Below are 144,179 nucleotides of genomic sequence, written 5' to 3'. Positions count from 1 at the left end.
GTCCTTCAGACATGTTCAGAAAATCTGTCGTCGTTTTCGGCGTCGGCTGTTTCAGCGAAATTCACCGGAGACGCAACCTAGGTAAGCAACCTAGGTCACGTAACCTTGTGGAGTCATCACAAAATTCCCATCGGATTGGGAGCAGACTGACCAGTTAAATTAATGATTGGTCTCAAGAACTTAACCGAAAGAAGCAACCTGCATCGCACATTCCCCTGGGTTGGCAGCAATAGCCACTGCGGGGCCATCCCTTAACCGCTAAACAACAGCCCTAGGAGTGGTATGAGGACGTCCGGGAATCAATAAATATAATGTCGGAATAATCATATTAGAACAATCTTACTTCAATTCAAAAACCGATATCTAGACTTCATTCCTTCCAGAGATGCATAAAACCGAATCTTTTGAACAAAAATTACACCTTATTTTCTTGATAAAGCTGCAATGTTTTATGCATAAGGTAAAAACGAGAGATTTGGTATTCGTACGTGTTGGCAATTTGTTTAACTTCATTCATGTATAAATTTTGTTTTTAATAAGAGCGTTTTGCTTACAGAAACATTGGGTTCTTGAATGAGAGTTTTATAACCTCTCCGCTCTTTCCATTATATATACTGCGTACTCAAATTATTCAAAAATCCTCAAATGACAGAGTAGGGTTCCAAAATGTTTATATTCATATCGGTAAACTCTTGCTGGCCTGGCCGCGATTTGTCTGACGCGGTGCGCCAAATTAAAGGCTCCAGGCTGGAAACGTGAAGAATTTCTGACCCTCGGTGACAGAGGTCTGCAGGAGGATCCACAGCAGTGAGGCGGGAGTTTTCTGGAGAAGTTTCAGCACCAAGGAGGGACCGACCAATAAACGACGCTGAAACTTGTCGGAAAGATCAGGTGTACCTGAAGGCCTCCAAAGTAAGACTTCGCCTCCAGGGCGGAAGGAGTCAAGGCGATGCGTCGCGTAGTAGCGACTCTTGCGCTCTTCCTGGCAGACTAGAGTTTCGAGCTGAGCAAGGTGATGGTATCAGGCCACTCTGGAAAGGAACTGGTCAGGAACAGACGGGAAGGAGCTCACAGACGTCAGGATGAAAGAGGCGTCGAGAAGGGTAGTTGGAGGATGGCCATAAACAAGGAAAAACGGTGAGTAAACAGTGGAGTGTTGCAAAGCTGAATTTTTGCCTCCATTGCCTCTTCCCCTGCTTCCGCCTGGAGCTGCGTTCCAGTCGCCGCTTGTGTGCACTAACCGTGATGTTCCAAGAGGAGAACGCCGGCGACCTTGGTTCCTGCCGCTCAGCCTCTGCTACCAGGGACCTCCACCATGTGCTAGTCAGGAATTCACCGACCAGGTTTAATCCAACCCGCAATTTGACAAGTACCCCTGAGTGAACAGCCCAAGCGATCAAGATGAGTAACCCAGGTGAGAAAGGTGAAGTGGCATACAGATAGATGAAAAGGATGGAGCCGCAGTCAGTGCTCAGAATACGAGCACTGTGAGGGTAACAACAACAACAATATGAGCATCGCTTGTATGCAATTAATATAATCGTATCGTTCGCTTGCCGCGCCTTCCTTTCATTGTTTTATTACAAAGTCCGTACAAAAGGGCTGCGACTTTTTCCTAGTACTTGCGGGTTCTGCGCAATTGTTCGTTCTTGTTTTGAATCTATGTCCGGCACGTAAATGGAACTTCAAGTGAATTTTAATGTTTTATTTTTACTATTATCTCCCTCAGCCCCTTCAAAGCAGCAAATGGTCGCTATAATGAGGAGAAAAATATTTATATAATAACGACTAATGTTATCCTTTGAGCATCAGTAAGTGTAGATAATCTGTCAGATGCGGTGAAAATAAATTTCAGGACTCTCTGACGGGGCTGATGTCACACTGGTGGGGGCATGCCTTAAGTGTCTGCGTGGTGCTAGTGCAGCGCGCTCAGCACTCGTGTGCTTCGATCGAAGAGAGACCTACCGAAGCAACGCCGTCGCAGATTGTCAACTACGTTGGCGAAGATAAGGCCCACTCGTCGTCCGTTGCCAAGGCTTACTGGGTGTCCTAGTTCACTGTGGAGTGTCTTGTTAAACAGAGGAAGACGTCTTCAAGCAAGGGTATGCTTGACAGAAACATGGAAGTGAAGAGCACAAAAATAGACGCCTGTCCTTGTGCTCTTCGCGTCCTTGTTTTTGTTGCACAGTCCCTTGCTAAGCGATGTACGACCGACTCGAACCAACAGAGTGCACCATTGAAATGAAAACTTCGTTACAGGTTAAATCATGATCCTAAAGGTGTACCTAAGGCAAGCGGACAAGATGCAACTTGAAAACGTAAGCCGCCGTGTCCAGTCACACCTGCCAGTAGGAAAGGGGGCGAGGGGGATGATTGCGGAGAAGTGGCTGTGGGGTAGCCGAAAGAAGATGATCCACGTTCGCATATGACCAGAAGGGAATGGAAATTAAGAAGCTGATTATTGAGCATATAGGTGCGCAAACTTACCAAGACGGAAAATAGGCGCTGCCGTCTGTGAGAGAATCCTAAAGGGCGCTTCGTCCATCGCCGAAACACCGCGAAGATGCGGTCTAGTAATTTGTAATTCTTATTCGCCACCGTTCGGCCAAAGACATGGACTTGGCGCTCAAATCGGTAGCTTCACAGTGCTGCTCTACTCTGTGGGCGGAATAAAATTATTTTATAGGAGGTTTTGCATTTTGATAACCTTACCTTCAGTGAAAGTTCAGCGACAGCCTGGTAAAGGATATTTCTTGCAGTAGGGTATTTCATGGAGGTTTTCCGCTAAAAGAGATGTACTGCTACGACATGATTCCTCGCCAACCATATACAAGCGAAATATGAAACCACGGTTTCCAGGAATTCCTGCGCCTGCCCTTACTGAATGAACTAGCACACAACCTTTTTTCACTCTCAGCACTTTCGAGAAACTATTGTTATTCTGGGCTCCTCTTTCACGGGGCCATGCGTGCCGTACGCGTTAATACACAGAGATCTTGAGAAGTTTGATGTCGGTTTGTTTAGAGCAAGCTGCCAGTTGCCAATACATGTTGTCATCGAACGCACTAGTAATAACCGAACCATGTGGTTATTTTTGTGTTTATTTGTATCTCAAAGGTCCCTGGCGGGACATTACATGAGGAGTGGGCGCAAGAACGGCGGTCAGCAATGAATGTTGCTTGGGAATCATGACGACGACATGGCTTCCTCGATATCAGTGTTAAAATGAGCACGATCAGAGATTAGCGCTAAGCGGCAGGGAAGGTAATTCCAGGCGCGAGCTGTGTGCACAAAAAATGACTTTTGGAATCCCCAGGTGGTCGAAATTATGCCGGAGCCCTCCACTACGGCACCTATTCTTCCTTTCTTCTATCACTCCCTCCTTTATCCCTTCCCTTACGGCGCGGTTCAGGTGTCCAAAGATATATGAGACAGATACTGCGCCATTTCCTTTCCCCAAAAACCAATTATTATTATTATTATTATTATTATTATTATTATTATTATTATTATTATTATTATTATTATTATTATTATTATTAATATTATTATTATTATTATTATTATTATTATTATTATTATTATTATTATTATTATTATTATTATTATTATTATTATTATTATTATTATTATTATTATTATTATTATTATTATTATTATTATTATTATTATGTAGTAGTAGTGCGGGCACAATGTGGGATGGCGCTGTTAGGATGGCCTGTGCGGGGTGTTCGACGTACTGGAAGATTAAGCTGACTGTCACGGGGTGTAGAATGGAAAAACTTGTTATAAAGGCAGAGACGTAAAATTCGGTGATGGGAAATGAGAGAAGGAAGTTGTAGTTGGAACTTTAAGGCGGATATGCTACAGTATCGCGAGTAGTTTGAAAAATAAAGCAAGAGTCACGATTCTGAACAAATTCATGGCCTGTGATAAGGTTAGAATGATAGTGGTCAAATATTGCTAAAGCGTATTCGAGTTTAGGGCGCACGAGCGTTGTATCAGAAAGTAATTACAGGAAGAGTGCGTAGGTTATGACGGAGATACTCAAATGCTCGATTAGATGAATTTATTATGTGTTTAATGTGGAAATAGCATGATAAGTCAGTAGTGAGGTTAATACCAAGATACTTAAAAGAGTTATTAAAAATAAAGGGAGTACCGTTAACTTTATAATTAGGCGGAGTATTTTTTCGGCGGTAGTGAAAACAAATTTGTACAGTCTGTGTAGTATTTAGAGACATTAGCCACGTTGTGCACTACAGCTGTATGTTATCCAGGTCATTTTGGAGGATGTAAGCATCCTCGGCATTAGTTACGGGGTGATAGAGTACGTTGTCATCCGCGAAAACGCGGATGCTGGATGTTACTGTTGAAGGCAGGTCGTTAATATATATTAGAAAGAGCGAGGGGCCAAGAACTGTGCCTTGGGGTACTCCTGAAAGAATGTGTGAGTCACATGATGAGAAGCCATTACCGGAAACAAATTGCACGCGGTCGGTTACAAAGCTTCGAATACAGTTCAAGACACAAGGATGAATAATTAACAGAGACATTTTGAAGTAAAAGGCGGGAACGGGGTAATTAATGGAAAGCGTTCTCGAAATATAGATATAGTGCATCAGTTGGGATATTGCGGTCCAACCCCAAGCCCATTCCTTCCTCTTTACTTCGACAAGGATATCATTAACCCGCGTTTGTTCCCTCACTCACTCTGCCCACTTCCGGCCTCTTAACGTTACACCTAGCATTTTCCTTTCCATGGCTCGCTGTGCTGTCCTTAACTTAAGCTGAACCCTTTTCGTTAGTCAACACGTTTCTGCCCATTAGGTGACAACCGGAAAGATACAGCTGTTGTATACTATTCTCTTGAGGGATATTGGTAACTTGCTATTTATGATCTGAGAGAATCTGCCGTATGCGCTGTATCCCAATCTTATCCTTCTAGTTATTTTCCTCTCACGATCCCGATCAGCTGTCACTGCGTGCCCTAAGTAGACGTACTCATTTACCACTTCCAGCACCTCGTTGCCAATTGTAAACTTCTGTTCCCTTGCTAGACTGTTGAACATTACTTTGGTTTTCTGCATGTTAAATTTTAGGCTGACCGTACTGCTCTGTCTGTCTTATCATTGATCAGGATTTGCAGTTCATCTCATGACTGACTACGGAAGGCAATGTCATTAGCGAATCGCTGATTATTTAAATATTCTGCATTAAATCTTATCGCCAACTGTTCCCAATTGAGGCCTCTGAATAATTGATCTGAATGGGCGATGAATATCATTGGCGAGATTGTGTCCCCTTGCCTGACGCCCTTGCTTATTGGAAATTTAGTTCTGACTTTATGGAGGACAATAGTAGCTGCACAGTTTATATAAATATATCTTCTAGTAGTTCATCATAGGGCTCTTCTAAACCCGGATTCCTCAATGCCTGCATGACTGTCGAGGTTTCTACTGAGCCAAATGCTTTCTCATAATCAACGAATGCTATATATAGGGGTTGGTTATATTCTGCGCATTTATCTATCATCTGATATATAGTATGAATATGATCTAGTGTGGAATATCCTTTAGGAAAGCCTGCCTGATCGTTTGGTTGATTAAAGCCTAAGGCTGCCCTGACACTGTTAGCGATTGCCTCAGTAAATACATTGTAGGCAACTGACAGTAAGCTGATCGGTCTGTAATTTTTCAAGTCCTTGGCGTCTCCTTTCTTATGAAGTAAGATTATATTTGCGTTTTTCCAAACTTCTGGTACGGTCGAAGTCATAAGGCATGGCGCATACAGGGTGGCTATTTTTCAGCAGTATCTCCCTTCCGTCTTTCAATAGATCTGCTGTTACCTGATCCTCATCAGCTTATTTTCCCTTCTGCATTGCTCCTAAGGCTTTCTTTATTTCCTCTTTCGTTACTAGCGGCATGACGCATTGCTGTGCGCTACTTTCTCTATCAATAATATTTATTTATTTATTTTACAGGTACTGCCAGCCTTATTATCAGGCCTTAGGCAGGAGTGGAAAAAACAAATCAACAAATTTAAAAACATCAAAATCAGCAAACAAGATACAAGACGCTGAATAATAAATCAGAACAAAAACAAAAACACAATATACTATTTACAACATGAATGTCATTTTTGTGGGGAGAGGCACATGTGACTCAGGATTTATGCGCAAGTGCACAGAGGAATGACGAAACCGTTGGGTAGTCAACCGTGTAGGCGGAGAACGACAGATAAGCACTGGCTGTTGATATTATAAGCAAATGTTAAGGGGTTCTTTTTGGTGTAACGGTCACTGCCATGGTCTCTTTAAGATTAATAGTCTTCTGCCATACCGAGCACCAAGTTTGTATTTTAGATAGGGAGGTGTTTAAAACTGCCTAGTCGTTCGCTTTACGTATTTCATGATACAGGACGCAGTCTTCTGCAAAAAGCCTGATCTTGACGCTTATGTCACTGACGATATCATTTATGAAAATCAGAAAGAATAGCGGACCAAGTAAAACTGAGCCTTGTGGAATGCCTGAGTGAACGTTTGCGGAAGAAGAAGCTGCATCATTGACTTGAACACATTGCTTCCGTAAAGAGAGATATTCTTGAATCCAGTCAATTAAAGTGCTGTTATTTAGTATGGGTCGTAGTTTCAACAGTAATTTGGAGTAAGAGACGGTGGTCAAATGCTTTTTTGAAATCGAGCAAAATTATGTCATCTTGGCTTTGCTTATCTAAAGCTGCTGCTAAATTAAGAACTGTTTCGATGAGCTGAGTTACGGTGGAAAACCCTCGCCTAAACCTATGTTGTCTAGTGTCAATTATTGCGTTGTCATTCAGAAAGGCAGATATGTATTTGAATATTATGTGTTCAAGCAATTTAGCACATGTGCCAAGTAATGAAATTGGCCTGTATGACGTGAGGAGGGACGGGTTTTCTGTTTCTGGTAAGGGAACGTTTTCATTACGTTGGCTACTGTATAGATTTGTATAGAACTCTTCGGCTACTTTAACTATGTGATCCATATTGCTAATGAGATTGCCCCCTTTCCTCTTAATGGATAGATCAGGTTTCTACCTATGCCTAGTTTCCGCTTCACCGATTTTAAGCTACCTTCGTTTTTAGAACATGCTCGACTCTCTCCATATTATACTTTCTTATGTCGCCTACCTTGGGCTTATTAACTTGAATAGCTCTTCTAGTTGTATTCTGTCTGTAGGGTTGGACGCCCTCAAGCTTTGACGTTTCTTAACCGCATCTTTCGTCTCCTGTGTTAGCTTGTCGGCACCCTGTCGAACAGTATTACCGCCTAGCCTACTTCTACTGCGCACTCGGTTATGATGGCCGTCAGATTATCATTCATTGTATCAACATTAAGATCGTCTTGCTCAGTTAAAGCTGAATATCTGTTCTGCAGCGATATCCCGAATTCCTCTATTTTTCCTCACTGCTAGCTGGTTAATGGACTTCCTTTTCACTAGCATCTTCAGTTTCCTCTTAAAGACTATGCTGATTCGAGACCTTACCATTCTGTTGTCGCTACCACGCACTTTTCCGAGGTCCTCCACATCCTGCGCGGTACCAGGGTGAGCGCATAGCATGAAGTCAATTTCATTTTTACTCTCACAATTAGCGCTCTTCCAGGTCCAGTTCCTGTTCTCTCGTTTGCGGAAGAATATATTGATAGGTCCGTAGCAATGTTCATGATGCGTAAATTATTGCTATCTGCGAACTCAACAAATAGCTCTCCCCTGCTATTCCTAGAACCTATCTCATAGTCGCCTACCGCATGGTCGCCAGCCTGCTTAATGCCCACCTTCGCATTGAAGTCGCCCATCAGTATAGTGTACTGTGTTTATACTTTCTTCATTGCCGATTCCACGTCTTCATAGACGCTTTCGACAGTCTGGTCATCATGTCTACATGTTGGCGTGTAGTGCTGCACTACCTTCATCTTATACCTCTTATAAGCCTAATTACGAGAGCTGCCACCCTTTCGTTATTACTATAGAACTCCTCTACGTTGTCAGCTATATCCTGATTAATCAGGAATCCCACACCTATTTCTCGTCTATCCGCTAATCCGCAATAGCATAGTATGTGCCCGTCCTTTAGTACTCTATATGCCTCACCTGTACTCCTAACTTCACTAAGCCTCAAACATCCCATTTAATGCCGGCTAGTTTCTCGGACAGCGCCGCTAGACTAGCCTCCCTAGATAAGGTTCTAGTGTTAAACGTTGCCAGGTTTAGATTCCAATGGCGACCTGTCTGGAACCAGAGATTATTAGCACCCTCCGATGCGTCACAGGTCTGACAGCCGCCTTGGTCAGTTGCTTCACAGCCGCTGTGGACCGAGGGCCGGCGGTTAGTTAGTTTGGTCATGGAAGACTGTGGCCAAGTACTGCACCAGGGTGGACAAATCCTGTTCTGGTGAGGGAGTGCGTTGTCGGTTCAGGTCAATGAGATAAGGCTGCACCCCAGGCCGGTCACGCAGGAGCAGAGCTATTTGGATTTCACATGAGTTGTCTTTCCGGAATCCGTGTTGATATGGATGAAAAAAAGTTGACCGATGTTAGAAATGTGGCAGCATTACAGTAAATGACGTCTTCCATTATCTTAGAGCATACAGTGGTTGGCGAAATGGGTCGGTAATTACATGGGGATGATGGGTCACCTTTCTAGAAAACTGGAATGATCTTCCCTGTTCACTAGTGATGTGGAACAGAGCCAGTATCAAACGACTGTTGAAAAATGAGGAAAAGAATAGGACTGCAAACATGTTTAGTGTTTTTTTAAGACTTTGGAATTAATTCCTTCGATACCGCAGGAAGATGAACATTTTAGCGAATCGATAATATTAACAATACCATGTGCGTTGAAGGTGATGCCTGTCAAGTGGCGGATGCGGCAAAGGCAGAAGATCAGGGACATCATGAGTTGTTTCATTAGTAAAAACTGAATAGTTCAAGAGGGACGTACTCAATGGTTCAAGACGTGGGGTAAGTCCGATACGCCTACTGGTGAGCCAATGCTGTCAATGAGAGAAATAGTATTATCTACATTAGGGATGATTGTTTTTCCTGAAGCGCTTAGGGTTGCTTTGCAACATTTCAGGTAGGGTAGTGGAAAAGAACTGGCGTTTTGTTTGGGTAGCGAGATCGGAATACTGCTTGGCAGTTGTGTGCTATTTGTTCCAGGTGCATTTGGTGTCAAATAACATGGTTGAATGGAAAAGGCGATTTTCCTTGTTATTTAAACGCTGTAGTGTAATATTAAGCCATGGAGAACGTTTTCGCTCTGCTATGCTGATGGTAAGGATGTAAAGTCGAATCAAACGCAGTAATTATGATTTGAAGAGAGACCAGTTTGACTGAGCAGAACGTAAGTGGTAGGTAGAAGTAAAATGGTTATGAAAAACAAGAAGGTGAAGATTCATAATAATGTAGTCTGCTTTGTCGTATAGCGTTAGTACATTTTGGATTTATGACTTTTGGTAACGCTGGTAGAAAAGGTAGTGTGAAGTACAACGTGGTCACAAAGGCCCGTAATGTACGAAGGAGCACAGAATTCGTCAGGGTGAGAAGTCAAAATAAGGTCGAGAATGTTTGATGTATGGTCAATCCTGCGGGTGGGCTCAGAAAGAATTTGAGACAGGCTGATAGTTAAGCATGTGTTTAGGAATTCACTAGATGGCTGACTTTTTGATAGGTTTGGGGCATACGATTCCAATCTACGGAGGGAAAGTTGAAATCGCCGAAAAGCAAAATTGGGGTGCTGGGGTAAGGTAAGATTAGCGAATCCAGCGTGTGAGGAATGAGCGTTATGAAATATCTGTCTGTATCACGCGGTCCATAGCATATACCGATGAGTACGCGAGGGGATGAAGCATGACAGCACACTCAAATAATTTTCAACGAGGCTACTATGTTAACAGTGGAACAATTTAGGAGGTGCTTGGCAGCGATAAGAACGCCGCTGCCTCGGCAGCCGTCAGGTCTGTCTTTCCAGAGTCTATAGAAATCAGGAAGTTCGGGCCGGATTTCGCAACCTACAATTGATGAATTTACCAATGTTTGAGTTAGCAGAACGACGTTTCTGGATGATGAGCTGTTAAGACTACATAAGTAATCACGCTTGGGTATTATAGTGCGAATGTTAGTGTAAAAAATGGTTTATGGTATATGGCGGTTTAACGTCCCAAAGCGACTCAGGCTATGAGAGACGCCGTAGTGAAGGGCTCCAGAAATTTCGACCACCTGGGGTTCTTTAACGCGCACTGACATTGTGCATTATTCGGGCCCCTATATTTTCGCCTCCACCGAAATCCGACCGCGGCGGCCGGGATTGAACCGGCGTCTTTCGGGCCAGCAGCCGAGCGCCGTAGCCATTCAGCCACCGCGGCGGCTGTTAGTGTAAAAAAGCTTGACAGATGATCGTTTTTGGACCGTGCCGGCTGAGGGAAATTGGTAGCTGCTATGATTTACGTTCGCGCAGTTTCTCAGCGGTGCGATCAAAGATGTGCTCTCAGCGTCAAATCAAATGCGACCCGCGGAGAGCGCGCAGCCACTGGCCCAGCTTAAGCCTCAGCCTGGCGCCAGCAAGCATAGGCGCGCTCACCCGGTTTGCGATACTTTTGCTTCTGTTTTCTTTGACGTTCGTTGTCGCGTTTTGCCACTGGAGCGCCACATCCATTCTTTGTATGTACGGAAACTTGCGAACCGCGGTTTCGCTGGCGGCAGCGACTCTGGCCCGCGTAGTTCAGTGAAGCGGGCGTCCTGGGCTCGCTTGCCTGCAGGGCTATAATTTTGATTCCGTCATCATCGTATTATCAGCGTCTCGCTGGAAAGCGAACAATGAAACCTGGTCGCTCTGCGCGAGTTTCCAGACGTAGAAATAATGACTCTGGCGCTCGAGTGGTGAAACGCGAAAAAGAACGTCAAAGAAAACACAAGCAAAAGTATGACAAACCGGATGGGCGCACCTGGGTGTCCTGTCGACAGGCAGATGTGTAAGTGGGACCTTTGGCCAGGCTTTCCACGGTTCGCATTTCATTTGACGCTGATAGTACGTCTCATCATTAGAGACTAGCCTGTTGTGACGGAGCTTGTAGGAGATGTGGTTCATCATCATCATCATCATCATCATCATCAGCCTTACTACACCCACTGCAGGGCAAAGGCCTCTCCCATGTCTCTCCAATTAACCCTATCATTTGCCAGCTGCATCCACCCTTTGCCTGCAAACTTCTTAATCTCTTCCGCCCATCTAACCGTCTGCCGCCCGCTGCTACGCTTACTTTCTCTTGGAACCCACTCCGTTACCCTTAAAGACCAGCGGTTATCTTGCCTTCGCACAACATGCCCTGCCCAAGCCCATTTCTTTCTCTTGATTTCGACTAGGATGTCATTAACCCGTGTTTGTTCTCTCACCCACTCTGCCCGCTTTCGATCTCTTAACGTTACACCTATCATTTTTCTTTCCATGGCTCGCTGCGTTGTCCTTAACTTAAGCTGAACTCTTTTCGTTAGCCTCCACGTTTCTGCCCCGTAGGTGAGTACCGCTAAGATTATGCTGTTGTACACTTTCCTCTTGAGGGAAATTGGTAAACTGCCACTCATGATCTGCGAGAATTTGCCATATGCGCTCCACCCCATTCTTATCCTTCTAGTTATCTCCCTCTCATGATCCGGATCAGCTGTCACTACCTGCCCTAAGTAGACGTATTCCGGCACAATTTCTAGGCTCTCGCTGCCAATTGTGAACTGTTGTTCCCTTGCTAGGCTGTTGAACATTACCTTTGTTTTCTGCATGCTAATTTTTAGACCCATCGATCTGCTCTGCCTGTCTAACTCGTTGATCATGATTTGCAGTTCACCTCCTGAGTGACTCAGCAAGGCAATGTCATCAGCAAATCTCAGATTATTTAGGTATTCTCCATTTATTCTTATTCCCAACTGTTCCCAATTCAGGCCTCGAAATACCTCCTGCAAACATGCGGTGAACAGCATTGGCGAGATCGTGTCTCCTTGCCTGACGCCCTTCCTTATTGGAATTTTATTGCTGACTTTATGGAAGACTATAGTAGCTGTGCAGTTGCTATATATATCTTCCAGTATTTTGACATAAGGCTCTTCTACCCCCTGATTACGCAATGCCTGTATGACTGCTGAGGTTTCCACTGAGTCGAATGCTTTCTCGTAATCAATGAAAGCTATATATAGAGGTTGGTTATATTCTGCGCATTTCTCTATCACCTGATTGATAGTGTGAATATGATCTATTGTGGAATATCCTTTACGAAAGCCTGCCTGATCATTTGGTTGATTAAAGTCTAACGTTGCCCTGACTCTATTAGCGATTACCTTAGTAAATACTTTGTACGCAACGGATTGTAAGCTGATCGGCCTGTAATTTTTCAAGTCCTTGGTGTCTCCCTTCTTATGAATTAAGATAATGTTTGCATTCTTCCAAGCTTCTGGTACAGTCGAGGTGATAAGGCATTGCGTATACAGGGTGGCTAGTTTTTCTAGCACGATGTCCCCTCCATCCTTCAACAGATCTGCTGTTACCTGATCCTCCCCAGCTGCTTTTCCCCTTTTCATTGCTTCTAAGGCTTTCTTTACTTCATCGTTCGTTACTGGCGGGATGACGCATTGCTGTGCACTGCTGTATTTCTCATTAGCGCTCTGATTACATTGGCTACTGTACAGGTCTGTGTAGAACTCTTCGGCTACGTTTACTATCTTATCCATATTGCTAATGAAATTGCCCTGCTTGTCTCTTAATGCATACATCTGGTTTTTACCTATGCCTAGTTTCCTCTTCACTGTTTTTAGGCTACCTCCATTCTTTATAGCATGCTCGATTCTCTCCATATTAAACTTCCTTATGTCGGCTACCTTGCGCTTATTTATTAACTTTGATAGCTCCGGTAGTTCTATTCTATCGGTAGTGTTAGATGCCTTCATGTTTTGGTGCTTCTTAATCAGATCTTTCGTCACCTGAGATAGCTTCCCGGTATCTTTTCGAACTGTCCTACCTCCTATTTCTACTGCGCACTCCGTAATTATTGATGTCAGGTTATCGTGCATTGAATGAACATCAAGATCATCTTCCTCAGCTAAAGCCGAGTATCTGTTTTGCAGCGCTATCCTAAACTCCTGTGCTTTCCCTCTTACGGCTAACTCGTTAATGGTCTTCTTCTTCGCTAGCTTCTTCCATTCCCTCTTCAGGTCTAAGCTAATTCTAGACCTTACCATTCTATGGTCGCTGCAACGCACCCTTCCGAGGACGGCGACATCCTGAATGATGCCAGGTTTAGCGTATAGTATGAAGTCGATTTCATTTTTAATCTCACCATTGGGGCTCTTCCAGGTCCACTTCCTGTTTTCTCGTTTGCGGGAGAAGGTATTCATGGTCCCTAAATTATTTCTATCCGCGAATTCGACTAATAACTCTCCCCTGCTATTTCTAGAGCCTATCCCATAGTCACCTACCGCGTGGTCGTCAGCCTGCTTCTTGCCCACCTTCGCATTGAAGTCGCCCATCAGTACAGTGTACTGCGATTTTACTCTATTCATTGCTGATTCTACGTCCTCATAGAAGCTTTCAACGGTCTGGTCATCATGGCTGGATGTGGGTGCGTAGGCCTGCACCACTTTCAGCTTGTACCTCCTATTCAGCCCAATTACTATAGCTGCTACCCTCCCGTTAATACTGTAGAGCTCCTCTACGTTGCCGGCTATATCCTTATTAATGAGGAAGCCCACACCTAGTTCTCGTCTATCCTCTAACCCGCGATAGCACAGTATGTGTCCGTCCTTTAGTACTGTATACGCCTCTCCTGTCCTCCTAACTTCGCTAAGCCCTATCACATCCCGTTTAATTCCCGCTAGTTCCTCGAACAGCACTGCTAGGCTAGCCTCACTAGCTAAAGTTCTGGCGTTAAACGTTGCCAGGTTCAGATTCCAATGGCGGCCTGTCCGGAGCCAGAGATTCTTAGCACCCTCCGCTGCGTCACAGGCCTGACCGCCGCCGTGGTCAGTTGCTCTGCAGCCGCTGGGGACTGAGGGCCGAGGGTTAGTTGGTTTGATCATAGAAGGTTGTGGCCAAGTACTACACCAGGGTGGCCAAATCCTGCTCTGGTGAGAGAGTGCGTTGTCGGTTCTGGTCACCGAGATAAGGCCGCACTCCAGGCCTGGTTATGCAATTCCATCGACACGCGGATTTTTTTTTTTTTAACCCGGTGGAGAATTGCGCGGCACCAGGATTTGAACCCCGGTCCTCTTGCACGCGAGGCGGATGTTCTACCTCTACGCCATCGCTGCATGATGGAGATGTGGTTAGCTTTCGCGAATTGAATGAGATGTTTGCAGGCGTGTCGGGTGTTAGGGGAGAAATCTTGACTGATTGCGTAATCAGTTGAGTTAAGCTTATAAGCTGATAATAGAACGCGTTCTTTGTCCTTGAAATGCAGAAATATAGCTATGATTGGGCGGTCCTTTTCTCTTGAATGTAACTGGACGATACGCTCGCTGAATATCATTGCTTTCAATTGATATACTCAGGTTCTCCTAACAGTGATCGATTATTAATTTTTCAGATTCACTCCAGCTTTCACTCTCTGCATCTTTGAGCCCAAATTGGTTCGGCGATACATGTTTTCAAGGTCATCCATTCGGGCAGTCAACGTAGATACCTGAGTTGTTCAGTTAGTGCTAATGCTTTGTATACTGTCAGTTTGAGACCTTACATTTGAAATAGACGGAAAATCTGTCTCAATCCTCGCAAGCGTAGTGTTTAGGTGCGCAAATGATTGGTCATGCTCTTCAAGGGTGGACTTGATAGAACCTAGCTCCTCTATTAATGTTGACTGCCCGGATTGTAAATCTGTCAGCGCGGCAAGTATGTCACTGGAATTGTCAGCAGCAGAAGAGAAGGAGGCCGTGAGTTGTTTCCATATCCCAGGCCAGCAATAGTATTGTCAACAACGTGTGGGGCCACTCGTAAAATATCGCTATAGATCTCCGTGGGCCCGGCAGCACAGACAGCGGTTACTGGAGCGCTTGGCGTAAAGGCTGTGATAGTTGATTACCTGGCGATCCATTTCTGTAGTGCCGCTGAGCACATCATCGTCATCAGCGTGACTGCATCAACTGCAGGACAAACGCTTCTAGGACAAATGAGAATACTTCTGGAGAAGTATAAGATAAATATGTAAGTACCTCTCCAATTAGCCCTGTCCTGCGCCACTTACGGGTACCTCATCCCCCGGCAAACTTCTTAATCTTCTTAATCTTTGAGCCCGCTAAAAGTGACGAGAGGGAAAGGCGCGAACACGCTGAAATTCAAATTGTTACTAGAGATAGCTGAGATTATACAAAATGCATTAAAATTCTACCTGAATGACACCAGTGAAGCAGCGTCCTTAAAAATCCCAGGAATACCGCAACTTTATGAGAGCCCCTTTCAGAGCCCTTATAAGTATCGAACATCCGCAAAAAAAAGCGCAAGTATTACAATAAGTGAGATGCGAGGAGTTCGTTCGTGACCATGCCATAATGAGAGAATTCGCGGCGTGCGTGTACTCACGGGAAACGTCTTAAAGTCACCCGGGTCCTTAGGCTTTGAATGTGTTATTGTATGTAGTTATATCCCCTCTACAATAATGCCTCAAGGGCGCTCTAGGTACTTGAAAAATTTTTAAAAAATAAAAAAACTCGGACACCATTTGCATTTTTCCAAACACAAGATAGACGGCGAGGTCAAAAGACAGATTAGAGCGTGAAAAAAATAGAAGCATATTACATTAAGTAGAAGGCGCCTATCTGCGTGAGTAAGCCATCTGTGTCGCTGTCAGAAGAATAGATTACACTTCTTAAGGGATCACTGTCAGCGTTGTAATGCTTGCTTCAGTCGTTTTGGCAAGTATGTCTTTTTTAATTCACCATTTTTATCTTTTTTCTTGTATCTTCTTTCGTGTATATTGGGCTGGTGTGGTTATAAAGTGCCTTTTTCGAACAATAAACTCAGGTGGAAATTGGCGCCTGTCTGGTCCTGTGTGTGTTTGTCTGTATTTATTTCTTGCCATTTAGCTTTTCTGCAAATTTTGTCATTCTACAACCTTCTAGCTCAAAGGAAAACCTTGCTGGATCAAAGTGGTCTGCTCGAAAAGCGGCAGATGCCTAGTTTACTCGGTAATGAAGAAAATGTTTTACTGAAACTCATTAGGAGTTTGTAGCGGAGGATTGGAGTTCTCAGTCAAAAACCAACCGGCGTCAAAAACCAACCGGGCTCTTTAGACAAGTTCTTTTTTACTTGTTTCGTCCGAGCTGGTAAAAGCTGCCTCTCGCTCCTCCTGCGCTGTCTGGTTACTAATACTGATAGTCTGATTTCATTGGCAGGCCCTATATTATGTGGTATTCGCGTGAAAACTCAACTTCACGGTGCGCTGCGAAGTCTGGAAACATCGCCTGAGTTGAGGTCTACGCATAGCTCGACGTTTATAAGTATGAACGTTCCTGGCTTGTGCCAAAATTCGCGCTGTTTTGTGGAGGCTAAGCGCTTCTTTGCCACTCAGCACTTGATTTTTATATCCTCTAAGTGCACCAGAGGCTATCAGACAGAATTTGTAGCGACGATGTGGCGGTTGATCCTCGAAAATTCACGCTAACAGAATAATGTTTTTACGGAATCTACTGTGGGGGATGCGAATAGTGTTCCTGTGTCGCCGATATATGTGACAAACGGAAAAGTGTTGGTACTGTAATTATACATTACCGCTAGCAAGGAACTTTTCGTCCTTTCCCTTATTTAACGGGAAAGCAGCGCCGCGCTCACCGTAGGTGACACCGGTAGTCGCGTTTTAAATGTCCTGCGTTTGTAGCGGCTAACTTCTTGGTACCAATCAGCAATGAACACACCGACTCGACGGCATGTTGTCTTCTCAGTTTAGAATATGCAGCTACCTGTGGCGAGAAGGGGCAGCAAAATAAGTTGGAATGTGAGTGTGGTACGCGATTTAACAAAGATAATTATGTTGTCGAAGAGGTTCGACCTTGTGCATGGATAGAGCGTTCAAAGTACAATTTCCCTAAAGTAGTATAACGAAATTCTTGCTTCATCGATCGTGTCGGTTGCCCCTCTCGGTCTCGCGAGTTTGCTCGTACAGCGCCTCCTCTATTTTTACAATGCCTGCCGTGTACGGACGATCCTACCGTCCAGCACCCTCTCTTATCCTCCTCTCCTGCTCTCCCCCGTCGGCTAGCCTTCGCGCCGGCTCTACGCCTGTGAGGGAGAGTGCCATCTGAGTGGCGTCTGACGACGGAAAGCGGACGCAGAGCATTTTTTAAACGTTCTCTCATTCTTCGTGAGGCGGCGCTCTGCATCCTTCATAGTAATCAGGCTTCCTGTCAGGTATTGACGCGTCAAAGAGCGCGCCGTTCGTGGCGCTGCTCACCGCGGAGCCGGTGCAGGCGCTGGTTTTAAAAGGAGCCACAGAGAGTGCGGTGCAGCGGCGTTGGCATTGTAACGAAAGTCTTTGGCGACTTGTTCGAATCATGTTTGTCTTTTATCTATAACGCTGGAACATCCCGGGTGATTTACTGAAACAGCTTGGCAGAAATAAGAAATCAGAGGATAAAGGAGGTTAGTAATACGTTTTACTCTATTAATTTGCGACTCAATTATTGTTGAGTAAGGAAAATGGCAGAATGAAATAAAGTAATAATATTTCTTCCCAAGAAGGCATTTTTCGAACCGGTCAAGTAGCAGTAGCTTTCGAGTCGTAGCTGTACTTTTCGGAGACTAAGCTGCCATCGTCACGGAAACTAGATAAAGGTTTTGTGCGTTGCATATTGCAATCACTCAGTTCAGCCCTTGGGCGCGGCCGGGCAGCCTCCATTGTTCTTTAGCGCAACCACGTGACGTGACGTCACGACAGCCGGAGGAAAAGCTGGGCCCCAACTCGCGCGGTCGCGCACGGCCGCAGCCACCACCTGACTCCCGCTCCTCCCGCTAGGGGCACTGCGCCGGCGCGTGACGTCACGGAGGAAAAGCTGGGCCCCAACTGGCGCGGTCGCGTGCTGCCGCAGCCACCACCTGACTCCCGCTCCTTCCGCTAGGGGCGCTGCGCTATGATTGACGTCATGGCATATGTATAAAAGAGCTGCGCTCCTTCGCCGGGACAGTCTTATACCCCTGTCACACGGGCATTTCGAGGGCCCTCGAACCGATAGTCTATCGACTTAATGGCGATCGAGCGCTGCTACACGGGCAGTTTCAATGGCGATCGAGTCAACGGAGCAGCACGGAACTCCATCGAGATATGCAACGCATTCTTGGCTTAACCAAGCTAAGCCTGGCCATTTTTTCTCTGTGCGTGGCAGACTGCAGCTACCAGTGTTTCAGGAAGCGAAAAGAACTCCAGTCGCAAATGCATGGCGCAGCAGCTGATGCTGAAGCATTTCGGATGGTCTGCCTGGTCGTGGCTACAACAAGGCGGTAATGAAACGATGCAAAACTAAAAAGGAAAGAAGGCAAGGAAAGAAGGCAGAAGGAAAGAAGGCAGGAAGGAAAGAAGGAAAGAAGGCAGATAAAATTGAATTCAAGTCCGCTTCAGCTAGTCTTCAGGCGCAGTCACCGCAAAAGGCGAACCCCAAGGCAGCGTTTCTTCGGCGCAGCATCAGCGTTTATTCCACCGTCGCTGTCGCTTCTGGCCGCAGGCGAGGGCTTCAAACACACGAGGTCGTACAAACTGGTTGTCCAGACGGGCGTTAGGTGTGTTTTGTTTCGTTCACTGTTTTCCCGCTCGCGTACGAGATGCTTTGTCTTTCTCGAGCGCAGAAATGTTTGTTGCGCTACCATGCATATTTCTTATGTCTCTAAATAAGTGCCAACACAAGCAAATACACAAACTCTAGAAATGTAAATGGCTATGAACACAGAATCGTAATGTATATAGCAGCAGACAGATGCAAATTATTGTGTACGCTATTGCTGTAAAGAGTTGTAAATATATGTAAATAAATGCACGTGAACGTCCCCTTGATTTCTAGAAACGAGCTTAAAATGTCCCAAATTTCGCACAAAATTGAAAGCAGCAGCCGTGCTTGCCATAATTAACTGGTACGATTTTAGTGCTGCTGCGAGGATGCCTCGTTAGCGTCGCGGACCACACCATTTATCCGCGCAAAACAAATTTCGTTAATCATGGTGCTACGAAACGAACAAACGTAACAACTTACAACGTTCTATTCGTCTGGCAAGGAACAGCATCCTCAAGTGATAGTCGGAGCGAACGCCTGAGCCCACCTCTGCAAACGGCGAGCAAAGCTGCTGCTCCAGTCGATTGTCGTTGGAGAAAGCACTGCGCCGCGGATGAATCGAGAGCTACGCAAGCAGGGGTACGAAGCAAAAATCTGACAGAGGCGCGGAGTAGGTCTGTGGTATAGGAGTTGGAGAGATAACGCCAGCACCGCGCGACCGTTAATTGGAAAGCATGACGCAAGCAGTCCAACCATCGTGGTAGCGCCGCAGCGCGGCAACTGTAGTGAGGCGTACCGTCAGCTCCCATTGCGAAGCGGGCGATGCGGCTGGAATTGTAAAAATAGAGGAGGCGCTGGTTTGTGCTAACTCTAAAGTCGAAATGGCAATCCTTCACAGAATGTTTAGCAAGCTGAGGTGGTGGAGGTATGACAGTAACTTAAACTATTTCTCTGTTCTTGTTTGCTTTTGGTATCAAGGTTTATCTTTCTTTGCTTGTTTTGTCATGCCTGTTTTCAATATATTTGTCCTTCACCGACTGCCCGGTACTGTCCTACAAGTCTTAAAGGTTGTAAATAAGTTTTCTGAAAATTAAGGTGTTTATTATTATTAAAAAAGCAGTCGAGACCGTATATTTAGGCGCGTACCGTGACAACGCGAACCGTGGCGGTGATACTCGCCAAAATTCCACGTGCTGCGTAGGTTTCTTTGTTTGCGTATCCATCACAGCTATCACACACCATAAACTCGTGCACGAGCGAGGGTCTCAGGAGACAGAGAGATAAAAAATTTATTATTTCATTGAAGTGTTCTACGAGTCAGGTAGGCGGACTCCTCAGTTGAGGTTATCAGGAGCTGTCGCCTACACAGGCATTCTGCTCAGAACCCCACCAGTAAACTAGCGTTCACGTGCGACTCGAACGACACATGTCGAAACACATGCCGACAAAAGCTTGGAGAAGCAGAAGACGATTGTCTTCGTCATTGGCCTGCGGGGGCATTGTCTGCTGTTTGACCTGTATCAAACTTCACATAATTGTTCTGATGAAACTGAACAAACTTTTCGACCGATTTTTCTTGCTAAACTCTCTGTGCAGCTATTGAATTTTTATGTACTTTTAATTTTTGTTGATTATGAAAGCAGACATGCTTTCACCCATAATCTTATATTTATGCGATTTATGCAAACTCTAGTGCTCTTTCATTTACAGCTAACAATTTTCGCCGTTCTGATAGTGTTTTTTAACAGTGCAGCTGAAAGGCCTGTCATCCATGCCCGATTACTTCGCTGGAGCTGCTTAGGCACAAAACTAAAGAGCTCATGCAGAATGCTAGAAGACATCCTGATGTATTTGTGCCAAATATATAAAACACATGAGAGTGGCATGAGAAACATCGAGTTTTTGAAAATCAACATTTTCTAGATTGGCTCAGGTATCAAAAGGGCCCCACCACTGCAAATATTTTTTATATATCTGTAGTCTGTGCAAATAATCTTCATGAAAAAATCACATAACACACATATACATTCCTTACTAAAATTCTGAGAAGCAAGCCTATCTGTACCCTACTCATCATGGTTGATGGAACCACGAAAGATAACAATGTAGCTGTTTCTTACAAAAATGCCATGTAATAAAGCCAATGACTTGAGACGTGCAAGACAGGTATCACTTCACGCCAGTTCTCTTTCATAAGGTGCTCTCGTGATGGCTTTGTCCGTTTCTCGTGTAAGTGCTGTGGGAATCGAGAGTTGCATGAGACACAATGCGCCCATGGAACTGCAAGCATCCGTTAAAAATCATGAAGCACGAGTTGAACGGCAGACAGGCGACGCAGCTCTCCACAACATATGAGAGATCAAACCGCCTTTTTTCAGTTAACATTATGTTTTCTTTATTAGTGTGCATTATGAAGGAACTGAAATGTGGGCGTTGAAGGAATATATTGATGAAATGCACATTGCACACGTCACATCACAGTTCTCTCAGAAAGTAAGGCGTTGGGCATTTCTGGTTGATACTGGCTTCCACACAGGTAGTTCATAACCTAATAAATCGTCATTCATCATTCTGCAGCTTAGTACAGCGCGCATCAGCACTGGTAAATACTTCATAAATTTGTCGTAATGTACAAAAATTTTAAACCAGGGCCACAGTTCATGTGAGTTAAATCTGTAGAGCATACAGTGAAACGCCTTCAGAATGGATGCCTGTTAATGAGTTAAACATTTTCTGGAACCAAATGTCCAGAACCCATTGTATCTCGTAGGATTTGGTTTGGTTTCATAACTTAAGCATGACTTATGCTGTCAAGAAGGCTTTGTGGGGCTGAGGCCGCCGGGTGAGCCGACGCCGCCAGGAGAGCCAAGGCCGCTGGGAGGGCCTGGGCCGCCGGGAGGGCCGAGCCCTCCGGGAGGGCCGGGGTCGCCTGGATATAAGGGCCCGGCCAGCTGACCGGGGCCACCAGGGCAGCCGAGGGTACTGGGAAAGCCGGGGCCGCTGGCATGGTATGGCCCGCCGGGAAGGCCAAGGCCTCCGGTAGGGCCGACGCCTCCAGTATGGCCGGGGTCGCCAGGATGCCAAAGGGTGGCCGGATGACCGCGGCACCAGGAGAGCCGAGGGCGCCCGGAGAGCCGGGAGAGCCGAGGCCTCTGGGAGGACCGGTGGCACCGGAATGGCTGGGGGCGCTGGGTGTGCAGAGGCCGCCGGTAGGACCGGGTCGCCGAGAAAGCCGTGGGTACCGGAAGAGCCAGGGGTGCTGGGAGGGCTGGGGCTGTTGGAAGGGTCTCGGCCGCCGTGGGAGCTGGTGGCACTGGGGGAGCAGAGGGCGATGGACTGGACAGGGGCACCGGGAGAGCGGGGGCAGCCGGGAGTGAGGCGATGCCCAGAGAGCCAGAGGCGCCTGGAGAGCCTGAAGTACTGGGAGAGCTGGGGCTGCCGGGTAAGCCGGGGCCGCCTGGTTAGCCGAGGACACCGGAAGAGCAGGGGCCGCTGGGATGGCCGGGGCCGCCTAGAGGGCCGAGGCCGTCGTGAGAGCCGACGATACCGGGAGAGTAGGGAATGCCAGGAGATTCGGGGGCACTGGGATAGCCAGGCCCGCTGGGAGACGCGAGGCCACCCGGTAAGCCGAGGCCGCCGGCAGGGCCGAGCCCTCTGGGAGAGCTGAAGACACCGGGAGGGCAGGGGCCGCTGGTAGGGCCGGGGCCGCCTGGAGGGCCGAGGCCGTCGTGAGAGCCGACGATACCGGGAGAGTAGGGAATGCCAGGAGATTCTGGGGCACTGGGAGAGCCAGGCCCGCTGGGAGACCCGAGGTCACCCGGTAAGCCGAGGACGCCGGCAAGGCCGAGCCCGCTGGGAGAGCTGAAGACACCGGGAGGGCAGGGGCCGTTGGGAGGGCTGGGGTCGCCTGGAGGGCCGAGGCCGCCGGGAGAGCCGACGATGCCGGGAGAGTAGGGGATGTCAGGAGATTCGAGGCACTGGGAGAGCCGGGGCCGCTGGGAGGGCCGGGGCCACCCGGTGAGCCGAGGCCGCCGGGAGGGCCAAGCCCGCTGGGAGAGCTGAGGACACCGGGAGGGCAGTGGCCGCTGGGAGGGCCAGGGCCGCCTGGAGGGCCGAGGCCGCTGGGAGAGGCGACGATACCGGTAGATCAGGGGATGCCAGGAGATCCGGGGGCACTAGGAGTGCCGGGGCCACCCGGTGAGCCGAGGCCGCCGGGAAGGCCAAGCCCGCTGGGAGAGCTGAGGACACCGGGAGGGCAGAAGCCACTGGGAGGGCCGGGGACGCCCGGAGGGCCGAGGCCGCTGGGAGAGGCGAAGATACCGGGAGATCAGGGGATGCCAGGATATTCGGGGGCACTGGGAGAGCCGGGGACGCTGGGAGGGCGAGCCCGCTGGGAGAGCTGAGGAGACCGGGAGGGCAGGGGCCGCTGGATGGGCTGGGGCAGCCTGGAGGGCCACGGCCGCCGAGAGAACCGACGATATCGGGAGAGTTGGGAATGTCAGGAGATTGGGGGCACTGGGAGAGCCGGGGCCGCTGGAAGTGCCGGGGCCACCCGGTGAGCCGATGCCGCCGGAAGGGCCGAGCCCACTGGGAGAGCAGAGGACACCGTGAGGGGCAGGGGCTGCTGGGAGGGCCGGAGCAGCCTGGAGGGCCGAGGCCGCCGGGAGAGCCGACGATACTAGGATAGTAGGGGATGCCAGGAGGTTCGGGTGCACTGGGAGAGCTGGGGCCGGTGGGAGGGCCGGGGCTACCCGGTGAGCCGAGGCCACCGGGAGGGCCGAGCCCGCCTGGAGGGCTGGGGCTGTCGTGAGGAGCGGGGCCGCCAATAGAGCCACAATGTGGAGGTCGCACAGTAGGGCGATAGCGGCCACATTTATTGAGGGCTGCCGGAGATGAGATAGTGTGGAGCGGCGGCGGTAGCGTCCGGTCTAGGCCAAGGTCCGCAGCGTTCTGACGAGCGCGTGCTGGGGATGCTTCGTCCTTTTTGGCATTTCGCTAGTGCAGGCCCCGTGGGTTGCTACAGCTTCATGCAGCTTTATGAACGCCAGTATCATTTCAATGCCACCCACATTTCATATCTTATTTACATATTTAACTGGCTGCTTTCAAACGAGTTGCTGATTGTGCTTTATAACCTGCGAGGATTCACATGAAAAATGTTCTTTTATACGTGCTCTGATCCATTCAGTTGAGTTTTCACTGTGCTTTGATATTCACGAACTTGTGTGGACAGTGCTGGTGGGGATTTTCATTTATTTATTAATACATTCAGAAGGGCCCATTTGTAGTGCATTTTCTACTCTGGGCTCTTATAAGGGCGATAACGCTTTGCAAGTGAATGTTTGTGATTCATGTGAAGTAATGGTTAGAAAATGGTTGAAATAGCGAGTTCCATAATGCGGCCCAGGATCGTGCCCGAAGATTCGTCGACCGAAATGTGGTATCGCCCGTACTGTGAACGGCGAGAGATTGCGTGGTTATCTTTCATATCACCATGCACTCACGCTTAGGTAGACTTCTATATCCCCCGAAGATATTTCTCTCACCAAACCCCAAGTGTTTGCGTGGAGGTAAATCTAAACGAACACTATGTGGCCAACATGTCACTCTATCCCACATACTGTGGGCTTGCCGTCGGTACTCCCATCCTCGATGTTTGCAGCTCTCGAATCCGGACTAGTGGGAGGCCGCATTACTCATTTGCGACAAGGACACAGAGATCTGGGTTAAGACAAGAGCCCTAGAAGTTGCCGAGCGCCATGGGCTCATGGCCACTTGATGGGGCTGTACCCCACACTATCTGCTACTCTTGTCGACGAAAATCAAGCGTACGCCCTCCTCCTCTTCCTCCGTAAGGCGGCAGTGTCCTTTTTCAACAATAAATACCACTTTTCACTTAGTACGAACACCAGTGTCGTTTATTTATTCGACTAGTCTAGTGTTTGATGCATCATTGGCACTGAACGGCACTGTTCTCTTCCTGACGAAAGCTAAGACGACGATGATTTCGACACAACTGTTTGATGTGAGTACTGTTATGTCATTTTATGTGGATTAGAATTAACATACTAAATACATACTGTCTATGTGACTATTCTTTCTCAGTGCAAGCTCTTTATAACGATGCTGTGGTCGAGGCAGAAGAACACTACTCTCAAAATTGAAAACACAAACATAAAATTCACATATACGCCAACTGGAAGCCAAGGCATAAGGCATGAAGTGCCGCTCCAGTTGTGGTGCAAATACAGTGTGGGTACATAGAATCCAATAGCTATTTTAATGATCTTGTCTAAGTGCGTGATTTTTTGCATTTGATGAAAGCTCCACTGTAGAGCAAGCAATAAGGCATGCGTGAGTTATGCTGCTTGGTCCGTATGTCCTGTTTATAAGTGATAGTGCCACTTTATTATTCTGCACAACTGAAGCATTGACACACTTGCTGCTGTTTCCTACTAAGCCTTATTGAGGAGTAAACTAACAAAGTGAGACTAGTGCAGGAAGCAATGTCTAGAGGTGTGTGTTGGATGCAGGCTCACTAGTATGTACAGAATGCCCCTATTACGGGGACACTGAAACATCAGTGCCTCATTACAACAGCGTGCTAACCTACTGAAAGCAATTCCTGACAGTCCTCTCCGCTAACTCGCTGTTGAGCCTGTGAGGCTTATTATTCAGTGCTTAGTAGGTTTCAACACCTAGTGCGCCTGGCTATGAATACTGAAACTCCTGTGCATGTGGATGATCCATGTGGGCGCACATCAAGTCTAGAAGGAGCTCCCCCATGCCAGCGTGCCACCTCCATGCGAGCGAGCCATGCATACCTTCCAGCACGCGTGTCTGCTTACCCGCCGCTGAGTGTGTGGATTTGGCTCCTAGGCCCGCGTGCGCCCTTCGCGAACCTTATTCGGAATAGAGGCACTTGTGTAACAGTTGCCGTGTCGGCGGGCCGTCGCTTCCTCGCAGTCCATGGAATAAAAATACGAGGTTCATACTTCAAGTGCGTAAATTTACGGTCCAGGGAGCGGCGCCGAATAGGCGAATGATTGCGCAACAGACACTTCCGCCATAACGCCTGCGATCCAGTATTAAACACAGTGCCCCTGGCCCGTTGAGGAAAGATGCGTTGAAATAGGCCGACAATCATCGATTGCTCCCCTACACGCATTCAGTGATAGTTTTAACATGATAGCACGAGCTTGAAATGCGCTCTGAGCCCAACTGTTGCAGCTGCTTATGCGAGCCGACGTTGTGATAGCAACGCCGAGGCAAAACAAATATTCTTTCACTGGCGCCAGCTGTCGGGCGGGCGGCTGCGGGCGGCTGCGGTAGCGACCATCACAACGAACCTCGGGTAGGAGACAGCCGACGCCATGGTATAAATCCGAAGCAGCATAGCGGACGCTGAGGAAATCGCAATCGCGCTTGCCACCAAGCACGCTCACATTACCGAGCAAATGACTACAATCATGACCGACTCGCAGCAAGCCTGAAAGGTGAGCAGTCACACTCCCGCTGCACACACCCGTTACAGTATTCTTTGGATCGCAGCCCACTCGTTTTATCATGGATACATTGCTTTTTAACAGGTCGCTCCCAATACACAGTAATCGACAATCATCCTTCAGGCACTACTAACGTTATCTCTGGCGTTCCCCAAGGTTCCGTTCTTGGCCCACTTCTTTTTCTAATCTTCATTAATGACCTTCCTTCCGGTGTTTCATCCACTATTCGGCTTTTTGCGGATGATTGCATCCTTTATCGTCGCATTGTCACTAACAGTGATCAACTATCGCTTCAGAACGACTTACACATAATAGAACGGTGGTGTTCCGACTGGCTTATGCAGCTGAATGTCTCAAAGTGCCAATTCATGCAAGTATCGCGAAAACGTTCCAACATCAGATCTGCATATTCACTCCTGTCAAACACGGTAACCCAAGTCCAATCATATCGGTACCTTGGAATCACCATCTCCAGCAAATTAACCTGGTCGGAACACATCTTATATCTAGCATCTAGAGCATCAAAATCACTTGGCCTCATCCGAAGATCCCTGTACCTAGCCGCTCCTTCTGTTCGAAAATTAGCATACGAAACATTCACCCGTACCATACTTGATTATGCAGCGGCTATATGGAATCCTCACCAAGCATACTTAATTAACACCTTAGAAGCCGTTCAAAACAGAGCAGCCCGTTTTATATCCTCAAATTACAATAGACACAGCAGTATCACCAGTATTAAATCTTCACTTAACATCCCGCCACTAGAGCTCCGACGGAAAATCGCACGACTTTGCCTCTTTCATAAGTTATATTACAATTTTCCTGATCTTCGTGACACATTATTACTAGCTCCCATCAGAACATCGCGCCGCCTGTTTAACCTCCTCAGCATTCAACGTATACAGGGATCGACCTTGGCATTTAATAAATCTTTTCTTCCAACTGCAATAGAAAATTGGAACCTGCTACCCGACTACATTGTTAACGAGCGCGACGCTACTAAATTTCGACAGGCATTAATTAATCACTGTACTGAATAAAAGACACTTCTCAAACTTCACCCAGTTAACTTATTATTTTTCTTGTTGTTGTTGTAGTTGTTACCGCCTAATTCAGCCTTGTGCCCTTCATTATTGACCAACGTTGTATTGTGATGTATCGTTTTTCATTTTATTGTATTGCATTATGTTTTGTTGTATTAACGTATTATTCTTAGTTGCATTTGCTTTGTCCCCCCCCCCCCTTATGTAATGCCTCAACAGAGGCCTTTAAGGGTATAATAAATGATGATGATGATGATGAGGTATAAATGGCAATGAGGCGGCTGACAGGATATCTCGAGGCCATGCACTGCGAGCCCCGTCGCTTTTCACCTCTGAACCTTCGTCTCCACTAACATACGGTCAAATCATAGTCGCAGGAAATACGCAGCCCCCTACAAGGACCTCACTCGTCAGGAAGCAACTATATGCGAAACATGAAAGCCCGCACACTACCAAGCTTAGCTCGACCCCATAAGATTTGGCCTGCGCTATACCCAACAACGGCATGCCCGACATGCGGAGAGATTTAAGACATCCTCCACATGGTTTTGAACCTCCCAGAGCAACGTAAAGCGCAGAGTTTGCTAGAACTCACCAATGAGCAGTGATAGTCGAATCGGGCTCACGCAGAGCTTCCCCTTCAGAGCCAGCTGATTGGTCACGCTTGGAGTGCCGTATTCGCTAATGGTTTCCCACCGGCGAACCACCGGCGTTATTACTTTACATAAATAAAGCTTACTTTCTATCTCTCTTTACCAGCACAACAGCTAGGCGGGAGTTTCGCACCTTAGTAACCTAAGGAACATATATTAGATATATAAGATACTTGAAAGACGAACTCGGGACACCAGAACTGGAGAAATTAGTACTCTTGCTTTGATTTTTTTTCGAGATCCGGGAAGAATCTCAAAACGTCCTATCCCCCGGCGCCGATCGTGAGAGCACGAAGTTCATGAAACGATGTGTCACTGCGTTGACACACAACCGTGCAGATTTGGTTTCCCGTTCACTTTTTTTTCATTGTTTGCGGTTCTATGAGCGTTAAGCTAACGTGTTTCATTACACTGGCGAGGAGCGCCTGCTATCAGACCCCCATTCTTCGTTTCTTTCCTGCGCCGCAAGCTGCCGCATGGAATGGCTAGTTCGCGAATAGGTCTGCCTTCTCAGCGCTGAATTTGCAATGCGAGTCAAATTGCTGCGGATCTGCTGCGTGTAGTCTTCGTGGGTTTTTGAAAGCGTTGGTCTGTGGCTTGTGGACGTGTAATTCCTCCCCTTTATCTAGTGTCTTCAGAGCTCGTCGTATCGGATCCCACCGGCGGCAGGTGGTTATCTTTTCTTCCGCTTTTTAATAAATTATCTTTCAAATAATTATCCTACTCGCATTTCTGAACGCCAGAAATTAAAAAAATAAACTCTCCCCTATGCTGTTTAATACCGGTTACTATTTGCTTCTGTATTGTAGCCGGCCCAGGGTAGACACGCTGGGATAGTCTCAAATGCTGAAATATATCGCACTAAGTTAGTGTGGGGTAGGGGGTTCCACAACATCCGTATTCGGTGCCTGGGATAGAAATTCTTGGGCTTAGGCATGTGCGCTCTTGTTCTCTGGGATGCCCCGGTGACCAGGTACCCATATTAAGAGCTTATGTGTGGGTTGGTGGCCATGGATATAGCTATCCTGCAGGATTTTAGCTGCCAGCGGTGGTATCCGGCCCCTTAGTTGATTGCGATACTCTGTCTGTGAATCTGTAAGAATGTATTGTTAGGTAGTGGGTGTTGAAGCTAGGACAATCGCTGCTTCTTCCGCAGCCACTGCGTAATGGCTAGCCAGTATCAGTACCTACACTGTTTGATTTTGGTGCACTACCGCGACTATTGTCATTCCCTGCTCGGGATCCGCAGCATCGACGTAGAACACGCCGTCGCGCCCGCCTAGTGCCTTTTCAGAGCTTCGGCTCGTGCTATTGTATTGCTTGGTGAAAATCTGTGTGCATAATCCTCTGTAGTGGAGTTGCCTTGAATTTTCCTCTCGATGAGCCTGGGACCTCGTTTTTGGTGTCTAGCTGGCGGGGGCATTTAATGTGTAAGTCGTTGAGGACTCGTATGCCAGTCGAAGTATTCAGAGTCGTGCCGTGAAGTGTGCTTCAATCAGCTCATCTATCATGTTGTGGACGCTCAGCCGTAAGAGCCGGTCTGTCGTTATCGTAATAGGGAGGCCCAGGCCCTTCTTGTTATATTCTGATTATGACGTCGAGGATCTTGATGTCAGACTTAATCAGCCGGAGGAAGGATGCTGCGTAGACGACGCGGCTGACAGTCGGTTATGCCCGAGGCTTTAGATGCGGAGGAACCAAGCACCGCCGCAGGCCAAATCTCGCAACAGCACACACGATGCCAGGTGCGGTGTCACCGCTGCGGTGGTTCAGGAATTTTCCAAGTAAAGATGCTCTGAAGGGGGGACGGCCGCCCATGTCCGGTGACTCGGGCACGGTGGAACAAACGCCTTAACCAGCCGCATGCCCTGCAACGCGACGGTAGGCACGAAAGGCCTGCAGCGCCGACAGGATCCCCGAGCGGGTAGAGTGGCTCGTGGTGTCCGGCATGGCACCCACCGTGGGAGACTGCAGGAGGAACAAGGCAGGCCTAAGTTCCGCTAAACCGGGTGAAGACGGCTTCTCAAGTCCAGTTACTTGGGTTCACAGAAGCCGATGATTCGCAACACTGCCCGCTCTCTTCCTCTCGTACCTTCTTACACCGTACGAGGCCGCACGCTGCGTGTTCCCTGTTCCTCTTCCTCGTCTTGCTGAGGGTCCTGGACTCGGAGGACGCTAGTTCTTCACGCAAGTGAAACAGTAACATTTCGAGTGTCCTGACGAAGAATATCTTAATGTTAATTCTCAAGATATCTCCAGAAGGTGACTTGAGGATGCCGTGGCTGTTTGTGGCAGCGATGTGGGAAGGAGCCGAGGCGCACTGATGCAGCGGGGCGTATAAAAGCTGAACTCCTGACCCTGGACGAAGCATTGCTGAGGACGATTCAGGCACGAACGCATCGGCCCGACGCTCATCCTACTTTTCGTATTACAGGTCTGTAATACTTTTTACTTGTACATACATTTTGTAGTTTGTGCCTGGGTCGTCCTAAAGCAATGAGTGATGATGAAGGGTCCGGTACCGCGTCTAACACGAAAGAAAAGAGAGAAAAGCTATTCGACAAGGCTCCAACTACTGTGAAAGAAGTTGGAAGTTTTCTTGTGAAGCTTAACAGCAAGTTGGAAGCCTTGGGAAGTAACCTGAACCATGAGCTTGGCACCCTGCGGGGATCAGTCGATTTTATGAATGAAAGTTTTGAAGAATTTAAGAAAGAACTGGCCGAGGCTCGTCGGGAGATAAGCGAGCTTAAGGAAGAGCAGAAGTATCTAAAGCATGAAAACAGTGAACTTTCGAAACAGCTGCAGCGTACTAGAGCAGAGCTAACTGAACTTCAGCAGTACAGTCGCAGAAATAACCTTGAGTTAAAAGGCATCCCTACTACTGACAGCGAGTCACTGACAGGCATTGTCTCCGCTCTTGCCACGAAGGTGGGAGCGGAAATAACGGTGAACGATATTGACCTCGTGCATCGAGTGCCAACAAAAGACAGGAACAAATCAAATATCATCGTTAAGTTCAGGTCAAGTGATGCCCGTGATAAACTGCTCGAATCGGCAAAAAAAAAACTCGCTTAATCACATCGGACCTTGGCATTTCTGGATCAACATCCGTGTTCGTAAACGAACATCTTTGCCCAGAGTATAAAGTGTTGCTTGCTAGGGCTATAGCGGCGAAGAAACTTCACAACTGGAAGTATGCATGGGTATCTCGTGGCCGGATTTTGGCGCGAAAAGCAGACAACTCGGACGTGATCCGAATTTCTACAGAGGCCGACCTCGGCCTTATAGTCTAGTTCATTCAAAATGCTGACTGTACGAATCACTCATAAATTTCTCACATTAAATGAATCACGCACCATACTGCATTGCAATGTAAGGAGCATAGCTAGAAATTTTGACGGCCTTTGTACGTTTCTAGCAGAGCACAGCTTTCTTTACGATGTTATAGCCATTACAGAAACCTGGCTGATGCCCGGTGAAAGCTATAACATTCCCAATTATGTATTTCTGTCCCGTCCCCACATTTCGAACAATCGAGGAGGAGGGGTAGGTTTGTACATTAAAAAGACCCTTGTACACTGCGACTATCCGTTTCTTAACGCATCCGTCAGTAGCAGTTCGGAATTTATATTTGTTGAACTTGAGGGTGTCATGGTTGGTGTTGTTTATAGAGCCCCCCACGCAGATCGTAGTAAGTTTGTGAATGATCTTGAATCTGTTTTTATACACGTAACCGATAAGAACAAAAAAGCAATCATCGTCGGCGATACTAATATTGATACTTTAGGTGCCAACCACAGCGAATACACTGACCTGTTATTTTCATATGGATTTACGAATCTTATCTCTACTCCGACCCGAATCGCAGGTTCCAGCTCGACCTGCCTCGACCATGTGATATGCAATTTCGTGCCACCTAGTTATTTGGCTGGGGCATATGATACAGCAGTGGCAGATCACTTCGCGATTGCCTTCTTATACCGCGTAGACGATAGAGATAGCCGTAGAACTTCTGACAGCACATGCGAGCTTAGGAAGAAAATTGACTATCAAAAATGCGCACTCAGGCTCTCTGAAATGAGCTTTGCTGACCTCGCCGATATGAATGCCAATGAACACTGCTGCAGCCTTGTCGATAGAATCAAAGCTGTGATAAATGATTGTAGTTTTACGCAGAAAAAAACGTACTATACACATCCAGTGTGCCCTTGGATGACAGCAGCTGTGCTAAATATGATAAAAACGCGCGACCACTGGCACACCAAAATGAAACAAAACAGAGGGAACGCATATTACAGTGCTCAGTATAAGATTCATAGAAATAAAGCTGTTGCTACCATGCGTGTACAGAAGAAGCTATATTTTAGTAACCAAATAAACGCATGCGCCGGCAATTCTAAGAAACTCTGGGCTACAGTGAACTCGATAATTCAGCCTACTCCATCAAACCTAATACTTCCTGACCTGGCCCTTTCCCCAGATAAACACCTGCTATCAGATCAGTTTAACGATCATTTCTGCTCAGTGGGTGCTGATTTACGTTTAAGTATGGGTCTCACAGACGAACCTTCTCTGCCTGAGTATCTTGAAAAGACCTTCGGTTTTATAGAAATAAGCAGTGATGAAGTAATGAGTGCACTTAATTCAATGGATGCTACTAAGGCCACGGGTCACGATGGTATTCCGGTTTCCATAATTAAAAACAACAGTGGCGTCCTAGGTGCCACCTTAGCATCTTTATTTAATAAAGCGTTTCTGTCCGGCATCTATCCTGATATTTTGAAGCTCGCCAAGGTAGTCCCTATCTACAAAAGTGGGAATCCTAATGAACTCGGAAACTATAGGCCGATCTCAATCCTTAGCTGTATCAACACTCTGTTTGAAAAAGTATTGGCTAAACGAATTACGCAATTCCTGACTAAAAATGCAATTCTGTCAACGTCCCAATATGGTTTTCAGAAATTTAGATCGACCACCACGGCTGTGCTTTCTATAACTGACTCAATCAATGAAGCACTCAATAATAACAATATTTCTGTTGGTGTATTCCTGGATATTAAGAAGGCATTCGACACTGTGGATCTCTATATTTTATGCAAGAAACTAGAACGATATGGGTTCAGAGGTGTATCACTCGATTTCTTTAGAAGCTATTTAACTGGTCGACGGCAGTGTGTTATTATTGACGAACACGCGTCAAGTTCGCGTTCTATTTCCGTAGGTGTTCCGCAGGGCTCAGTACTGGGGCCTATACTTTTTACACTTTACATAAACAACTTACCCGATTGCCTAATAAATACCCGTGCCATTATGTACGCCGACGACACCTCATTGTTGGTGACCGCTAATTCCGTTGAAACAGCCAAGCATACTTTAAACTCAGAACTTCAGAGAGTCAATAAATGGTTTTTAACAAATAGACTCACTTTGAACATAGGCAAGACTAAATATATTATATTTGCATCCCCTTATAAAAAATACCAGAATACCTGCTCCGCAATAACGATAGGAGATAAAGAAATTGAAGAAGTTAAGACTATTCAGTACTTGGGAGTAACCTTAGACGCTGCATTAAACTGGAAACCGCATATCGAAAAATTGCGTAGCAAACTATCTTATGCATGTTTCGTTCTGGCCAAAGCTCGGCGACATTTCGAAATACACACACTAAAAACAATATACTTTAGCTTCTTTCAGTCCCAATTAACTTACTGTATAGAATCATGGGGGTTCACTTACATCACTTACATTGAACCTGTCTTACGCCTGCAGAAGCGGGCACTGAGAATAATGACTTGCACAACACCATATACGCCTTCTCGCCCTTTGTTTTTTAGACTCCAAATAATGCCGGCATTGCAGCTTCGAGATTTTCGCGTTGCACTACTCGTACTAAGAGTCCTCTCCGGCACCTCCCCCTTTCCTTTGAACACATTCCATAGAGCCCCAACTAACAGCCGTTCAGCAGCACAGGGAAGATTTCTGGTTCCTACATCTCGCAATGACTATGGCCAGCGACGCTTCGAGTATCAAGGGGTAAAAACTTGGAATAAAATCCCCTGTGCAGTCTTTGCAACGTCCAATCCTTATATTTCACTAAAGACCTTTTTTCTGTCACAAGTAATTACCTGATTTACAATGCAAATCGCTTAGTGATTGTCTCTTATTATTCTCTGTAGTGTCTATGTTGGGTTTGCCATTCATATGTCATTGAATAATCACTTCTAAGGCAACTGCGTTTATTTTGTATAAAAAATGCTTCTCCTGTCTTCATATGTTTTTCTGTCATGAGCCCTCTTGTATTTCTGTAATTTGAACCATCTTGCTTGTACGCTTTGCATTTTTCCACCATTCTTATGTGAATTATTTTGGCATGCTGTTGAAATCATTTGTCCTCACTAATCTCTTTGCTTTTATTGCATGGATCCATAACTAGCCTTTGGCTAAGGATCCAGACAGTGATGTTATGTACTGTACTGAAGAAATGATAATAAAAAGAATTGAATTGAATTGAATTGAGTCAGTGCAGACAACGAGAGTCGTCTTATTAACCGGTCTAAAAGCTGCGACTGTTTGAGCGGTTACCCCGGCCAGTGGAGTTCGCTCGGTGAGTGACCTTGACTATTTAGTTGGGGAAGATAGCACAATGTAGACTGATGTGCGGTTAATCAATCTGAACACAATGAGTCAGGGTACTAAGTTAGCAGGACGCGAGAACCAAGCTCCTGAACCAAAAACTACCATTATTCTGAAAACTAAGCTTTTTGTAAGTACAAAAGAGCACCTAAAATACAGGTATCGCCGCCAGAGGCCAAACTGAGAATTACAAGCGTGATGATGTAATAGGAGAAAAGAAGCCACAGCTCACTGAGGCTGACAAACGTGCATGAAAGTGTAGCGGCGCTGGAGTCGCCAGCGGCACTGAAGAAGATGAAGTTGGCGTGACCTGCCTGGCGCACACCAGAAGCTCTCGCTCGCTCAACAGAGAACGGTTTCGGCAACCGGCCTGACCAGCAACGTCAACAGCCCGCTCCACGGGCTCACCAGCCGCGGCTACCGGGCATCTAATAAATGTGGACCTCCCACCACAAAGGATGCCTGTTTTATCGATATTAAAGTATTTAAGTTTTATTTAGAAACCATCAGTGCACTTTTCTCACACATGGAAGACGAAAAAAACAACCTAAATGTTAGAAGTCATAGAAAACCTGCAAATGGCGGCGTAAAAGGCAGCCAGCTGAGTTTCGGTATGTGTTTGGGTGCTTCGCGGCTATGCGTCCTGCGTGCACGCATGGTTTCGTTATGCGCCTCGATTTATAAGGGCGGAGCAGCAGAGGACCTCCAAGTGTCTAAGTGCTCCTCGGACAAGGTTCGTGCAACGGCATGCAACTGCGACATGGAAGAACAGCTGTGACTCAGCGGTGACAGCGGCGATGCCGACTCTATGGCGCTAGGACTTTCTTGCCAGACCCGCCGATTCCGCCCTCAAAAGCATCGCACGCAGTGTGGGGTCGAGGTCGCTGAATGCAGGCCGCATTTCTTTGGAGAACTTCGTTGTCGGAATCGGAAACGGGATCCACCGTAGCTACGGCGGCGGACAGTGCCCTTCAACCTCCGGGCGGCAGAAGTTGAAGAAACTTCTTGGACAAGTTGTTGAGCGAAAGGAGGAAAAAGAATGCAAGTACGCGTGGACAAAGGGCGGGAAAATTTTCGCGCGCACAACAGACACTTCGAATGTACGGCACATAACTTACGTTGCAGTCATTTATAAGATGAAATGAAGGTCTTGGAATCCGAGAATTTTGCCAACCGCCATTCCCATCGATGGCTGGTAAATCGCTGAACCCTGCGGATGTGACAAATTTATCATAAAAAGCCGTGTACATATAATTAAGCACTCAGTCACCGCGGAATAAGTCTGATGAGCTGTGTGACTTGCTTTTCTGTTTTGGCTTTCCATTTTATGTTATGCTTTGTGAAACGTGGTACCGACACGAACACGAAGTAATACAGATCGGGGGTTACACAAAAACTACTTAAATCTCTCAGTCAAGAACGGTGTAGGAGTGCTTTTCATGGCCAGAGAAAGTATTCAGTATGATAAAATCGACTACTTTACGGCGGTGACACCGAACTTTGAAATTTTAACTGTCCTTCATAAAGAAAGCATATTTACTATTTTATATCGCCCTCCAAGCGGTAACATAGCAAAGTTTTTTACATGTATGGAAAACTTCTTATCCTGGATAAATGAAAACAGTAATGAACTCGTCTTGGGCGGCGATATAAATATTAACATGTTGAACGAAACACAGCTACGTACTGATTTCCCTCGACTATTAGAAGTTAATGCATGTTTTAACACAATTTCTGCTCCAAATCGCATTAGCAACGACTGTGAAATTTTGCCGGATGTTTACATAACAAAACATTGAATCTGAAACCATTAACTCCGGAGTAATTAGCGCTCATATTAGCGATCATTTGTCAGTATTTCTTCTCTTGGAACAGTATGTCTCGGGTAAAGAGCCGAAGCACTGTCGAACATTGACTACTCAAGCTATTATTCGAGCTACAACCGAGGAGTTGTGCACAAAAATCTCAAAAATAAATTGGCTCGAGGTGTACAATCAGTCTGAAGTATATGCCGCGTAGGAGTCATTTCTGTGTCCTTTCAAAAAAGCTTACTCGGAATCTTTACACCCTAAAACACTGAAGCCTAAAAAAGCAAGAAAACCTTGGATAACCAATGCACTTCTTACATTAATCAAACAAAAAGATGCTCTATTCAAACGTTTTTCGGACATAGGAGGGGCGTGCCATCTATCTGAATATAATAAATTTCGAAAGAAGTTAACTGCTACTCTCAGACAAGCCAACAAAGGTTACCTTCATAGGTTGTTTAATCCTGAAGCTATAAAGCGAACGGATAGCACGTGGTGAAACCTTAGCACATTGGATGTCAGCATTCGGAGCTCGTGCGAGAATTGATGCTTAATGGGGAACTTTCATCAGGCGCGCATTTAGCAAACGCTTTTAATAATTATTTTCGGTTCCTTGTGAATAGTTTTCATAATCCACACTCCGCATAGTAAATGAATTCCAGAAATTGTGAGTGCTTTTCTACATGCAACCAGTGCCGAAGAAATTTATCTCACGTTCTCCGCTCTTCGAAACAATAAAAGCTGCGATATGGATTACCTGCAAATACGCCCCGTAAAACACGTTTTGGATCTAATAGGCCCACTTCTTGAGCATGTGTACAATTTGTGCTTTGTGAATGGTATATTTCCCAAGCGCATGCAGCTCGCAAAGATTACAGTGCTCCTCAAAGCCGGTGATAAAAACAACCTGTCTAACTACACACCAATATCCATTTTTCCTGTATTTTCAAAATGCCTAGTAAAATTAGTAACACTGAGAATGACCGCTTGTTGCGAAAAACACAATATTATTACTGACTGTCAGTTCGGTTTACGAAAGGGTCGCTCAAGAGAGTTAGTTCCACTAACCCAAAAATGAACTAATACTAGAAGCATTTGAGCAAAATTAAGTGACACTAGGCATTTTCATAGATTTTTAAAACGGGATTTCGCAAACTTAATTGTACCACTCCGCTAACAAAACTTGAAATTTAAGGTTTCAGCGGCCCATTCCTTGGTTTAATCAAAAGCTATCTTCAGTTGAGGTGTCAGTGGATTTCACTAAATAACTGTATTTCAGACAACTTACCCATTCCTTCCAGGTGTACCTCAAGGAAGCATTGTTATTTAATTGTTGTTAAGAACCTTTGTTATTTAATATTTACGTTAACGACATAATAAATATTGACACCACTGCCAATTTATCAGATACGCTGATGACACTAGTCTGTTTTTTGCTTCTGGTTGTGCAATGAACCTGCTGGCTCTTGCGAACGCGGCTTTAAGTGAGCCTAATCGATGTAGTTCATTGAATTTACTATCCATAAATAAAACAAGACAAAGGCTGTACTTCCTCAACATAGAAACAAAAATGTGCACATTGACGGCCATTCGCAAATGGTTTCCTCGATTATCAACTTTGTACCATCCATTAAATGCCTAGGGGTCGTATTTCAAGAAAACTTACATTAGAATATTCATACAGACTCAGTTGCTAACAAAATAGCTCATGTTGTGGTAATACTAAATAAACTTCGATTTTTCCTTCCATTGAGTGTGAAAAAACTGCTTTATAACTATCTCTTCCTGTCCCATCTGAATTATTGTCATTTAGTTTGGGGAAGAACCACGATGTCTAACATCACAAAGCTTTTGCTGTTGCAGAAGAAAGCATTTCGCACTATCACTAAAACTTCATATGACGCTCATACGCAGCCTCTATTCAGCGCCCTTAATTTACAACTGGTCACCTCCATATATCGTAGTATTTTACTCAAGCGTTTCACTACTGCGAAAAAACAGAACACGAAATGTTTCGAGCAGTTATTTCTATTGACAATGAATTCTAAGATTTGCAACACACGTCACAGAGAAACATGGTACGTTCCTAAAGCGCGCCCTAACTACGGTCAACAAATGTTACGCCACACGCTGAAATATCTGTTAAACTCATTAGAAACTGATGAGGCACCTATCTCTCCTTTTAATGGGCTCATTGTGAATTATTTTCTTTTTTGCTTTGGTTGGGTATACACTGACGCCATGAGTGCTTAGCCAATTTTTTTTTTGCTTGCAAATAACTTATTTTTTATAGATGTGAATTTCAATATTGTATTATTTGTATCATTTTATACTATACGCTTTCTGTAATTCCTTGCAGCATTCTATCTATCGTTGTTTTTTTACCCGTTATCATTTCTGTTATAGAATGTTCACTAATGCTTTCTTTAGCTTATTCGTTATTGTATCTTTGTGTTCTCAATATTTTGTCTAGTGCCATTTCTGTATAGGGTACAGACCCCGTCAAACCGAATTAATTTGGATTTTTATCTGTACTTCCGTCATCTATACTAGTATAGATGCAAATAAACTTGAATTGAATAGAATTGAATTTCGGCTGTTGCTAGGCGGGAGCGCAGCTCTCATGGCCAGCAATCACGGAGTCCTCGTTTTTGATTCCACCTTCTCCTAGACTATAACCACCTGTACCTGTAGACAAGGAGATGACTGGAGACCAGGAAACCGGACGAAACAGCAACGCTTGTCCGGTGATGTCCGTGCAGTACTTCCCATACTCTGGCACGTTCTCGTGGCACAGTCCGGGCTCTTAATATCTGCACTTTATCTGCGGCAGGTTCCCTCGTCACATTGCATGTCTTACATCAGGATCATGAGGGACCACGTGGCACTCGCACCTCAAAGCACCAATGCGACAGGTTTGGGGAGAGGGTACAGGGTCGTTGGATGATATGTGCGGGACACCATGAAATCGAAACGACCGAGTGCAGCTGAGGACAGGGCTCAAAACGAGCTTCCGCTTCGAATTCTTATAGGATGACAAAAACTTTTTACTTGCTTGGTGTTTTCACTAGTGAGAAATGAGACTTTATGGCATGAGGGGTAGTGCAAAACCAAGACGAAGGACAATACACACACCACAGGCGGTCTTGGTTTTGCTCTACCCACTATGTCATGCATCACCGATAGCGAATGCCTAAGTTTCCACCCTTCTCAAATGAGGGTTTATCGGCAACCTACCTTTCATTTGGTTGCCAAAAAATCGAGAGAAGGCGATTTGCAGGTAAATGGCCAGTTTTTGCATCAAAATGCTTTCAATTGTAGCGTCGACGCTTTCTGCAATATCCCAAACCGCATCCATTGTTCAAATGACACTCAGCGCTTGAAGCGTTATATGGTACCAGCATATTATGGGTACTCTGATGGGTTTTCTAAGTCACTGTTTAAGTCACTATTCCTAGACCGCACAGCCCTGGCGTCATGAGGGTGAGCATATTCTGCTGCTCAGAAATGCTGACGCTATCAGCACCTGTCTGCCACTTCGGAGGAGATACGAGCGCCTGATCTACACATTAGGCTAAGCGTCTCGCACAAACGCTGGCGCCTACCGCGTGGCAGTAAGACTATAGAGGTTATTCCGATCCAGTAGACTGAATGCGTGGCGCCACCGCCACCGTCTGGTGGGCGAGGAGGAACAGACAGAGAGACAAAGCATGCGTAAGTAGAAAAAAAACAGCGTCGCATCGAACAGGAGCCAAGGTGTGGAGGGCGAGGGAAAAGCTTGTTTCCGGCCCACATCTGGCGCAGGCAGTACGTTATCATATGTCGAAAACGATGACGCACAGAACGTGTGAGCTGTGGGCGTCGGGTAGCCGGACGTCTGGCTTCTTTCCATGCCGACGCGATTCGCCGACTTCGCTCTGGTGTTCCTGAGCAGTCCGTCCCTTCCTGGCGGTGGCCGCAGTCTGTCGCTTCTCCTGTCGCCGTCTTCGCTCGCACGCTGCCATGCCCGACTCTGGAGGAGAGGACGTGCGCCGAGTGACGGTCTCCGTGCCCGGCGTCAACTGGCGGCCGACCCGCTTCGCCGAGAGCGAGCTGCAGCGCCACGCCTGCAGCCTGTGCCGCCTTGTGCCCCAGAGCACCCTGCTGCTGCCATGTTCTCATGCGCTGTGCGACTCATGCCACGCGGGCAGCATCCAGGACGGCGCTGGGGCGTGTCCTTTGGACTGGGAGCCCTTCGACGAAGCCGACTGCCAGAGGGTGATGTTGCACGCCAGGAAGGCGAACACCCTCAAGGTGAGTACGTGGTGCTGAACTGCCTGCCGCTCATGCACGCACGCGTGGCCTTCGATCGGCATACTTTTATCGAACTTAACTATGCTTACGAAACGGTAAAAGTACTTCATAATTTCCACCACGCATACAACAGACGCAAGGTAACGGGTAAAATTTAGGCGTGTGTGAGTACTTGGAAATTGGAATAAGGAATCAAAAATCCTCCAATTCTATTATACCTAAGCATCAAATACTGTATGGTCAAAATTATTAGTAGCAAATCGAATGTTCTCGTATTTTCCAATGCTGATCGAATAGGTGGCGTGAATTTCGAATAAGACCTGATATATTTTTCTCCAATTACTATTCCAAAGTTCGGTGGACACTGCATAACGTGACCGCCCATTCTTGCAGTTTTCGTGATGGAATCGTGCATATAGTCTGCGCGCGTGTAAAATATGCTATGTGCAAGAATTAATTTTGAGCACTAGCGTTCCCTGAATTACAAATTGCATCTAACGCCAAACTAAACGCGATGTCAATATGCGACGGCATGCAAGAGGTTAGGGTCTTATTTTTGAAACGTTTTTGAGAGTTGACTTGGAGGCGGTGGTTGGTTGCGCTGTTGTCGTCGGCAGCAACTTGCCACCAAACGAAGCAGCTGCAACCTAAAAGCGTAGCCATAGAAGCCCCGGCCGTTTGCAAACGGCGATCGAGGGCACTCCAGTACCGTAATGAAATTGCAAAACGATATTTATTTTTAAAAATATTTCCACTCGGCACGGTTTAGCCCACATTGATGAGCAGCGCAGCATTCGAGACGACTAAAGCTCTACGCTTTGCCCCGTTTCATCGGGAAGCGCGTTTCTAGTTTAACGCCATCACTGGGTGTTATTTAAATCGTTGCCACACTGTCAATCAGGTGATAGAGAAATGCGCACAGTATAACCAACCCCTATATATATAGCGTTCATTGGTTACGAGAAAGCATTTGACTGAGTGGAAACTTCAGCAGTTATGCAGGCATTTCGAAATCCGCGTGTAGAAGAGCCTCATGTGAAAATACTGGAAGATATCTGTTACAGCTGGAGAGCTACCTTAGCCCTGCACAAGATAAGCAAGAAAATTCTAATTAGAGATGGGCGTCAAGCAGGTGGACACGATCTCGCATATGGTATTCACCACCTGCTTACAGGAGGTATTCCGTGGCCTGAATTGGGAGCACTTGGGGATAAATGTTAATGGAGAATACCTAAATAATCTGCGATTCGCTTATGACATTGCCTTGCTCAGTCACTCAGGAGATATACTGCGATGTGTGATCAATGAGTTACGCAGGCATAGCACAACGGTTGGTCTAAAAATTCACATGTACAAAACCAAAGTAATGTGCAACAGCCTAGCGAAGGAACAGCAGTTAACAAATGCTAGCGAGGTGCTGCAAGTTGTAAACGAATACGTCTGCTTAGGGCAGGTAGCGACCTCTGACCCGGATCATGAGAGAGAAATAATTAGAAAGATAAGAATGGGGTGGAGCGTATATGACAGGTCCTCTCAGATCATGGGTAGCAATTAACTGATATCCCTCAAGAAAACAGTATACAACAGCTGTATCTAACCAAAACTCAGCTAATGGGCAGAAACGTGTACGCTCATGAAAAGGTTCAGCTTACGTTAAGGACAACGCAGCGAGTTATGAAAGGAAAAATCATAGGTGTAACGTTAAGACACCGCAGGAAGGAGGAGAGGGTGAGAGAATAAACCCGTGTTCATGACGTCCTGGTAGAAATGAAGAGGAAGAAATGGGCTCGGGCAGGACATATGTAATGCGAAGGCAAAATACCATGTTGTGAGGCAAACAACAGCAGCAAGATAACCACTGGTTCTTAACAATAACAGTGTGGATTCCGCCAGAAGGCAAGCACATCAGGGGGAGGCAGAATGTTAGGTGGGCGTATGAGATTAAGAAGCTTGCGGGGATACGGCGGCTGCTGCTGGCAAAGGACAGAGTTAATTGGAGAGGCATGGGAGAAGCCTTTTTTCTGCGGTGGGCGCAGTAAGGCTGATGACGACGAAGACGACGACGGCCACTGCGAAGGAAATGACCTGCTCTTTTTTTTACAGGCCTTGTTCGAACCAAATAAATAGGAAACACTGGGATCACCTCTGTCGAGCTTTTTTGGTCTGGTGTGGCGTGGTTCCTTAAATGACTGTGCAAATGCTGAATATTTCGCGCGGTCTTCGTTCTCACGAGTGCTCGATATGCTTTTATTTCTTGTTGTTCTTGTTGTTTTCTCCCTTTGCCGTGCTTCACCATGCGGTGTTGCGCAACATTGGCATTATAGCGACGAACATTTCATGCGGCCAATAATTGAAAGCGCGATGATTATACTCCTGCATGCCGTAACGCCGCTTCTATGGATATATGCATGCATCCGCCTGCTGTGTGTTACGTACGTATCGACAGCAGTGTTTTACGTTTTATTTTGCCATGGTTTGTTGTCTTCCGGCAGATTGTGCGTGAGGCTGGTTAACGATTCGAGGCTGATCCTAGGGCGTTTTCGCAGTTGCCAATCATCCCTGCAAACAAGAATAGTCGTTTATTGTTTCCTCGGCGCTCTGAAGGCTTAATTATCTAAGCAGGGGAGCGACGCATATTGTTTTGGCCGCTCGGTGACATGAAGCCCATTCAGCGTGTGCAATGCACGGTGCGGAGCCATAGCCATTAGTCTACATCGACAAACTTCTAACTACAGTGCGCAAACATATGCACCCGAGTCCTGTGTTGCTTCGAACGTCGCGCTTTGCGGCTTGCTGTGCACGAGAGGACTGGCACCAGTTGTATGTGCTACTGTACTAGCACCTTCAGGTTATGGCTATATAGGTTAAAATAATTTCACGACGAAGACCGGGAGAAACGTGGCACAACAACACACACCAGCGCAGCGTTCTGCACTGCTGTGTGCATTTCTTTGTCCTGTCTTCATAGCGCAGTTATATACCTACAGCCAGTGTGAAGTATGAACACACCAGCCCGGTAGAATGTCCTGCCCTGCGCGTTTCGCCTCCGATGTGAGGCCGGGATGGAAACCGGGCTGATACCGAGCAGTACACGGGCGCCTTGCGTTTCGCCTCCATTGCACAATGACGACAGGACCGCACAATGATAATGATGACGACACACAACCGCACAATGATAATGATGACGACACACAATACCGCAGCGTTCTGCGTAGCCGCAGCGGCCGGGATTGAACCCGGGTTTCCAGGCTCAGTAGTCGAGCGCTTAGTCCGCAGCATGGAATAAGATAGACAGGAGCGCCGACCCCGCTGATTAGAGCCGCTCAGTTTTGCTACATCGGAGAGGGCTTGTTGGCGCGTCTGATCGATGGCGTTCCGATTTGGCATTGGTTTTGACAGCCGCGCGGTTCCAACGCATGTTTCAGTGCTCTTCCGATTACGCGTGGTGACGGATACCGGACAGACTGAAGACTGCGAGAGCGCCTTGACTACGTCCAATAGATGGCTTCTTTGCTTTAATATTTTGAGAATTTTGACTTAGGCTAGTTTAATTTGGGCTAGTTTTTAGACCTAGGCTAGTTAGGGTGAAGTGCAGGCGAAAAAGAAGGTCAATGAGCTAACGTCCGGGTTTATTTCTGGCCGGCAGCTATAGATTTTTAGCAATAATTTGTGAGTTCGCCAGTTTAGAAGGGTAGGTATTCGTTTTCGAGGTGATTGGCTTTTGTGGTAGGCAGAATTTTATTTGACACGTGCTTGCAAGTGTTCTTTTTTTAGCTTGTAGATATGCTACTAATTTGTGGTAGCAATAATCGAGTGCTGCTATGATGGTCAAGCAACTGAAGGTTTCATGCAAGGAGTGTGAGGCGTCGCTGAATTTGAAGGAAACGTGGTTCGAATCTGTAGAGGAGGCCTAAGACGCCGATTTTATGTGCAAATGTTGCGTATTAAGTGCACGCCTCGATCGGCCTGACCAAGCGAACACCAACCTAGCGTTACGTATCGATTCTCTAGAAAGAGAGCTACAGGTAGACAGGGCAGAGAAGCGCAAACTCCATCAACAGCTTAGTCCATTGCTGGATGCAAAAATGGGTGACACCGCCATGCGAGGTCACATTGTCGGACATTCCAGCGTAAGCAAAGTGGATGGAGCCTGCGCTGGCATGGACAGCAATAGGAAAATAAGTCGGGCAGGTTCAGACAGGAACAGCTACTCACATGTGGCAGCTAGGAAGTCTGGAGGCGATGGAAAGAAGGAGAACAAGTTAACCCTAAGGAATGAGGTCACAGTTACTGATGATATATGCAGCAAAATCCGGAAGTTAGGAGGCAGGGAGAGAGTAGCATAGTGCTTATCGCTTGTGATTCAAACATGAGGAGGTGCAAAAGAGTTATAATGAAGCGTGTAAAGGGTGACAGGCGGGTAGCAGTCGGGGTATTCTCCGGGAGCACAATGAGCGCAGTAATGAGAGAGACAAAAACCGAACTTTCTGAGAATGGTGCAGAGCGCAGTTTGGTGGTGTTAGCGGCGGGGTTAAATGATGCCCTTCATGGTGACGCCGCACAAGTAGTGGAAAGATTAGCGGAGGAAGTTCACAATATAAGGGCGATAGCACATGAAGTCCAGATTGTAGCGTGCACTGTGCGGGAGGTGCAAGGACGGAACGAAGAAATTGCCATGGACGTTGTAGCTGTTAGTAGAGAGAAAAAGAAGTTTGTCAAGAAGACAGGCTTCAAAGAAAGGGAAGTGCATAGAGCAGGCTTCTGCAGAGGCTTTAGACAAGATGGCATGCATTTTAGTTGAAAATTAGGAACAGAGATAGGCTGGCGCCTGGAAGGCAGGGCAGCAGCTTTTTTAAGGGGTCCACGGCGGCTCAGGACGTAGGAGTAGGTGGAAGCGAAGTAGAGAGTGTAAGAGTGGCAGCTCAGCCCAACAAAATAGAAACTAGGAGGTTCAGGAAGAAAACTGGTAAAGATAAATTTAACTTCACGATCGGTTACATAAACATGCAGGGGGGTAGAAAGAGAGCGAAATGGTTTGAAATAGAACAGCAGTTAAAGAAGGACGAAGTGGGTGTGTACGCGTTATGCGAGACAAATCTCAGAGATCTAGAAGACCCACCAATTATTGATGGCGACATCTGGGAAGGAAGCAACAGAACAACAACGGAGAAGAAGGGAGGAGGGGTATGTATGCTGATAGATAAAAATCAAATTTGCAAAGAATAAAGTCAACATGCAAAGGACATGTCTGTGTATCAGGTACAATTACCGGTAAAAGGACATGACTCGGGGTAATTTGTTCAGGGACAGGGGAAAACTGCAGGCAAGGAAACGGGGATATAAAGTGTCTCAGTGACGATATTGTTACGGGGACGTTACGGCGGTAAGTCTATATTGGCGGCTGCTCTGAGATGGCCAGCACTCAGCTCAGAACCGAGCGCCCAGCTACCAACTGTCAACGTCGTCGTCGTTCAGTGCACCGCCACTTCTTCGTTCATGATTCGTCCACTTGTAACACTATCCCCCTCGGCTGAAGGCAACGTCCCGGTGCGTGTTAGGCGTGCGATGTCATTGGTGGGTGATAGGGCTTGAGGCGAGCTACATGAACGACTTCGGACTTCAGTGGAGCGGTTAGAAAGTCTAGACCAAGGATCACATTGTGAGGGCAGTGTTCGAGGACGGTGAACAAAACTGGGATGTGACGATCGGCAAGAGTGACGCGGGCAGTGCACAGGCCAGTGACGGCAGCAGTGCTGCCATCGGCAACGCGAACGGTGGGCGAAGCGGCAGGGGTCTGAACTTTTTTGAGGCGACGGCAAAAGGATGAGCTAAGAACCGAGACTTGGGCACCAGTGTCAATGAGTGCAGAAACAGGAACACCGTCCACAAAAACGTCGAGCAGATTACAGGGCGAAGGCTGGGTCAGTAGAGGATTTTCAGGTCGGGGCACCAATGCAGCATCACCTCCGGGAGCTGCACTGGCTAGTTTCCCGCGAAGCGGCCTGCAGAGGACGGTGAGTAACTGCGGTGCGGAAGAGGTGAGCGGGAACGGTGGGCTGTCGGGGAGGGAGAGCGGCTGGTTCTACGAGGAGGCGGTGTGGACTCGGCGCTGGGTGGGTCATTCCGAGGCGTGAAGCGACGGGGTCCATAGTCATAACGGCGGTCGACGTAGGGCAAAGGTCGGGGAGGTGCGGACCAACGGCTGCGGCAGTGGCGGGAGATGTGGCCTACGCGCGAGCACGTAAAGCAGATCGGCCGGTCGTCAGGGGTACGCCACTCATCCGGATTGCGATACCTTGTGTAACTTGGGACGAAGGTGTTGCGGGCCGCAGCAGTAGCGACCACGGGAGAGATGGGGCTCGCACTCCGAGGTTCGACGGGTCGATGGCTGGAGGGCATGCCCAAGTTGGCGGCCTCCTGGCGGACGACAGCTTGAATAAGGGATATTGTGTCCAGGGTGTTGTCCGACAAGGGCGCGTTGGGCGTAACAGGAGCCAGCGCCTCCAGTTCACGGCGCACGATGCGAGTCACGTTGTCGGGGTTGGAAGGCTGCCTTAGTGTCGGCAGATCCTCGCACGTGGAACTGGCAGCTGTGTTAGGCAGGCGGTCGAAGCGGTGTGCAATGCGCCGGTGCTTGGCCTGCTCGAAGCGTCGACACACCTGCAGAACGGAGTCAACCGTAGAGCAGTCCCGGCATAGAAGAAGGTGGAAGGCATCGTCGGCAATGCCTTTAAGAATGTGGCCTACCTTATCGTCTTCGGTCATGTTGGGATCGACCTTTCGGCACAGTGCCAAGACGTCTTGAATGTATGTAATATATGATTCAGTGGCCGTTTGGGCGCGAGCTGCAAGTTCTTTTTTGGCAGCAAGCTGACGGCCAACTGGTTTCCCATACAGGCCACGGAGCTTTTGCTTGCAGGCATCCCACGTGGCAATCTCTTCTTCGTGGGTTTCGAACCAGACGCGTGCGGTGCCGGCGAGATAAAATATTACATTGGCCAGCATCAGCGTGGCGTCCCACCTGTTGTGCTGGCTAACACGTTCATAAAGCGAGAGCCAGTCCTCGACGTCCACGCCATCTGTACCGCAGAATGTGCCCGGGTCGCGAGGGTGGGCTACGACGACAGTTGGCGTGGCAGGCGCAGACGGAGGGGCCGGGTCGGTAGTCATCTCGCCGGTTCGGCCCGTCGTCTTGTCGGCTCGTCGGGTCGTCGGCATGTCGGCTCAAACCCGCGACCTCCACCAAAAGATGTTACGGGGATGTTACGGCGGTAAGTCTATATTGGCGGCTGCTCTGAGATGGCCAGCACTCAGCTCAGAACCGAGCGCCCAGCTACCAACTGTCAACGTCGTCGTCGTTCAGCGCACCGCCACTTCTTCGTTCATGATTCGTCCACTTGTAACAATATAAAGCAGTTTGGAGAAGGCGGCGATAATATTCTGCTGAATGGTCACATCGAGGATCTCGATGGACACACAGATTGTAACAGGAAGTTAGTGCTAGACTTCTGTGAGCCACACAACCTAGTTATTGTAAATAGAGGAACTAAATATCGTGGACAAATCAAGGGAAAACCCCGTAACAGGCAGACCATTGACTACTGCTTAAAGTCGGAGGACATCTATAGCAAGCTCGCAATATTAGAAATAGACGAAGAGGCGACGTACAGCTCGGGTAAGTGATCATAAGCGTATTAGTCTGCAGTTGGGAGACCTGATCAAAAGAGATATGCTGAGAAGTGAAAAAGAGAACGCAAAATTAAAGGACGAACAAATAACAGCCGGCATAGAGGCAGCAATAGAGAAACGCCCTATGAACAAGCTGAATTGCAATCAGTTCGAACTACTCGTTAGTACAAAAATCAAACAAATAATAGGAATAAAGCACTGCAGAGAAAATAGAAAGCCACGAAGCTGGTGGAACAAGGAAATTAGAGAGACCACCGAACAAAGGCGGTTGGCTTGAAGGAACTAAGAAAAGCAAAGAGGGCACAGTTATCTGAAAAAAAAGGGGGCTGAACATGGGAATCATCGAAAAAAAAACAGCAAGCGCAGGTCCTCGTCCGGGTTAAAATAAAGCTCTCTTCGATCGTTGGCTGGCTGAAGTTCGCGATGCAATTAATGGGGGGCCAAGAAAATTCTGGAGCCATATAAGCCGGCTGGGTAAATCGAGTCACTCACAGCTGGGTGAATCAAATCGCAGAAAGCAGGAACAGATTCAAGATGCCGAGGGAAATTGTTTTCAACTAGTTCATTGCTGTGGAGGCAATGGAGACTGTCTAGGTTTCAGTTTCAGCCCAACTATGTCAGGTGAGATGATTTTCAACGACATAATTGATCATGTGCTTCCAATATAAGGCCATGAAATACCCAGAGTGGTCGAGTACAAATATCTCGGGGTATGAGTAAGCGAAGGGCAGAGGTACACGGAAAAGCACGAAGAGTCTCTTATGGCAAAATGGCGAAGAGATGCCTGGATAACAAAACAAATAGCATTATGGGGGTAAAACAAATATGAAGTACTGAGAGGTATTTGGAAAGGAATAATGGTGCCGGGGGTGACATTCTGGAGTACCGTCCTGTGCTTCAGAGCAGAAGTTCAGTCGTGATTAGAAGGAAATCAGAGAGCTGTTGGAAGATTAGCACTAGGTTCCCACGGTAAAACTACAAACGAGGCAGTACAAGGGGAGATTGGCTGGGAAACTTTCAAAGCACGGGAAGCTCAGAGTCAAATACTATATGAGAAACGCCTAAGAAAATCGGGCGATAATAGGCGATCAGCTGAGGTATTTAAATACCTACACAGAAAGAGCGTTTACTCACACTGCCGGAAAAGAACAAGAAAACAATCCAGTAAATATGCTGGACACGAAAACGGAGAAAGAGCATTAAACGACAGATAAAAAAAAACCGAAGGTAAAATTGGAATAATTCATTGAAAAAGAATCATAGCGTAGAACTATATCGATACTGGGAAATACAGGTCAGAAAATAATCATTTTAGGATAACTTAATAGGCAGTGTCGGACTCTTTGAAGCTAGGTCAGGGTGTCTTAGAACGCGCCGCTAGAAAAAGAAGTTTAATCAAGAAAATGACACATGTGCTGTGTGCGGTAAATCTGTAAAACAATAGAAAACATCATACTAAAATGTGTTGGTGTCCATCGCGATGTCGATGCAGGTACAGTCACTCTTTGTGAGGCCCTAGAATTTAGAGATAACAATGTCCATGTAAATAAATCGGCGGCAGAAATTAGCAAAAGGCGAATGGAAGATAGGTGGCGCAAAGGCAGAAAGGTGACATAAGGTTAGAAGTGTAGGAAGACGTATCTAAAGAAAATGGCGGATTTTAATAACCTACAACACAGTTCAACAAAAATAAAGAAAAAAAGCCGAGCATGTTGGCAACTGTCAGCACCCCGTTTCAAAGGGTAAACCCCACTTTCCATTCATCCATCGGCACTGGTACAGCCAGCGCCTCCTCTACATTTACAATGCCTGCCGAGTACGTCCGACCTGAGCGCCCAGGGCCCTCTCCTACTCTCCCCCGTCGGCTGGCCTTCGCACCTGCTTGATGTCTGTGGGCGAGAGTGCCATCTCAGTGGCTTCTGAGGACGAAAGAGGATGAAGCGAAATTTTGAATCGTTCTCTCTTTCTTCGTGAGGCGGCGCACTGCATCTCCCGCGGTCGTCAGGCTGCCCGTCAGATTTGGACGCGTCTTAGAGCGCGCAGTTCGTGGCGCTGCTCATCGTGGAACTGCAGCCGTTGGTTTGAAAAGCCTCCATAGGCAGTGCGGTGTACCAGCTTTGGCATTGCAACAAAAGGCTGTGGCGTCTTCTTCGAATCTTGTTTGCCTTTTAGCTACAGTGCTGCGGAAGCATTCCCGAGGAGGCACTGAAACTTCTTGGAGGAAATATGAAATCAGAGGGTAAAGTAGTTAGTAATAAGTATTGCTATATTTATATGCGATTCAACCATGATCAGTAAGGAGAATAGGAGAATAAAATAAAGGAGGAGGGGTAAATCTTCTTTAGAAGGCACATTCCGAAACTACCAGTTAACAATATTTTTGAAGTTGCAGCTCTTCTTTTTGCAGAATTTTCCGTCATCGTTTCGACAACAAAATAAAGATTCTGCCCGTGGCTGACTGCCGCTAAGATTGTTTTAAGAAGCGAGAAGTGAACTTCATTCGCAAATCCACTGCGCAGCAGCTGATGCCAAAGGATTTCCGACGTTTAGCCTGGTCCTCACTACAAGCGGGCGCTAATAAAACGATGCTAAACGGAAAAAATCTCTTGAAGGAAACGAGGCAGATAAAAGTGATATCGAGTCCGCTTCAGCGCATGTTCACACCCCAAGGAAGCGTCTCTTTACAGGCGTTGTCCGTCGGCAATGCAGGAGAGGGCAATCAAACACATGTTAGCGTTCAGGCTGGCATCTCCAGACGGGTGTTAGGTGCGTTTTGTTTCGTTCGCTGTTGTGATCCTCTCTCGCACGTGATGCATTGTACTCCTCGCGCGTACTAAGGGGGTCGCGCTATAATGCATATTTCTTATGACTGTAAATATGTGGAAATACAAGCAAGGAGACTCATATTCTACAAATGCAAGTGGCTATAAATACAGAGAGTTGTAAGGTATCTAGTAGCAGATACATGCAAAGTATTGTATATGATATTACTGTCAGTAGTTGTAAATATATGTAATTTATTGCACGTAAACGTCCCCTTCTTTTCTACGGTCTGTGCAGCGAAGTCCCTCAGCTCCCATTAAATGAGCTTAAAATTTCCCACAGTTCACACAAAACTGAAAGCAGCAGCCGTACAGAATATAATTGTGGGATGTAATTTCGGCCGAAGGACGAATCCCAACATAAAAACGAAACAAGGGTTTATTCGACTGCCGATGGCAGCGGACGAGCATACCGACGCTACCCTCGTCTCGGTAGCAGAAGGTAGACTAGCGCTCTTCCCAGCCGGGCAGCCTGTTTTTGTAGCCGCCGTCGGTGACACATGCCTCGGGTGACGCAGCGGTGGCGCTGGGTTGAATCGGGAACGTGGTTCAGCGTGTGGCCGTGTTACGCTGGGCCGCATGATAACAGGGTAAAGGCTTCGCGCAAATGTGCGCAGAGTGTGTCGCCACATCATCAAGGGGCACGTAAGGCCTGCTTCGGGCTGCTGACATGTCGCAGTAGATAGTCGTTGTCGATCCAGGTATGGGGACTTGTTGCAGCTGTGGTGAGGATCCGCCCTTAAGAAGTTCTTGCAGTTCGACGTCCGTAGTATGAGCTTCGGCGAGGACGTCAGCTGTTATCTGCAAAGAGCTGATAGCTGCCACTCGTGAAAGCGCGTCGGCGACCACGTTGTCCTTCCCGCTGACATGTTGTATGTCGGTGGTAAACTGGGCGATAATCGAGGGCTGGTTCTGCTGGACTGGCAGGAGTTTGTCACGACGTTGAGAGAAGGCGTAAGTCAAAGGTTTATAGTCGATGTAGATAGTGCAGTGCTGTGCTTCGAGAATGTGGCGAAAGTGTTGAACTGCTTCGTATATTGCCAGAAGTTCTCTGTAGTAAGCTGGTGAACTCGATGGGGCGGGGTCGTGGTTTCGTTGGTGGGACTGGCTGTCGTTTTCCGAGCTGAGAGCAGCTTCTTGGAGAAGAACGCCAAGAGATGCCAGGTGTCTACGCGTTGCATAAGGGTGACGCTGACAGCAAAGTTAGAGGCATCCTTGAAGAGCACCAAGGGAGTGTCTGCCACGGGATGGGGGAGAACTGTGGTGTTGAAGAGAGCAGCTTTGCATTCTTCGAAAAGTTGCGTTAACGCCGGTGTCCTCGTGACGGGTTGGCTTCCTCGTAGTCCGGCCAAGGCAACATGGAGGGAAACCTGGTAGTCGGCTGCGTGTGGCAAGAAACGCCTGTAAAAGTTCAGCATGCCGAGGAAACGGCGAAGGTCTCTTGAGGTGGTGGGTTGGGGGTAATTTTGCAGGTCTGAGATGCGCTTAGGCAAAGGTAGAGGACCCTCTGATGAAACTTCATGGCCGAGGAATTTGACGACTGAAACGCCGAGCGTGCTCTTTCGGACATTGACGAGTAGGCCGTGGTCATCGAGGCATTAGAAAAGTAGACGAAGAAGCGTGTGGTGTTCGTCGGTGTTAAGGGAAAAGACCAATATGTTGTCAAGAAAGACGAAGCAGAAGTCGAGGCCGTGGACGACTTTGTCGATGAAGCGTTGAAGGGTGTGTCCAGCGTTCCTCAGGCCAAAGCTCATGAAGGGAAACTCGAACAAGTCGGAAGGGGTAATGATCGCAGTTTTCGGGACGTCGTCCGGATTGACGGTTATCTGCGTGTAGGCCATCACCAAGTCTAGCACGGAGAAAACGTGGCAGCCATAAGTGCGATGGACGAAGTCCTCTAAGTTGTGAACGGGGTACCTCTCCGGAATGGTGCGGGCATTGAGTGCAGGGTAGTCCCCACAGAGCCGCCAGCCTTCGGTCTTCTTCGGGACAAGGCGAAGGGCCGAGGCACATGTGCCGTAGGAGCGACGGGCGATTCCCTCACGGAGCATAGCTTCGAACTCTGCTTCGTCTATGCGCATGCGGTCCGCGGCAGGGCGAAGGGCGCGGCTGAAAACCGGGGGCCTGGGGTGGCCCGGATGTAGTGCACCGTGGTGTGCTGCACATCACGTGGCAGCCCGCTAGGGCGCGTCAAACCGCGAAATTTGCCAAGCGAAGGTTATCTGATTGGTGGCTAAAATCAAGAGAAGAGTAAAATTTCATGTCATGGCTAGAATGCTTGAGCCACCGCCCGATTTCAAGGGTTCAGCCGTATCCATCCATCCATCCGGCGAGGATTGCGTGCTACGGTGAACGATTTTCAACACTGGGTACTTTGATCCTCGGCGTTCAGTCATTCGCTGTCCTGGCGAAGAATGTCCCGTCGTCGCGCCGATGAGGCGGTCGTGGCGGCAGTCCGGAAATATGTTGTTTTGCGCCAGAAAGTCTGAGCCGATGATTGGCTTGCTGACGTTGGCGATGACAATATTCCAGTGAAGGCCACGGCGTCGGATTTTAAACTGGACGTGCAGACGGAGTGAGATGAAGTCTTGATTGTGGACTGGTTTGCCGCGCTTAGCTCAAAAAACGTAGGACGGGCACCTTGAAGGTGGGCTCGTGGATAGAAGCAGATGTCGGAACCGTTGTCGACAAGGATCCGCTGCTTTGTAATTTGGTTGGTTACGAAGATGCGACGGCCTCCAGGTGGGCAACTCGCTGCCGTGTCTACGAGCTGCCGTTGCCGTTTCCCTTATGTCCAGCGGAGCAGGATGGTCGACGTTGTCGTGCTCTGTCCCCGAAGTGTCGATGGTAGTAGCACCGGTCGTCGTCACCGGGCTTCTGCGACGGGGCGGTGCTGCTGTCACGGGTTTGCGGGTGGTGCGTCGGCAAGTGTTGATCCTGGCGTCGTTGAATGGAGCTGAACTGTCGATTGATATCGTCGATACGGCGCGCAAGCTCTCTCGTGTTCAGCGGTGCAGCGACAGCTTGAACGTCGGGCGACAATGGTGGCAAAGAGACCTCGATGACACGATCAGCTATGCCGGCAAGTTGGTCGAGAGGTAGCGTAAGCTGAGCCTGCAGAATTTCCTGGACGTGCGGTTGAAGACGTTGAAGCCAAAGTGCTCGCAGAAAGGAATCCTGGACTTGCATGTTTTTCGCGAGAGCACGCATGTGGCGGAGGAGCTGCGAAGGCTCGCGCTCGGCAAGTTCTGCAGAGTGTAGGTCTCGCACCTTCTGGTCTTCCGACAGTGACGAGCGGCGGATGAGTTCAATCTTGAGGCGTTCGTAGAGGTTGGAAATTGGTGGGTTGGCAAGAATATCCCGGACCTCGTTGGCGTAGCGGGAATCGCGGTGGGCGACGACATAATCGTAGCGGGTTCGGTCTTGCGTGATGTGCGTGAGGAAGAACTGGGCCTCGACTTGGTAAAACCATACTTCGGGCGAGTCGGCCCAAAACGGTGGAAGTTTCGCAGCGACACGTCAGACGTCGTGTGGAGCAGCGTGCGGGATGCCGTCTGCCGGGGTTCTGGCGTCCTCGGCGAAATCGGCAGGATGCTGCTGGACGGAAGCATTAGGTTGGCCGTGACGTACTTTCTGAAGCTGCTGGTCTAGCTTCTCTATGGCGATGCGTTCTTGTCTGTTGTCCGGGTCATCAGATGTGGGATGTCATTTCGGCCAAAGGATGAATCCCAACATAAAAACGTATTAACTCTTTATTCGATTGCCGATGGCAGCGGACGAGCATACCGACGCTACCCTCGTCTCGGTCGCAGAAGGTAGACTAGCGCTCTTCCCAGTCGGGCAGCCTGTTTTTGTAGCCGCCGTCGGTGACACATGCCTCGGGTGACGCAGCGGTGGCGCTGGGTTTTATCGGGAACGTGGTCCAGCGTGTTGCCGTGTTAAGCTGGGCCGGATGATAACAATGTAAAGGCTGCGGCGAAATGTGCTCAGTTTGTTGCCACATAATTATCCAGTACAACGTAACTGCTGCGGCGAGGACACCTCGTTAGCGTCGCGGACCACATCATTTACCCACGCGAAACAATTTTCGTTAACAATTGTGCTATGAAACGAGCGAACGTAACTACTTACAATACTCTATTAGTCTGGCAAGGAACAGCAGTAGACTGCACACGTACCTGAAGCAGAAACTCAGGTATGCCAGCCGCCATCCTCAAGGTATAGGTGGAGGGAACGCCTCAGCCTGCCTCTGCAAACGGCGAGCTAAGCTGCCGCTCCAGCCCATTGCCGAATTTGTCGTTGGAAAAAGCGCCGCGCGCGGAAGAAGTGGAAGCTACAAAAGAAGGGACAGGAAGCAAGAATATGACAGGTGTGTGGTGTAGGAGCAGGACAAATCTATCACCAGAATGCCAGCGCAGCGCGACCATACGCAAGCATGATGCGAGCAGTCCTAACATCAGGGTAGCACCGCCGCGCGGCAACTGATATGAGGCGTACCGAAGGCTTCCACTGGGAATCGGGCAATGCGGCTGGCATTGTAAAAATAGACGAGGCACTGCTGCAGCACTCCCGCCGCTCTTATCCTGTGGAGGTGCCATGATGCGTAGTGCGGGCTTTCCTTTCTCTTATTTTGAAAAAACGCGCATGCGTCGTGGCATGCATTGCAGTTGTCTGCTTTGTTGCGTTGCCGCCCATGCACAGGCACCGCCGCCTTGTTTCTCCTCTGCCTCTGCATGCTTCACAGAGCTCACCCGCCTCATTGCGCTGGCTCTTATATGCACGCTGTCCCCACACAGACGTGCTTCTCGTCTCTTCTCTTGCGTTCCGTGAATGGCCTTGCAGTAAGTATTAGTACTGCAACAGGGAGAGGGTAAGGTATGTCGGTAACTGTCCGGCATTTGCAGATGAGCTAAAAGGAAGAATGTAATGTAGGGCTTTGAATTAATTTCGGCCACCTGTAATATCTTAATGGGCTCTGACATGCCATTGTGGGAGGTTTGCGGGTTGTTTTGGTGCTCGCAGAAGATAACCGGTCATCCCATTCCCAAAACCAGCCCATCTCTCATCGGAAAGAAATTGCTACCACTGGCCGAACGAGATTTTCCTGGCCGCGGAGGAGTTATTAGGAATAGCCGCCAGCTGGTATTAGGATTGGCGCCAGCATGTCTCGAGGATTGCCACCAAGACAGAATCTCTCGCCATGTGTCTGCGGTATGCATTTACCGCGCTCGCCCGGTCGTTGTCTCGAGGATTGCCACCAAGACAGAATCTCTCGCCATGTGTCTGCGGTATGCATTTACCGCGCTCGCCCGGTCGTTACTGCGTGGAACAAGCGGGAGCAGGGTTCTGCGAAAATCCATTTAAGGAGTAGCTGTCCCGGGCCGCGAAGTTGTTCGGGCTGTCTTCCGATTTTCCCCGACGTCTCCACCGACCCGACTACTCCTGACCTCACGGGCACAGCACCAGCGTGGGAACAGATCGCCACAGTGGCTTGTCTGCAGGCTTCGCCGGCCATGCCTAATGGCAGAACCACTGGGGATTATCTCCCGACGGGGCTGCGCCTCGGTTTCTTCGAAGTTCACCGACCGGCGGAGAGGGGGCAGACCACCTGACGTCGCCTGCCAGCCTGACGGGGTCCTGGGTGCACACCCCTCTCGCTCGGGCTCAACTTATGCCAGGGGCGTGTTCATGTGTGCGAAGGTGTCTGTTTTTGTGTGATAGCGCAAGTTTTGTCCACACCCACCACGGCGAGGGCGTCCCCTACCTGGGGAATCTAGGGAAGACGCAGTGTATAAAACTGGACTGCAGATGCAGTTGAAGCAGCTCACTTCAGAGCTTAAAAGATTGTAAGTATGTGAAATAAACCAAGTCTTCTTCCTCCACTAACGAATCCTTCACTCAGTGGCACTCCTGTCCTGGACGGAGCGGGCGTCATCTTGACCGAGATTGTGTCGAGAAGCGACCCCGATCCCCACCTTCAGCAGGGCTTAACGTCCCAAAGCGACTCAAGCTATGAGAGACGCCGTAGTGAAGGGCTCCGGAAATTACGACCACCTGGGGTTCTTTAACGTGCACTGACATCGCACAGTACACTGGCCTCCACAATTTCACCTCCACCGAAATCCGACCCGGCGGCTGGGATCGAACCCGCGTCTTTCGAGCCAGCAACCGAGCGCCATAACCACTCAGCCACAGCGGCGGCTCAAAGATTGGTTTGATCCTGCCTCTTAATTATCTAAATGTAGCCTGGCTAGCGACTTCTTAAACACATGTGTAACATTTGGCTTTCGCAGCTCGTCACTGATCCCACACGCGTTACTGATCACTCGTCTAACATTTTAGATCTCGTATTAACTACTCATCCTGATAACTTTACTCCTATCACCACTGAGCCACCGCGGCGGCCATGTTCACAGGTACACGCAGACAACACGTACCCCAAAACAAGGAGCGAGGTGCACAGGAGAGCTGCCATCATGCGAGATTAGTGGGCAGCTTCCTTCATTGGATATGCGTCTTGCTGAGCTGGTTGCAAGGTACGCAATATAAGTACCAAATGAAACATGTAAAAAGGAACCAAAATGCGAACACAAAAACAAAAATTTATTAGCGCGTGGAAGTGAAATAAAAGCAAGGTTTATTAATACGTCTAAATGACAGTGATCGCGCCTTTATATTTAAATTAGCCGGCGCATGTACTGATCTTCTCACCACAATGGTCGTCTCGTTTTGCTATTTGAAATTAAACTGTCTGGTCGGCGTCTCATTAGTTAGTGACGCTGCATAGGCCGACTAATCAGAAGTGTTACCTCAGAAGAGGCCATGACATGCTCAGCGATAAACACTATTCCACTTCTAAGTCGCCAGGCTACGAGACGACGCGCACAGGCGGCATGAAATTGAAAACAGGTGGTGGAAAGGAAATGGCGCAGTATATGTCACACATCTCGGCGGACACCTGAACCGCGCCGTAAGGAAAGGAATAAAGGAGGGACTGAGGGAAGAAAGAGAGAATGAGGTGCCGTAGTGGAGGGCTCCGGAATAATTGCGACCACCTGGGGATCTTTAACGTGCACTGACATCGCACAGCACGCGGGCGCCTTTGCGTTTCGAGTCCATCAAAAAGGGACATCCCGTAAACGTTGTGCCCGCTGGGCGCCGCAGCATTTCGTTCCGTGGAGATGTTGACAGGTGGCGCTCCGATGAGGCTATTTCTGAAAGGAATATAGGGTAGGATGAAAGCGCGCACAAAGCCACGTCCGCGAGCAAAGGGGAGCGGAGGGAGAGAGTACAGGGCAACGCTGAGCTCCGGAGGCTTTGCTGATCGTTCCTGTAGCAAACTCCCGTCTTCCTAATGCATTGCGGTGCGTCACAGTCTGCTGTCCTGCGTGCGAAAAGCGCATGCGGTTTACTGCGGCGCGCCGTTGCGAACGGCGTCGCAGCATCCGATCGCAGCTCGTTGACGGCGTCATCCTGCTAGATGTCAACGACGGCAAGCGGCAGCCAATGCCGAGAGCGTCAGCGTCATAATGACGTAGGGCACGCTTCTCAGAGCCGGCCTGCCAGCCTGGTGGCCGGCGTCAGAAAAATCCTTTAGTATTGTTTGTTTACGTTAGTAACAAGCTCTTGAATAGGTGAATGTCAAAAATATATCATTTATAAGGACCGTTGGTCAATCCACAGTTGCTGGTAGAAGTGTTAACTGCGATAAGAGCAGATTTCATCCCATAGCCGCTTTGCTATTGCTGCTGCTGCCTCGTGTGGTTCGCCTGGCGTCTGCTGGCTGCGCTGCTGAAGGCTCGCGGAAATTGAGCATACCTTAATTTCAATATTGGACGGGCTCACAGCAAAGGAATGACGAATGCAGCACCTTCATTTGACCACTGCCCAGTTACGACGCACACTCAGCTGCGGCATCGATGCAAAACCAGCTAGGCTTAGAGACGACCAGGGTAGCCGGGGAGTAGTGCAGTTCGTAGCCCGGCATTCCCGCAGACGGCGTCGTTGCCGAAAGCTCCGCTATTGCGCAGGCATGCTGTCGTTTCTCGAATATAGCAGGCAGCCTGTCTGCTATAGTCGGATACAAATTAAGTCGGCAATGAAGCTCCGACCACATTCAAGACTAGCGCACAGAATTCCTCCTCGACAAAAAAATAGTCCGTCACCTAAACAATAAGCTAATCGCAAGAAAAAAGTTATGTGCTCTAGAATTTTCACAGCTGGCTTGTTTAATAAACTCGAACGTTTAAAAGCTGATTTCGTTTACTTTTCTGACTGATTAGCGGAGTAATACAGAACGCCGCAGACCATGACCCAGTGTTAACAACTGCTGTTTTTTTTTTCAAGTTGTATCCTATTATATTAAGGTTAGTTTTCATTTCTTGTGGGAACGTGAAGTACGCCAAACCTACCGGCTGTCCGGCCAGCCTGCATCCTGTCCTGCGGCGTCGTGAAAATGAGCTGAAGATTGTTGGCGACGTAATAATAAGCCTTGGGATACAGAACTGTGAAAAATGCATCATTCTGGAAGATCTTTGACCAATGTCGACTTAGTGGTAGAAGCAAGAAATTAGGTTCCCGCAAATTTCTTGCCACAGCCGCCTCGCAGCTGCCCCTTGCTCGCCGTTGCAATCCGGCTCGCCTGGCGCCCGCTATCACCGCTGCCAACGGCGTCACAGAAATTGGCCATATTTTTATTTCATTGTGAGCTGATGCTGTTGACAGTAAGGCAATGTGAAGATTAAGCCCGATATTATAGCGCAGGCGATGTCTGGCTGGGGCTTCTGTGAAGAACAGGCTGTAGGCCTAGCGACGACCAGGGGCCCAGGCAGCAGCACGGTCGTCGCCCGGCCTGCCTACGGGCGATGCCTTTACCGAAAGCTGGCAACTTGCGCAGGCATGCTTTGTCGCTGCTCAAGTATAGCTGCAGTCTTTCTGATAACATGGCTAATTTTTTTTCTGCTGCGAATTTTAATTATGTCAAGTCAAACAGCGCTCAGGCCTCTCAGGCGTGCTGCAAGGTGGCGAAGTGTGACACCGGCAGTGGGCTGACTTTGGGTAGAGCGGCGCATCGATGCTTGCCGCTCCGTGTGTCCGTGCTTGCGGTTTATGGGGTTTGACGTCCCAAAGCGACTCAGGCTATGAGGGACGCCGTAGTGGAGGGCTATGAAAATTTCGACCACCTCGGGTTCTTTAACGTGCACTGGCAACGCACAGTACACAGGCCTCTAGAATTTCGCTCTCAACAAAATTCAACCGCCGGGGCCGGGATCGAACCCGCTTCTTTCGAGCCAGCAGCCGAGCGCCGTAACTATCTGAGCCACCGCGGCGGCTCTGTCCCTGCTTGCAGTGGGGCGGAAGTTCGCAAGCGGCGACCGGTGCGGCGCGCGGAAAATTTTGTAGCGTAAGCTACACGGGCCGATGTTGAGAAGTTTCGCGTGGCTCCTGGAGAGCCGTGATCCACTTGCGCGAGGAGCAGTGACGTCACACGGCGCACAGCTAGCGCGCCGGAGCCGCCGTCAACGCGCGCGCCTCGCCGGTCAGCTCATCGTCTGGAAACCGCACCATGTGACCAACCACGTGTCTGTCCACGCTGCCATGTGACGAACCACTTAACCAGCCACGGCGCCACGCCGCTGGCAGCTGCTCCTCACCACGTCACAGATCACGTGGCCAACCACATGGTCAACCCGCTGCACACTCACTGAACAAAAGAAAAAACCCTGTGTTGAGGCTGGGAATCGAACCAGGGCCTTTGGCGTTTGAGTTGGAGACACTACCACTCCGAATGTGCGCCTTTCATATATTAACTCTTCCGAACCAGATGTCGCCCCGCTTTCGTTACTTATATCCTGGCGTAACAGAGCTAGGGCATCATCAATTTTTCGCATGTCTTCTGTTGTTTACTCCGTGCTCTCAGGAGCAGACAAAAAGCGCGGCGGTCCACGTTGCCGGGCCGCGCTCACGCCGTTGGCTGTGATAATGGTCGCATGTCACGCCAGTGTGCCATTCTGTGCGCATACCTACTTCCGGTTGTCTGCACGATTCGTGTGTTCACAGCAGTCCTCATTTCAAAAAATTGGCAGTGGTTTAGCTCTGGTTGCACCTGGAGTGACGCGATAGCTACTGCTGGCCGGGTAGAAATTGCTCGGTTTATTCGAGAAGTCCAAGTCCGTTGTCCGGTTGCTACGACGTGTTAGCCGCTGTTCAACGATATGTCAGGACATCCACCGGCTCGCGGAACGCATGCCGCAGCCAGTACGTATTGAGTGGGTACACGGGATCTGCTGACCTATCAATGCCAGGCAGATTTAGCGACGCGCCGTGCGAATACAAACTTATCACCGCCTCGGCTCCTTCATTCGGACAATTTTACCATCCTTTCATCAAAAAGGAACTCGAATTAAACGGAGAGTTGAGCGAGTTGGTACATACTGCTGGGAATAACAGCGCGTAGACGAGGGACAAAGAAGAAGAAGAGGACAGGACGTCTACGCGCTGTTATTCCCAGCAAAAAGGAACTCCTCCGGTGCCGCACACGTGCTCTCATCCCTCCGTGTGCGGTAACTCTCCCCCGCAGTCTTACCCGTGCAGAGGAGGTTGCGCTTAGGAGGATCCGGGTCGGGGTTTCCCTCACACCAGCCGTCACTCGGAAGTGGCCTCAGTACCTAGATTTGTTTCATCGGCCAGGGTGTCCGATATGCAAACACGAGTACATTGAACCCGACATACATCACTTACTGTGCGACTGCCCACCTCTCAAGCCTACAAAGATCCGGCACCTGATGATAAAAGGTCTTTCACTAAGCAACCCTGCTTCATACATTGCCTGGACGCAGGGACCGTACCATCGTACACTACTGGACTTCATAAAATCAGCTAACCTTTTTCCATTCATTTAATCTCTACTACATCATTCATCACACCTTCACCCATCATTAATGCCCTGGGGCAATGAATTTCGCTTTAAAAAAATTCAAAGTCAGTCTTTCGCCGCTCCGTTTTGCTGGGCGCTCCTTCATCTTCGTCCCACTTGACACGTCGCATGCGCACAGCTGTTGAAGCTCGGTTTCGCCAGTGCACTGCGCCGCAAGCAGCAGCAGCTGCACCGCACCATGTGACCAACCACGTGACAGTGTGGCGGCGCAGCCACGGAGTAGCGCTGCAGCTTCAAGCCAGTTTCACATGCAAGCGAACCGCTCGCGAATTCCGCCGCCGCGGCGAATACACCTCTCGAGCGACGGTGGAAGCTCCAGCGGCTGGAGAGGCGAGGTCGGGCAAGTTGGAAATTTTCGCGGCGGCGACGCGGCAGCACCGCATCTCAACCAATGACGGTCCGGCGTTGCCACGCGAGTTTGTATGCCGCACGTACGAACTTTTGTTTAAAAAAGGAATTGTACAAAATGCTGTTTAATGCTTAAAACGCAAGAATTATATTGATTTAAATAAACTGAAAAAAATGACAAAATAATGCTGATATTACGCTTTTTTTGTTTGCAGGCCACCAAAACCGGTTGCAAGCGCATATCTTTTGCCAGCAACAATGGATTTCGCAGCGGTGGGAAACGCGCAGCGGCCATGCATGTGAAACGAAAGCTCGCGAACCGCTTCGCAGCGCCGCGCCGCTGATCGTTCTGTTCCCCAATCCGCTTGCATGTGAACCGCCCTTCAGGGTGGCGCGCCGCCAAGCTTAAGGCTCGAAATGCTACCGTAATGTAGCTATCGCTACAAAACACACCATACACGCCGCGTGCCATACTCCAGCGATTGGAATGCGTGGGAGTGATGGTTGAGCGCCACCGTGTGATCCACTGCCGTTTCTGTGTTCAAAATCCTCGCACATGCCCTCTGAAATTGGACGACGCGGCAGGGCCCCGGTTTGTATCCACTGTAGAAGGTACTTTTTCTATGCTCATAACGTGGCAGCGGTAAAGTTAATGTACTAACCTTATGTTGCCACCTCCCAAAATGAAGATCAGTGTTGTGTGACCCGGAGATGGGCATCCTCACCCTCACCTCGTGAGGATCTCACTCGGTAAAGTGAGAGTGAGGGACGGTGGGCGCATGAAAATTCGAGAGGACGAAGGTGAAGGAGGACAGACAGTGTGAGGGTGAGGGAGGGAAGACGTGATGACGTGAGGGCGAGGGAGGAAATATATGATGAGGTGAGGTTGAGGTGAGGCCAAGATGCACTGTCTGAAGGCGAGAGTGGTGTCTCGAACAGTACTCTTGTCTAACGTTTTTGTTTGTGCAGCGCTAGTTCTTAGGGTGACGCTTCCCTGGAAAGACATAATTTCTGCAATCTGGAGGTACACGAGGCGAACAGGAAAGGCGCGGGGGTGCACGCCTTCTCCGTCGGCGCGATGTACTACGCCGGTGACAACGCTATGCCGAAAAAAGCGCTCTTCTAACTCAAAAAGCGCATTTTTTTTTAGAAATTGTGTAAAGCCTTAGGTGAAACACCCTGCATAGTGCGCTAACAATGGGGCACTGGCCGAGCCGCGCCAGTCGAGCGGCAGTGGCCGCATAAGAGCCTCACTGCAGTGGAAACCCGGGATCGCACTGGGGGAAGACACTAAAGAAATAAAAAAAATCATAGCTGGGCAGTATCCGAAACCACAGCGGCGCTAAAAAACTAGTACCGCTGGCCGCTGCTTTATGCTACTACACCATCGCCACAGCTTTTTTAAGCATGGTATTCATTGCATTGAAAATATATTTCATTTGCATTAACTATATTATTTGCACAGCATTTAGCAAATTACACGAAACACATCGTAAAAAGACCGAGCAACAGAAAACTAGACGCGCGGTAAGGTGAGCACATCACCAACAGTAAGTGCCACTCCGGTTTAAAGTAGATCGGTTCATACACTTCTCTTAGAAAAATATTCAGTTGGGGGAAATCTTAACATCATTTCTAAACCAACTGCCGAGCTTTCAAGCTGCGCTTGCAGTGTCGTCGCCTTCGTCACGTACCCGCGTTACCTCGTGTTGAACTGCCAGTGGAAGCGTCATCAGATGAGCATGCAGCAAACCGCACGAAATGGCAAGAGGTTAGAAGCAGTGAAAAACCCAGTGATATCGCAATATAATCGGGTAATGGTAAATACACCTACAAACTTTCCTTGTTCTGAGTCTTTTCTCTGCTTAGCATTACTGCTATTGTCGTGGTAAATGCTAGTGCATTATTTTCAAAATATTCTTGGCGTACATCGGTTTTCGTACACAGACACAACTCGCTGACTTATTTCAGCAGTGCATATAGATAACAATGAAATGTTATCCGTTCAGGGCACATGCGTGCGTGCAGTGCAGGCGTAGTGATATTTTGGGGCTTAACTCGCAAGTATCTCGGTTTTGATTCACGTATTAGCTCAAACAACACAAGCACACGTGCACACGCAACAAATAAGCACCTAGCCTCTCGTCCACTAGTGCCTTGAGGGCTTTTCTTATGTGTTTATTGCTCAGTAATATCGCCAGAAGTTGCCGACTACAAATAATAGCCAGAGTTTTAAAACGACTGTTAGTGAGGATGAGAGGGGTCCGATGGTGTGAGGGCGAGGGTGAGGGAGGACCAGCAAATTTTTGAAAATGTGGATGAGGGTGAGGGAGGTCCTTGGATTCAAGATTGAGGGTGAGAGAGAAAAAGCAAAAATGGGGCATTTGCCCAGCTCTGGTTGTGTCTTTTAACAGATGCAGCTATAACTGCGAGAGCCACGCTTCGCAGTTTCTCACGAATGCTCATTTTATATTCGCGCAAGTTGGGAATATTCGTAAAAATAATGGACTCATATTTGATTCCGTTCTTTCACTATTAGATTCACCTTCAATCTGGTTGTTACCTAAAGCGTCCGTAGTTCATTCGGTTTGGGAAAAGTACTATTCGCACACCCCTAAAATAAAACTGCCAGTAGGGGGCTTGACGAGCCTGTAGCCCTATATTGAGCGGCGTTTCGACATGATAGAGAGAGAAAAAGGCGAACGCAGAGGCAGGGAGGTTAACTAGGCGATGCCCAATAAGCTACCCTATACATGGGAAGGGGAACAAAGGGAGAGGTAGAAAGGGGAGAGACTAAAGGGAGACCACTTTTCCACATGTTCGTTGGTCATTACTTACAGGGTAGAGGGCACACACTCATAGTTCACAACCTTGCACTGAGTCCTGAGTCCTTCAAGAACTTGAAAAGTGCCCTTACAGCTGTCCTCTGCGATGAAGGTTCAGTCCAAGGACACAAAATCTTGGCTTAAGTGAGAGGCCGAGGATCTAAGCAGCGGAGTGTTGCAGCCAGGAGGAAGCGCTCACGATGAAACCGCGGGCAGTCACAAAGTAGGTGTTCTATTGTTTCGTCCCACCTGCAGTTCTCAAGCGCAGGAGAGTCTGCCTTAGCGATTAAGTGAGAGTAGGCACTTGTAAACGCCACTCCTAGCCACAGGCGACATTAGAGTGTAGCATCGCAGCGGGAGAAGCCCAACGGAGGCTTGAGCTGAAGTTAGGGGCCGATGCAGTGCAGACGGCTTGCGGAGTTTCTAGGAGAGGACCATGACGCTAAAATCTCGTTTCGCCCAAACATTCGCAGATGTACTGTTGTTCTTTTATTCTTATTTATTTATTGATACTGTTAGCCCTTTGCGGACTGATACAGGGTTGGAATTCAATGACTTTTTGTAACAACACAAACACAGTGCAGTAAATACAATATAAGTGCTCAATTCAAGCAAGCGCCAGTTTTCTCTATACAGTTTTTTCGCGGATACACTGCCAGTCAGCTCTCCGTACAAGAACACAAATGTAGAGAAATAACATAAAAAATTTGGGTTACATAGCTATCAAAAATACCGCACTTCAGGTTACAGCGCACTTCATAAATAAAAATTACAGTAAAAGGAAAGAAGGTATACCTGTCTGACTGCTATACTGTTAGTGTATCAGCGGCGAAGTGGTGGAGGATAGATTGCTAAAATTGCTCAAGGGAATTAATTTCTATTAAGTGGTACGGTAAGGTGTTCCAACGTTCAACTGTTCTTGGAAAAAGCGAAAACTGAAACGTTAGTTCCAGTAGAGGAAGGAACGGTCTAGGACGACTACCGCGTCGACTCTTGTCAGTAGTATCTGGACAATTTTGGCACTGCCATGAGCCGATCGAGCTGCAGCGTCAGCTGCGTCGTTTCCGACAATGCCACAGTGTCCCGGTGTCCACTGAAACACGATGTCATGACCCTCTTCCCGTTCTTTGTGCTGAAGATGTCTTAATTCAGCTACGAGTTCCTCGTGATCACCATGACGTAAAGCAAAATTGCGTTATTGTAGGGCTGCTTTTGAATCGCAGAGCACAGGCCATTTGTAGGGTGTTTGTGCACCGATGCACTGCACAGCCGAATGAAGACCAGGCAGCTCTGTCCCGGTGGAGGCTGTCCGATGCGACATAAGCTCGTTAATACTGTCCTGTCTCGCAGTAATAACAAGGGCGCATGTTGAACGAGCTGCTGAGACCGAACCATCTGTATACGTACACATGAGTGTGGTCACTATATTCGGAGTGGACAAGTTAGAGTGTCTACTGTTTAAGGAGCGGCGTTGATTATTTTGATTTTTTCGCTACGCCCGGAATTGTAAGCAGCACACATCGCTCCCGCAGAAACCACAGCGCAGAGGAAGGCCGTGCCGCCAGGGTCAACGGTGACGGTATGGGCGACGGGCGGGCTGCCATTATCATTGAGAACTAAGCGTGTGGTCTTTGTAGCACCACTGAGACATGGGGTGCTGGGGAATCGTTGTTAGATGACGTATGTGTATCGGCAGGGTGACGAGTGTAATATACGTCTAAAGTGGGTAGTCCTGGGCGATAGCAATGGTAGCAACTGTTGACGCGCTGCGAGGGAGACCGAGGCATGTGCGAAGTGTCGGAGCTTGTAGAGTCTGGAGGGAACGCAAATTCGTCTTGCATGTGTTCTAAAGCGCGGATGTACTATACCACGAAAATACCCAAAAAAAAGTGCTCTGTACAGCTGCCGCAATGACTGAATCGACGAGCGGCATGAATTTCCGCCAAGAAATCTTGGCAGGTGTGCGATAGAGATTAGCTTTCTCTCTTGAAAGCTGCAATGCGGGCTCCATGATAGATTCCGGTCTATGATAATCCCTAAGCAACGATAAGAAGCACGAAAGGCAATGGTATGGCCGTCGATAGTTAGCGGATATTGAGTCATACATTCGCCCTGCAGTGAGCGCAGTCAGGCTGATGATGATGATGAGTATAGCGCACATCTCCGCTGACACGCTCAGGCATTGCTCTCGGAGATAAGAGGAAGTTATGGACACTGCCCGCTGAAGTTTAAGTCTTGCTCGCACCTGGAGGCGAGTCACAAAGGAGGCTCATATGCAGATCTCGTCGGCATACATAGATATATGGACGCTATTAGGTAGGTTCTATTGGAGTGCTATAAGTGTCAGATTAAAGAAACACCAGAATGAGTGAAAAATATATTCCCTATGTGCAAACATGAAGTTCAGCAGGGGAACAAAAGAATAAGCCAATATTGGTAGATTGATAATGCTTGAGTTCGAACCCGACCGCGGCGGCTGTGTTTTTATGGAGAAAAACGCTAAGGCGCCCGTGTGCTGTGCGATGTCAGTGCACGTTAAAGATCCCCAGTGGTCGAAATTATTCAGGAGCCCTCCACTACAGCACTTCTCTCTTCCTTTCTCCTTTCACTCCGTCCTTTACCCTTCCCTTACGGCGCGGTTCAGGTGTCCAACGATATATGAGCAGATACTGCGCCATTTCCTTTCCCCCCAAAACCAACTATTATTATTATTATTATGCTTCAGAAGTTATGGTAAGGAATAAAATAGGTGGTCCAAAGCGAAGATTGCCCAAGTTCAATTAGATAGTAAATGAAACGGTAATAATTGTATGGACTTTAAAGTAAAACAACATCCGGTATCTCGCATCCGCTTAGTGACTACCATATGCAAAATTTCGTTGTAGAATAGTTTAAAGTTGCCATTATTACTAAATAGGGAAGCTCCTCTTTAAACAGGCTGAGGGATGTAGAGTCGGCTATGCACCGCGTGGTACACTATAAGCGGGGGTATGTTTTAGCCGTTGACAACCTACAAGCGTGCACGAGAGAGTAGCTTTTTACTGGCACATGTGAGGTTTATTTTGCGCTAAGTGATTCATTGATTCCTAATCATCAGGTCGTTTATTTAGACTACTTGTTATATTGTGTTCGCAAGACCTCCCCAGTGAGATAAGCTATTGTGATCGTCAATAGTAGCAGTAAGCATGAAATACATTGCAGGAGACTGTCTTAGGACCGACTTAGCGCTTTGTATAGTAGACGCCGCACTTCGTGGTAGTCACACTGGGGCGTGGGTAGGGTCTTTTGAGTGGTGAGCACACCTCGCTTCCGTACGCTTGCTTTCGTAGAGCTGCAGGGCGCGCATTGTCCTCCCTGGGGCCGTATTCTATAATCTGTCCATTTTTTTCCATTCGACCCCGTGTCAGTGGTCACTGAGATATACGACACGCCCATTAAATGAGAGTTGACCGGACATTACCATTGGCCGCATATCGCAGCCAATGGTCAGGTCCTGACACCCGCTGTTGACAGAGTGCCACGATGAACCTCACCACTGGCTGCATATTGCATCCATTTCCGGCCAATGGTCAAGTCCGGTTGTCAGCCACCAACTGGCAGGGTCGCTTGCCCCAAACGCTTCAAAGCCGCGGGTATATCCGAGTGAGCACTGACAGAGGACCGAATAGACGCGAAATGGTCAACATAAAATGGACAGCTTAAAGAATACGGCTCCTGTACACGTGCTTATGTAACGTCGCTGCCCCTTAGCGCAGCTGCATTAGCAGAAGTTGCTTCGATGTTTAAACACGTTTCCTCTCTACTGATACCGATTTAAACAAAACAGCTTGTGTTTATGTCGGATTTCTACGCTGCAGAATTTATATCCGTGCTGATTTTAGGTAGCCATCACAATAATTTGGCAAACGAGTCAAGGCTTCCGGCCAGTTACACGTAAAACAAGCGGCCAACTTATTAGCTCGAAGGCATATGTTGGATATTTTTGTCAAGCCTGAGTCCGAAAGTGTGCATCATTTAGAAGTGATGCACATTTAAGAAATTTTCTCGCCTAACACTTCAGATATTTCACTGCTGCTCGTATGTGGTTAGTGCTTTACCGCTTTTAACATGAAGTCAAGAAAAAAGCTGGAGGTTTTGTTGCTCCGAGGAGAGGTTAGCATGCTAGCGGCTAGCTGATCGGTTATCACGTGTTAAATGAAGCAATGGGAAGATTTCTAAAGCGCTTATGAAGGGTTAAACGCGCTGGTCTTTCTGAGGCACTTAAGCTGTTCAGTTATGTGCGTTCCTGAAGTGACCCACACTGTAAATCATGCTTAGAATTGAAGCATTTTACGGGATATAGTGCGTGGATAATAAAGATTGCTTAAGTAAACCGATTAAAGATCATTTACTATTATATATCATGACCAATTAGCACGTTCGCGTTAACAGCACGAAAGTACCCAAGCAGAACAAAAAGAATGGCCTGATAGTTGGATAATGGTTGCTTAAATTGGCATAAACATCGGTCCTACTTGGGCTTTTGGGGAATCCGAGACTTTTTTGAACAATCGTCCAACTTTCAAGCAAAAACAGGGCCTATGATCAACCAGTCTAGCTATCGGCAGTGGCCCATCGTCCACGCCCTGGCTGGGCCTATGTTCAGCCAGTCTGTCGACAATGGCCCTACGTTCGCGCCAAGACTATGCCCATATGCAGTGAATCTATGCACAATGGCTTGACTTTCGCGCCAAGACAATGCCCATGGTCAGTCACTCTATTAAAAATGGACCGACATTCGCACCGACACTATGCCCCTATTCATATACATCATGACCCCACATTCGCGCCAGGAGTATGCTCATGTTCTGCCAGTCTATAAATAATCTCCGAGCGTTTGCGCAAGGACTATAGCCCATGTTCAGTTTATCCACCCGGGTTCAGCATTCATCCCTAATGCACGGTCAATATTAATTAGAGGTGGGTTATCAATTGCAAGGCCCGTTGGAAAATGGATGCAATGGTGGCCCTCCTGGTTTTATTCCAAACACCTTGCTGTTTATTTTGAAATTTGTTTTTGGCCACAGCAGCCAATCTTTCATGCCAGACTGCAAGCAGCCTTTTGATGCTCGTGGACTGCTCAACAACAACGCAGATTTATTCCTCGTTTTTTTTTCCATGAGCCGGAGCATGGATATATAACCTTTTACATAATAGCAGCCAGCGGAATGCAAAACAGAAGGGAATAAAGGATTCAAGGAACAAAATTTATTGCATATAAATTGCCAGTACATCGCCAGATGTACTGTGCCTGGAGCCACAGTACATCGCGAGATGTACTGTGCCTGGAGCCACTGATGTCATATCGGCACTAATCGTGGCACTCTTATTGTACGAGAACTTTTGCACTGCCTAAAACCAAATTCCTCGCCAAGCTCTTGCACGATGACCTCACTGTACATCGAAGCTGTAAAGAGATGGACGATGTGCTCATCAAAGAAAATACGAGCATTGCAGGAAAAATAGAAGAAAAAAACTACGATAACCCAGTGAATTTTGTGGCGCACAGTGTGCGAAACATGGGAGATGGAACTCGTACAAGAAAACCACACAAAAGCACTCTTCTGATAATCCATGGTGATTAATTCAAAGACATCATGGGGTAAAATTCGCTGCAACCAGGAATTACGCATCTTTCGGTATGCCTGCAAATATTCAAGACAAAGAGATACGGCACAGGAATATTGCACATACTCTGAAAGGGCTGCTGCAGTGGAATAATAAGCGCTGCTGATATTCATCGTGAACACACGATGGACGACCAATGAGTTCAGGAACCCAACATCAGTCAGTGCGCACGACACTCCACCTCGCTGATTGAAAAAGGTACTCAACGTTCGGCAAATCCAGTTTACCAAGCACGCAGAATGACGTTGCCACCATTCTAGCTGCATTCCTTCGAGCACAACGTCAAGCTGGACATTTCACAGTGAGAGTTGGCACGCAGAAATCCACCCGGTTCTTTGTCGTTTCTCTTTCCCTGCCGGAGAAAAAAAAAAAACGCGGCACTTAGTCAAAGCAGCAATTATTCTAAGCGCCACATTCATTTTCGAATATATTTGAAGATGAAAGTACATTGATACTCACGAATACAATCCTGCAGGCCAGCCTACCGAATTCCTTCATACGAAAGGCGTCAACTTGAGCGTGCATGCTTCCTCGGCGCGCTGGTTGTGTTGCTTTCGGCGCCTTAGGCGATACTCTTTCATCGAGTGTCACGGAGAGGAGGAGACGACGATGGGACAGGTTCATCATAATTTTCGGAGAATTTGTTGTAGCAATGGAAAGAGTTGCTGAAAAGGGGGTAGAGCACAACCTAGGGCTGGTGGATGACCGGCGCTGCACTGTAAAAAATTTCCGTACCTATAACGTAGACTATGTACGTTTTAAATACAGAACCACATCTGCTTTCAATGAAACGTAGGGAATGACCGTATATTCAGTCCAGTATTGAAGGAAATGTCCGTGTTCCTCTGTAGTCGTTGCAGGGAAAAATACTAAACATTCAATTTAAGGGATCAAAACTTAACACGACAGGACGGTTGACCCCATTGACTATGCGTTGCACCAACCGCACTAATAACTTGCTTAAAGGCAGCAAAAACAGAAGATGCTTATGATGTGACGCCACTTTTACACGATGAACTGCTGGCCCGCGGACTATAGGCATGACATGACGTCCGATTTTTTATTTGTCTGGTTTACTCTTAGCCAACAATGTCCGCAAACTAGCATGGCGAACAACCGTGAGCATGTCTAATGTGATTAACACAATGAAGAGCTGAGGAAGGGTGATAACGCATTACGTTGCTTCAAGGTTGAGTGATTGGTACAAATTGTGAGCAACGTTAAATAACAAAGGCCTTAATTTGCTATAATGTTAAAAGCTGACTTGATGAAAATATTTTTCGCTACATTGATAGCCACATGATAGAGTAACATTTAATAAAAATGTTACTGCAACATTTGCTTTCTGTGAGAAATGCTGCGTAATGAGGTCAACTGTTAAAAAACATTTAGACACAGACAATGGTTGGACAACTTCTCCAAAGTGAAACTGAACACCAGCTGAAAGTACATTGCAAACATGATGAAAGTGCACAAGTTGAAAGCCGAATTTCCATCTGCCATTTGGTAAGGAAATAAACAACTGAGTAAACCAAAAGCGTGGGCAAACAAATCTGTGAATGCAGTGCAATGTAGCAGTTACATCTTTGCTACACAACCATTAATCAAAAACACCAACTCCTTCATGGATAACAAAAGCACCGACACAACAACATATTGCCCAATGCAATGTTTAATTTAGTAGGTAACTATTGCCGCCCATTCATGCCTGCTCTTCCTGCAGATAAATGAAACGCCACCAAAGAGCAGCGAGCAGCCATAATTGCTGCAGTGACAAGGAGGATGTGCACCATCGATGCTGTTCCCCCATCCTGAGTAGGAAATAATAGCAGTTTTTTCTGGAAATACTCTGAAAGCACGAATTTTCTATCCATCGTTTACTTAGCTTGCACTGACACGACCCATTGTGTACTCGGTACCTTTGACAAACAAAGGGCCAGCCGATAGGCACACAAGACTGTAGAACCTTGCTAACTTGCAAAAAATCAATGCACAGAAAGAAAAAGCTGACAAAAAAATGAGGAATTCCTTATTTCCACTTTTTATACAATACTAAGAATGTGGCTAAGATATGGCATGAACATTGTATTTTTCTGTTCACTTACAAACTTTCCAGCCTGTGCTAGCATATTACTGTGATGTAAATAATGAAGCATGCCAACACTGTACAATATGCTGTAACACTTATGAAATACTCCCCTTCAAGGCTGCCGCATGCCTCTTACATGCGGTAAAGTTTAAATCTGCCAAACTAGCTAGTCTGCAAGATGAGACGCCAAGCCTCTGACATCTGGCGATGTGTACCTCCCATGTAATTAGAGTGATTGGAGATGCTCCTTTTTGATGGCATTTCAGTTGCTGGGTGTGGAAGGACCAGATATGAAGGGCAACAACTAGACACCAACTTTTTAAGCAACATCACAATAAGCAATGTACCTTAGCTTTCCTTCTGTCCAAAAAGGAGTTTCATTTTCTATGTTTTGTGTTCACATAACTGCTTGCATGTGCACATTTTGGCTTGCTGGGAGGTGCTTTCCTCTGTTAAACTACAGTTTTAACTCTGGCCTCAGTCTTCTGCGCCTTCTTAACTTCTTGCTTGCGTTCACCTTAAGTCGCGTACAAACTCACGCAGATCTCCACTTTTCTACGTTTCCAGCTGTCACATCTTCTCTGCCTTCGTCATGTCCACCACTGCATCCAATGCCTTCAAGTCTGCTGTGTATAATCATTTTAATTAATCTGCCTACACATGTATTTATGTTAGTCGCTCTCCTCTCTTCGATGCCAATTGGCCCTGAGAGTAAATAAGTGAAATGGTAGTCTAATCTAGGTCTGAGCAATCACGCATTATGTTGAGTTTATTTTACCACGTTGGCCAGTAGAGAGTGGAAGGAAAAAAAGCTGCTAAGTGGAGCTCGACATGCCTCTCGACCCCTACACTGGAAAGCAGCAGACACCAAGGCATACGTAATCACTAACGACAACAGAACATGACAAGTGTGAAGTAATTCAGTAACGTTCGTCGCATTTACCACAGTGCATACTCGCTGCTCAGTAATTTATTACCTCATTAGACATTCTTCAAAGAGAGTGTACAATTATGTGTTTTGTTTGAACATGGCACCACAGTACAATGACAATCATTAACCTTGTGCCAACACAACATAAAATAAACTTCTGCCCAGTAAATGCATTGCTTGCAGTGCCACCACGGCACCTGTTTAGAAAATAAGCTCAAAATATTAGTGACATTAAATTTGAGCAGACGGTAATTCCCCCACCCCCTCCCTAAAAAAATGAAAAAGGGTGCTCTTCCGACGGTACGTTTGTACGCTGTAATATTTGCGAGTCCAACTACGTGTGAAATTCAGATATAAATAATTAACGCCAAAGCATTCGGTTGAATGCGAGGCGCCAGGGCGCGGGCAAACAGTAATCGTCTTCAGGTATCCACTGGTGCCACGCCCTGAGGGCCACTGCTAGGCGAATACCATTCATGGCCACGTTCACATCCAACAAGCTTGTCACAAACATCACACAGGTGATGATGCAGCAGCAGTTCATCATTGCTGTTGGCCAGTGCTGAATTTTTTGGCGTGGTAAACGGAATCATCCACCGAAACGCGCGTCGGCTGTTACTCGCCAGATTCTTGCAGTCCCACGAGGGAGAGCAGCTTTTCCGTCGGCTTCAAGTCTCCTCTTTCGTGCAGGGCCACTGGCATTGTAACGCACATTCTGCATGATCGTTTTACTACGCACCGATGCCGCACGGGACAGCGAGCTGTTGTATGTGCACTCCAATGCAGCGTTCCGGCCACACACATACACACACACATACTAAAGACACACAACGCGCAGGACGCACGCAGCGAACACGGAAGAACAAAAACCCATTCCATAGCGCCTGTTCATTCAACTCCACACTGCGCTAACTGCGCACATGTTTCCGACTGCGGGCTCGGCTAGCGCTTCGACTTCGCCATGGCTAGCCATGGCCAAGCTGCGCTGCCGCTGGTGGTAATAACGTTCATGCAACGAAAAGAAAAAAAAAACAATATATCAAACGATTCAGGTTGTCAGCTAAAAAAGCTACCGTAAAATTAAATACATCTTATATGTTTTTGCCGTTGTGCGCCTTTGCGACATCAGCGACGTGAGCTTGAGCGCGAATACGCGAATGGCGCTATGAATTTCCCGTGTAGCTCCGTAAATTGCAAATGGCGTGGCTACGCTGCTAACTTTTAGACACGACCGGCTTTATTACTTAAGCCGGTCGTGCTTTTAAACATGCTTGCAGAGGTAGTCGGTGTGAACAGTTGGAAGTTCAATCGACTCGAATTGCTCAAGGAAAGTCAGCGGCACTGCATTTTTATTGTTTCTGTGCATTGCGAGTGACTTTGGCGGCAGCCACTCGGCAACGTCTCCGGTTTGGCGAACTTGTGAGAAGGTGAGCCTTTTGTTCTCAAATTTTGAAAGCGGTTTTTTGTTTGTATTGTAACCCTGCGTCTCGTCGCATGTTATGTTCACGATAACATCAGTACAACGTGCATGCGCTTTCTGTCTCTATTTAGAGTAATATTGGTCGATCAGCGTAAACTTTTGGATTCAATTAAGCACGAACTGTCCATGTTGGTACTGCGTGTCGAATGTGTTTTGAGATGATTCTGAGCGGGAGATGGTGTTCTGATAATTTGTGTACTACCAGATATAGTCTAGAGATTTGAAACCATTTATCACACTGAAACAAAGTTGGAAAACTGTTTTGTGTTCATGCATCTGCTGTCCTTAAACTTGACTTTTCGGCAATCATTCGCATGGCTCCTTTGGATCTGGAAAATTGACTACTGTTGCTAGGGGTGCCTGGTAGCAGAGCTCCTGGGGACGCCCAGTGGGTCATTTGTTTGTCCAAGTGCCCAGTACCAAAGGTACCATTCCTGACATTTTTTCCCAGTCCGTTAACCTCATATTCCTTGCAAAGATTACAGTATGTAATCAGGTAATAAAAAAATTGGTAACTTCTGCATATTTCAGAACAGTTCAGAGAAATGCACATGCAGCATCAGTATTCTCTCGGTAGAATTTCTGAGACCTGGATTCATTTCTTCTAGGACTGTGGCAAGCAGTAGGTCAACTGTGCATAAATTTATTTTCCTCTGGTGCAAAGTAAAGAGTGCAAACGTCATAAGACAAGTCTCTAGTCTGTTTCATTCTCACTGCATTTGGCCAAAGCATAATATGAAATGCTGTATGTTTTGTGCCCTAGTTTCCTTTACTTTGAGCAGTAGATATTGACAGTGAATAGCAAGGCAACTCCACTCGCTGACGGTTTTGCCTTCGGCAGCAAAACAGGGAATACCTTACCCCATGTGTTATCTCGACAGACTCAAAACTGCGATGGACAGCTGCGTCCACAGCTGCTATCACCTCCCAAGTGCATGCGCTCGTAAGGCACATAATAACTCTGGATTGCCATTAACATAGCCTTGCTCATTGCAGTTGCCGATAAACACCTCATAAGTGGTACTATTATGCACTCTTTTCTTTGGCAATATGTATGAACTTCTGTTCTCGCACTTTCTAGAAATAATGCATGCAGTTTTGAAGTGCGAAAAGGGAATTTACGTGTAACTATATTGTCATGTCAGTATGTTACAGCCAAATTGTACGTTGATGTCAGTGCTGGTGGTTTCTTTTCATTATTTTAGGAGAATGTTATAATGTTACCTATAGCAAATAATAGCCCTCACTAATTAGCTGATTTTGTCATGTCCAGTATTTTGATATGCTAAGCCACCAAAGCATGATTCAGAATGTTGTCAGAACTAAAGGCACTGAGTCTTTCGTGTCAGTAAAAAATGTGCTTTATACCCCTGTCACACGGCATTCCTCGAAGGCCTTTCCAGCAAAGGCACCATTTTTCACCAAAGGAGCGAAAGCTTAAAGGAGCAGCGATGCAGCTACACGGTGCAGTCCAAAGGTGAAAGTCGTTCAGGCTTAGCACCCGCTGCTATACTCGAGGTGGCTGAAGTGAGTGTTCTAAAATTAAAGTGGTGTATTCTGTTCATTCGTTGAGCTTTGACAATTTTTTTATTCTGATTGCTTCCTTAAAAGTACTGCAACAGCTACTCTCATCAGCAGGAGCAGGTTTTGTACGTGTATTGCCTTGGCCACCATGGGCGCTCGGTGTTGCCGCAACACTTTCACTGTCTTGAAATTTGAACATAAAACATAAACACCCGTACAAAAACCAAAGCCAGACACACCTTTCGTATTTGAAAAAAATGTTTTCAAACATTATTAGCTTATCTATTTTTTTTATTGCTTTTACATTTTGACATTGGATGGTACTGGGATCACAGCTTCTCGAATGCCGCGTCTTCGGGCTCTGAAGGTCTCGGTTGAGCGCCTTCGCCTCCAAGGCCCTTAGCGACAAAGGCGCAACATTTGTACCGGGTAGCTGCACTCCTTACGCCTTTGGATATGATTCTCAAAGGCCTTTGCGGTGCCCATGTGACAGGGGTATTAGTGTGGTATGGCTGCTTGAACACCTGTTCCTGGTATCTCACAAACTGAATAAGGAAGGGAAAAGCCTCAGGGTGCTTGCCGACGTTTCGACAAGAGGACTTGTCTTTGTCTGGCAAAGTGTTCATCATTGGTGGGGTTTAAATAAGGTTTTCACTTCGAGGCGAAAGGCCTGTTGTGTGGGGTGAGGGTGCGATATGGGAAGGGCGTTACGATGGGGAGCGTGAACCTTGACCAGGCATGATAGCTGCTAAAGAAGATTAACCGGTTGACCTGCAAAACTGTGAAAACAAAAAAGCCCAATTCAGTAGAAATGAATCTCGGGGTATGGAGTGCGGATAGTGGGCTTGAATGGCTTTATGTCCAGCCGCAACAGGTGGCTTGGTATGGCTGGCTGCCTTTTCCTGAAAAACTAGGATAAAGGAATTAAGCAGCATGGCAGAATAAAATACCAGGGGGGGGGGGCAAAATAATTTGAAGGAAAAAGAGAAAATGAGGGCAGGTTCGGAGAAAAGGCAAAAAGAAAGGGGAGGGGGAGGAGTATGGCAGCCAAGGTTCCGAGAAGTGATGTCAGGAGGTGCAGAGCGTAAGGTTAAAGTATAAGGATAAATTAAAGAAAGCAGGAAAGGAGGGGGAAATTATGGGTTGGGAAACCTCTGACCATGTGCAAGGCCTTTTGAAATAATTATGCCAATTCCGGAATGTACAGAGCTGGCCACATTTAGTGCAAACATGTGAGCACATGGCCGCACTCTTTAGAGAGGTCCAATGTGTGCGGCGCAGCCACTCATCGCTGCAAAATGGCGCAAGAGGAGATGCACCTGGATGTGGTGCTTCGTGTCATGTTACACTTCGATGTGTGGCAATGTCAGACACAGTGGCCCAAAGAGCACAGCCATGTGCTCGCGTGTTCGCGCTAAGAGTGGACAACCCTGTACTTGATTCTAAGTTTCCTCTGTATATGTTGACCCCAGACGAAAACAAGTTGTCTTGTCGAAACGGCAAGCACCCTGAGATTTTTCCTTCCCTTCACTTTTTGAGTGTCAAGAAACCATCTGCCTACTCTCTCTGTACCATGCACTCCACATCTGGTACGGTTATCTTTGTATGTATACACCAGTGATAAATCATGAAGGAAATCAAGGGATTTGTATTTGTATTGCTCAACACTTACTTTAAAGCTATATCATGAGGGTATAGTTGAAAATGTGCTACGGGGGCTTGGTTGTGTGTCGTGACTGGTTTCTCTTTATCAGGGCTACTTGACAGCCACCATGAAACGCAGGCTTTTGAAAAGTCGTTCCTCAAATAAAAGAGCGTTTCCACTGTTACAATGGAAATGTTATTTGCTAAAAACTTCAATCATTGCAGTTCAGGGATTGATATTTTTCAAATAACTAACCTGAAGTTCAAAACCTGCAGAAGGAACTATGTAACTTCTTTCCTGCCTTAAAAACCCAGTACTTATTTGCCAGTTTCAGCAAGCAGAGGTCTGTTTCATGGCACATACTTTCCACTACCTTGCATGAAAATTGTGCAGTACAGGCCCACCATAAAACTAGGGGCATAGTATACTGCTTGTATGCAACTACTTTGGCGTTAGAGCATGCATAGCATGGTCTTAAAGTTATTTTCATTTGCAACTGGTTCATAAAAGGCCTATTCTGGCAAAAGGCATTTAGCAAAATTATCTCCCTCTGAATGCTTCTAAGGATAACTTTAGTTCATTCAGGAAAATATATATTGACAATATCTCTTAAAGGCATGATTGTCCATATTAGCTCTTGTTACCTCACAGTATTTAGTTTTGGGCCTCCAGCATCACTGACTTGCATCATATGTTAAATAGAGTAGTAAAAAGCTCGCTGTTAGTTTAAACCACAACTCATGATGGGGCTGTGCACTTTTTGTTGTGTTACATGAAATATACTTACGTATGAAACAATTTCAGCTGCACCTCACATGATTCAAATCCACCAGAAGAAAGGCTGCAACACAACATTGCTCACTAACTGTTGCTTTCCCAGCACATAACATGCCATAACAGCACATAGCAGGTAAGATGTGAACAAAAACAGTGCATGTATATGTTCCACACATGCATTTTGTGTACTACCAACACTATGATATGATTAACTATGTCATGTAAGAGAGAGTACACAAATCATTTTTTGTATATATTGCAGCATGGCTATTTCAAGTTTTAAACTGGCCATTGAAACGACCCATTGTATCACCGCTGGTTACCCGGTGGCACTGGGGATCGAACTCCGCACCTCCTGCTTGCGAGGCAGATGCTCGGACCACTAGGCCACTCCTGCAGTCCCCCCACTGATGTTGCTTACACCAGGTGCTGTTAAAGCCCCGGTATGTATGTTAAATGCATTTTAGAAAACCATTCACTTCCAAAGTACCATTTCATCTTTATAGCAAAACCACAGTTCGCCTAGCTAGACAAACCTGCTGCATACAAGCCAGCAGAAGGGTTGCACGTACATGCTTCGTTAGGAAAACATAAAAATCAAGCAGAGCCTGCCCTTCATGGTGCATTATACCCTGATTTTGAGCAATGATCAAGATAGGCAGATGGTCATTTCATTGAACACTTGCATGGTACATTCGTAGAATCGAAAAGACAAGTACTATTGCAAAATCTTCAAACAGTGTTTATTCTCAGAGAAAACATATCATGAAAAAAGTGTTGGATTAGTTATGGTGCACCTTGTATGGGGAAAGGGGCTCCCACTTTGTGAAAGGCTTAATTTTGGAATAACGACAGCATTTAGACTAGTTGGGTTACCATGTTTAGATAGTGGATGGGCTCAAAAAGACACTGGAAGTAAGCGCACTGTGTGGAAATTTCTTTCTGTATCCTTGTCTTTTTGAGCGCTTTCACGATCTAAACTTAATTTTGCAAGAGAGCAAGGAAAACAAATATTTAAATTCTGAAAATTAAGGATAAAAGATCATGTTTCATTGTGTTGCTTAAAGTGTACATTGTATCGCTATTGCTGTATTGCAGCGCTTCTGTCGTGGTCTTGCATTGCAGCCTCTTGACTTTTGTTTATATAATAGGCAGTCCTTTTTTTCATTCGATTGCAACACTTTAGGAGTTACTGCAGAGTTGCGTGGTAGCGAACTCTCAGATTAACGGTTTGCATTATTACGCCAGCATAACTTGCTAAGTGTTTCACTGCAGTCTTGTTACTAGAACAGCCTCTTGAAAGTATTCAGCCTGGTGGTCATTGAGGGTTACTGTTCACATATCAAAATGCCGGATCAGCTGTATACTCTTTACAGCTACCAGAACTATGGTACATTTTATGACATGCTGGCTGAAGAGTGCTGGAGCACCAGACTGGGGATTTGGATGAAACAATTTTCAAATGTGTGCTCGGTATCACGCTGTTTTGTTCCAGTTGTGGAGAGGTTTTCTTTTCATATTTGTTCTGTCAAACATTTAAATTTTGGGCAATATGTTGTTGCCTTTATCTTGTGTTCTCTTTGTTGTTGAGGTTTAGTATTTTTGGCACAAGCACTCCACTCTATTACTTTTCAGTATAATTTAAAATTTGTAGGGCACGTCATGAAGAATAAAACTTCTACTTGAGTAATCTGCATGTGTTTATGTTCTCATTGTTGATATAAAAACTTAGTTGAGACAGCTTGTATTTTAGCTCTGGCTAGAATTTTTAGGAGAGCCTCAGTAACATAATCACATGACCAACACAAACTTGGTATTATTGTTTGTGCAATGAAAAACAGTTTTAAAATAGTTATTAACAGCTGTCAGTGTAGGACTGGCCTAAAATGTTTTGTGCTCTATGTAGCTCTTCTCTGAGGCAGGATTAATTCATCTGCACCTGCAGCCTGATACTGCCAAGGTACCAATTCTTGGGTGAACTTATGATTTTTTTTTTCACTGAGCAAACTTGCATCATCTTGAAGCATGGAACTTGAGCTGATTCTTAACAGCTCTAGTGTAGCGAATTTCATTATCCTCATTGCTTAGTTTACATTCACCTCAGGACAATGGCCTTTTCCAGTTTAATTATCTGTGTCTTGCACCAGCTACATGCCACACTATCAGAAATCACCTAATCTTATCTAGTGAGCTTATAATCAGCTATCTCCTGCTATATTTTCCTTATGGTGAAATTCATTTTGTTGCGATACAATGCACAAGCTGTTTCCTGGCGTGGTGCTCAGCTTATCTGGAATGAAATGCTTGGGAAATGGGTCTCTGATTTCACCTTGAGTAGACGAAATTAACTTGTGCTAAGGCACTCTTTGGCCACAGATGCCCTTGTGCCATTAAAATCCATCAAATTCATTCTGTTGCCCTAAGATACCATTGGTGATTCATTCTCTGCATTGTATGCCCTGGCCAGATCCATTTTCTTCTTTTAATTTCTGCCAGAATATTAACAACTTCCTTGTTCATCCCTGTTATGGTTTCACTCGGTCAGTTCTATTAATAATTATAATCACTTTATTGAAAACATATTTTGGGCTAAATGGCATCAAGTTTGCCGCTCTGCACAATGATATATATGTTTGGTCTTGCATGTCTTTACTTGTGTGGTAATGTTTATTTTGTGCTCACTGTCTAAACAACCTTATTTGCCTATGATATCCTAAGCCCTTCTATACCTATTTTCCTTCCCCCTGGCTCCTTCTCTTTTCAGTCATTCTTCCTCGTTCCTTTACACCGGCCATTGGTCACAAGGCTGCTGTGGGAACGACAGTCAGCACTGGGCCCTTTTTTGTTCATGGAACCTGCACTGCTACTATTAACACTAATAGTACGTTATCAGCATTTTTGTGATACTGCATTTATTGTTATTTATGAAGTAGTTGGCTAAGGCAATGGTAGCAGTGTTGGATATTGCAATATATTATGCATATATCTCACTTGCAATATATAAGTGTGTTCACTATTACACTACCCTCTATTTCTTTCAGTTCAGTTATTTGGCTATAGATATATTGTGTAGTCAAGAGTTCGACGGAAATCCGTCTGGTCAGGCATGGTGATGCAATGAAGTGAAGTAGCAGTCACTGACCATAGTCGAAAAAAGAAAGACGTTTCGAAACCCGTACGGGTTTCTTGTTCACAGTGAGCAGGACAAGAGCGGTGGCGAATTTATATCCGGAGAATGTGACGTAAAGATCGGGCGTAGATGCCTGGCATGGGGCCAGCGTTCTTGTTTAATGTTGCTTGTGATGTTTGGATGAATAGCGATTCCAGCAGAAGGCGCGTCGTCAGGTTTCTTTCCTTAGATAAGATGGAGGCATTGCCCCAGTCAATCTGGTGGCCAGTGTCGTGTGCATGACCCGCCAGCGCATTTGTGGCATGCTTTTTGTTTTTCACATCACGTTGGTGGTCCTTTATGCGTCTTGAGAACTTCCCTGTCTCACCGATGTAGGCATGATTGCAGTTCAGGCATGGTATTTTGTAGACGACTCCTAGAAACTGCTCATTTGGTAGTCGGTCTTTCACATTCATTAGCTGATTCCGCAGCTTGCTGACAGGCATGTGGGCCACGCGTAAGTCGTATTTTGAGAACACACGAGACAACGCTTCGCTGATACCAGGCATGTATGGAATGCCTGCTCGTGTTCGATACGTCCTACAATCAGTGGTAGCTGGATGTGCAGCTCGTTCTTGTAGCTTTGATATGAAGCGGCTCGGATAACCGTTGGCTGACAGTTCTTCGTGCACTCTTTTTAACTCCTTTTCTTGATCTTGAGTTAAAAAGAGTGCACGAAGAACTGTCAGCCAACGGTTATCCGAGCCGCTTCATATCAAAGCTACAAGAACGAGCTGCACATCCAGCTACCACTGATTGTAGGACGTATCGAACACGAGCAGGCATTCCATACATGCCTGGTATCAGCGAAGCGTTGTCTCGTGTGTTCTCAAAATACGACTTACGCGTGGCCCACAAGCCTGTCAGCAAGCTGCGGAATCAGCTAATGAATGTGAAGGACCGACTACCAAATGAGCAGTTTCCAGGAGTCGTCTACAAAATACCATGCCTGAACTGCAATCATGCCTACATCGGTGAGACAGGGAAGTTCTCAAGACGCATAAAGGACCACCAACGTGATGTGAAAAACAAAAAGCATGCCACAAATGCGCTGGCGGGTCATGCACACGACACTGGCCACCAGATTGACTGGGGCAATGCCTCCATCTTATCTAAGGAAAGAAACCTGACGACGCGCCTTCTGCTGGAATCGCTATTCATCCAAACATCACAAGCAACATTAAACAAGAACGCTGGCCCCATGCCAGGCATCTACGCCCGATCTTTACGTCACATTCTCCGGATATAAATTCGCCACCGCTCTTGTCCTGCTCACTGTGAACAAGAAACCCGTACGGGTTTCGAAACGTCTTTCTTTTTTCGACTATGGTCAGTGACTGCTACTTCACTTCATTGCAGATATATTGTGCTGCTTTCCTAGTTTAGTCCACTCAAACTAAAACTTTGCTCTTTGTGTCACAGGTAGAATCTACAATGATTGCTGCTCTGTGTCTTGTAAGCAGGAGGCAGTGTTCAATGGAGCCATGAACTTTCCTTGGAATTGAAAAGCCTTTGCCGTATTATGCGCTGAACCACGAGTGTGAAGAGGAAAATGTCATGCCTTGGATTTCTGCATAGGTGAGCCATTGCGGTGAATCCTCCAGCGCGAAAGACAGGGATGAGAAAGGAGACAAGACAGGTGCTGACTCGCGACTAAAGTTTGTTGGCGTGAACAGGGAATATATAAAAAGCCAAGCAATACCATAAACCATGTAGTTACAGATAAGCATACAGGACAACATGAGTCAAAAATCGCCCTCAACATTTCCCTGATCGAGGTAGCCCAACCCATTGTGTGTTAACACGATAGACAAAACACACATTCTTCACGGAGTCATAAGATGCGTCTAGCCTCGATAATCTCCCATTTAATCTCTCTGAATTTACTGCCAAAATGCGTGTTGCCAAAAGAAAAGGGTAGCAGACTTCACATCCCGTGCAGTGTACAGCAGAGTTACCCCAACCACCTAGCCAAGCCCCTACCCTCTTGTGTTCCTGTAGTCTTACATTCATACACCTTCCAGTTGCACCTACGTAAACCAGACTACAAGATAATAATATTTGATACCACATTCATTTTACAAGGTACATATACATTTCACTCTACACGTGTACTTTTCTCGAGCCACATTCACAGAATTATTCTTAAAATTTTACATGCTTTAGACAACGTATTAGGGGCCGAGAAAGCCACTTTTACATCATACCTTCTGGCCACATTTTTCAAATTGTGCGACAATTTATGTACATACGGTAACACAACTGGTCTTTTGGCATCTCGCTGGCTGGCCCCAGCCTGATTGTGCCGGTCACAGCAAAACTGTCTCAGCTTCTTTAACAATTTATCATATGCTCTTGCAGTAACAAGGTTTGGAAATCCTGCGTTCGTTAACCTTAAAATCTGCTCTTGGAAACTAGTCGTCATGCTGTGAAAGCATTATTTCATCAATTCTGAGCCCGCGCTAGAAAGTACAATGCTATCTTTCACTAGCTTGGAATGGTCGACATGTAGCCAGGTAGCAGCTTAACACTCGCCAGCACACATGAAGTGTGCTGAACATCAAGGTAAGGTCCAGAAACCACAGCTCTTTTTCTTGGGACATTTGCTCCAAGGTAAACCTGAGATAAAGGCCTTGCTCCTTAAACAACTTGAGATGTACAGGTCCCGAACTATCACAACCTTTGTAAAAGACCAGAAAATCATCGACATAGCAAAAGATCTTTCCCCCGGCCCATGCACATTCTGGACAATTATTCTATCCACCCTACTCAAGGAAATATTGCTTAGCACAAGGTCAACCTTTGAACCACTACATATTCGAGACTTTAGAACACATACCGCACTGCGCTACTCTACAAACATGCTCTTCAAATAAATGCTATTCAATAACATGCTCTTCAGATGAATTTCAGAAAAGGATTCATGCAAAATTATCTCTGGTTATTTGCAAAAGCATCTGTCTACTTCGCATCTTGAAGATCCATTTCTTGTACTCAATTTGCAGTGTGGTTGAGTATCTTAAGAATGACAATCCAGCAGATTGTCTTGTGATTAGTGTCGATGTAGAACTATTTTATTCTATCCCGTATGAAGATCTTGTGAAAAGCTTATGAATGTGTATATCGGAGCACAACGATGAGCTCGTGTTTAGGAACGGGTGTGTAACATAAGTCTTTTTTGGCACTTGCCTCCTTTTATTTGAAGTGAAGAGCATGTTTGTGGAGTATGGCAGTGCGGCTTATGTTCAAAAGTCTGCTAAATATATCGATTCGAAGGTTGCCCCTGTGCTAAGCAATATTCTCCTAAGTAGGGTGGAAGGAATGATTGCCAAGAAATTGCATGGGCTGGGGGAAATCTTTCGCTACGTCTATGATTTTCTGGTCTTTTACTAAGGTTGTGATAGTGTGGGACCTGTACATATTGTGAACTTGTTTAAGGAGCAAGGCCTTTGTCTTAAGTTTACCTTGGAGAAAATGTCCCAACAAAAAGAGCTGCGGTTTCTGAACCTTACCTTGATGTTCTGCACACGCCATGTGTGCTAGCGATATTCACCCAGGAGTGTTAAGCAGCTACTTGACTGTTGGTCGAACGATTCTAAACTAGTGAAAAATAGCATTGCGTCGTCAAGTCTAGGCTCGGTATTGGTGAAGCCATGATTTTACAGCGTGACAACTGGTTTCCAAGAGAAGATTTTAAGGCTAATGAAAGCATGATTTCCCAACCATGCTATTGCAGAAGCGTGCGATAAATTGTTAAAGCTGAGCATATAAGATTGGGCAAGTTGGTCTGACATGCTAAAGATAAGAATGGCGCAGCATCAAGTAACGAGGACAACAGGAGAGCACACCCACGCACAAGTGCCATCCTTGGAGCGGATGCAGAATCTAAGAGCGTGTACTTGACATTCAGTGTTGGCAGCCAAGGATCGGGCTCGTTCAATCTTTAGCGTTCAAATCCGTGTTTCCTCGTTTCCTTGACTGTCAACGCTGAATGTCAAGCACGTGCTCTTGGATTTTGTATCTGCTCCAGGGTTGGCACTTGTGCGTGGGTGTGCTGTCCTGCTTTCCTCGTTACTTGATGCTGTGCCATTCTTCCCTTTAGCATGTTAAAAGCTGAAACCCCTTTGCAGGGACTGGCATGATCAGGCTGGGGCCAGCCAGTGAGATGCCAAAAGACTGACTGTGTTACTGTACATACATAGATTGTTGCAAAATTTGAAAACTGTGGCCAGAAGGTATGACGTAGAAATGGTGTGTTCGGCATCTAATAAGTTGCCTACAATCTGTAAAATTGTTAATAATTTTGTGAATTTCGTTAGGGAAAAGCACATGTGTCGAGTGAAACGTGGCAACATATATGTGCCTTGCAACCATTGCATGCATTGCATACCATTATCATGTGGTTGGGTTTATGTTGGTGAAACTGGAATGTGTATCAATGTAAGACTACAGGAGCATGAGAGGTATTTGGATATTGGTAGGGGTTGTAACTTATCTGCATATTACAAGGGATGTGAAGGCTGCTAGCCATTCCTTTCGGCAACACGCATTTTGGCACTACGTTCACAGCAGATTAACCAGAAAATTATCGAGGCTAGACACATCTTATGACTCGGTGACGAATGTGTGAGTGTGCTGCCCATAGCGTTAACATGCAGCGGGTTGGACTGTCTAGATGAGAGGAATGTTAAGGGCAATCTTTTACTTATGTTGTGATGTAGCTTATGTGTAATTGTGTAGTTTGTGGCGTGTGGCTTTTCTGTATACTCTCTGTTCACTTCAATAAACTTCAGTTGCAAGTCAGTGCCTGTTTTGTTTCTTTTCTCGTCCCTGTCTCGTGCTGATAGATTCAAGTACTTGTAGAGTAGATTCACTGAATTGTGTACTTGCAGAGGCTTGTGAAAAAACGAGAGGAATTTTCTTTCCTTTATGCGGAATGGAAGGTTGAAATTTTTTTACTTAAATGTTTGCAGCATTAAATTCTATTCGGAAAGGTAAAACCCACGTTATTGTACATTTTGTGTGCAATGGTGCCGGTGGCTGCATGCAACTGAAAACATTCGTCCAGGTTATCTAGCTAGCGTCCTTCTTCCTTGTGCCACATTTTCTGAAATAATATTTTGTCAGATTTATTTCAATCAGAATTTCTAAGAACATATTGGTGATCACATAATTTGGTGATCACATATGACATAATTCAAAGCGTGATCATTGGTATTTTTTAGTCTTGGGCAGTACAATGTGAGGTACATAGTATATAGTAAAATTAAATATGACCAGTCTAACATAAACAAAACTACTTTTTTTAAAGGAAAATTTTGCTACCGAAGTGCTGGAGTGACATGGCATTATGAAGACGTGGACAGTGTGCTGTATTCATGATGGCACGAGAACTTGCGTACAGTGCTTCAGGTAACTGGTGAGTACATTGGTGCTGTGCTTCTGCTAATGTAGCCAAATTATGTTTTTAATCTAAGAGTGTATCTGAAAACTTAAGCAAAAATTGAGTAGTATTTAGATATTCTTGCACCAGATACCATTGTGAGAATTAGTTATTAATGATGTGTCTCACATCTACCCTTGTCTCCTGAATATAGTAAGCATGGCTTTCGAGCTGAGTGCCTCCGACGTATGAAAAAAAAATGGCCACTGGGCTGCTCCACGACGCGTGGAGCAGCCCAGTGTAGCACATTCAGGCTTCATGGAGTGGAGAATGAAGGCAGTAAATAATTTAAAAGTAGAAAACACAGCACAAACCACAGGACCAGGAAACTGACAAAACACACCGACCCTGATGACACTCTTTGCATGAAGGGTGTTATAAAGTTGCCTGTCATGTAGTGCAAGATGGAGGTCGCACAGGACGGGTGTTAAATATGAGTTGATGCAGACACCTGTCATTACGTAGTACTCACTGTAGAACTCGAGCAAGAAGCAAAGGTAACAGCTGAGCATGGCCACTCTTGTGCTTTCCTCCGCAAGCAATCTGGAATTGCACTTAGAAATCTTTTATGCTTTCTCTTGACATATACATCATTGCTGCATGTGGCGAGGAAAAGTACATACCCTTGATGTCAAGTGACAGTGAACTCACAGGGCTGGTAACAGCTCACTGAGGTGTTGTGATATATCTACAGGGCACCTCATGAGAACAAAGAGCCCTTGAAGGAATTCTCTCAAAGTTTGTTGCCACATGGACCTCTTTGTAATTAATGACTCTAAATGGCAAGCCTTCCTTTAGTGTCACAAAAAAAGGCCTAGGACATGGGTCTTTTTGCTTCTCCATTAGTGCCAAAATGTTTGCTAGCGAGATCTTTCGCAGATATATAATTATTTCACAAAATGTCAAGAAGGAGAATGAAGCTGCACCAAGCAGTACCAGTAAAAACTTATCACAGCTGTTCAAAAAGCAGAAAGACTCATGCCTTCATCCTTCTTTTGCATCAGACACATGAGGACACTTCGTCTTTCTGGGTCATCATTTTGAAAAGGTTCACATGGCAACTGCCTTTGGTTAAATTTCTGCCAAGAGCCCTTTTTTGAAACTTGAGCATCCGTTCCTTGTGAGGCACACTGCAGAGATATTGGAATGCCTTAGTGAGCTGCTTCCGGTACGTGTGACTGCATTTTCACTGACATCAGATATTAGTACATTTTCTTGCACGTGCTGAGATAATGGAAGCTATGAGTGAAAACATGCGGTTTTGGGGAAGTGTGCTTCCTGGGGCCGTATTCCAAGTTTGTGTCATAATAAAAAGCGTCATAATCTGCCGCAACGGGCATGCCCGGGAACTGGATATAAACTGAGTGCGGGACTTTTGCTTCGTCTTGTCTTGCCTATAACAGATTGGATGGACGATAAATTTGGCGTCTCCCACCTTTTTCAGATGTTACCAATGTTCCTTGCTCGCTAAGTTGTGCATTTAGTACTATGTACAGAAAGGCACCTGCATTGAATTGCATCTGGCCCCCATCCTGAGCTACTTTCTATTTGCACAAAATGATAAGCAACTGTAAAGACTTTCATGCGCACAGTGCCGCCCGGGAAAGCGCATTTTGTCTGCTTCTTTCTGGACCTGTGGTTTTTACTGTTTACTGTTATGAGAAATGAATTTTGGGCAATAAATTATAACGGGTTGGTTCTCGGTGAATGGCTTTTGAAAGCTTCTACGAAAGCCGATTGTTCAATAGCGGATGGTTGAAATGTATTTGTGAAATTTATATTTGGTGTTGTGTGACCACTAAATGAGGATTTTTTATGCTTTTCAGATGGATCCGACAGCAATATGCAGATGTACAATGTGTGTAGTTTGCCATGAAAATAAAACGTATGTACTTGTACTCACCCAAACACTTACCACTCTTTCATTCTAAGCTGCATTCTTTGTACGTATGCACTACATAATATGCGTAAAGGAAAGCCTTGTACATAATACTTATTTCTTCGGCACCTGGACGGCTATATCTGCAGTGAACATTGCGGGCAGAAGCTATACGAAGACACATGTTCATGTACTACAGAAAGTACATAATTACAATACAGATAATTTCCGCTCTAGATGAAATGACTTCCGAGTGAACGGAGGACGTATGCATACACAATGCGGAAACTTCAATAAGAATAAAACAACCATTCGTTGTGAAAAAACGATTTCGGTCTCGTGCATAGCATGGCGTAACTTTCCGTTACCAAGAATGTGACAGTCGTCATACGGAGTCTCTGTTTCTGACATTTAGTCCGTACCTCATGTTGCGGAAAACCCTCCGGCAACGCATTACCAGCGGGTTTCTCTGTACTGCGGAGCATTTTTTTTTACAGTGTGCGTGTAGCTGGACGCGAGGGGAAAACAGGTTAGAGAAGGTCAGTGGCCATAAAATCACAAAGAAAAAATTATGCCTCACATGGTCGGCTAAGGCACCGTTCCAAGAAAAAGGCTTGGCCGGGAGAAAAGGCGACTGTATGGAACTTGAAGGAGAAGGGGGGGGGGGGTGAAACGAGTGAAAGGATTCTGGAATTCTTGCAGAAAGCATCTTAGGGATTTGAGAAGGTGAAAAGAGGGCAGGAAACGACAGAATGATGTCAAAGGATTGTCTGCGTGCAAGAGCAGAAGCAAGCATGAAGAGCCAACCTCATGGTCGGCGCCCAGAACGTTGTAAGCGGAAAACGTGGAGCTTGCTCATCGAGTACGCCAAAGCGGCTCCGAACAATTGCGTAACGTCTGCGCTCGTGTGCTGCTTTTGTACAAGCTGAGAAAAAAGCCTTACTATGAAAATACCGATAATATAAAGCAAAAAAAATAAAATTAGCATGCACAAGCGTGCTCTTCGAGTGTTTGATTTATGATATATGTAGCGAACAAAGCCGCCGTGGTGGCTCAGTTGTTATGGTGCTCTGCTGCTGACCCGAAAGACGCGGCTTCGATCCTGGCCATGGCGGTCGAATTTCGGTGGGGGTGAAACTCAACAGGCCAGTGTAATATGCAATATCAGTGCACGTTAAGAAATCCAGGTGGATGAAATTTCCGGAGCCCTTCACTACGGTATCCCTGATAGCCTGAGCCGCTTTGGGACGCAAAACTCCCATAAACCTTGTAGCGAACAAAGTAGGATATAACACACGCCCAAGCAGCACCATTCATCAACAGAATACAATGATTTGCTGGCACAGCGAAGAATACTTTACTTTTTATACGCAACAATGTAGACAGGTTGGCCTCAGACAATAGTCGTATGGCCAGCCCGTGCGTGTCTACGCTAGCTCGAAATGACTCGACGCGCTTCTCAGCAATGTACCAACTCCGACTCATTGGTATTAATGATTCGCGCAGAAAAAAAGCAGAGAAAAACAAGTATAATTGCGATCGGTAAAAGTTCGCGTTCTTCCATTATATAAAGGCCATGGTTATAAGCAAAAACATATGCAAGAGCCATCAGTACAGAATGTCCAAAAGGACAGGACAAAATCAAAACAATTTACTACATTAAAAAAATTCACCACCATGCTTGAGGAGGAAGAGATGTTTTCTGTTTATTTTTTAACATAGATATTTTAAACTACCCAATTTTAAATTCAAGAGAATCTTTAAAATATCTTCATCTTTTTTCTCCTCTCTTGCCTCTTCACGCAGTAAATGTGTAGCAAGTTGTTTACGTCTGCTGGTCTTATTTGCGATAACAGAACTAAATCCCGCTTTATTCAGAACGTTTCGTCGATTCAAGTGCGCCATGCATATATTGTGACTTTGTTAACTTGTAGCAACGAAAATAGCGAATTTATTTATTTTTTCTAGGGTGAAACTCCTCTGAGAGAGGCATTTTATCGCTGCGCCGTTCGTCCACGTGTTTGCCGAGAGTGTAAGCGTATTAATGCGGAAGCATTACTGTCCGCCAAGCGGCGTTGTCGCTGTGTTGGTGCTCCGAGGAGCGCCTCGCCACGGAGCCGAACCAGTCTGGCCGGGCCGGCGGCAGCTTGCGCACTCGGCGCGAAATAGAGACGTGTTCCTTCGGCCACATTTTCACAGCAGGTTTTTCGCTTCCTCCGTCGTCTCCGTCGCCGCCGGAGCCGACGCAGGGGGCTGTTTTCGGCCTGGTTTTCCCCCCAAATCGGGCGACCGGTGCTACTGGGCCCTGCTCTACGTTTCCGTCGAGCAGCGGCGACGGAGCCCCGCCCCACAAAAAACGTGCCAGTCACAGCTCGAGCTCGCCTGACGTGACCCACGGCTTGCTTGCTGCGAGCGAGAGATTGCGCTGGCGATCGTCGCGGCTTCCCCATCACTGCTTCGGCGGCGGCGATGCGCCGGTGCGTGGGTGCGCAGGCGCAAAAAAAAAAGCCCCCCCCCCCCCCTTTTTATTTCTTTTCTCCGTCGGGAGAAGCACGTGTGTTGCGCCCCGAAAAGCTCCCGCTGCCAAGGAACAGAGAGCGGATGACGGTTTTATTTCATTTGCCAATATGCGAGGCGCTCCAGGTAAACGAGTAACCAATGAGTTTTGTGCTTGTACTGGGCGCGGCATATACATTAAGCGAATTTGCATCTGTTCCGCTCAAGTAGCACTAATGTTGTGTATTTGGATTTCTCGCGCTATCTTTCAGACCTTGAAGAAAAAATTACTCGGACGGTTCCTTGCTGCGAACAAGAAGTTAATATTTAAAAAGCTAGCTACTCAGTCAAACGTATTGCACTGTGCGAAACATTGCCTAGTTCGATCACATACAGTGAATACACAACTGTAAAATACAAGCATTTGAGGTAGACATGGTTGTACACACCGATGCATATCAAAATTAACTGCATTAAAACAGACAGGAATATCAGCAAAACGATCCGGTATGGAATGATACTAGCATGACGGATTTATCTCTTTCAGCCACTCATTGAGTTCTGCTATCGAGAAAAATCTAAAATTTGCATGTGTATTAGCCGATACAGGTAAGATATTCTCCAAACTATTTCGCTAGCATAATTCTCGAACGTTGGTATAAAGACCAATCTAGCAAGCCCTGGCAAACCATTCCTGTATTGATAACAGACTTCATTACCCCCTACATATGTTCGATTTTGTTCATATTGTCCAGAATAGTGTGACTGCAGTGCGCGAAGTGCTTCAATAGTAGTTTGCTATATTCGTAAAAATATGTTTTGGTGCTGTATGCGCGGTGTTTCGCTGTAAAAACTGTGGAAGTTATTCAACTGACTTCTAACTTTTGGCACCGCTTGCGAGATTGCATTGCTTTTTCTGCAATAATAGTCAAGCAAAGCAACGCAAGCAGACGACAGACGACTTTCACCGCACCTTCGGCACCTCCTCCGGACTCCGTCGCTGCCGCCGTTGTTTCTTTTTTTTTCTACGGGGGAGAAAGACAAATGCACTGGCGTAGAGTCACGTGGGAGAGGCGAGCGCCCGCCACAACTGGTTTGCCGGTGTCCGGCGCCTCTTTCGATTAGAACACCGCGCCGCTCCCTTGCTGCCGTGGTTTCCGGCTCCGTCGCCGCCGCGCCGTAGAGGAGGCCGGCTGTGAGAATGTGGCCGAAGCCGCCGAACGCGTCGGCGATCAAGCGCACTTGAAGTATAAAGGGTTTCGCTCTGACGTCGCCGTGCAGCGCGCGCGTTACGCCGGAGTATAAACGCGCCTTATACCCTTATAATTTATACGCGCCTTATAAACGCGCCTTTATAAAGAAAGCCTTAGGAGCTATGGAAAGGGGAAAAGCAGCTGGAGAGGATCAGGTAACAACAAATCTGCTGAAGGATGGAGGGGGCATCGTGCTAGAAAAACTAGCTACCCTCTATACGCAATGCCTTATGACCTCGACTGCACCGGAAGCTTGGAGAATGCAAACATTATCTTAATTCTTAAGAAGCGAGACACCAAAGACTTGAAAAATTACAGACCGATCAGCTGACTATCCGTTGCCTGCAAGGTATTTACTAAGGTAATTGCTAATAGAGTCAGGGCAACCTTAGACTTCAATCAATCAAATGATCAGGCAGGTTTTCGTAAAGGTTATTCCACAAAAGATCATATTCACACTATCAATCAGGTGATAGAGAAATGCGCAGAATATAACCAACCTCAATATATAGCCTTCATTTATTACGAGAAAGCATTCGACTCCGTGGAAACCTCACAAGTCATACAGGCATGGCGTAATCAGATGGTAGAAGAGCCTTATGTCAAAATACTTGAACATATATATATATATATATATATATATATATATATATATATATATATATATATATATATATATATATATATATATATATATATATATATATAGCAACTGCACAGCTACAATAGTCCTCCATAAAGTCAGCCGGCTGTTTACAGGAGGTATTCCGAGGCATGAATTGGGAACAGTTGAGAATAATAGTAAATGGAGAACAACTAAATATTCTGCGATTCGCTGATGACATTGCCTTGCTCAGGCACTCAGGAGGTGAACACTAGATCATGATCAATCAGTTAGACAGGCAGAGCAGAACGCTGGGTCTAATAATTACCATGAAAAAAAAACGTAATGTTCTGCACTCTAGCAAGGGAACAGCAGTCCACAATTTGGAGCGATAGCCTGGAAGCTGTAAAGGAAAACGTCCACAGTAGTGACAGCAGATCCGGATCATGAGAGGGAGATAACTAGAAGGATAAGATTGGGGTGGAGCGCATATGGCCGGTTCTCTCAGATCATGAGTGGCAGTTTACCAATTTCCCTCAAGAGAAAAGTGTACAACAGCTGTATCTCACCGGTACTCACCCACGGGGCTGAAACGTGGACGCTAACGAAAAGAGTTTAGCTTAAGTTAAGGACCGCTCAGCGAGCCATGGAAAGAAAAATGATAGGTGTAACGTTAAGAGCCCGGAAGCGGGCTGAGTTGGTGAGAGAACAAACGCGGGTTAATAATATCCTAGGCGAAATCAAGAGGAAGAAATGGGCTTGGGCAGGGCATGTAATGCAAAGGCAAGATAGCCGCTGGTCCTTAAGGGTAACGGCGTGGAAAGTAGCCGAGCTGGTCCCCGTCCCCGAAGGAGTGGCCTACCTCGAGGTCCACCACAGCGCTGCGATTATACGCTTCTCCTTTCACCTCTTAAAGTAGCAACGAGCAACGCACATCTTGGAGCATGGCCTCTCGCCCCTTTATTAAAACCTTATTATCTGTATTGTCATGCGTTTTGTGTATATATGTGCCCTTATGTTCTATTTCGATAGTTCCTCAACCTCTCCGCCTTGGATCCGTATAAATATGGCTGCCTTCGATCGCCTAATCTTACTGCTACATATGTCCACGTTTACTGCCCCTGTGCCAACAGCAAACAGTCTCGATACGTGTGCTTTTATGATCGGGCTTCTAGCGACAGTTGCCGCGGCTCGTGCAGCGCACAACGACTAGAGAGAGACGAGGTGGTGCTGACAAGCGCCTGATGCCCCTTACAGGCCACGATGCTGCGCCGCAGGACTATACCGCACTGAGGAGAAGCCTCGGCGCACCAGTACTTGATCCAGGCGTTTAAGTACAGTACGACCTCTCCTATAGGTCATGAGAATGTTCCGCGAGAAATTTTTCTAGCAGGCGGAAGCATATGCCTTTTAATTCAAACCTTCAAGCACGAAAACTACTAAAAAAGAAGTGGTCATTGACGATGATGCGATCAAGAAAACTCAGGCCCTGTTGTTCATTATTTACGGGCTTTGTATTTTTCTTATTTTACTCATTCTTATATTTATTACCTTGGCTGCACTCACTCTAAAGTTACTATATTCTGAAAAAAGTATTTATGGGAAAAAATAGGAAATTTTCAGCCGACCACTGGGAAAAACCAACTGGCCAATGCGACAACACTGTGCACTGCTCATCTAAGTAAGTACCGTTGAAAACTTGCTACGATGAAAAAGTTACCATAATACGCAAGCTCTGTGTGCAGTTGACCGCAAATGAGCCAGCGGTTGAGGCGGGGAAATTTTTGAGTCTTCACGATAAAAATGGACAAAACTGTATGGGGCACACTATCGTCATAGCAATAACAGCAGGTGAAGCACTTTTCCAACTTTGCAGTGTATTTTGCGTTTTCATTGCGTCCAATTGTATTACGCCTGAAAAAAACAAAACAATGCCTTCGACTGCCAATAATGAAAACAGCGCTGAAGAAGAAGCCGGAAGGCGAAACGAGGAAGTGACAACAACAGTGTCAACAACAAAAGAGACAAACCTTTGATAGGTAAACAAGCTTAGGAGCTTTGACTTACTCGTACTAGATGGCGGCACAGTACGATACGCTTCTCGGGCGCTACGCCAGCCACACTCAACAAAATCTGTCCTTGCCAGGACCGGCTGCAGTGCGCGTAAGGTGCGCCCGTGGCGTTCGCAAAGCTTTTGCGGACGCACAGCCAAAACTGTCTATTCTTTCACCGCATTGCTCGGGAAGAGCGATGCGGGTGGCACAAGCCCCACTGGAGGCTGTGTTCGAAGCAGCCGCCTGCCGGTGTTGTGGCGCATCTGTGCCGCTAGAGGAATGAGGACTCGCCGCGACCAACCATAAGTTTTACCTGTTTTGAGTAGTTACAACAGCGCATCATGTCGCGTGTGTTACTTTTTGTCAATGTTCTTTTTCGCTGTGTTTCCCGTCAGGTAGCAATGCACCAACCTGCGCAGGGTTAACAAAAAAACGGAGATGACACACTGAGAAGATGGGGAGCTGACATAATTTCCATAGAATCATAATCAGAATCGACTAGTGTGTGAAAGACCAATGCTGTCGTGTTTCCTCGGCATAAATCCATCGGGATTCTCTCGCCCCGCCAGCCCACACACTGCCACGGCCGGGAAGAGGCCTCTTGTCGTGGATAATGTTCCAAGCGGATGCCGACGACGAAGGAATGTGCCTCGCGCTGCCGTCGCCGCCTGTTACCGGGGGGCTCAAGCATCGTAGCCGGATTCCGCTTAACGCCGGACAGCGAAGGAAATCTCGCTAAGGTTTCTTGGGTCCAGGGTAGATCATCCTGCCTTCGTCACTGCTAGAACCTATAGTCTAGCGTGCTATCCTCGCGCTATATATATATATATATATATATATTAAGGAAGCTAACAGTCACCGAAACCAAGGTGGATAGGGGAATGTTTTCTATTTTTTTTGTTAACAAAAAAAAATAGAAAACATTCCCCTATCCACCTTGGTTTCGGTGACTGTTAGCTTCCTTAATATGTTTGTTAAACGACCACCTCATTTCATTTCCCTTGTCTGCTAATAGCTTAAAGGGGGTCTCGGTTCTGGCAGTCTTGATGCCATAGGTATTATAAGAGGGCACTCGCACAGTTTCCGCCCTCGCCGTTAGATGACGTTCTACGTTACACTTGCGGTATTACAGGACGTGCTACGTCCACCGCTTTGGACGAGGGTGGCGCTGGTGAACACTCTCAAGGTTCGCTTACACGCAAAACATAAATACCCACGAAAGCAGCAGATTGGACAGCCGTCGCCGTAGCTCAGTTGGTAAGAGCACCGAACGATATTCGGAGGTCGTGGGTTCGGATCCCACCGGCGGCATGGTTGTTTTTTCTGCTGGTTTATAAGTAATTTTCTTTAAAACCAATCGATTGGCATTAGAAATAACAAAAAAATAGAAAACATTCCCCTATCCACCTTGGTTTCGGTGACTGTTAGCTTCCTTAATATGTTTGTTAAACGAGCACCTCATTTCATTTCCCTTGTCTGCTAATAGCTTAAAGGGGGTCTCGGTTCTGGCAGTCTTGATGCCATAGGTATTATAAGAGGGCACTCGCACAGTTTCCGCCCTCGCCGTTAGATGACGTTCTACGTTACACTTGCGGTATTACAGGACGTGCTACGTCCACCGCTTTGGACGAGGGTGGCGCTGGTGAACACTCTCAAGGTTCGCTTACACGCAAAACATAAATACCCACGAAAGCAGCAGATTGGACAGCCGTCGCCGTAGCTCAGTTGGTAAGAGCACCGGACGCGATATTCGGAGGTCGTGGGTTCGGATCCCACCGGCGGCATGGTTGTTTTTTCGGCTGGTTTATAAGTAATTTTCTTTAAAACCAATCGATTGGCATTAGAAATTAACAAAAAAAAATAGAAAACATTCCCCTATCCACCTTGGTTTCGGTCTTCCTTAATATGTTTGTTAAACGAGCACCTCATTTCATTTCCCTTGTCTGCTAACATATATATATATATATATATATATATATATATATATATATATATATATATATATATATATATATATATATATATATATATATCACTCTGCTTCAACTGAGGCACTTCCCACATTTTCGGCTCAGTGGAACAAAATATCACAACGACTGATTTAATGAGGCTTCACCTTTCAAAGAATATTGTTTGATCTTTTTTTTCTTCCGAGTGACTTTATCCAATTCAGTTAATATGGTCAGCTTTGGTGACTCCCCGAAAGAAGCGAATGGTGACCGCAGAAAAAAGATGGCGCCACTGCTTCCCTTCAGCGAAAAAACGGGTTTTGCGTTTAACATGCGCTGACATGTCACAGCACACGGGCGCTGTGCGATGTCAGTGCACGTTAAAGATCCCCAACAGGTCGGAATTATTCTGGAGCCCTCCACTACGGCATCTCTTTCTTCCTGTCTTCTTTCACTCCCTCCTTTATCGCTTCCCTTACGGCGTGGTTCAGGTGTCCAACGATATATGAGTCCGATACTGCGCCATTTCCTTTCCCCAAAAACCAATTATTATTATTATTATTATTATTATTATTATTATTATTATTATTATTATTATTATTATTATTATTATTATTATTATTACTTCGGTTGGCCGATATGGAAGAAGGCAATTACGTTTTCGTATCATGCACGGATAAACCAAGTAAGTACCGTTGTAAAACATGCAACGATACAAAAGTTAGCACGATACGCAAGCTGTGTGTGCAGTTTCACCATAAACGAGCTAGCGGTTGAGGCGGGAAATTCTTTTGAAAGTATTCACGATAAAAATGCCAATACTGTATACAGTAAGGCATAACATCAAGAAATGCGTCAATTTAGTTGAAGTTGAAGTTTATTTTGCAACAAAGTATTGCGAGGAAGGCCAGGGAAAAAGCTGTATGAACAGCTTGAGGGATCCTGACTTGCCCTTTACACAGCAGTATTGACGGTAGCAGAAGCACGAGAACAAAGAACAGATAAAAGGAAAAATGGGAACATCATGAAAGCATATGGATTATATAATACATATGTACTTATACGTAAAAATTAATTATCAGAATGCAGCACGACGAAAAAAAAACGCTAAAGGATGGGGGTGGGGGAAGACGGGTGCTCATGACAATAGCAACATAAACCTACATGAATCTTTGTCGCAATTCATGTAGAGAAACGTCGGACAAGTCAAGATTATCACAGCAGTACAGCTGGTTCAATAACTTAGGTAAAGTGTAATCCAACTTCTGATGACCATAATTGGTACGATATGTCTTAAAATTCCAAGGCTCTATGCGACGCATATCATACACTCTTTTGTTTTTCTCTAAACCAGCTAGATAAATCAATGCATCATCGTTTTTCATTATTCTGAGTTTATATTTATGAAACAGCCAATAGTCATATATGCATTTTATTGGTGTAATGCTGTGTTTTTGGAAAATATTGTCGGTGTGAAGAAAATATGGCACTTTACTTGCAATGCGTACGATTCGTTTCGGTAAGACTGCAAGTTTACTAAGATTTTCTGCTGTTGTTGTTGCCCACACGAGGCATTCGTAGCTCAGTACAGAAGTGAATAAAGAGTTGTAGAGTAGCATGTTAACCGCTGTAGAAAAATTAAAGCAATGACGGCGCATGATACCGAATGTTTTGGAAAGCTTGTTAACTATGTAGCGAATGTGGTCAGTCCATGACATATCGTCTGCAAAGTAGGCGGCCAATGTTTTTCAGACTTTACGAAATCTACTGTGGCATTGTTGAATTCAGACAGAGGAAACGCGAAGTGTTTACGACGCAGGTGAAACATGACCGCTTTAGTTTTATTAACATTAATTTGTAAATTGTTGTTATATGCCCAAACAATTATTGCTCCCAAGGTTTTGTTTGCTCGGTTGCCAAGGTCAGCAGTTGAAGTACCAGGAAAAAATAGACTTGTGTGGTCAGCATCAATTGTGTACTTGGCAGTTCTATCGACGTGGCCAATGTCTTTAACATAGAGAACAAAAAGAAAGGGGCCCAAAATACTCCCTTGCGGAACGCCGGAAACTATTGGTTTCAGCTGGTGCATTCACCAGCTATGCTAACGAACTGGGACCTATGTCGCAAATACGAATGAATTAACAAGAGGGCTTTGCCTCTAATGCCATAATGATCCAATATTTCAAGAAAAGTAGAATGATTAACTAAATCAAACGCTTTTGAGAAATCCAGAACATAATCCGAGTACCAGAGTTTTCACTTAAATTTTTGCAGTATCAACTATTTCTGAGCAAGAAGAGCTAATTCTGTCGATTTGTTTTTGCAAAAGTCATACTGAGCAGTAGTAACAATGTTATATCTATCAGTGAAAGACGACAGCCGTTTTAGAATAACTTTTTCCAAACCTTTAGAAAAAACAGGCTAGGTAGATATAGGGCGATATATTCCCAATTCATTTTTGTTTCCTTTTTTAAACGCTACTATAACTTTCCTTGTCTGCATAAGACGGGAAAAAGTGCCAGACAGTAAAAACAGATCAAAGATATGGGCAAGGCAAGGCGCATGAAAATCGATAACAAACTTTACGGGATGTATTTGTAACCGGACGTGTTTGTAGCCTTACTCTTATTCAGCGATAAAAATGTTGTAACTACTTCATTTATTGTAACCGGTTCTAAAAATATTGTTTCACGGTTTTGGACGAGCATATAGGACAAATCTGCGTCACTATCTGATGAGTCAGCAAAAGAAATAAATTAGTCGTTGAAAGCGTTCGCTGGCTCAGCACACTTTAACTAATTTTCACCTTACGCAATTTGGACTGTTGGTTCCAGAGAGTTTCTTAACATCGACTTTAACACCTTCCAGACATTTTCAGATCGCCCCTGAGTTGAAATAAAGCGTTTAAAAATATATTGCTTTTTAGCCGCACGAGGTTGTTTAGGACAAAGTTACCAAATTTCTGTAACCTTTTCAACGCTTCTAGACACCTGCTTCTCAAAAATAGTTTGTAAAGTTTATCTCGTTTCTTTATTACTTGCAGCATTTCTCTGTCGATCCATGGTTTCCTACTTTTCTTTGATTGTGAAAATTTCTTCTGAGGTAAAGAATTATAGTAGATCTCGCAAAAGTTTTCTAAAAACTTTTTCATATTGCCACATGCCTAACGCTCCGCGCGGCCCCCACGCTTAGCAGAAACGACGATGAAGCGGTGGTTGGCTCTCGAAGCGCTCTGGCGGCGGGGTAGCGGATAAGTACCTGGCGGTGTGGCGCTAACTTTCTAAATTTCTTCTTTTTGTCTGTGCCTGTTTGCTCTTGTTCTGGGGTGATTGGGCGCGGGACTAGAGCTTAATGTCTATTTCTCCTGGCCAGGGGTTTTCCCCTTGGTCGGCATCTCTTCCTCAAGACCAGCTCCCATTTGATCTCTTTTTCCGCAGTGGAGTTTCGAGAATTCCGGTCGCTTTAGTGCCGTCCAAAGGAGGCGCTATTCGACTGAATAACCCGAAGGCAGTGCACGTGGCTCTTCAATCGACATCCAAGCACTTCATGCGCATTACGGATGTCCGGCAGTTAGGCAGGGGTGGTATTTTGTGCAGGTCACCAGAAAAAGACTGCATTGAAGACCTGCTAAAGTGTACGACCTTCGCCAACCACCCGGTGAGCGCATTCATTCCGCCTCATCTAGCATGTTCCAAGGGCTTGGTCCGAGGGGTCGACTCTCGATTGAGCCCTGTGGAAACGCTTGAGAACCGCTCACCTGCGGGAGTGATTGCTGTCCATCGATGCAGCAGGATGGTTGATGGAGTAAAAATTCCTACGGAGTCCGTCATTGACACATTTGCAGGAACATTTTGCCCGTAAGAGATTAAGGTGTGGCCATTGGTTTTTCGAGTAGATGCCTTTAACTCTCGGCCCCTTCAGTGTCAGAACTGCTGGCGATTTGGCTACAGCGGCAAAGCCTGCAAATCGGCATTACGCTGCAGTGCCTGTGGGGAACGTCATTGCAGAGAGGAATGTCCTGAACAGCAAGAGAAATGTTGTTTGTGTACCGGAGCTCACCCTGCTGACTCTCCTGACAGTCCTGCACGAGCACAAGAAGTTCAGGTGCTTGAGCTTATAGACAAGCTCAGATGCACGCGGAGAGAGGCTTTTGCCGCAGTCAAGGGGAGAGCCTCAGGCTACTCTAGTGTGGCCGCCAAATGCCCACCCATAGTGTATTCTAGTTGGTCCCAGGCTATTACAGCGGCAGTTGAGAAAGCTGTGGCAAATGCAATGGATCGCATTATGGAAACCGTATCCACGTGCATTTCGCAGGTCATAGCTACTCAGATGACCAATCTGCTGCAGGTGCCCACCGCTCCGCTCATGTCTTCTTTGGCTTCGGAAGCTACTCCTCCTTCTGTAGTAATCGATTCCGCTCCACAGGGCCAAAAACAATGTGAGCAACAAAAGACCTCTCAGGCCTCTCCTCCGAACAGCGTTATGTACGCATCCTCTATGGACTGTGTGGATATGGAGTCTGATCTGCGCGCACAGAAACGAAGTGGGTCTCCTTTGAATATTGCAGGTCCATCTTGCCCCCAGTCAAAGACAAAGAAAAGTAACGCAAGTCAAAATGCTAAGACCAGGATTCTAGAAAAGGCAGCCGCGGCTGCAGCTCTCCCGCCAAGATAGGGTTCTTAATGCTCGAGGGGATGGTTGTAGCGCGACAAAAAAACAACACAAGAGACAGAGACGAACGGGACAAGCGCCACTCTCAACTGGTTTTATTCAAAACCAGGGTTCTTAAGTGTACTCCCATGGAATTATCGATCTATATTCCCAGATTCAACAGATTTAAATTGCCTATGCAATCAGCTTCTACCAGATTTAGTTGCTTTACAGGAAACGTGGCTAACTAAAAATTTCAATTATCATCTCAAGGATTACCGTCCGTTCCGGCTTGACCGGTCAACACAAAGAGGATGGTTGTTAGTCCTCATCGCTACAATGTTTTGCCACAGGGGCATGCATTTCTTTTCAATATGTGGACAATGAATATGAAATCCTTGCGGTTGACCTCAGTGTCCCATGTCGCCATTTACGGTTACTAATGCATATTTCCCGTCTGGTGTGCGTGACACTCGGCCCCTTGACTCACTAATGTCTAGTAGCCGATCTCAGGTCCTATTACTTGGAGACTTCAATTCTCACCATGTGACGTGGGGGTTTAAAACAGACAGCTCTGGTTCTAGACTATTTGATTGGGATTCTGACTACAACTTGTTGTGCAAAAATTCTAGATTGCCAACGTTTGTGAGGAGTCAATGCCGCTCCGCCTTGGATTTAACTTTTTCTTCCCAAGGAGTCTATGTTATGTATTGGGCGCCTGTTGATCGTGCAACAAACAGTGATCATCTACCGATGAGTTTCAAGTTTGCGTGTAACTTAACTCTTCCTGAGCGACATCAGCGCACGTTAATAAATTACGGTTGCTTTAAAGATACGCTAAAATCAGCCCTCCAAATCACTTCAGACCCTTGCGCTCAGAGAAGTGCCGAAAGCAAGGCTGCACATCTATGTTCAGTACTGGACCATGCAAGGCAAAAGTCTGAATTTTTGGTTAAGAGAACAAAGGGTGCAATCGCGAACAATTGGTGGAATGCTGAGTGCACGCGTGCATATAGACGACGGAAAGCAGCTTGGAAGAAACTTCTCATCAATCAATGCCCAAAAAATTGGCTGGATTATAAGTGTGTTGCAGCAACATTTAAGCGCACTGTGGCCCGTGCAAAGGAGGAGTATAATACAAGTCATTATGAGTTCCTTTCCCAATCAGGAAATAAAACAAGCTTTGTTTAATTTAAAAAGGCGCAACAAGGTGATTGCTCCGGCTGCCAACATTGAATCCCTCGTTCAGTCCCCTGCTGACATCGCAAAGGCCTTAGAGGATATTGCGTGTGGCCTAGAGCTTCACTTTACATCTGCTTTACCTTCTTCTACTATATTCACATGCACCTCAAGTGATTTCACTTAGGTCTCTATGCCTGAGGTGTCGCAAATTGTTCTGCGCTTATCCCCAGCGGCTCCTGGACCCGATAATGTCATTTCATCTATGATCAAAATTTTGTTCAATGAATCTCCTGCTGACCTGTTAGCTATAGTTAACCATTCTATTAAAGGTCCTTGGATACTTTATGATTGGCGTCTTGCTGAAATAGTTCCATTGCTTAAAAAGCAAGGGGAGGGCTTAACTTAAGACAACATACGCTCTATTTCATTAACATCGAACCTAGTGAAATTGGTGGAAAGGGTCCTTCTCAGCCGTGTCATGGCATTCATTTCGAAAAATGCCCTCTTGAATCCATGTCAAACTGGTTTCAGGACGGGATGTTCAATTTGATGTGCGCATGCTGACCTAGAGAGACGTATTAAATTAGCTCGCAATAGAAAACAGTTTGCCGCGCTTGTTACCTTGGATGTCAGTAAAGCAGACAACTGCGTTTAGCACTCGACTCTGTTGCTAAGATTTGAGGAACTGAACTTGGCAAGCTATTTTGTAGCCTGGATTTCTGTTTTTATGGAAAATAGAGATTTTACTGCTGCCGAAATGGTGTTTCGTCAAGGAGATTTCCACAGACAAGAGGTGTGCCGCAAGGATCAGTTCTCTCACCTGTTCTAAGCTCAATTTCATGTTCATGCATTGAAAATGTGAAAACTTATGTGTATGCCGATGATATTGCATTTTTGCATCAGCAGGTGACATTCACACTATTTATCGAAGCCTGCAAAATTACCTCAATGTTCTTGACAACTGGTTATGAAGAATTAATCTGTCCCTCAATGCGAAGAAATGCGCATTGTTAGTATTTCCGGTTTCTGTTCCTGTAAATATCTGCCTGGTCTATAGAAATAACATAATACCTCAAGTTCAGACGGTGAAGTATCTCGGAGTAATATACGACTCTACTCTATCCTGGAGGCCACACATTGAGCAAGTTTCGGCAAAAGGAGTTCGGGCCATTGGCATCCTACGCAGGCTTTGTAGTGCTAGGTCAGGCACGAGAAAGCATACACTTCTGAATATTTATAAAATGTACGTCCGCCCATTTTGGAGTTCGGGTTTGTTTTATTCTCAGGAGCTCCTGCCTATAAACTTCGCCCTCTTGTGCTGTTGTAGCGTGAGGCGCTGCGCCTTTGTCTGGGGCTTCCAAAATAAGTCGCCAATGCTGTTCTGCATCTTGAGGCGCGAATTATTTCGTTATCAGCTAGGTTTCACCTTTTAACAGTTCAAATATTTTTAAAACTGTACGACTCACCTCTTCACGCTTCCAGTATATTATTTCATAGTCAACCTTCCGCCTTTTTAGTGCCGCCTGGTCTTGTTTTCAGACTCCGCAGATATATTACGTGCTGTCCCTCCTTGACCCGGAAATATTCATTTCACAGATGCCCGCCAAATGTAAAACAACTCGTCATCTGTCTAGATTGAACTCGACGACATTTTCCCATCGAATGCAAAGCTGCAGCCCTTCCCGCTTCTTCAGGGTCTGTTGCAGGACCACCTTGGTCATTTCCCTCTCATGTTCTTATTGCTACCGATGCCTCGCACGATCGCGAAAAGGCAGTTGTGGGAATTTTTTCGCCTTCACTGGTTTGGCCTTTTTCTCTCCGTGTTCCTGATTTCACTCCAATTCTTCTGGCTGAATTATTAGCAGTAATCTTAGCCTTACGAAATTAGAAACTACCGTTTCCCAGGTCCTGGTTATGACAGACTCCCTGTCCATTTCCTCTTCATTATCCTCACCCACTGAGTCTCTGGCATTACGCCTCTTTAAGTTCCTGATTCCGCTCCATCTACATTCGGTAAGGTTGCTTTGGGTACCAGGTGACATGGGCTTTCAGTTAAATAAGGTTGCAGATTCCATAGCTAGAGCCCCTCTCTTCGGCCCAATTGTTGCTGTCCTGCCAACGTGTGCATATACAGCTGCGGTGAGGTTTCGCAGCTACACAATATTTCAGGAATTTGCTGCCTCGGCTCTTACATCATCTCCCGAATATCAGGATCTTCTGCATCCTTGGAGTAGCAAAGAGTGGCGCTAGCGCTGACTGGAGGTCTCTTTCACGAGTTTGCGTTGCCAGGTTCCCCTTCTAAATTTCTACCTTCACAGATCTGGACTGGCGGCTTCTCCATTGTGCCCTTTTTGTGCCGAACCTGAGACAATAGATAACTTCCTACTCTTCTGCCGCCGCTTCCCTCTATTTGAGGAAGTGTCTTTAGCAAATTCCATTTCATCAATTGGGCTTGCCTGTGTCTTCCGCGGTTGTTCTTTCATTGGCGCGTCTTTGCTTGAAAGAAGCGACAGGAGTGTGCGCTCTGCTGTGCAAAATGTTCTTCAAGAAACGCAGGGACTCCCATTCTAATTTCTTTTTCCGGCTCTCAGTCAGTACGACATTCAAACAGTACAGGCATTGTTTACTATTGTGCACATTAAGCTATTGTCCCGTCTTCGATCTCTAAGCTAACAGGACCCTTGTCCTTCCGTCTTCCAATCTATCAGACTACATACTATTACCACTCTTTTTGCCGTAAAAACTTTCTTGTATCCAGTAATTAACCGCCTGTGTCTTGGCCACTTCCCCGTAGTAGGTATGTGCCAGCAATGTCTGAGGTCTTCCTACCTTCCTCTGTGACCTGGACCCTGGCTCTCAGTCCTGGGTTCTCCCCGACGCTTACCTGCACGGCTCCTAAGGTCGTGACACTAGTGGAGATACAACCGATGCTCCCTTCTCCTGCTGAAAACTCTACGCGCCCGCCTCTTGTGACCACCCCTGTCCATCGTGCCAGCCGGAGGATCCGAGGCCTGTCCACCGAGGGCTTCTCTCGTGTCGGCGCACCCTCGACTTTCACTCCGTTCATGGCGACGCCACGGCCCGCCGTGACTATGACTGTACCTTCGGCCAGCCCCACCTATCTGACCCTTCAGACCCCACGAACACCTAAGCACTTTAACGGTGGCCGGTTCGAGAATGCTGAGGACTGGCTGGGCCACTATGAAAAGGTTGCGAACTTCAACTGCTGGTACGAAGCGATCAAGATGCGTAACGTGTATTTCAGCCTTGAAGACTGCCCGCACGTGGTTTGAGAACAGTGAGGCTACCTTGTCTAAGTGGCCGGACTTCCGACGTCAGCTCCTGACCACGTACGCCAACAGCGACCGCCGGGAAAGCCTGGAGCGTGCCCTGATCCATCGAATTCAACTTCCAAATGAGGGTGTTGCAATGTACGCAAAGGATGTGATGTGACACGTCTTTGCCATCTCGCCGATCAGGCCATGAGTGAAGAAAAAAAAGCTGCGGCACCTGGTGCGCGGCATAAAAGACCAGCTCTTTTCCGGCCTGTACGGAACCCGAGCAACTTCGTCACGGAGTGTCTGGCCGACGCCGTGCACATGGAGCAATTGCTGCAGCAGAGGTCCAATCAGTACGCCCGGCAGCTGCGTCCAGTTCCGACACTGTCCACTTTGGACCGGTTCCTCCCAGATTCCTGGGTGTATCCGAGCTCCCTTCGCGAACTCATCCGTTCCGTGGTCCGCGAGGAGCTGCAGCACCTTCAAGGAACATTTGCCCCTCGCATCGATTCCGTTACCAGCGTCATCCGCGAGGAAGTTCAGCAGGTGCTCAGGGCCCCATCCGATCCCGCGCCGTACCCGGCCCCTGTTCAGCCAGTCACGTACGCGGACGTCGTGCGCCGCCCAGCCCCAATTCCTAGGCCTTCGCCTTACACCCCTCCAGTGGTCGCGGTGCACGCTGCTCCACCGTTTCCTTACGGGGCTGATCGGCGCCAGGCACCACGGAAGACTGATCTCCGGCGCACTCCGGATCAACGCCCGCTTTGCTACCACTGTGGCGAAGCCGGCCATCTCTACCGGCGGTGCCCATATCGCGAAATGGGTCTACGCGGATTTTTTCTGGACAGTCTCCGTCCACGACCCGGAGAGCACCCTCAGGACATCGGCGAGTTTGTCGCCCGCCAGCGTAGTTCCCTGCCTCCTCCCCGCCGCCCGTCTACCCGCCGCGAGTTGCGCTAGCCTTCTCCACGGCGGTCTTCGCCTTCTCAGTCCCGTTATGCCTCGGCACAACGTGGTTCCTCAAGCCCTCATCGGGAAAATTAGCTCCGGCGACCTTTGGACGCGAGGCCGCCGAACTCCGATCCGCGCAAAGCTTCCACCGCCGCACCCATCGACTCGCCCCGACGTCTAACGCCGCATCGCCGCATAGTTTTCCCCGACACGTCACCCGAATCGCCCTGACGCCGCCGCCCCAGTCGCCGACCAGCTTCCGCCGTCGCACCAATTGAGTCACTCCCAACAGCCATCGACAGATCGCTCTGAAGATCTCCTTGGACATCTCTGTTCTCGTCGACACTAAGGAAGTCAGCGCGTTTGTCGATACGGGCGCAGATTACTCCATCCTTAGCGTAAGGCTTGCAACTGCCCTGAAAAAAGTGACGACACCGTGGGAAGGCCCCGACCTACGTACGGCCGGCGGTCATGTTTTCGCACCGCTAGGTATGTGTGCGGCCCGGGTTACGGTTCGAGGCTGCACCTTCGTCGCCACTTTTCTTGTTGTGCGTGAATTATCTCGCTATGTCATCCTCGGCATCGACTTTCTTCGCGAGCACGGTGCTATAATAGACATCCCGAATAGTTGGTGACGTTTTATACCGAAATTGCCACAGGAATGCCGACGCAGCAGGGTTCTCGGTCCGTCCTGCGAGTCACCGACGATAACGTTACGGTGCCCCCACGTGCCAGTATTCTCTCTAGAGTTACTCTAGAGTATTCTCTCTAGAGGCCGACTCCAATCGCCGCCAATCCTAGCACATTTCGACGAAGATGCCGACACAGAGGTACATACGGATGCGAGCAACGTCGGTCTTGGCGCCGTTCTCGTCCAGCGGCAAGACTATGTCGACAAAGTAATTGCCTATGCCTGCCGCGCACTGTCGCGCGCTTAGTTGAGCCACTCAACCACCGAAAAAGATGTTTAGCGGTAGTCCGGGCAGCAGCTAAGTTCCGCCCATACCTGTACGGCAGACCGTTTGGCGTCGTCACCGACCACCTACCGCTGTGCTGGCTGAAAAATTTGGACACTTGCGGCCGCCTTGCAGGTTGGGCATTACGCCTGCAAAAATTCAATTTCACCGTCACCTATAAGTCTGGTCGGAAACACACCGACTCTGATAGCCTGTCATGCGTTCCCGTCGAACCTACTCCCCAAGACACAAAACAATTGTAGAAAAACAAAAACTTCCCTTTGGAACATGCATACACGAAGACTACAATCAGGTTATTACAATGCAGGAACTAAACACAGTACTAACATCCGGTAAAATGACAGCACCAGGCCCAGACAATATACATTATGCCATGCTTGCTCACCTCTCTGAGACTGCCATAGAGGCTCTCCTAAAATTTTTCAATAAAATATGGATGAGTGGAGAAATCCCCCAAGCATGGAAAGAAGCAATCATAGTACCCTTCCTAAAACCTGGCAAGCCACCAACTACTCCCACCAGTTACAGGCCAATAGCACTCACTAGCTGTATAGCAAAATCATTGGAAAGCATTCTAAACATCAGACTAACCTTTATACTTCAGTCCCGGCAACTTTTAGATATACACCAGTGCGGTTTTAAAAAGACATGTTCCACAACCGATCACATCGTTCGCTTTGAGAACACAGTTCGGGAAGCGTTCATCCACAACCAGCACTGTATCGGGGTCTTCTTCGACATGGAGAATGCTTACGATACCACGTGGAGGTTCGGTATCCTCCGTGACCTAGCGGACCTAGGTATCCGCGGCAGGATGCTGAGCTGTTTGAATGACTTCCTAACCAACCGCACGTTCCGAGTCCGCCTAGGTGCAACCTTCTCCAACACTTTTACACAAGAAACTGGCGTACCCCAGGGGTGCATCCTCAGCACGACCTTATTCATCATCAAAATGAACTCAATAGGAAAAGTAATCCCAAAATCCATAATGTACTCTGTTTACGTAGACGACCTCCAAATAGCATGCACGTCATCCAGCATACCCACCTGTGAGCGACAGATACAAATAACAATAAATAAACTGGCTACCTGGGCAGATAGAAACGGATTTAGATTTTCCCCTCAGAAAACAGTAGCGGTTCTGTTCTCTTTGAGACGAGGCCTACAGGCCAACCCCACAATATATCTAAACCGAACCCAATTACCTGTCAAACAAGAGCATAAATTTCTAGGGATAACTTTCGATAAAAAGCTCACTTTCTTGCCACATATAAACACCTTAAAGAAAAAAGCTTCCCAAGCCCTCAATGTGCTAAAACTACTGTCAAGAAAACGCTGGGGATCTGATAGGGCATGCCTATTACATATATATCGTTCTCTGGTTCGCTCTAAGTTAGACTATGGGTGCATAGTATATGGCTCAGCAAGACCGTCCTACATAAAACGACTAGATCCTATCCACAATCTTGGTTTAAGGTTGTCTTCTGGTGCTTACAGAACTTCACCAATAGCAAGTCTGTATGTGGAAACGAATGAACCTTCCTTAGAAGATCGAAGAACTGCAATAACTTGTACATACATCCTCAAAATCCTTTCTCACCCCAAACATCTCTGTTACTCAATCGTCACGAAATGCCCATCCAGAATACTCTTCAACAACAAGCCTCACGCAATTAAGCCGTTGCTCTTGCGCTTCGAAGAAAAATGCCAAGCACTAAACATACTAAATGAAATTAAAAATATTGCCCCAAGATGCGAAGCGCTACCACCATGGTACACTCTTCCCACAGTGTGTGACGTCACACTAACACGCCTCAGGAAAACTTGTACACCACACGACCTGATAATACAAGAATATCTAGCACTACAAGAAAAATACAGAAATTACACTCCATTTTATACTGACGGGTCAAAAACTCCTGCTCATGTAGGAAGCGCAGTAATACAAGGAAAAAATGAAAATGCAGTACGACTTCCCTCATGTGCTACAGTTTTCACCGCGGAGTGTTATGCTATTAGTGTTGCGGTGCAAAAAATAACAAATGAAAACATCAAAAACAGCATCATCTATACAGATTCACTGAGCGTCCTTACAGCATTAAACTCTAAAAATGCCACGGAGCCACTGATTGGAAGCATCATACATAATATAGTAAAGGTCACAACACAAAAACATGTTATAAAATTGTGCTGGGTTCCCAGTCACGTTGGCATTCAGGACAATGAGAGAGCCGACATGTGTGCTGCACAAACCAGAACCATGGAAATAAAACATGTGAATTTGCCTCCTAGGGATTACATGAAGTTAGTGCATAGCAGACTAAGAGACAAGTGGCAAGCTTCTTGGGAAAATGAAGGACACAACAAGCTGCATACCATAAAGCCCATTATAAAAGAATGGAAATCATGCCACCATAAAGAGCGTTTTATCGAAGTAATTTTATGTCGTTTACGCATAGGTCACACACACATCACCCATAACTTCTTATTAACAAAAAAAAAACAAACCTGTGTGTGAAATGTGTGGTGAAGAGCTCACAGTAAATCACATTTTAATTTCTTGTTCGCATCTCGAAGAACTTAGACAAAAAGTTTTTACGGTATTTTACAATGAACACATTCCATTTCATCCCGCATTGCTTTTAGGCGAGCAAACACTCGTCGAATTTTCACTTGTTTGTAAGTTTCTAAAGAAAGCCAGTGTTTTAAATCTATTATAATGTAACCTCTGTACACTTGACATAGCATCATCTAACCTTGTGTTTGGCGCATGATAGCCATAGTTGCTTATGCGCCATAAAACCCCATACAACAACAACAACAATCGACTATAGATCACTTCCTTGGAGCGGTCAGCACGTCGGATCTCGTTTCCAGACAGCGTGCTGACGCCAAGCTGCGTCTGCTCATAGAACATCTCGATGGTGGGCACCCTGAGATACCACGGTACCTGGTTCGTGGGATATCATCGTTCTGCCTCCGGAGCGGGGTGCTTTATGAAAGGAACTCTACTTCCAGTCCGACAACTTACCTGCTTGTCATACCGTCTGATTTACGGGATGAAGTTCTCTCGCCTGCCGTGATGGACCGACTTCCGGCAACCTTGGTGTCACACGCAGTTTGTCCTGAATCCGGCAGAACTGCTACTGGCCACAGCTGCCTGCAAGCGTCAAGCGTTATGTCCGGACATGCCGCCAAAGCCAGCGTCGGAAAAAACTGGCGCTCAAGCCTCCCGGACTGCTTCAGTGCATCGAGCCGCCACAAATACCATTCGGCAAAGTCGGCATGGACCTTCTGGGGCCATTCCCTCGTTCGTCGACCGGCCACAAGTGGATCGTAGTCGCCACAGACCACTTGACCCGTTACGCTGAAACGAAGGCCCTTGCGTGAGGTACTGCCGCCGAAGTTGCCCACTTCTTTATGCACGGCATCGTGCTTAGACATGGCGCCCCATCGACCACCATTACTTACCGAGGCAAGTCGTTTACAGCCCGGATCTTACGTGACGTCTTAACGCTTAGCCATATAGCTCATCGACCAACAACAACGTATCATCCCCAAACCAATGGTCTAACGGAACGGCTCAAAAAACATTAGCGGACACGATATCGATGTACGTTGTCGTTGAACATAAAACGTGGGATGAGATCTTGCCGAACGTCACCTTCGCAAATAATACAGCGACGCAGCAAACCACCCAGTTTACCCCGTTCCGTCTCGTCTATGGTAGAGAGGTCCCCATGATGTTGGACGCGATGCTTCCATACGGCGATGCAGAAGTAACCCCTGAAGCAGGCCACTTCGTGGAACAAGCGGAGCAAGCCCGCCAGCTGGCCCGCTTGAACATCAGGGACCAGCAATCCGTCGATGCTCGACACTATAACCTTCGGCACAGGGACGTGCACTACGAGCCGGGTGACCAGGTATGGGTGTGGACACCCGTGCGCCACAAGGGGTTGTGCGAAAAGATTATTAATAGGTTTTTCGGCCCGTACAAAGTCCTGCGCCGCCTGAACAGCGTCATCTACGAAGTTGTTCCCGATGAAACTGTGGTCGCCGGCCGTCAGCGTCGACGGCCTGGAGTCGTTCATGCTGCGCGCCTAAAACCGTACTTTTCGCGTGACTTAGCGCTGTGTGCACTCTGTCTCCTCTATCTTCTTACCCCGCATGCGAACTTGACTCTCCTCACCTCTCAACTAGCGCCAGATGTATAGTTCACCTCACCCCTATTTTTCGTTTTTTTCCCTTCTTCTCTCCCTGTACATAAACCATTTTTTTCCTTCTTCTCTCCCTGTACATAACCCACTGCACATCGAGACGATGTTTGCTTTCGCGGGGGGTGGGGGGGGGGGGATAATGCCACGTGCCTAACGCGCCGCGTGGCCTCCACACTTAATCGAAATGACGACGAAGCGGTGGTTGGATCTCGAGGCGCTCTGGCTCTGTGGCCTGGACACTGGCTCTCTAATTAAAAGCTCTCAGTCCTGGGTTCTCCCCGACGCCTACCTGCACGGCTCCTCAGGTCGTGACAATATGCTTCATCAGGGTCGATTCCTGCAAAAACGTCTTCCCAGCTAACGATAGATAAGCGCTGCTTAAACTCACATAATTTTCGACCGTTGATAAGTCGGGAAGATGATCTTTCTAGTTGTCGCTTAGAATTGAGGCTCATATTGACAGCTATAAATATTGGCAAGTGATCGCTAATAGCGCGACTGATAGTACCGGATTTAGGGTTTCTGGATTAAAGTTTGTGATGAAGAGGTCTAAGAGCGTTTCAGATTCTGAGGAAGTCCGTGTGGGTGACATGATAACATTTTCACAGGAATGAACGTTTAGCACGCTCTTAAATTCTATTGCGGTTATACTATTGGCTAGAATATCAATATTAAGGTCACCACCTAATATTAACTGATATTGGTTCATGTTGACCAATTCTAAGAAGGAATCTAAAAATGAAAAGAAATCAGCAGAACTTCGGCAGGGTGGCCGATAGCATGCATACAGAAAATATTCGCGTGCCAGAACTGACTGTAAGCACTTCAGAACAGGGTGTTATACAACAATTTTCGAAAGCATTTCGGATTCCAAATGATTTGAAACTAACATAGAAACACCTCCTCCTCTTCTAGCAGGATGGTTCACATAGTAACACTTGTATGTTGGAATGACATAAACATCCTCTACACAGGCAAACCGTTTCCAAAAACGTAACAACATTAAAGCGTGTTTGCATTTCAGCGAAAAAAACAGTCAATTTCGTCATGCTTGTTTCGACCAGATCTCAGATTAAAATGAATGGTGGTGCAACATTGCGAGTTATTACAATTAGTGTAACTACTGAAGTCACACAAATCGACTGGATCAGTAAAAAGGGATGCCATTGAAAAAAAAGTTATACCGCCTTTCAACACAAATTACTTGCTTCACAGTTTGTCACGATCTGCTTCGCAATGAATGACAATCGCCGTACCACGTTCTTTTTTTCTAACACTTTTCCATTCCGGTGCCAAGCGAAGCTGTAACCATTATCATCTGCCCAACCATTTGCATAGCGCAGCAGCTCGCGACTTTGAACCACCATATTCTCTGCCACTGAAACCTCCGACTTGGCATCTGTTATAGCTGTCCGCTTTTGAAACCACATGTCACGCATTGAGTATCGTGAAAAACGCACAATGATCCCGGGTACCTTTCCTGCCTTTGACGGAAGTCTGTGCATAGTTTCAACATCATTCAGTGTGAGTTCTGGTAAGTTAACGGAGTTTGCTACATCATTTATCTTTTCCATCAGGTTCTCATCTTTAGTCACTTTTATGCCGTGCACCTCAAGGTTCAGCTTTCTACTACGCCATTCGAGGTCGTGCACTGTCATTTTCAAGGAGTGAATCTCATTAGCATCGGAGCTCGTCTCAAGAGCATTTACATGTTTCTTCAAACTCCAGATTTCCTTATCATGTTGAACCTGTCGCTCGACTATGTCATCATGTTTTTTTACATTAGTTCAATTGAAAGCTTCACTTCATCGACTTGCACAGGTAGGCCAGCGAGAGAATCAAGCTTTTCCAATATACCGGCTAAACAGCAAGCAAGTTCAGGTTGCATACTGAATTTTTCACAGTCTTCTGCTTTTGTTTCGCAACAATCTGGACTTCGCCACGTCTTACGCCTTCCTCGCCTTTGCACTTATATGTTGACTCATAAATTCCAGAGCAATCACCAAGATGATACGTGTACTTATTTTCGACACAGTTGATGGCGCGTCCTTCGCTTGGTAGGCATTGTTCCCAGGAACGGAATATCTCTGCCATGATGGCCTTTGGTACAACTATTGCACATACACATTTCAAAAGAGAAAACTTTCGCGCAACACCAGCAAGGAGAGCCTAGCGAAAACTACGGTCATAGTAAGGAACAGAGCAGCAGCGGCGGTGGTAACCGACAAAACGTTAAGTAGAAGAAATTTGTTTTACCAACCTGTAAGCCGAGAAAGGAATAGATAAGGTAGGCGTGCTTTCACCACCGTCGCTGCCGACCATTTCTCGGCGATCATTTCTCGCTTATGTCATTACGGATTGGTGAGAATGCGCAAAATGAAAGGAAATACAGCTGTTTAGAGCGAGCTATCGCGTGATAATAATAATAATAATAATTGGTTTTTGGGGGGGAAGGAAATGGCGCAGTATCTGTCTCATATATCGTTGGACACCTGAACCGCGCAGTAAGGGAAGGGATAAAGGAGGGAGTGAAAGAAGAAAGGAAGAAGGGGTGCCGTAGTGGAGGGCTCCGGAATAATTTCGACCACCTGGGGACCTTTAACGTGCACTGAAATCGCACAGCACACGGGCGCCTTAACGTTTTTCCCCCATAAAAACGCAGCCCGGGAACCCGGGAACTCCGGATCAGTAGTCGAGCGCCCTAACCATTGAGCCACCGCGGCGGCTTTTATCAGTTTATCAGAAAGCGTCAATTTATTTAAAAAACGGCGACCATTTCTCACTTATATCATTTCGGAATGGTGAGAATGCGCAAAATGAAAGGAAATACAGCTGTTTAGAGCGAGCTGTCGCGTACAAAAATACAGCGGCGATTTGGTCCGAAGGGCGCGGGCAGGGCGCCGCCATGGTGTCAACGTTACCACGCGAGCCACTCGAACGCCGCAGCGCAAAGTCCGCTGGCTTGCCTACGTACGCAAGACGCAGGGTTCGCGCTTGCGTTCAGCGCATGCTCACTACCGTTCCCGCAAGCTCTTTGCGTCCGCTAAGCCGTTGCGGACGCACAGCTAAAACTGTCTTACCTCTCGCAAGCGTCATTTTTTGCACGCAGCTCACCTTGGGAGTCTGTCTGGTTTGTGCGTAGGCCTGCTGTTGTCCGGGTCATTTTCTTATCAGACATTGCGGTTTTTTATGAGTGATTATTAGTCCGCAGTCTGCGGCGGCTTTTGCCAGGGCGCAAGTGCAGAGAGGAAAATTCTCCTATACAGCATCTGCTACCTCCGGCGGTTAGCAGACAGAGGCGCCGAACCGTTTTCGCCTTCATGGCCCTCTTAATACCTCCACTTTAAAAGAGACTCCATTGAAAAAAGACGCCATTTCCGTTACGAGCACAGCTCGATAGGAAAGGAAGCTAGGTTGAAGGTCCGCATAAAATCGCTCTCATGCCGTGCATGGGGCACAACAGCGCCCAAGAGGCGCAATGGCCGCTGCCCCCACGGGCATTGTGTTTGAACAAGACGAAGGAAGCTACTTTTTGTTCGCTTGCATCGCGTACCATTACAATCTTGTGCGTTCCCAAGTCGAAATATGGCGCTCTGACCATGAGCCGGCGGGAAAGAGTGCATGCACTTGATATCTAATGAAAATGCAGCGCCACCACTGACCACTGCTCCTTGGGAAGCATATACCGATTTTCATGCATGCCCCTCTTTCTTAAACAAATATTTACGGAAGATGAACGAAATATTTAAATTAATTCTTGTTGTCCATAGCTAGAATGAAATTACCCGTGCCGAGTTTGCTTTTACGCTCAGTCCAAGCTTGTCTGAATAAAAGATAGAAATAAAGAAAGCAGGAAAGGAGGAAATAAAGAAAGAAAAGAAAGAAAGAGAGAAAGAAAGGAAGGAAGAAAGAAAAGAAAGAAAGAAAGAAAGAAAGAGAGAGAGAAAGGAAGAAAGAAAATGGAAACAAGGAAAGAGAAAAAGAAAGAAAGGAAGAAGGAAACAAAGAAAGTAGGAAAGAAACAAAGAAAGAGAGAAAAGAAGAAAGAAAGATGGAAAGAAAGAAGGAAAGAAAGAAAGGTGGATGCTGAGTGCTAGCGTAGCTTGCACTGAAGCCCATACGTTCAATGCATCGAGGCCTATAGTGCGGGTAAATAGTTAATTGACTCGTAAATAAAAAACAAAAAATGACGTCGCTGGCTACGTGTTATTTAGCGGAAGAAATAAATGTGGAATGTGTCGAGGCTCAGCGCCCCAGACTAGGCAAAGACGCAGAAAGAAAACGCGACAAGCGAAGACTACCGACGCTTCTAGTCCATGCTCGTTGTATCTTATTCCTTAATTCGTCTTTGCCTCACGTGCGGCGCTGGAGATTAAGGCGCTAACGAATCAACAAGCCCAACTACTTGTATTTATGCCCGAGAGGTACAGTTAGAAGTATAGTTATAGCTCCTGTTTTAAGGACTTTCATAAGCACCCGAGTTTGCGAGCAATGGGTAGTGGCGGAATTGTGCCAATAGACTTACCTGACATAAAACAAACAATAATGAAAATTTAAACCAAAGTCAATATACTAGTGGAAAACGACCACGCGCACGAAACAGAAGTGCCACAACACGAGGCCGCTGACATAATTCACGAGACAAGTCTAAACCGTGCACGAGCAGAGAACGAGCTAGTTGCCTGCTGTGCGTAAAGGGCATAAGAGTGCTTGTGCGGTACTTTCCTGATGAAATTAGGGCTGCCTTTTAAAACGCGCGGAGGACATTCATTTTGTCGATGCAGTGAGACGTTGCGGAGACCGAATGAAGCAAAATCAAAGGCTCACATAATGAGAAAGCAAAGGAAGGCATGGGAGAGTAAAGAAATACGAATAGAGGACTTGCAGTCCAAGAAACGTTCACACAAGGAATTGTCCCTAGAGATTACCCAAGAAAGAGGAGGCGGAGGAGGAAGAACAGGAGAACGAAAGGCAGGGAGGTCAACCAGAAGAAGGAAGTGGTTTGCTACGCGCCACTGGACGAAGGGCTGAGAGGGAATATAAAGGTGAAGAACAAAATGGGGTAACAGAAAATAGAATTCATGTGCAAAGTCGTAAGAATGCAGTGATGTCACGGCCTATCGTGAGGCAGATGTCCACTAGAAGCGGAGCAGGGCCTGGGAGGCCTTCCCACCCTACGATCGCCGCGGAGAGTGGCAAAGAATCTTCATCTCAGTCAGCTGGCGTGTACTTAGAAGTTCCAATGCACGGCAGAGAGTCGGGGTTTCAGCGCTGTAGGCAGGGCATTCGCAAAGAATGTGCACTATTGTCTCGTCGCACCCACAGATGGCACAGGCAGGGTTATTAACGATACTGATTACAAAGGAGTAATGGTTCGTGACAGCTACACCGAGCCACAAGCAACCCAGCAAAGTTTCTTCATGTCGTGGTAAGCCGGATGTAAGCCACACCAACAGGTCTGGCCCAGGAAATGTAGTTTATTTTTTTATTTGAAAATACTGCAGCCCAATTCTAGCGATCAGGAGTGGTTACATATGATGTGGTGCAATTCAACGCTTAAAAGGGTGCATGACAAGAATTTACAGATATAAACGCTCAACACAACACCATACAATGCTACGACTCAACTGCCGACGCAAAATCCGAAATTGATAATGCACGAATATTGCCATACAAAGAGTTCCAACTATCCACGGTACGCGGAAAAAAGTTGTATTTGAAAGCGTTAGTATGGGCAAAAAAAGTTGGATAGTAAGATCGTGATGGCTCCTGGTTACAGATGATTTTGAAAACGAGATATGCTTGCCCTCTGAAAGGCAATTAGCAGAATGCACTATTGAGTGAAGAAGTTTTAAGGACTCACTTTTCCGGCGGGATGCGAGCGGATTTAAGTTTAGGGAAGACATCGCAGATGAGGGTGAAAAGTGAAAGTCGCAGCTGCGGAAAATAAACCTTACAGCTTTTCGTTGTACAGATTCTACTTGGTTAATTTCACACTGCTTATATGGATTCCAAACATTTGAAGCGTATTCAAGAATAGGGCGAATTAGAGTTTTGTACATGAGCAATTTGGTCTCTTTAGGAGCATCCGTACTCTGCGCCTCAAGTAATCGTAATCTACCATTTTAAGAGCTTCAGCTGTGATGTGATCGATGTGTTTTGATCGTGTTATATTGTGGGAAAAAATAACACCGGGATATTTATATTCATGTACCCTTTGCAGGGATGAATAATCGTAATTAGAAGATGATAGGCGGTTGCTGAAAGACATCACAACTGTTTTTCTCAAATTGATTTTCATCTGCCACGTCATTTTCATCTGCACCAGTCACAAAACATGCCAAAAAGACTGATTCAGAAGGAAGTGATCATTGACAGAGTTAATAGTGTGGTACAATACACAATCATCGGCGTATAGACGGATATTTGAGGTTATACTGTCAGGCAAATGATTAATATAGAGTAAAAGCAACAAAGGGCCAAGGACATAGCCCTGGGGAACACCTGAGGTTACATCAGCTAATGAAGAATCGACGAAATTGAAGCGAAGAGACTGGAGCGGTGCGAGAGGAAATCGGCAGTCCAATCAACGAGTTGAGAGTTATTGAGAATGACTTTTAGTTTTCATAACAGTGTAGAGTGAAGGACCGTGTCAAAAGCTTTTGAGAAATCGATGAATATGGCGTCGATTTCGTTACCGGCATTTACGCTGAGAAGAATGTCATGCGCAAATTCGGTTATCTGAGTCACTGTACTAAATCCCTTTCAAAACCCGTGTTGAACCTTTGATAGAAGATCAGTTGCTTCAAGAAATTCCATAATGTGTTTATAAATAATGTGCTCTAGGATCTTACATGAATATGCACTTAAAAAGATTGGCATATAGTAAGAAAGAAGGTGTTTCTTGCCGTATTTATAGAGCAGGAATACATTGGAAAGCTTTCATGAGAAATGGACGACACCCGTAGAAAGAGATTTTAGAAAAATAATCGAGAGATATCGACATGACCAAAGGAAATAACGTTCAAGGAAGGTGTTTGCGATACTGTCCGATCCAGCGCATTTTTTTTAGTCAATGAGCAACATAAGATTTAAAACGCACTTAGTGCTAACCGTGTTATCAGAGATAGAACGATCATGAGTAGGAAGACTGAAAGATGGAATCATGTTATTATCACGTGCAAAAACAGAATGAAAGAAAACATTAAATGCATCAGATATTTGAGCAGGGTCAGTGAAATTTCTCCAGTAATAACGAATGAGGTGGATGAAGTGCTGGAGAGTAGAACCGAGCGCAAAAATTTACGAGGGTTTTCTCTAAGCAGCCCTTGGAGCTGAAAGCGAAAATTGAAATCTCTATCAGAGTGCATTCTATTACGTAGTTCATTTTTCGCAGCTTGAAATCGAGCAACAGCATCAGGGTTATTGGTACCTGCCATGCGCCTCAGCCGAGACACACGATGTGACATCTGCAAAACATCGCGATTAATCCAAGGGAGAGTAGGATTTCGTTACTTCGTTTTGAAGGGAACAAACAGTTTAATGCAAAGTATAACAATCTTTTCAAAATATTCAACAAGATCATTAACATCGCCGTCACGCCTGAGCGCGCAGGAGTCGAAGCACTCGGCCAGTTAGTCGATTACGGCGTTATCGTCAGCATGATGGAAATCCAGAAATGACGTGAACATGCACTGTGGGTTACTAGTGAAGCGGGACAGGGTAAGGAGAACTGCTTCATGGTCGGAAATACCACAGACAACCGTACACTGAACGCCGGTCTCTATCCGATTAGGGCTTAGGAAGATTAAGTCTAGCAGCGAATTCAGTCTGGTAGGAAACGTAACTATTTGTGTGAGTCCAAGAGAGAGCGAGAGATCTAGCCACTCTTTTTGGTAAAGAAGCATCACGGCCAGAATAACACAACGATGGCCAGTGAATACGAGGCACTTTGAAATCACCGATGAAGATGATGTTTGGTACTGAAAGACTATGTATGAAGTGGCTAACAGAGTGCAAAACATCAACAGGGGTCCCGGGGGGTCAGTAAAACCGCCGATAATAACAGTCTGTTTTTCTAAATAAAGCTTGCACCAAACTGACTCAGTTTTGCAAGGAGCGGGTAGGATGAAAAATCTAATATATGACCGAAGAAGTAAAGCTACACCACCGCCTTTGCCATCATGCCTGTCGGCGAGGATAGCAAGGTAACCAGGTGGGGTAATTTAAAAGGACGTCTTGCTGGGCAAGTTGGTAACTGTACATATTTTTGGTTACAGGCGCGAAAACAGACACAACACAGTGCAGAAGGATGGGACGGAGCGCCCGTCCCGTCTTTCTACTTTCTGTTGTGTCTGTTTTCGCGCCTGTAACCAAAAAGATGTACAGGTGGGGTAAATTCAGAGTCATATATGTCAGCGTGCAGCCAGGTTTCAGTGCTGCCAATATGTGAGGGTCATGGGAGGACACAAGTGGGAGAAGATCGGGGAGTTTGTTTGAGATGCTTCTAGCGTTAAGATTTAAGACAACGAGACTGGTTGGAGAGCTAGGTAACTGTCAACGGGGTGACGAATGAAGCTCAGTAGGTTCGCTTGCGTCGTGAAGGGGTAACGAAGGAGGCTCAGTAGATTCGGTGGCCACGTGACTGGATAACGAAGGAAGCTCAGAAGATTCGGACACATTGTGATGGGGGTCCCGTTTCAAGCCACTCGAGGCTTCATCCTATGTGTACCTGACACCATCAATGAAAGCATGGTCGTACCGAAGCCTCGTCTTTGCACCACCGTTACGAAGCGAGTGAGATGCATTGATATTTTCTTACGAAGGGCTCGGACATTCGCCGAGAAATCCGCAGTGATGTAAAAATTTTCCCCTTTGTGTTTAGATAGGTTCTTCATGACAAGAATCTTCTCACTGAAATCAAGGATCGTTAGTATAACAGGACGTGTACGTCCATCACTGGGTCTGCCGATGCGATGACAACGCTCAATACGGGGACATTCTATGCGAAGCTTGGCAGTAAATACTTTGTAGATTTTGGGCAATAAATTGTCGCCATCTTCATCAGGACTCTCTAGTAGGCCATGTACAACAAGATTATTCCGCCTTGACCGGTTTTCCAAGTCTTCATTTTTTACAGCCAAGTTAGAAATTGTTTTTATTTAGTATGTAATGTCCGAACGGAGGTTAGCGTTCAAAGACACAGAGGCTGAAGGAGTTGCAGATGATTCAAGTGATGAGACACGAGCTTCAAGATCATCAAGACGAGTGGAAAAAGATTTCTTAATATCTGTAATGTCTCTAGCGATTCAACAGGACTTGTCGGGCTAGTTGGTTGATCATAATGCAAAAAAGACGAACGGCGCAACAAGAACACGGACGAAAGGGAGGCAGACACACACTAACGCAGTTGTAAGTCTGCGTTAGTGTGTGTCTGCCTCCCTTTCGTCCGTGTTCTTGTTGCGCAGTTCGTCTTTTTTGCTCTAGCGATTCGTTTTTGACACAGCAAGCAGATGTGCGAGCTGAGAAAGCACGTCTTCCTCCCCTAGAGCGGAAGACGAGTCAGTAATGGCGCGCGTTGGCCGCTTCCCACTAAGATGTTTAGACGGGTTAGCTGAGAGTGATCGTTTAGGGGGCCTGGATTTTGTACAACGTCCCCGCTATGTAGAAGGCGAGAGAAGCAAAATACAGGATTTGAACAGAGGCCAAGAAAACTCTGTGGGCAGAAAAACAGCATTAAACAACGATCATCAGATCGAACGCAGTGAGCGTTCTTGAGGTAACATACCTGCACGAAGAACATGAAACGATTAGGCATCTTGTAAAGGCTGCTGCCGTCCTGCCCACTGAAGCGGTAAGCCGGTGCGGTCTGATTTATAGTTTGAGGAAGAGCTGACGTAGACCAAGGGCCGATGGTGATTGGACGATGCAGACTGGCACGTGGGAAGCCGTCAGGGGCCAAGAGGAGCACGCCAGGTATATAACCAACAAGGGTGACATGGCAGTCCGTAGCCAAACTGGTGGTCCCATCCACGTGCCGCAAGCTAGACGGCTGCGCAGGCGCACTTGAGTCGAAGTCGCAAAAAAGCGAAACAGCACCAGCCGCGAGGATCTGCACGAATAACATGGAACGATTAGGCATCTTGTAAAGGCTGCTGCCGTGATGCCCACAGACGATAGTTCGAAAACTGTCCGGAATCCCACGAGACAAGACCCCGCACAAGTGCACGAAGCCTTCCAACTACCTCTGCCCACAAAATGGGGATGGACACAAAAGAGCCATCGTGGTGGGCAGTTAACGTCGCCTCGTCCTCGCGGTGATTGGGTTCGGTGCCGCTGTGTCCTGGTAGCCACTGGAAGATAAAATCAAGGTCTTTAGTGCTGGCAGAGGGATGAAGTTCTCGGACTTCGCGGACAGTTGGTCTTGGGCTCCACGATGAAGAGCAGGTTGTAAGACTTCATGGAATGATCTGGGTTCAGTAAAAATAGACTACTAATGAGGACTTTCTTGATTGATATGCTGAACTGCGACACGAAGACTGCTTAGTGGTGCACCCGTCCAAGTCTCATGAGAAGTGTGATGAGTCTGGCTCGTCAATACAGTCAAGTACGCCAATCATTCTGCTAGGCGGTTGTAACCATGCGTTCATGGTAAAAAAAAAAAAAACGAGGAATAAACTGTGCATGGAACCAAAGAAGAGCGCGCTCTCAGTGGGTCGTGTACAGTGAGGAGATAGGAGAACGGAAAAGCCACAAAAATCTTGGCAAATGTTTGGAAGCGCAGCAGACGGTTGGCAACGCGCACAGTGGCATCGTGGCCGTGTACCACTTTCGACGAAGGCAGCGCCAGTGTCCGACCACGAGCCAAAGATAAATCTCGAAACAAACACTCCATGCACGCGCCGCGTAAGGTGGGATATCTTTTCTGAATGCTTCGCACAGTGCTCCATAGAGAATACGATGCGGCGTGACTTCAGTTATAGCCACATCGGATTGGCGAGAAAGATTTGGGCACCCGCATAAATCAACATGCTGAGCTTGAAACCACCAGAGGTGTTTTTCGGACAAAGTAAAACACTTATCAGAGCAAGTTGGTGCATAGGATATAGATTTTAAGCGCAAGAAAGACCGCACTCATAATGGAGAACGAAAAGACATGCGCTACTTGCAAGACTTTATTCACCTTAGAAACACTTGCGTAAATAGCCTCGTGGGGAGAGTGAAACAACAGGTGAGTGCTCATGCACGCGATCTCGAAGGCTGCAAAAGGGGGAACACAGGTGAATCAGTGGAATCTAAAACACATCTAAAAACTTGCACTTTTTCTTAAGCACTTCTACTCTTTCTAATTAGGTGCGCCTGTATCAATTCACGCAAGATTGTTTCTTTACTCTTCCGGTCAACCCTAGTTTTGTCAAGCCTTGGTTCACGTATTCTTTTCTTCTTTCTCGACTTTCTTGCAGTGAAGCGGCAGGTTTGAACTTGTTCCATTATTCAGGGACAGTTTCTGCTCTTTCAAATGATCATTAATACAACGGCCAGTTTGAACGATGTAAATTTTTCTGCAAGCCAGTGCGAAGCTATACACAAAACCGACCGCAAGCTCTCCAAAAAAAAAGGGTTAGCATGCTTTGTTTCACAACCTTTTTTCTTATCACTTTCCATGCTAGTCAATCAGCACCGTTATGAGAGTTTCCTGGAGACAGAAAGAGCGACGGGAACATTATACTTCAAACAGGCATGATTCTGGTATGCGCCACTTTATGGGTGTGCGGAATTACCACTGGGCTGATCCTCTTTTCTGAGGATTTGTCTTCATCCAATTTTCCCTGTAGTTCTTATTTCACTTCCTTTTCTTATGCTTCGCTGACGGTGCTTAAAACAGGTTAGAGAAAGCCCGCCTGTTTCAGGTGGATTAAACAGGCGATTGCGCAGGCCCGCGATTTCTAAGCCAACAAAAAGGGGGACACATGTGAATCAGCTGATACAAAAACATATATAAGAGATGGCATTCTTTCTTATGCATCATGATCGAAGGTATACTAACACATGCTCTCCCAATCTTTCTAATTTGAAGCGCCTCTGTCAATTCACGGGCGATTGTGTCTTTACTCTTCCTGACAATGACGGTTTCTTCAAGCCTTAGTTCACATTTGTTCTTTTCTTCTTTTCCGCATTGTTTATAGTGAAGCGGTAGGCTCGAACCTGTTCCTTTCTTCAGTGAAGGTTGGTGCTATTTCAAACGATCAATAACACAACGGCCTGTACAGCGATGTAAAATTTTCAACATGTTAGCGGGTTTATACACAACACCGACCACACACTCCACAAAAGGGCTAGCATGCTTTGTTCCACGGGATTTCTCTTATTAATTTCCCAGCTAATGATTCGAGACATTGATGAGAGTTTCCTGGGGGCAGAAAAAACGCCGGGACCTTTGTACTTGACGCGGACATGCTGCAGAGTATGTACCACTTTATGCGTGTACGGAATTGCCACTGTTCTGATTCTCTATTTTGAGGATTTGCCTTTATCACCTTTTCATCTTCGTTGTTCCTTCATTTCTTTTGTTATGCTTCGCTGACGGAGCTTACACAATTGAGGGAAAGCCCGCCTGTTTCAGGTTCCAAATCGCTCTGTAAAATATAACATTATTTCTTATTATTCCATAATATAGTAATTTTGAAACCCATTATTAGATGTTCACTTTCACTGTTAAATTAAGGCTCTTTATCTTACACACATGGTCAATTTTTTATTTTGTTATTAGTCTAACGTTCGAATGTGCATTATAACGTAACTGCAACTTACATGCACAGTTCAAAACATTATTTTAATGCTCGGTGCTACCTGGGTTCATAGATACTTGCTTAAGCCGTATGAAAGCCACTTATAAATGTATCGGACATGCATAGCAAAGATCTCGTCTAAAAACAGCCCCAAATGAATCCATTCGTCTTGAAAGAACACAGTACGACGGGTAGTTGAGATAGTTAGTACAATGTCTGACTACAAACACTGCACCGCGTTGTTTTAAAAATTGCACTTCCTCGAGGAAAAATGTATGCACTCCACTTTTTTTATAAAATGAAGTTCTGTATTGCCATAAAGATAAGTTAAAAAGAGATATCTACGAGACGCATCATACTCACAAGAAAAACGTCAGGAGCGGGACCACTCCGGTTCCTATCCATGACTGCGAATTCATGCACCCGGATCCCACCAGCAATGCCTTCTATATCTTTTTGTGGAAGCGTTTGTGGCTCTGGTTGTACATTCAATGCATATTATTGATGTCTTTTCTGATAAGCTTTTAGTGTTTGTGGCGCCTGTCCTCCTCCTGTGTTTGGAGTCAATGTTGCTGGATTATATGGGGGAGTTTTTTTGGGTTTCTTGCTTCTTGCAAATGAGAAATGTGGCGTTCTGTTTTTTTTTTTTTTACAGGCTTTCTGCTGGAATCAAGGCTGCGACTTCGTGGGTGCCCTGCCGGATGTCCTCAGACACTTCGAGCAGGAGTGCAGCTTCCACGTTCTTCCGTGCCCCCGGTGTGGCGAGGACGTCTTGCACAGGAACCTGCCAATGCACTGCAAGGCCGAATGCGTTCCTTCCTCGCCATCCACGAATGCGGACGTCCTGGCGCCACAGACCGCTCCGTTTTCTGTTGACAGCGCACATTCCGCTGTGGCAGAGTTGAGAGGCCTCTTAGAGCAACAACATGAACACGAGCTGCCAGCTCTCCAGAGTGGCATGAAGGAAATACTGGAACAGACAAGCAGGCAGAGCTTGCACTTACAGGAAATATCTCGTGAGTTGACGAACACTGAGCAAAGGATAAACGGTGAACTCAAGAGAGTTGCCAAGGAGCTTTCAGCGTCCTTCAGAAATGGTGACGAGTGCCAGACACAATCCCATAGTTGCGAAATGACAGAAAACTCGGCCTCCGAAGGCAACAGCACCCAGGCCCCGCCGACTCAAATGCCGTGGCATTTGGAGCAGAAGCATATCCTTAGGAAACTGGAGATTATAGCCAATGAATCTTTCATGTGCCTTCAAAACCGACACCGAAGTATTTCCACTGCCGAAACTAGCCCCAACGTTTTGTGCGAACTAATTGCGAACCCTACGATATCTGAAATTGAGGATAGGCTGTACGTGTCCCCGCGAAGGAGCCGTTTGTCTAACAACAGATGCTACCGACTGAATGTCCAGTGGACCGATCGAATGTTCAGCGGGTACTGTTCCTCTTGGGATGTAATGGCTACGGCATCGCGCTGGCACAGGTGGGACACACATCTCACTGTGGCCGTTGGCGTCGCGTCGTTTGGCGAATATTTTCAGCTGCATTTAAGATGGCACGGAACACTGGGAGCTCCCTATCGGCTGCCATACGTCACAGTTACAGCACTTCATCCGGTGTCAACAAAAAGCATGCCCCTAAACAAATTGCACTCGCCCAGGCGCTTTTCGGTATCGGCCTATGAGCACGCTGATACGTTTGGTCTGCGTCTCGAGACCCTGAAGGAGGAAGGATTCTTCGCAAACGGGCAGCTTCTCAGATTCGACGTCGCTGTCGAAGATTAACCTCCAATGTGCGCAGCCTTTGGCATTCGTCGACAACCATTGGCCACACGTTCATGGAAACACGTTTAGCGATAACAGTAGTCATTATCATAAAGCACCAATGCTTCCTCCTTGTTAACTTGAGATATAGGTGCCATGCTTTACTCACTCTCATTATTTAGCAGGAGTGTGGTTGCATACACATATGACCTGACATTAATTTCACATTGTGATTACGAACTCGGGCAATAAACCATTGGCTGCTACTGTTAATATTCGTAAGCTTTACATTTCTACAATGCTGACAAACCATTTGTGTGAAAGCACACAAGAAAATACGCAAAGCTCTTTAACATGATTATCCACAGCATAATTTCAGCGGCCTTTCGAGGCTAAGCAGGACCCCCTTCCAAACAGGACCTGTGTGTTGTCCGACGACCATTTCGCGTTGTTCTTAAAGGGGCCCTGAAACACATAATCAGCGCATTGTTTTGCGTGTTGGTTGCATAGAATGAGTTATAGGGATACTATTAGCATGGGTCGTACCGCGTATAATCCGGGTTTTAATATTGGTGGGAGCTTGATGATTGGACAGTTAATATACTGCGAATTGGGCTACTAACTACAGATACTTCAAGTTTTTTGTTTTATATTACATCAAAAAACAAACTTGTTTGCCTTATATAAAAGCACTGTCAAGCAAGTAAAACAAATATACACTACCAGAGGCTCTGGCTATTTTTTGCATCGAATGATTTTGAGCCTCTGTAAGCATACTATGACCTAGCACATAACACTTATGGCTACTGTCTATGTATCTGAGAATGGCCTTGCGGAATCGATCCGATCGAGCCATTCCACTCTATAAGCGTTCGTTCCGGTTGCTAGGATGCCAAGACAAAAGCCGCTCGTTTCACATTTAGCAGCGCGCATCGTCAGCTTTTGGAGGATCACCGGGCGACGGCGCCAGATGGCGCCACGTTCCCATCAACAGCGCGCGCTCCTTGCTCTCTGTGACCAACCAGCGCGCTAGGAGCGACGGACCATGGTAGGCGGTAAGAAGTAGCGGTACGCACTGTGCTAAACGTGTCTGATATCTCGTGCAGGCCGTCACACCGTCGCAGTATCTCGCGCTCGAGTTCGGATCCATAAGTAAGGGAACGTCACTGATCAGTGTTCCCTTCTGCGCCGTCGACGTGACGATGAGGCATCGCTGGGTCAGCTGGGCCAGCGCCTCCTTTAGTTTGAGATGCCTGGCACGTCGGCCGCGCCTCTATTGTACTCCCTGGGCCACTGCGCTTTTCCGGCTTTCCGCAAGGTGGCGCTAGCTTCTGACGCTATGGTCTGCCGACTTCATCATAGAAAGTCGCTGTGCTAAGCCAATTTTTGAAGATAAAATGAGAAAATACATCAAGTAAAGCAAAAATCACACTCTTTATTTAGTCAGTAAAGCATGCAAGCGCGCCTCAAAGCTGCAATTCTTTGCGCGACAGCGGCTTGTTTTGGTAGAGTTTTGAAACTGTATTTTTTCAGTGACATCTAACGCATGGTTTCAAAAGAGTGGCATGATGAATTTTTTACATATGATGTGTGCAAAAGCCTTCCTGACGTCATCACTGCCGCTCTCACGTTTCAATACAGGCAAGCCTGTGATCACATTCACGCTTTGATCCAAGCATTGCTCCAGAGGTCTCAAGAGAGCTTTTTGATCTGCTAACATTATCTCCATGTATTTCTTGAGGCCGTAAAGAACTCTTATGAGTTCTTGTGTCGTATAACAGAGGCCACCTCTGTTTTGGTGGGAAATTAACCCATCCATGGGAGCATTCATGTTCCTTTTGGTTTTCGGACTAGAATCACACAATTCTCACACGCAATTTTTTCGCTCACTACCCGAGATATGTAGCCTCCAACAAGTGCAAGGGCTGCCATATCTGGTGTCGGCAAAAAGACATCGACGACAAGCAAACTTCTTTCAGTGTTTGTTGCGCCCGATTAGCGTTCACACAGACAGCTGTTTTGTTGCCCCTTCCTTCACCTCACTTACAGTTACACTCTGTGCAGAGCGGAATGACGTGGAGCTTCTGACATTGCTTCTGTCGGATGATGCAACTAATCCGGTCTTTAGGATCTTCTCCAGTCCACAAACAACACTTCTGGCAACCATGACATCGTTGCAGCCCACACTCCGCCGGAGAAAACCAGAGATTCTATGGGATCGCTTGAGAACTTCCTTGTCAGCTCAAACATGGAGTTACACCCATTCAAAAGAAACTGAATGCATTGCACGTTGGAGACTGTGGTGAAAACTAGTGCATGACAAGTCTCCTTGGTCAGGAAGTTTTCTGGTCGGCTTGATTCCTACAGCATTTCGAAGTATTCAAGGACGACGAGCTGTAGCCAGTGAAGTCGAGGATCTTCAGCATCCGAAAACTGCCTTGTGTCGGGGTTGTTTTGGAGAATATGCTGCTGGCACTTGCTGACATCCATTAAAGTAAACCACCTGTACATGTTGGTGATAAACTCCACCGTAGGTACCACATTTGAAAACTTGGCATCACAATTGTGCTCTGCTTGGTCTTTCAAGAAACTCAGGCCAGCTGTGACAGGAGGTGAAAAAATTTGAATGGCGGGGTTTACTCCCATTTTCTCGAAGTTTGCTGGGTACACGTTTTCTTGTGAGAAAGCGAACTGGCTTGACCGAGGAGCCTTGCTGTATTCTATGAAATTAAGGCTGCAGACAGTTGAGTAATTCGATGTGTCATTTGGCTGTCAGTTCTTCCTCGAAATTACTTTCAGCCATTGTTCCCGCAGCGTTAGGTCCGCAGGTATCTCGTGGAATGAGACTCCAGGTTGCTTTTTTCTCTGGCTTGACGTGCAAAACGGCACGCAACAGCACCGCATGACTAGTTGGTTAACGTTTCCTCTGCGGTTATAAAACCGAGAACTAAAGCGGCACAACACATACGATAAAAGTAGCACATGGAACGCCGAGAAAAACAACGATCAAAACAGCTGTGCTCCTTCCGAACGGGCTACCGCGAAGACTGCGCGGGTGAGCGGGCGCCGGTCGGATAGTGTTAGTGTTCCTGTATATGTTGGGAGCATATACAGGAACACTAGATAGTGTCAGAACAGAGCGCCGCTCTGTGGCGGGGGCGCGCGTAAACCGGAGAGGGTATGAGGAGGGGGGGGGGGGAGGGGGGGGGAGGGGGGCTCGGTGCTGACGCGCCAGGCATCTCGACAGTAAAGGAGGCGATAGCTGGGCATTCACATGGTTGTTGTAACCATGCAAACGGCGCTGCCAGCCTCGGGGAAAACGAGTTACAGAGAACACGCACCATGGAGTGCGAACTTCCGCGACGTGCTCCGATACGCTGTTTTGATTGCTCCCCCCAAGTGTCGTCATTAAGAGAGTAAAATGGGAATGGGAAGCTCCGCAAAAATCGAGTTGAGGGCAGCATTTTGTTTGCTTGTTTTGAAATTTTTTTCATTGAATAACTCCCGCTCCTATGTATCGATTCTTGTAATTCTTTTTGAGTCAGCATCTGTATGACATAAAGAATCCGTATGAAGTCAAACGGGCATTCGTTCAAGCAGCGTTTCGCAGCCCGTTTAAGCAGAACTGGGAAAGCTGACTTTTTTCCAAGCACAAAAAGTTGTTACAAGCAGGATAGGTATGTGAACAATTCCGTTAACGTAAAAAAAGCAGCTCGTGATATTGACGCTTCCCAAATTACGTATCGAAGGTATGCGCTGAAGTAAGAGGTGAATTTTTTGCCACGTAGTTTTAAATTCACTAAGGTCTGGCAGTTTACACAGATACTTGTGAATCGCTGACATTATATTTATGCACAAAAAGGTCTGAAAACACACTCGAGAACTGTTGACCTGCCAATCAGGTTTCTTCTGCCAAACCTTGAAATGCGTTTTCGCTTTGCAGCAAAATGCAACATGGCTCTTGGTTGTGGCGAGCCCGGTGCTGATCACCTGATCGGAAATTGGAAGCTTCGTTTCCGGACCTCCCAAGGGGCCCGTGCTGAACTATCGTTGTTTCCGATTTATTTCAGCGGTCTTGTAACACGGTCGACCGCGTTCTTTATGGATATTACGTGATCAGTCTTATGGCTCTAATATTCTGTGTTTAAGCATGAAACGAAGAAGAGCCTTCAGCGCTGCCTAGAGCAAATACACCAGCGTCACATGACAGTGAGTTTCGGCTTACAAGGCCTATCCTGTTTTCAATGGTCGTTATAAAGAGACATCGAATTGCACATAGCTCGGTGTGTATTTCTCGGGAATATGGCTCCGACAGTTACGGGATATTGAACCTATGAAAATATCACACTTTATGTAACACAATTCCTGTAAAATTCCAGCAAATGTCAACAAAAAATAATTTAGTTTTTCTCAAACTTCAGACCGATTCTCTTGTATAGTTTTCTAGTTTGGCATCTTCGCTCTTAGTTTTTGAATGCTTTGGGGTATGACCGGAATGGGGCGGCTTGTTTCCTGTGCAGTAATTAAATATCTGTAGGAAAGCAGTCTTTAAGCTCCGATGGGCGATTTACGCTGCGACCTTGGAAGGGAAACGTAGTTTGTGACTTACGCTTGATATTTCCTTTGATACTTGCAAAACTTCTATTGACACCAAATTCTATTTTTCGCGTCCGCATTTTTGTATGTCTGTGTGTACGTGTGTGTTTCCGTAATTCCGTCAACAATTTTCGCTAGATATATGATGGCAAATAATATCGCGAGCTGGCAAACCGAGGAGCGCTTTTGGTTTCTCTTGAAACCAAGCATCGCGCTGCATTGCTGGTTAACCCGTATTCTTACATTACATTATTATGTGATCTTTGTCAAATATTCATGTTTTCAAGATTATATATTGTATTTCTGGTGTTCTTTCTTCCTGCATTTGTATCGCCCAATCTAAATGCCCTGCGATAGAGCACGTTATTCTTAATGAATAAAGGAGAATGTACTAAACAAATAACCACACACTCTGGAAAGCGATGATTGGGCCAGAGATTTGCTGCTTTGTTCATACATCAAGGGAACACACGCAGAACATGCTATGGGAAGTAAGTATGCGTGAGTATGAAGACTCCTGGCACAGGCGAGTAGTAAGCGTTCCGGTTCTGTGGAGTGACTTTCTCAAGTGGAATGTCCGAAGCTGGCGCCCTCGCCTTTAAATACTACATGGATGGAAATATTATTTGGTGCAAGCCATTCGCCCTCAAAAACCAAAGATTCAGTTACGCTCTTAGCCCAGGAAAAACAGACTACATGGTTAGCATGCCCTTGGTGACCGATCCAGAGCTGTAGTCCGACATCCATTTCATTTTGGTTTGTGAGCTGAGTGCCCAGCGCGCCAGAGAAATTTATCACTTCGAAAGAATGCCATTGACAAGAGAGCTGCACTGGAGCAAATCTTGGCTATAAAACGCATTTTTAATTAGTGAAATTGCAGGTCTAGCCAAGAGTAGAGAGCAACAATGTATTGAACACGCTAATATTAGCTATCAAATAATGCGCTACGAAACTGAAGCGGTTGCAAGCCAATAGCCTAAAGCTAGAATTTGCCCTTCTTTGTGACTGGCGGAGATGGTGCATGCCAACAGTTATTGGCACCTTGCGGATGTAAATTATTCATTGACGACACCTCTCCTGTCCTGTATCTGCGCGCAAAGTCGTCTTTTTGTTGTTCGCCTAGCGCGAGTGCTCCGTCCCGCGGCAGTGCCCGCTCATCGTCGCCTTCTACGGAGCAAAAGTCCGTGCTTTAGCACTGATTCGACCGTAGAAAACGTTCTCTGTAGTTTATATTTCGTTGAACAAAGCTTTCCCACCTAACGGGTATTTAATTAGCTCAGTTCTTTTTTGTAATTTCATTTATGTTCATGCTTCGTGCCTTAATCCAATATTATATCGTTATGTGTTATCTTTATACGGGCAGGGAGAAGCGAGCGAAACATGCGCACAGAATGTGAAGTACGAGAAAAGCAAATCAAGGAAGTGGAAACAGAAATAAAGGATATAGGGGCTGAACAGAACCACAAAATAATTATTCACATGTAGGAAAAACGACGCGAAGCAAATTAGTAGAGCTAAGTTTACCGGCTCCGCGCATCAATCAGCGAAAGCTGATGGGAATTAGCGCCGTTTGCTGCTGGCAACGTCGGTCTGGCACGTGCATGCAACGAGGACAGAGAGAGAGAGAAAACTTTTGTTTATATGATTATTTTTCAGAAGTCGGGTGTGCGGGGCCCTTAGTCCAGGGCTCAGCTGGCGGCAGCTTACTTGCGGACTAACTGCATGATCCAGGCTTCCTGGTTCAAGCTTTTTCTGGACAGGGCCTCCTCCCACTGCTCGTGTGCTGGGTGTGGCACTATTACCCTTTTCTTCGGTTTGTCCTGGCATCCCCAAGATGTATGGTAGGGCGTGGGGCTTTCTCCGCACCCAAGACCCATAAGCGACGAGAAAATCAGTAACCGCGGCCAAGAGTGTGTCCCAGTAAGCATTTTTTGTCCACGTTGTGAGTGAGCGCGTGGCGCAAGACAAGGAACCCAAAAAAGAAGTTATGTCCGATCTTCTGCGCATTCTGCTCAAGGCCCTGCGTTCACATGTCCCAGCGTTCCCGCCTGGCATCTTGAAGAACTCCCTGCAGTGCGGAAAACCTGCTCCCCGCTCCGTTTCGACGCGGCTGACTATCTGCATCATCGTGCGTCAGGACAACACCGGCTGGGCGAGAAGGAAACCTCCCTCATGAGTGAAGCGGACGGATGGATGGGTGGATGGATAGAAATATAGTGTTCTAGAAGGCTTTTTAGTGGCAAGAGCGAAGCGGGTTTCGACGGGAGGCGCTGAAGCAAAAAAAAAAAAAAGCAGTCGGCCGTGCGCGGCGCTGCCGTCGAATACTGGAGGCGCAAAGCTGGACGTCTGCGTCGCTGCATTAAGGAAGTTTGAGCGTTTTAGTTAGGAAATGGTGGTGCTTTAAGCTCGTTCGGATAATAAAATAGGGTAAGCGTGTCTCTCGGAGACATAAAAATATGCAAAAAGTGCAAAACGCGGGTGCCGCTCCACACCTAGCCGACCGCGAACATTTCGCTGAGCGGGGCACCCTGAGGATGCATTGCAAACCACAGGCACACAGAGCAAAAAAACCACCTTGGACAGGAAACGTGCACTGCAGAGCAAGTAGGCGGCCAGCGAAGGCGGACAAAATTAATGAACAATTACAAGCGATTAGCAGTGAAGCTCGAGGAGGAGGGGAAAGAAGATAGACTAAGTGAAATGGAGGGGAAACCATTCGGCAATGTCACAAAAGGAGAATAAAGAAAGAATGAAAGGGAGTGGGTGAAGAGTAAAAGGAACGAACGGAGGTGTTTTAAAAGATAAAGTGAAAGGTTTGGATCGGTTTTATGTGGTCATCCTGGGGTTTAACCTCGTAACCTGAGTCGCTATTGGGACACGTGACTCGGGTTGCGAAGGACGCCGTCGCCACTCTGGATATTTTGGAACCACTGGGGTACGTTTTTTTTTTGATGCGCATGACATCGCACAGTACACATGTGCCTTTATAGGACTTCGCCTCCATCTAAATGCAACCGCTGCTGCTAGCAGTCTGGTCGGGAGCCAACCCGAATCTTTCGGGTCAGCAGCCGAGCGCGCACTACAACAACTGATCAGCCATCACGGCAGCGAAAGAAAAGGGAAGCGCGAAAATAAATAAAAAAAAGAAAGCGCTCATTAAGCACGAAAAAGAAGGCAATAAATCAAAATATGGGAAGAGACAAACAGACTAGAAACGTACGTCCGCGGACGCGGACAGAAACGACAGTTCCCTCTCTGTGAGAATGGGAGATGGCTGGCTGATGCGGCAGAAGTAATTTGAAACGATTCAGTTATTTCTTTGGAAAAGCGGCCACTATTCTTGATCACTGAGCAGCTCTCAAGAGACTGGCAGACAACCGCAGTCCCTGCAGTGACACCATTGAGGCGTCCGCCCCGGCCCCCTTAAATAACTCTTTCTATTCGCTTGAGCACCAGTACATAGTGGAAACGGGGCAGTTTTCTGCATATATGTATCGTGTGAACATAGCAGCTGTTACTTTATTGTTGAATATGTTCCATTTGAAAGTGTACGTGCCTCCAAACCGAAATAAATGCCCTATTAAAGCGGAAGTTCGTTGCGTTGTTAACTGCATCAAAATTAGCATTTTATAATTCTATAATTGCATTTATTTGGCTTGTGGTATATGTAAACGTTAAACTGAAATTTGAAAAGGCATTTCTAAGACCAGGCAGGAGCGACATGGAACTCAATTATGAGATCTGCAATAATTAATTAGTAATGAAAAGCAAAGCTTAGAGAAGCAAGTATTAGAAGAACCAGTAACAGTATGGGTTGGCATTATAATTAACGACACAGCTAATTTAAATGAACTTGAACAAAGAATAAGTACTGACACCATGGGTGGAAAATCGCGCACTATAAGGCAGTTTGCATGAATGCATAAATGGCCTTTATTTTAAAAATAGCGGGCGTCGTATAGTCCCATGCTGATGCTACATCCACCCGTTCCATCAGCCATGAAGTGCCCAACTATGGAAGGGTAGTTATAAAATCTCCTAGTAGCGTTATAAGAACGCTTTGAGCGCATGATATTTTAATAGCATTATAAAATTTCCAGGAATAAAACTACATTCAGAACGGTGGTGAATTAATGCTTCTTTGGATTACAGGCGCGAAAACAGACAGACCACAAGGTAGATAAACGAAACGGAGCGCCACTCACAACTGATTTATTCAAAGGCACGACAAACATATATATACCAGCTGACCCGCAAGGAATACCATCATGTTCCAATCTGATATGACAGCGAACGCGTGAAAAAATCGTTCTCTGCCCTATACAACGATATGGACGTGTCGCTGACACACATGCTTCTTTTCTTAGCAATAAAGAATGCTTCGATTAATTCCCTGGCTTTTGTGTCTTTACTTCTTGATAAAATTCGCACACCAGAAAAACATGGCTCACAAGAGCGTGACGGGCAAGACCTTATATGCTTAGGCAAATTTGGCCCTTCCTTATTTTGCTCCACATTTCTTTCATGTTCCCTGATTCGCACATTAACGCAGCGTCCAGTTTGCCCTATATAGGAGCGGCCGCACGAGAGGGGGATTTCATAGACCACACCTTCGGTGCACTTCATGAACGATCGCCCATGTTTGGTGCCACACCCTCTCTCATCATTTCGTTCTCTTTCAATGCGAGAACAAAGGCTTCCGAGCTTTTTTGGGGCTGAGAAGACAAGCGGCACACCATGCCTGCTCGCAACCTTTTTCAAATTGTGGGATAACTTGTGCACATAGGGCACCACCACAGGTCGCACCACCTCTTCTCGAGGGACATCTTGGCCAGCTCTCACAGCCTTTCTTTTTATTTTCTGTAGTAGGCTTTCTGCGACCGCCGTTACGAGCGAACCAGGGAACCCGGCTGAAGACAGCCTAGCCAATTGGTTTTGGAAACTTAGTTGCATCTTGTGAGAGCATGATTTTCTAATAGCGGATTCGAGGCAGAGTGTAGCAATCCCCCTTTTTATTAGCTTGGAGTGAGCAGAATCATATGGCAGAAGCCCCTTTTTTGCGCGCGGAGCATACGCCCAACAAACCTGTTCCTCACAAAAATCAAAACTAACATCTAAAAACTGTAAAACATTACCTTCAGGAACTTCACAAGTAAAACTTAAGCCATTTCCATTTTGTCTAAATAAGGATAACACATCACGCACACTTTCTTCGAAGTTTAAACCTCCGTCCTTGGTAAGAATGATTAAAAAGTCGTCCACATATCTGAACACTTTAAAAACTTTGCTGGCTGGTAAAACCTGGTTCAAAACTTGATCCATTTGGGAAAGAAAAATATTACACAAAACCGGTGCAACACAGGAGCCTATACATATGCCAGCTTTTTGCAGAAAACACTGCTCGTCAAAAGTTACGAAGGTAGACTGTAAATAAAACTGTAAAAGGGTTAAAAAGTCATCGATGGATACACCCGCAGTATTTTGAAAGGAAATAGGGTCTTTACTTTCAATGCAATCTCTGACAGCAGTAAACAAGGCTTCGTGAGGAACAGAAAAAAATAAATCCACAACATCTACCGAAAAGGCGCGTCCAACATCACGATGCGATTCAAAGAATTCACACACTTGATCGGACTTTTTGGTAAGAAAGGGGTCTTCTATATCAAGCTTACCCAACTTATCTAACAAGAACCGGCTAAGCAGCCTCTGCCATGACCCCTTTTCAGTAACGATAGTTCTAAAGGGCATACCTTGCTTGTGCGTTTTTACTGAAAAGAACACTTTTAATGCATTATTCTTGCATTTGGCAATCTGTTTGCTCAACCGGACTAAACCGAGCTGCTCACACAATGCAACAGCTCTGTTCTTAACTTTTGTCGCTTTCACTTTGACAGGCGAAAAATTCTTATCAATTGCCCGGGTTGCTCTTTCCGAGAAATTATTTTCCGATAAAACTACAAATCCACCTTCTTTATCTGCTTGTAAAAGCTTTAGGTTATTGTTCTTAAAGAAAGACACAATAGCTCGGGGTGAAGTTCCCTTATGACGAACAGGTGCCCGGTTACAGGATTTAAGCAGGCAGTCCACGCCCTCAAGTAGACACTTTTCATGCTCCTCTGGATTGGCCTTACTGGCGATTCGACGATTGATGGCGAAGGTGTGGTCTATGAAATCCCCCTCTCGTGCGGCCGCTCCTATATAGGGCAAACTGGACGCTGCGTTAATGAGCGAATCAGGGAACATGAAAGAAATGTGGAGCAAAATAAGGAAGGGCCAAATTTGCCTAAGCATATAAGGTCTTGCCCGTCACGCTCTTGTGAGCCATGTTTTTCTGGTGTGCGAATTTTATCAAGAAGTAAAGACACAAAAGCCAGGGAATTAATCGAAGCATTCTTTATTGCTAAGAAAAGAAGCATGTGTGTCAGCGACACGTCCATATCGTTGTATAGGGCAGAGAACGATTTTTTCACGCGTTCGCTGTCATATCAGATTGGAACATGATGGTATTCCTTGCGGGTCAGCTGGTATATATATGTTTGTCGTGCCTTTGAATAAATCAGTTGTGAGTGGCGCTCCGTCCCGTTTATCTACCTTGTGGTCTGTCTGTTTTCGCGCCTGTAATCCAAAGATGTACCAACTTGCCCAGCAAGACGTTCTTTTATGAATTAATGCATACGAAAAAAATCAATGATCCGGTGTCCTGTGTTCTGAACCTCAACGAGTGTAGCGAAACAGTAGAAGCACTTGCAGACTCATCGTTCAAGCGCTATCCTAATTCGTCTGGAGGATATTCCACCTTACCTTCTTGAAAAAAAAATAACGAAACAGAAACCCACAATAACTTCATGCGCCTACCAGCAAGTTAAAACAACAGCTGGTGCTGGTAAAAGATCGTCTTGATCTCTCAAAGTACCCGAAAGTGGTATACAAGATAGAGTGTCAAGTCTGTAACGCCGCTCACATTGGCGAAACCGGAAACTTCAGGCGCAGGCTCAGAGAGCATCAGAATGACGTCACGAACGGCCGCTCCCCATCTGATCCTTTGGCGGAACACAGCGTGTCAACAGGACACACAATCGATTGGGACGAAGCATCAGTCATTGCAACAGAGGAAAACTTATCATCGCGCCTTCTTTTAGAATCTTTTCATATACGTAACACAAAGCATGCCCTTAGCAGGACACGTGGAAACCTTCCTGAGATCTGCAATCTGGTATTACGCAATTTTAACCGTACTTAAGCCACCGTCCTTCCATGCGGCGCTCTATGTGATCAAGGGACCCGTACGGGCCCTGAAACGTAGGGTTTCCTTTTTTTCGTCAAAACTTTTGGCGAGTGTATGTTTATTTCTACAATAACCAAGATTGGCAGTGGCGTTTTTTTTTTTAAATAGAAAAAACTTGCAGCAAAAAGTTGTAGGTTATTGTTTTACCATTCCAAGTGCTGCCCAGGAAATTCTACGGGGGCGGCGTACGTCGACGGGGCAGTAAATTTTTGGCATTGTTCTTATTCAAGGCAAAATAAAAAGAACAAACTGCAGCACTTAGACGGCGATATATTGGTTTCACATAACGCAACGCAAAGCTTAAGCCGCTTAGTTGCTTGTGTGCGAAGGAAATCAATTCCTCCGGGGACAGAAAGGAGCGCCGGGCAAATTTTCGAGGTATAGCGGCCGCCATTCCTTGCCTCCCGTTAGCGCCGTCACTGGAACACCGTCACTGATTTCCCTTTGAAAGGTTAAAAATATTTATCCATTCGTTTTGTGCACTTTCATTGGCAGCCAAGCGGTGATGCAATAAAAAATGGGATACTTATGTCATAACGCCATAAAAAACAGCGCGACTGTCCTGTGGGCCCCTCATAGCCGCGTAGCGTGCGTACCGACGACGCGCTGTTTCTGCTCCAGGAATCTACGCCAGCGCCGCGCCGCGGCAACCGCTTCTAAAGCCTCACGGGGAGAGCGCAGCTTTTGCCACTACAAAGCCTTCTAGAACATTGTAGATAGAAAGTAGGAGCGCCCCCTTTTGAAACGGGATGGTGGCAGTTGCCAGGATGCTCAGTTTTTCTCTCTTTTTGTTTAACGGTGTTGTAAATTGTTATTAAAATTCGCCAATTTCTTTAAATACGTCTTCCTACACTTTTAACCTTATGTCTCTTCTCTGTTTTTCAGTCACCAATCTTCCAAACGCTTTTTGATGATTTCCACCGCAGATTTATTTACATGACTGTCATTATCTCTAAACCCTATCGCCTCAGGAAGAGAGACAGTGCCTGCATCGACATCGATACATTTCAGTATGAGGTGTTCTATTGTTTCTACAGACTTACCACACACAGCACATGTGTCATCTTCTTCGTTAAATTTCTTTTTGCAGCTGCGCGCTCTAAGACGCCCTGACCTAACTTCAAAGATACGGACACTGCGTCTCGAGTTATCATAAAACGCTTTATAATTAATTTTAACCTTTCAAAGGGAAATCAGTGACGGTGTTCCAGTGACGGCGCTAACGGGAGGCAAGGGATGGTGGCCGCTATACCTCGAAAATTTGCCCGGCGCTCCTTTCTGTCCCCGGAGGAATTGATTTTCATCGCACACAAGCATCTAAGCGGCTTAATCTTTGCGTTGCGTTATGTGAAACCAATATATCGCCGCCTCAGTGCTGCAATTTGTTCTTTTTATTTTGTCTTGAAGAGGAACAATGCCAAAAATTTACTGCCTCTTCGACGTACGCCGCCCCCGTAGAATTTCCTGGGCAGCCCTTGGAATGGTAAAACAATAACCTACGACTTTTTCACGTCACGCTTGCGGTATTACAGGACGTGCTACGTCCGCCGCTATGGACGAGGGTGGCGCTGCTGAACACTCTCAAGGTTCGTGTACGCCAAATAAACATAAATACCCACGACAGCAGCAGACTGGACAGCCGTCGCCGTAGTTCAGTTGGTAAGAGCACCGGACGCGATTTTCGGAGGTCGTGGGTTCGGATCCCACCGGCGGCACAGTTGTTTTCTCTGCTACTTTATAAGTAATTTTCTTTAAGCGATTTATTAGTCTAAGTACTATAATATCCCACTGATAAGCACAACACATATAAAAAAAACTTTCCCCTATGCACCTTGCTTTCGGTGACTGTTGGCTCCCTTCATAGGTTTGTCAAACGGGCCCCTCATTTCCTTTAACTTATCTGCTAAAAGCTTAACGAGGGTCTCGGTTCTGGCAGTCTTGATGCCATAGGTAGCTTAAGAGGGCCCTCGCACAGTTTCTGCCCTCGCCGTTAGATGACGTACTACGTCACACTCGCGGTATTACAGGACGTGCTACGTCCGCCGCTATGGACAAGAGTGGCGCTGCTGAACACTCTCAAGGTTCGTGTACGCCAAATAAACATAAAAACCCACGACAGCAGCAGACTGGACAGCCGTCGCCATAGTTCAGTTGGTAAGTGCACCGGACGCGATATTCGGAGATCGTGGGTTCGGATCCCACCAGCGGCATGGTTGTTTTTTCTGCTGCTTTATAAGTAACTTTCTTTAAACCGATTGATTGGCACTACAAATAATAATAAAAATATTAAAAAAAGAAAAACTTTCCCCTATGCCCCTTGGTTTGGGTGACTTTTGGCTTCCTTAATATGTTTGTCAAACGAGCCCCTCATTTCCCTTAACTTGTCTGCTAACAGCTTAACGGGGGTCTCGGTTCTGGCAGTCTTGTTGCCATAGGTAGCATAAGAGGGCCCTCGCACAGTTTCTGCCCTCGCCGTTAGATGACGTACTACGTCACACTCGCGGTATTACAGGACGTGCTACGTCCACCGCTATGGTCGAGGGTGGCGCTGGTGAACACTCTCAAGGTTAGCTTACAGCAGTAAACATAAAAATACCCACGAAAGCAGAAGATTGGACAGCCGTCGCCGTAGCTCAGTTGGTAAGAGCACCGGACGCGATATTCGGAGGTCGTGGGTTCGGATCCCACCGGCGGCATGGTTGTTTTTTCTGCTGCTTTATAAGTAACTTTCTTTAAACCGATTGATTGGCACTATAAATAATAAAAAAAAGATGAAAAAAACTTTCACCTATGCCTCTTGGTTTCGGTGACTGGTGGCTTCCTTAATATATATATATATATATATATAAATATATATATATATATATATATATATATATATATATATATATATATATATATATATATATATATATATATATATATATATGACGATAAACGTATTTGGTAGCTACAGCCAAAATGCAAAGTTGAAAACGCTTCATTTAGCCATAAATTTATTTTGAGTCGACGTTTCGGACGGAGCCTGTCCTTTCTCAAGCTTGCGGTTACAGGGATCTTCCTCTTCTTATGGAGTTAGCACTGATACACATGTACGACACATGAACAAAAAAGAAACAAACGGAGGCAAAGAATACTAGAACAGAAAGAGAGAGAAAGGGAAAAAGGGGCAACAAAGAAAAAAAACGCGCTGTCCCCCGCCGCCCACACCACAGCCGCGGGGAGCCGACCCGGGACGAAAAAAAAAGAGAAAAACAAGAAGCGGGACTGGATAATGGCCACCCCTCAAGGCAACAGAGCGGCGGCGAGTAAGGTGCACAGGAACAGACGTTGGCTGGATCGCCACACAAAAGTTGGAGACGCGTGAACTCGCGTGCCCGGGCCACAACATGTAAACAAATAAAAAGAATAGAATGCAGACAGGGCCGGAGCTACCGTCATCTGGAACCACTTCGGCAGCCAGAGCCAAGACCGAATCAGCGGCGCCGTGAGCTAAACTGGACACACGTGCACTGTGCATGAAAACACCAAGACACACAATGGTAAAACAGCCGAGGTCGTGCCAGTGTCGTGTGGGGGCTAAATGACAATGGCAGGAGCATTTAAGCGGTTAAGGTGTACAGAAACAGGCGGTGGCGGAAGTGTCCAACATATAAAAATTAGAGATGCGTGCACTCGCGTGCCCCGGCCACAAAGAGTAAACAAACAAACAGAATAAAATGCAGACAGGGCCGGTGCTTCCGTCATCTGGAACCACTTCTGCAGCCAGAGCCAAGGCCGAATCAGCGGCGCCGTGTGCTGAACTAGACACACGTGCACTGTGCATGAAAACACCCCGACACACAATCGTAAAACAGCCGAGCTCGTGCCAGTGTCGTGTGGGGGCTAAATGACAATGGCAGGATCATGTAAGCGAGTAAAGTGTACAGAAACAGGCGGTGGCGGAAGTGTCCAACATATAAAACTTAGATATGCGTGCACTCGCGTGCCCCGGCCAGAAAGAGTAAACAAATAAACAGAATAAAATGCAGACAGGGCCGGAGCTTTCGTCATCTGGAACCACTTCTGCATGCAGCCAGAACCAAGGCCGAATCAGCGGCGCCGTGTGCTTAACTAGACACACGTGCACTGTGCATGAAAACACCCCGACACACAATGGTAAAACGGCCGATCTCGTGCCAGTGTCGTGTGGGGGCTAA

The 144,179-nt window shown here is 46.5% G+C and overlaps 1 protein-coding gene, 1 long non-coding RNA gene, 1 other non-coding gene and 1 pseudogene across 5 annotated transcripts; all 4 read left to right on the top strand.

Moving 5' to 3' along the window:
- The first annotated feature begins 40,288 nt into the window (after nucleotides 1-40,288).
- Nucleotides 40,289-131,268, top strand: LOC144102085 (uncharacterized). Its single transcript, XM_077635368.1, has 2 exons — nucleotides 40,289-40,705; nucleotides 126,984-131,268. The coding sequence occupies exons 1-2, from the start codon at nucleotides 40,415-40,417 to the stop codon at nucleotides 128,118-128,120; spliced, it is 1,428 nt and encodes a 475-aa protein (XP_077491494.1). The 5' UTR covers nucleotides 40,289-40,414; the 3' UTR covers nucleotides 128,121-131,268.
- Nucleotides 71,736-90,380, top strand: LOC144102086 (uncharacterized). Of its 3 annotated transcripts, XR_013308172.1 has the most exons (8): nucleotides 71,736-75,439; nucleotides 75,847-75,917; nucleotides 79,466-79,571; nucleotides 79,701-79,881; nucleotides 82,203-82,319; nucleotides 84,030-84,185; nucleotides 87,919-88,026; nucleotides 89,877-90,380. It is a non-coding gene; the product is annotated as an uncharacterized LOC144102086 (long non-coding RNA). The 3 variants fall into 3 exon arrangements; XR_013308173.1 differs by lacking the exon at nucleotides 79,466-79,571; XR_013308171.1 differs by lacking the exon at nucleotides 71,736-75,439 and having other exon boundaries at nucleotides 75,450-75,917; nucleotides 89,877-90,379.
- LOC144101586 (uncharacterized) lies at nucleotides 96,359-106,483 on the top strand (annotated as a pseudogene).
- On the top strand, nucleotides 97,576-97,647 carry TRNAI-GAU (transfer RNA isoleucine (anticodon GAU)). Its single transcript has one exon. It is a non-coding gene; the product is annotated as a tRNA-Ile (tRNA).
- Nucleotides 131,269-144,179: the final 12,911 nt, after the last annotated feature.

The sequence above is a fragment of the Amblyomma americanum genome, chromosome 8, assembly GCF_052857255.1.
Source record: "Amblyomma americanum isolate KBUSLIRL-KWMA chromosome 8, ASM5285725v1, whole genome shotgun sequence".
NCBI classification, from domain to species: Eukaryota; Metazoa; Arthropoda; class Arachnida; order Ixodida; family Ixodidae; genus Amblyomma; species Amblyomma americanum.
The sequence above is the reverse complement of the archived record's forward strand: the minus strand, read 5'-3'. Positions and strand labels throughout refer to the sequence as shown.

Excerpts from the sequence above, each read along its gene's own strand:
- LOC144102085 (XM_077635368.1), top strand. The coding sequence starts at position 40,415 with ATGCCCGACTCTGGAGGAGAGGACGTGCGCCGAGTGACGGTCTCCGTG. Across the intron at positions 40,706-126,983 it reads GGAAGGCGAACACCCTCAAG|GCTTTCTGCTGGAATCAAGG; the intron begins GTGAGTACGTGG and ends TTTTTTTTACAG.